Genomic DNA, 121,896 nt, shown 5'->3' on the forward strand with positions numbered 1-121,896 from the left:
GTACTTTGGAGGCATAAAAATAATGCTGCTGTTAATAGTCTTCAACAACTCCCTTGAGACCTAAAACACGGAACATCCAACATGACTCAGGGACATTCTAAGGAATAGCTAATAAGACTCCCAAAGCCCCTTTTTCCTGCTCAGCCTACTTAAGGGTACCAATTGGCTGCAGTGCTCTGAGTAGTCAGATCAGGAGAAGAAGACGCACCCCCAAAGAAAGGAACTCAGAGAAAGAATTCATAGATGGGGTTGTCATGTCACACCCTCCATTCCAATATGGACTTTGTGGACAAGAGCATCATGAGCAATTACTGATGTCTGTCATGCTGATCTTGGGATGGAGGCTAAAGATCACTTAGGTGTGACTTGCCTTGTTGAAAGCCATGGATAAAGTTTGTTGTGCTGGCTAAGATCAAGCTTTATACCTTAGAAGGAAACAGTAATTTTTGGCTTTTCTAAAAGAATAAAAAATATGAAAGAAAATGATGGCCACTCGTGACGATAGACTGTTTGAGCTTTTACCAGAAGTGAGGCTGCCCTCCCCTCCCTACTTCACCACACTTCTCTTACTGTTTCTCAGGCCTTTCAGCCCTGCCAGCTTTGGAAGAGGGTTTTCTCAGCATAGGTGTACTTAAGATCACAGGTGATCCTTTAGATTCCCACAGGATTTGAATCCTTCCCAAAATCTGCATGAAGATAAGCCACAGAAAGAACAGGTTATAAAAAAAAAATTCTCCCGAAACTCTTCACCCACCAGCCAGGCCCACAGTCTGTAAAAAACATGAGTTTTTTACAGAATTCTGTAAAATTCTGAGAATTCTCTGAGGACAAACATAATATTTATCCAGGTCCTTGCATTGTTTCATTTCTGAGTCATCTGAAACTTTAAAATTTAGAAATCTTAGAGAATAGGAAAGAAACATCACATAAAAAATGAATAATAAAAAGGTCATATTCAATTACTGTATTGTTTCTTCTTTTCTTTTTTTTTCTTTTCTTTTTTTTTTTTTTGTTTCTCCTTTTCTAATTAAAACTTTCTTCTTCAGTCTTGGGAAAATAATGAGAAAAAAAAAGCTTTAAGAAAATATATGTAATGAAAGCAACCTAAATATAGAATAGGAGGGGCTGGTGGGTCATCAAAAATTTCCTAGCTACAATTTTCATACCCCTCCTCTCTCTCAGCCTCAGCATCTAGGGCATCAAAAGTCCTGTCAACTTACCACCAAAGTGACCGTCAAATGACCCATCTCCATCTCAGCTACCACCACCCTTGTCCAACCTGTCATCACAACCTGCCTCAACTGTTGCCATAATCTCCTAATTCTTATCCCTGCTTAGATTCTTGTTCTTCACCCACGTAGTCCACACCAGAATTCAGAGAGGATTTCTTAGAATGCAAATATGGGGGCACCTGGGTGGCTCAGTGGGTTAAAGCCTCTGCTTTCAGCTCAGGTCATGATCCCAGGGTCCTGGGATCGAGCCCCATATTGGGCTCTCTGCTCAGCAGGGAGCCTGCTTCCCCCTCTCTCTCTGCCTGCCTCTCTGCCTACTTGTGATCTCTCTCTGTCAAATAAATAAATAAAATCTTTAAAAAAAAAAAAAAAGAATGCAAATATGATTGGGTCATGTTCCTGCATGAAAGTCTCCGGTGGCCAATGAACATTTGAAAAGTTGCTCCCCTGTTTACTCATTAGGAAAATGCAAATTAAAAACACGGTGAGATACCACTACAAAACAACCAGAAAAAGGGAGGAAAATACCAAGTATACAGAATATATAGAGAGACCAGAACTGTCATACCTGCTGATGAGAATGGAAAATGATCCCACTACTTTGGAAAACAATTTTGTTGTAGCTGCTAAAACTGAACATATACCCATGCCAGAACCCTGCAATTATACCGTTAAGTATATGTATACAACACAAATATGTATTTATTCATTATATTCGCACAAGTTCTGCACAGCACAAATTGTAGCAGCCAAAAAACTAGAAACTTCCAAAAAGCTCATCATCATTAAGAATAGATTAACCATGGGGCACCTGGGTGGCTCAGTGGGTTAAGCCTCTGCCTGTGGCTCAGGTCATGATCTCAGGATTCTGGGATCAAGCCCCGCATTGGGCTCTCTGCTCAGCAGGGAGCCTGCTTCCTCCTCTCTCTCTCTCTTCCTGCCTCTCTGCCTACTTGTGATCTCTGTCAAGTAAATAAATAAAATCTTAAAAAAAAAAAGAATAGATTAACTATTAATTTAATTGTCATTAAATGACAATGACCAATTTACAACTGCAAAAGTAACAGGTGAATTTCATATATATTATTTTGAGGGAAAGAAGCCAACTACCAGAGAGCATATTATGTAATTCCATTTATATAAAGTACAAAAAACAGGCAAACAAATACAATATATGTTGTTAAAAGTCCAGATAGTGCTTACTCTTGGAAGGAGGAGTGAGGCCTGGAGGCAGGTGCAAGGGAAGTCCCTCTTGGTTTCTGGTAATGTTCTATTTTCTGATCTGGATGCTGATTATATGGATGTTCCATTTGTGAAAAATCCAGCAAGCTGTGTGCTTATGTGCAATTTTCCATATGTGTTTATGGTTAAATAAAAATTATGTAGATTACTCAATCACTTCCCATTAAGAAAAAATTCCAAATCCTCAGCATGGTCTACAAGACCACCAATTATCTAGTACCTACTCCGTATCTTCTCCCTTCTTGTGAACCACTCACCCCTGGCTTACTAACTCCAGTCACATGGACAGGGAATCAGCTCCTTGATTGTACCTCTTTTCTTCCAACCTCAAGGCTTTGTACCCACTCTTCTCTCGGCCTAGAATAGTGGTTGGCTTACTGTGGCAGACCCACAGGCTAATTCTGCCTGCTACTTGTTTTTGCTAAATAAAGTTTTATTGGAAAGCAGCTAACCATGCCCATTCGTTCACATATTGTCTATAGTTGCTTGGTAGTGCAACAGCAACAGAGATGATATGACCCACAAAGTTGAAAATATTTACTACCTGGTCTTTTATAGAAAAACTTGGCAATCCCTGGCCCCAAACATTCTTATATGCCTGCTCCACCTTCAGCTCTCTAATTCATGACCACCTTTCAGAATTCAACATTCTTTGTTCAAGGAAGCCTATGTCCTTATTTTACATATTCCTGAACATTTTTTTCTATGGCTCTCTCCTGTTTGGGGTCCTCATATGGCTTCTCATGCTCTCAGAGTAAAATGTGAAGTTCCTCACAGCCTATAACCTCACGTGATTTGACCCACATATATCTCTCTGGCCTTTTCCGCTACACTTGCTCATTTTGATCTGATCTGAAAGTTGGTCTCATCCCAAGATTCAGTCAACTTCTTCTATACCTCAGGGTCTTTGCCCTTTCCACACCCTCTACCTCAAATGTTCTTTCCCCTCTTCTCATCTAAACAACATTTGCTCCTTCCTCACGTGTCAGCTTAAATATCAGCCATAAGAGAGGCCACCCCCTTACTGGGTTTAGCAGACCCCAATGCTGGCAGCTCCTCATCCAGTTTGGGATGCTGAGATCCCACCCCTTTCATCTTTGAGCTTCTTCTTGACCTTGCCCACACTCACCCTTGGGCCCTACTTTCACTTTCCCCTCAGCAGAAGCTGCCCATTCCTCAGACACCACAGTTCCTCACACAGAGCCCACCTCTTGGCTCCTCAGAATGGACCTTTCCTGGACACCTCTCCCAGCAGATGACTTTCACAGAAGTAGCTCCCATGATATTTGCCCTCTGTCCTAACCCAGAACAAATTATGCCTTTCACTAGGAAGGCAACCAAGTTCCCTCAAGGAGGGTCTCTGGGTCTTCTTTGTGGTTCAGATGTAGACATGAGCCACCCAGGGCACCCACCAAGAGAGGACATGTTGCCTACATCATCATTTCCTTCAGGATCAGCTGCAGAAAACTGTCTCAGTTGAGGTCATGCCCTTCCTGGGGCAGTCCACATCAGTGACTGAATGAGGTAAGGACTTTAGGGCCCAAGCATTTCAGGACACCTCAAGATACTCACTCCAGGATACCCTGCCAAGATGGCCAAGACCTTGTCGGGCCAGCATTCTCTGTCCGCCCAATCTTTTTTGACCCCCTTCCTTTCCCAGATTTTGATTCCTATAAACATCTTGAACCCCACACTCTGTCTCAGCACCTCCTTTCAGAGAACCCAACCTACTACATATATTTATGTGGCATTATGGAGTGAACACAGAATTTGGATTCAGAGAAACCTAGGCCTGAATCCTACCACTGGTACACACTAACTGGGTAGTCTTGGGAGAGTAATTTAAACTTCCCTCCTCATCAATTGGAGCTGATAATATCTTCATTGCAATTTTGCTTTTAGGATTAAATTGAAATTGTGTTGTGTGACAGAATATAACATAGAGGTTGGGAATGAGATGCCAGGGTTATAAATACCAGATACCAAATTGAATTGAAGGACAGAGCCCCCTGCTTTCAAAGGACTTTCAAAGTACCTTTCCCAAAATGGACTACAGAATGCTTAGAATTCCTCACACGCCAGTTTATAAATATTAAGATTGCAGAATACATCTTAAAAGAGAGTTGTTTTGAGACCCATGCTTCATTACTGGAGGTAAAGGTGAATGGTAGTTTTCAGTTTGCTTTGAGACAGAAAAGAGAGGTTCAGAAAACTGACTGCCCTAAAGTTATGGAGCTTCTGTGGCCCTTACCTGATTCCCATGAGGGACTCAAGAGGGCAAGAACTGGCTGGATGAAGTGGATGGAGGAGGGATTTCACTGTAGTGGAATTATCCTGTACTCCTTAAGCGGGTCTAGGTAGAGAACAGGAGAGTATTTCCCACAGTCTGGATTTGGGGAATGCACAAGAAAAAGCCAGTCTGTGAGTTGCCTTAGGAATTGCCTAGAAGGGCAACCTAGAAAGAAAAATAGAATTCAGCTCTGGAGAGGCTGAGGATACTGCCTGAGGGTCTAACCATGTGACCTGCATTATCTTAGCAGACATTGAGAAACCAAAAGTTAGCAATAAATAATTGGCCTGGGGCTTCTGGATGGCTCAGTCGATTGGGCATCCTATTCTTGATTTCTGCTCAGGTCATGATCTCGGGATCATGGGATCAAGCCCTGCATCTGGCTCCATGCTCAGCGTGGAGTTTGCTTATCCCTCTCCCTCTGCTCCTACCGCTGCCCCCCACTGCTCCCACTCTCTCAGTCTCTCTAAAATAAATAAATAAAATCGTCAAAGAAAAAAGGAAAAAAGAAGAAGATGACAACTTGACCTTGTTAGAACCATGGGTTTGCCCAAGGTTGGGGCTTCACCCAGAAAGCCCTGCCAGAAAAGGAATCAGTGTCTTGTGCCTGCCATGTCCAGAGCTGTAGAGACATCTTATGATAGCCCTAGTTCCTCTCTGTGCATTCTTCCCCTGTTCTACCCTGGAAGGACCAGAAACCAATATTACCAAGCAGGAGAGCAGTAGAAATATGAGCAGAAATGCTCATAAACCTATGAGCATAAATTAAAAACAAAACAAAACAAAAACAATCCTGATAATATCAGTTGCTGGTAAGAATGGGGAACAGCTAGAATTTTCATGCTGTGCTAGTGAGTGCAAAATGACTTGGAAAAGCATTTGACGATTCCTTATAAAGTTCCACATACACATCTTCTATGAGCTGGCCTCCCACCCTTAGGTATTTACCCAAGAGAAATGAAAACTACAAAGACCTGTACTTGAATGTTTACTACACTTTTACTTGTCATCATCCCAACCTGGAAACATGCCACATAAACTACCAACTGTTGGATGGAGAAATTAACTATGTTCCATCCATCTAATGGAATGGTGCCACATGGATGATTCTCACATTTGCTAAATGAAAGAAGTCAGACAACAAAAACTCCAAGTGTATGGTTTCATTTCCATAACATTCTGGAAAAGGCAAAACTGTAGGAACAGAAATAACATAAAGAGGAAATGGAGGACAGAATTGGCTCCAAAAGAGTATGAGAGGACTTTTCAGGATGGTGGAAACATTCCGTGTCTTGACACAGTTAGTGGTGGTGGTGGGTTATACAATTGAAGATATTTGTCAAAATATGTAAAACTGTAAACCTGGAAGGGGGAATTTTAACGTATCTAAATGATAGTTCAATAAACTTTATGATTATGTAACTGGTGACACTGGACTTCAGACTTTCCTTGACCTGTAAAGGACCAACATAGGGAAGAACAAAGCCTGCTGCATAACTTTACATGGCAGTAAAAATGTGAGCTCTGTTGGTTTTGCATACCAGATACACTGGTCATGTGCCTCGTATAGTGCCTCATATTTAGTTGGCATTTAACAAATGCCAGCTCCCCGCCCCCCACCAAAAGCCTCTTTTGTCAACCACCTAGTAAATAGCAGCACTTATGGACATCAGAAAACAAAACAAAAAATTGAAAATGGTAGAGAACCTGAAGGAAATACAACATTTGAGACTGATAAGGCAAAGATATCCCTAGTGTGGTTTGTTTTCTCACACAAATCTGAAGTCTGACTCATTTAGAGATAATTAAGAGACTGGTGGGCAGCTTTAAAAAGTGAGGTAGTTCTTATCCAAATCATATAACAGACACACCAAATAGTATACAAACACAAAAATGTTCTCTGATCTAAAAACTTTTCAGTGAAGGAGAAGATTCTATGCATAAAAATATAACAAAATCAACAATTCCAATAAAAATCAGAGTTCATCATGGTTTTCAGGACAGCTAATACTTAAAAACCATTTATAGGAGAGAAAGAATAGGGAGATATTATTTAATGGGTATAGAGTTTCAGTTTTACAAGATGAAGAGTTCTGGAGATAGAGGGTGGTGATGGTTACAAATATATTTAGTACCACTGGCCTGTATACTTAAAAAGGTTATCGTGGTTGATTTTATGTTATGTGTAATTTTACCACACTTTTTAAAGTTGGGGAAAAAAATCAATAGCAATTCAATCACTTTGGTTGAATATCTACTAAAAATGAACATATGCAAACCCAATGATGTAACACCTCAGCTCCTAGGTGTATACTTTACAGAAATATGTACGTATGTTCACCAAAGGATATGTGCAAAACTGTCTGTAAGCAATGTTATTCACAACAGTTCATGAACTATAAACTATGCAGATGCCCATTAATAACAGACTAGACTAACTAGATGGTGATATATTCATATCCTGAAGTACCCGACAATCAATGAAAGTGTATGATTTACAGCCTCAAGCAGCGATACGTATGAATCTCACAATCACAAAACTGAAGTCAGATGTGCATTGTCTCATTCCATTTATATGAGGCATAAAAACAGGCAAAATTAATATAGGAAGTTAGAAGTCAAGGCAATAATGGTTATAAGAGGGAATTGTGACTCTAAGGAGGCACTGACGGGATTGCTGGTCATGCTCAGATTCTCGATCTGGGTGCCGGTTACATGGACGCTCAGTCGATGAAATCCATGATATATCTTTCTCTGTATGATATATTTACAATAGATAAACCTTACACAAGCAAAACCAATTAGATAATCTTGTAGAAAATAAAATCATATTGAAGGGGATCAGAATATGCTATCCTAAAATATGCCACTTTGGCATAAGGATGATTTTCAGTTGAAAGCATTTGAGAAGGAACAAACACAAAGGAAGTACTCTACCTTCCCCCATCTGCCTAAAGGCAGGGCTTCAATTTTCCTTTGTCAAAATAACATAAATCTCTCTCTGTACAGGTGTCTCCTCCCATACTAGGAAGAGGAGGATAGCCTTAGATTCTTAATCACCAACTCTTACTAATAGAAAAATTGAGGACTTGAATCTGCAAACACATTTTACTAAATAATCCTTATCTTCCATTAGTTTCCTCCATATTTTTACATTTCCACATTTACCATTCCTAAAAGAGCAGAGTTAAAGAAAGAAAAGTAAGAGCAAACGCCACCACCTCACCCCTCCCCAGGGTCAGAGATGGCTCCCACACAGACCCAGACAATTGTTTCCAAATTAAAGCCTAGAAAGTTTACAGAAGAGTATGCCTACAGACTCAGTTCCTCCATCACTTGCATTGTTTTATCACCTGGATCACAAGAGGATTCTTCTCTCTGGGAAGAATTCAATACCGTTCTGTCCAAGAGTCATTCCCTTATGCTGTAGGTGTCTTTGGTGAACTCAGTAGTAAGGGAGTAACAGGCAGATTCAGCCTGACTAGCCAAGGGGCAGAGCAGGCCTGCAAAACAGGTGTCAAGAGATTAATACAGGGCCTGGGGAGTGCACAGGACCAGAGAATGAGGAAATGAGGTTACATCTCTATTATTAAGTGACAGGTAATAACAGTGGGTCAGGAGACTTCAGTCTGTAAAGATGGCTCCTGGAAGAGGTAGAGGTCGAAGCTGACAAAACTGCAAGATTCTTTCTAGGTATCTCTTCCTGACCTGGTTTAATGATTTTATTTCACTCTATTTAACCCTACATATCATATTCCCTGGCCATATTAACTGTCCTCAGCTATGACATACCATAGCATGGGTCCACCTCTCCCTCACTACCTGGGCTTTGCCCAGCACCCCTTGCTCACAAGATGAGTAGGGAGGAATGGAAGAGAGCCCCAACTTAGCTAGGCCAGGTTCTGTCAATGGTTTGGTCTCAGGATCTTTGTCTCTAATTTATCATCATCACTATCACCATCATCATCAACATCACCATCATCACCATCATCACCATCACCATCATTATCACCACCATCACCAGCATCATCATCATCACCACCATTATCAACCACCATCATCACCAGCATCATCACCATCATCACCATCACCACCATCACATTACCTAACCCTTAGTCTGTACCAGGCATTATTCTAAGAACTTTATCTATATTGTAGGGGCCAAGGACAGGCTGTTTCAAGATGAACCACTTTGGCAAAAAGATTATTTTGAGTTAAAAAGCAATCAAGACCCAACAAATTTGGGGAAAGTTCTTTACACCCAGAACTGCCTAGAAGAATTTAGATAGAAGAGTTGCTCCAGGAAGAGAGCTATTGCCTAGATAACTACATTATGATATGAACTAGGTTTGGTAGACAGGAAGGAACCTAGCAAGTCCTGTTTGATCAAAATCTTTCTTTGCCCCACTGTTTCTGAATGGCCCAGCAAATATTTATTTACCAAACATGTACTTTTTTTCATTCTTCTTTCTTTAAAGATCTGGACTTGTACTCCTTTCTCCTTTGTTCAGAATGACATGTATACCTTATTTTGCCTGATGTTCTTTGGAATTTCCACATCTGTGGATTCCCTGTACGTATACTATTAAATTTTATTTTCTCCTCCTGTTAATCTGTTTTATGGCAATTTGATTCTTAATCTAACCAGAAGGACCTTGAAAGGGACAGAAACTCTTGCACCCTCACAATATTAACTCACATAATTCTCACAACAACACAAGGAAATAGGTACTAGTATCATTCTCATTTTATAAATGTGAAACCAGAAACACAGAGAAGCTAAGCAACTTTCCTAAACTCACACAGCTAGTTAATGGTAAAGCCTGAATGGGAACTCATGCAGTCTGACAAGAGTCCATGCTTTTAACAAATAGTTTCAATCATATTTGAAACACTGATTAATGTGTAACTCACTAAAAAGGATTCTGGGGGGAAAAGGGATTCTGAAATGATGTCTGGATTCAAGAGGAAAAGTGCCACAGTTGATTAGCAATGTCTGCAATGATAGTGTCTATACTGTTTTTGCCCTTATGTTAGAGAATGATGAAGACGTTGCCCTTAACCGAACTTTAGTTAGGCTCCTCTGAGCCCTCTTTTCTACTAGGTCTCAACATTGACCTTGATCCCGTCTTTGGCCTACCTATCTTGGTCTTAACAAGAATCCTTTCCAAGTCAATTTAGCAAGTTAGGGTAATATTTCAAAGGCAAGTGATGAAAGACTTATGCCAATGTGGCATACTTTGGGGTGGCTTATTCTGCTTCCCTCTGTGGACACAGTATGATGAGGTCTTAAAATATCTTGATAAGTAAACAGTAGCTTCATAAGTGAGTGTTTGCCCTGATGAACAAGATATGGTCCGGAGAAGGGAGCTCTTTGCAAACTGAACAAATCGGGTCATAGGAATTCCCTGAAGCAAATGAGGAAGCTATTTACTGGTTCAAAGCATTAATTCCCAGACAAGAATTTTCTGGACTAGACAGGTGATCTAATTCTCTGTCCTGATTGTTAAGCTGTATGGATGAAAGTGGTCTCAGTTCTCAAAAGAAAAACACAGTAGGAACTGAGCTTTCAGCCAGGGCAGATGGTGATCCCAGCAACCAAATCTGGGTCTGGAGGATGAGGGAAGACCACATGGGGTCAGGAATTACACTTGAATTGGGAGGTGTTAAGTCTGAAGTGGCAAGAAGTCACCTAGACAGGGAGTCCAGTGGGCATCAGTGTTTGTTGCCGAGAGCTGAGCTGTTGTTTAGAAGGGGTGCTGTGAGGTGTTGATAGTTGTAGACAAGCCATGGGAGCATTTCAGTGAAAAACTGGCAGACGGTGCTTTATCCATAGTCCTCGACAGCTCTTCAGCTGTGGGTCTGGTAGATCCCAGAGGGAGCCATCATTCAGCCTGTTCCATGTAAAGTTCTCTTTAGGAGGGGAATTCTAAAAATTTAATTTAGCCATGTAGATCTAAAGACATCTATGTTCTGGACTTGATCAAAGACAGATCTTCTGTCTTTTGCTACAAGTATGAAAGTCTAGAGGCATCCGGTGACCCCAGAATTATACTTGATCCTAATATGCCAAAACCAAAATGGGTTGGTTAACTGCCACACTCAAAATGATCTCTGCTCAGTAAACTGGCTGTATTAGACCTTTCAGTTCTTTTTTTTTTTTTTTTAAAGATTTTATTTATTTATTTGACAGAGAGAAATCACAAGTAGATGGAGAGGCAGGCAGAGAGAGAGAGAGAGGAAGGCAGGCTCCCTGCCGAGCAGAGAGCCCAACGCGGGACTCGATCCCAGGACCCTGAGATCATGACCTGAGCCGAAGGCAGCGGCTTAACCCACTGAGCCACCCAGGCGCCCCTAGACCTTTCAGTTCTGATTGCTTTCCTACATTTATCCTTTTCTGGCTAAAGGCTTTTGAAATCCATTCTGCTTATCCCCAACTCTCTCAGACCTGGCTTGAAATGTGAGTAGAGCTTACGTGTGTTAGCAAGACACTTCCAAGATGCCATGTCAGGGATGTAGAGTCAATCTAGCTGCAACATCTGTCAACCCATTAATCGCCAAAGTTGATTTGGCTGATCTGGCTGGCTAGGTGAATGTCTCCTTCCTTCCTCACCAGTCCACATGTGTTCCTCCCAAAGATGCACACTGGGTCAAAGAAGACAACCTTCCCCATAGAAAACTATTCTTTGCTCAAGGGTATAAAAGTAGTTGTGCTCCTCTGCTAGACCCTCGAAGATGTTAGGTCAGAATCCTTGCATATGGCCCAAATGGAGTTCCATCTATACCACTTTCTTCAATATGCTGATTCAGAGAGCTTCCAGACTCCTATCAGCAATAATTCAATGAAAACCTAGGTTGGGAAGCAGGAGTCTCTAGTAGAACAGTCAGTCTTTACTAAGATACACTGGGATAACAAACAAAATCCTGGTGGCTTATATCAGTGGTTTATTTATCATGCATCTGACATGTCTTCTGCTGCTTGGCTTTAACTTCTCTTTGTTCTTTTCATAATTGGATCAATGGCTGAAAAGACAAACTTTCTCATGGCCGAGATGAAAACAATGTCAAGACAGAAAAAATGGCTTCCAAAATTTCTATAGCAAGCAACATTCATTTGTTCCATTTATATTTCCTTGGCCAAAGGAAGTCATATTTGGTCAAGACTGTTGTCGTTGGTGCTAGAGAATCTTTTCCTCCTATACAGAGGAGACTGCAAGTCACATGGCAACCATTAAGGAAGGACAACAAATAGTTGGGATCAATAATACATTCTATGGTAGATTTTCTTCTTGGTCACAAATATTCTGTTCCCTGCCTTACACAATCTGAATCCTGTCATCATTCATCCAAAATAAATATGCCATGGTGCCTGGCTGACTCCGTTAGAAAAGCATGTGACTCTTGGTCTCGAGGTTATGAGTTCAGGCCCCATGTTGGGTTTAGAGATTACTTAAATAAAACTTAAATATAAAGCATATGTGTTTATTATTAATATTATTATTATTTATTATTAATATTTTTAATATATATTATCTTAAAGACAAAAACAACAAGCAAAAAAAAGCAAATGTGCCAGAAACCCATTTCAATCACAGCACCAGTCTCTAAGTCCCGGATCTCACTATTGCAGATTGTGAAAACTGCCCCCTCCTTGTATCTTCAGCCCTGCAAATGGATATTTCAGATCCACAGATGTTCCATTGAAGAACAAGTTCACCTCTTCACCCACTGAATCTGGGCTTTGCCATGAGACTTACTTTGGTCAATGGGACATTAGTGAACACACACAGGCAAAGGCTTCAAGAGGACTTGACCACTGGGGCTTGCCCTATTACTGCACTTGGATTAAAGAACCTTGAGACCACCATGTGAATGAGCCTATGCGTGTTTACTAGATGTTGAGAAGTAAATAACCCAGTTATCCCTGCCTTAGCTAGCACCCCGCCAAGCACCAGACATGTGAGTGAAGCTATTTTGACCAATCAGTCCTTAACTAACTCACCAGCTAAATGCAGACACTCAGCTGAGCACAGCCCAAACTGTGGACCCAAACAACCATGACTTAAATGAAGGATTTTGGGGGTGCCTGGGTGGCTCAGTTGATTAAGCAAACAACTCTTGATCGCATCTCAGGTCTGGATCTCAGGGTCATGATTTCAGACCCCACATTGGGCCTTACATTGGGTGTGGAGCCCACAATAAATAAATAAATAAATAAATGGATTGTTGTTTTCAGCCACAAAATTTGGGGGTAGTTTGTTATGCAGCAAAAGCTATTTCGGAATAGTCTCTACATCAGATTCTAGGTGATTCTTCTTAATGGAATCACCCCCTAAATACACATCTCATGTCTGTACCAGTCGACTTAGGTTAACTTATGCTATGGAAAACACTAGCAATTCCCTGAAGATCTCCATAGCCTACAACAGCAAAGCATTATTATTATTTGTTCATATTCCACGTGGACCACATCAGTACAGCCACACATGTCCCCTTCATTCTGGGATCCTGGCTGAAGGAACAGCCCTTCCTTATAGCATGCCGCTTTCATGGCAGAGAAAATGACAATGGTAGAACTCTGATGACTATAAAGCTTATGTTTACACGTGGCAAATAGCACAGTACATTGGCCAAAGCAAGTCAAAATGTCTAAGTCTGATGTCATTGGTGGAAATGTAATCCATTCACATGCAGGAGCACCCACCAGAGAGGGGCACCCAAATGATAAACCTGGTGAGGAACAGGAGCTAACAATCAAGAATGATACAATATACTACAACTGATAACTAGTTTTCTAGCTCTGGCTCAGTTCTTCCTTTTCTGACCTCACATCCTCTGCCATAAAGTGTGTGTGTGTGTGTGTGTGTGTGTGTGTGTGAGGGGAGAGGAAGAGAGGTGGGATGAGTGAGCCTCTAAAGATCTTTTCCAGTTTTGATGCTGATTTTTACAGTCCCACCCCAATTTCTAGATTCCCCTCTTATCGGTCCAACTGGGTTTAGAGCCATAAATTTCTATCCCTCTTAGCCTAGTAAACTGGATTGTTAACATAAACCAATAATTTTCAGTTTTCCCCTGACCCTAAGATTGACAGCTTCCATGCACAACATACCCTGTGACCATTCCCAGTTTTATATAGAGAGGTTATATGAGAGTGGCAGGGCACACTTACCAGTGTCCCTCACCTTTATGAACACAGTCAAGAAATTCTGATTTGCTGTCTCTCACACACAGATGTCTCCCTGCTAACACAACCTGCTCTTGCTTCCATCCACTATTCCTGAGAATTATTGGTGACTCCCCTCGAAATCCTCACAGCTGTATGAGAGTCTGTATGTGGCTGGGGGATGGAGGTGGGGGAGACTTGCTCTTCTGGTCCCACTGATTCCAGAACCCCATGATATAATCAGGGTGAATTCTATCCTTCCACTCCTGGGCCAATCTGAATTGCGATCCCCAGATCAAACCACAGCATCACAACAGACACATACATGTTTCTCTATCAAATGGTTGGGACAATCTTAGAGCAGTGGAAACTTAAACGAGAAACAGAGTAGGGTGTTCAGAAAGGACATGAAAAAGATGTGGCCACCAGTTAATCCATGAGCTTGACCCAGGCACTCAGAGAGATTCCTTACTCCCTCCTCATCCTTGGAATGTGGGTTCCCTTTGCCTTTCCCACTCCCAGAGGCTACTCCAAGGACACAGCCTTGAGATAGTGATGTGGTGTTGAGAACACCTGCACAGTATCTGTGACTGAGCCCAGTTAGGGCCTTTTTATGAACTTCTAAGATTCTGGGCAGCAGGTACAGGGGTACATTTGCCTTGAGCTGCCCAAGACGATCCTTGTATATAAATTTCCTTCCTTATTAAACCTGCCACCTGCCAACCTGGAGTGGCCTGCCTCTTTCTTCTGGCTCTCCCTGCCCTCTGCTGGTTTCAGATTTCACCTGGAAAGTTCCCACAGGGTTGTAAAAGGGTTTTTGGCCTTTTCCAGAGGCATGGTCCCCATGGATGCTTCCTGTTTCTTCACTCATCCTTTTTCCTATTGGACCTCCACTTTTCCATATTGATTATTCTCAACAGGTGTCTCAGTTCAGTGACCCCAACACCACCTTATTTAAGTAACTTAACCCTTCCTACAAAAGAATGGGCTTCCTACAGCCTGCAAATTTCCACCATGCCTCAGACATTTTTAAGGCTGAACTGTGGACATGAGAGGCGAACCAAAAGAGGGTACAAAAGATGCAAAGTCAACCTAAACAAGCAAAGGCCTTCATTGTCACAGGTGGTAAGAACTGTGTAGGGGAAAAACCACATCTCCAGTCTCTGATGGGAGTGTAAGAGGTCTTCACAGACCCGGTAATCCAGGTAAGCACTAATCCAGGCAAGCACTACTAGAATGCAAATTTCCAGGACTAATAATATCACAAAAGTTGATGTGACAAGGGTTCCTTTATGGGCTGAGATCTCTTATGACAAACTTCCCTGAGATCTGGCACACAGAGAGAATGCTGTTTGTAACTGACCATCTCAGAATCCCTGTCTACATGACAGGTCACCAATGCACACCTGTAGGTGTGCCTTCCTAATGGCAGAGGCCACAGAGAATATCCTCATTGGTCACAAAGCTGATCTCTCCAGACATAGAACAAGACAAAAGGAAAAGCCCAATCCAGTTTTTACCTGGGAGACCCACCACAAAGTTTGTCTAAACAAATGTCTTCTGATGAGAACCAAGAACTAGTCTGGTAGACGGGCTTGAACAACAGGCCAATGGGTCCTATACCTGTGTCTTATGCTTTGGGTTTTGTGTTTTTTTTCCCCTTATAACAGATGACACAGCAGACAAAGAAAAGTAACAACCAATTCTGGGAGGAGAACGATCAGTAAAAACCAAGAGTACTCACACCAAATCTTCATCAGAGTCCCTATACCCAAGGATCTAGTTCCACAGATATTTTCTCCTTCTGATCTAAATTTAGAAAAAGAGAAAAATGACTCTTGCACTTTTGGTTCTATCAGACCCTATAAACAGAGATACAGGAGGCTGATGTAGCAAGAATTCTTACCTTCTGCTTGCTTTGTGTCAGAGGACCCAGGATCTCTTTGTCTGTGGCAGTCCTGGAAGTATACAGCATCTGGTCCTGCCACCCGTACCCAAACTGTCAGGGAAGGGAAATTTTCCTATCCTCCTCTGTTCTTTTCTCTGGTCTAGTAATTAAATTTACTGAGACAGATTAATGGGAGGAAAAAAACTAAACACATTCATACAGATGTCTCATATATGTGTGACCCAAAGAAGTGACCAAAGTAGGTAGCCTTTATACTTTTTAGACAATGACACAATAAATTTGTGAAGAATTGATAAGACAAAGAAGTTTGGGCTTGGGGTAGTAAATTAATAAAGAAGTAACTAGCTGTGTTTTATGCCTTCTTGGCCTTAAATTCCCCATTTCTGGCAATAAGGGTGACTCCTTAGCTCCACGTAAAGATTCATCTCCTGCTTTCAGGTAGACAAAATAGCGTCTGAGTGTTCTTGCTGCATCACCTCTTTCTGTTAAGTAACTTTAATTAAAAATAACCAATATTCCTCTTTGACTATTTTAGGGGGGGACTGACCTGGGCCCCATTATAACTTTTCCATAAGTTCAAAATTGCTAAAAAATTTAAAATGTTCTAAATAAAGTCAGAGTGAGGAAGGCTAGGGAAAAAAATCTTAGCATGCTGACTTACAAAAGAGTAAAGGGGGAACCAGATCTGCTCTCATGGTCACCTCTGTGTTCAGTGGTTTGGCCAAAATAGATGTCCACTTAGATTACATTAATTCATTCATACAATAAATATACACTATGTCTCAATATATTCTATGTCAACATTATGCCCTGGGGATACAAGGGAGAGCAAAATAGGCACAGCCCCTCATCTACAGAAGCCAGTGAGCTAGCTGGGGTTACAGATAAGTAAAAAGGCAATAGCAACATACTTTATGGGCATATAAAACAAGTGCTCAAATCCAGACTTTGGAGATGATGCAGTCTTCCCAAAGGGAGTAAGAGCCAAGGAGAGACTAAGCAAAAAGTCAGAAAGGAAGGTGATCCGAAGCATTTGCAAGTATACATTAAAACATGTTTCATATGTTATCTGACCCTAGCGACAGTTAATGCTAAAATCTGAGCCCCTCCTGGAATCAACACTCTGATGTCGCAAGCATTTGAGCAAAGCAACGATGTTCCTTTGGAGATGTCTCTCCAGGTACTGTTCAACTCTCAACAAAAGATTCACTCTTTCCCCCATCGCATGGCTGTGGGCATGGGTGTTAAACTAAAAACCATCTTCCAAAAGTGGCAAAGCAAGGCATTCCTGGAGCTCTGGGGATTTATCTGCAATGCCTTATAATCAGTTGCTATAACAACAGCCAAACAAAGCAGTTACCTAATGTATGCCTCTCAGCTGGCTTTTGTTGACCTGCTTACTTGAGCTCATACTCCCCTAAATGTTGCTTCCATGGAGTCTGTGCTTCAGTGGACATTTAGGGGGTTCTGTGTTGAGATGATGTTACAGAGACTTAGTGTATGGAATGTGAAAAAACTCTAAAACAAATAGCCAGGGCTATTTGGAAAAGAGACAAATAATATAAAGTGAAAAGCTTTTGTATTAAAATAACAAGTTAAATCTTGGTGAATCTGGGGGTTTAGCTGTGCACGAATCTGTATAGACTCAAGATTTGGAGATGTCCTACCTGCTTTTGAAATTGCCATACTCTGTTAGAGCAAACCTAGAGCAACCTTGAAGCCAGGGTACAGGACCTTGGTCTCATTTTGCATGAAGGCACAGAGTCCTGACTCTTGGTTGGCAAAAGAAGATAAGACTGAATCACTTTTTCTACAGCAGCAATGCCATGTGAGTTTTCTTGTTAGGTACAGCATTGGGCTGGACCAACTGGGGTGAGTCTAGAAGCAATTTATACTGGTAGAACTGTATATTGGTGGAACTAGTTAAGCAGGATCTACCCCAAGCCCTCAGAGGACCAGAGCTTATAAAAGAACATTGAACACCTATAAGCTGGAGGAAGGATGTTCCTCCTTTCTCTCCCAAATGTAAGGAATCCTGTGGGCTGCCTGCCTACAAGGCTATCTTGAAGAAGAGCCTTACACACACTTCAAGTGTGATACAGCTACAATGCCAGGTACTGCCTAGATAAGATCATGAGAAATCATGCTAATATGTAGGGTCACACTCAGGTTAGCTGTGATAGACCTACAGCCCTAAATGCCTTTAGACTTGTCTGAAGGGTTCCATTCCAGTGGGCTTGGAAGGTGACCATGCCAATTATAGGCACTAAATTCTCTATGGGAACTTGTTCAGGAAAAATGTAGAGATGTGTGTGTTCTTGGGGTCTGTGCTCAATCTATTCCAATGGAAAGCAACCAGAAGAAGCAGGAGGAGACCAAATATAACTGGGGATTTTAGAAAAGTAAGCTCTCTGAGCAGTTGACACAGAATTATTTACTGTGAATGTCAACTGCCATGATGGTGACCCTTGTGCCTCATGGTCCTCACATCCCACCAATCCAGTTCCCCTGGCTGATCTGGGATGCACTCTTCAGCCCTCCCTCCTCTTCCTCCTCTCTTGTTTTATAGCCTTGACAACCCAGCCTCTCCCCACCCTTGGAAAAGGAGGAAGGGAAGCCTAGACAGGCCCCAGGACCCCACCCTATCTCTGCACCTTCGATCATTCATCCTTTCAAGAAATATGTATTAGGGCCTATGGTGCTGAAGAGATAAAAGTGAATAAAGCAGATAATTCCAACTCTAAAGGAAGATAACAGGATAAATTCTAATTGTGGTAAATTCTACAAGGTTAGTAAAGCAGAAAGCGATGACTGAAGGAAGGTGGGTCTCTCAGTGGCTTCTGGGCTAGTATGTTTGTGGGTGCTGAAAGCTTCAGTCCTCATCCTCCAAGGGAAGAAGAGAAGCACCTTGGGGGAGTGGGGGTGGTGTGGGGGTGGATCCCTCTGTCACTTCAGCAGACTGTTGGCATTTGAGCCCTTGTTGCCAGGCAACCGAGCCATGCCACAGGCAAACTTGGCCATGAGTTTGGAACCCAAGTAAGCAAAGTCAACTTCTGCTAAGCAAGAAAGCTCTCACCCAAAGCATCTTGGCATATGGATGCCCTTGTCCTATGAGTCCTTGAAAGAGAGAGATCAAGAAAAGCAATTATGAGGGGGCAGAATCAGAGGTCCCAACTCTTGGTTCATGGAAGAGTCAAGATTGAAACATCTTTTCAAAAAGAACAATGTCAACAGCAACAATGTGTAGCAGTATACTAAGTAAATATTGGCCAAAAAGATCATCCCCCATCTCTTTTGATTATACCTCTCCTCCTTTGAGCTGATTGACCTTGTGCTGCCCTCCCTGACCCCACCATACATCTGGCAAACTGATACTCAGTAAGAGAGACACCTAGAAGCAGGGGCTGTCCCTGGATGCCCAAATGGCTCTAAGGTGTGGACACCTGTATTGAGCAGGAGGGATGCCTCTTCTGCCCCCATTCTGACATCCCACCAACCATGAGCATTAGGTACATTTCTTTAGCCCCAGTGGAGAATGTGCAAATGTTCTACTGAGAGAATCTCTTCTTACTGAAGATCAATCCACCCTTTGTGATGAGAAATCTACTCTTAAATCTTATTGAGGATCTCATGTTTGTGACCAATTCTCTGTTGCTGTTTTCAAGATTCTTTCATTGGCTTTTGGCTTTTGACAGTTTGAATATGACATTTCTAAGTGTGATTTTTCGTTTTAAGTTGTGCTTTGCAACTCCAAAATTCCTATTCATTTCCTTTTTTAGAAGTTCTGTCTCTTTATCAATGTTCTCTATGTCATGAAACCTTGTTCTCCTGCTTTTCTTTAGATCTTTGTCCATGGTTTCTTTTAGCTCTTTAAGCATATTTAAGACAGGTGGTTTAAATTCTTTGCCTGGTAATTCCAATATCAGAGTTACTTTGGGGATAATTTCTATTAATTTCTCTTTTCCTATGAATAAACCACATTTAAAAGTTTCTTTTCATGTCTTTTAATTTTTATGGAAAACCATACATTTTTAATATTATAACTGGCAACTCTGGAAATCTGATCCTCTCCCCTCCCCCATATTTTTTTGTTACTGCTATTTACTATAGTTGTTCACCTAGTGAACTAATTTTATAGTCTGTAGTATTTGTCATGTGTGGCCTGAATTCTTCATTCCAGTAGTCCATTAGTGGTTACCTAATGAAAAGACAGATTTCCTTAAATTCCCTGAACCACAAAGTCTCTAGTCTTTGTTAAGAAGCTCTATGTATTGAGGTATATGTTTAACACAACCACACACTTTACAACTCTACCTTAACCTTCACTTCCTGCTTCTTCAAAGCCTTGAGGTCAGAAGAAGGTGAATCCTTAGGACCCTCTTGAGTGGTTCCTAATAGCATGTGCACACACCTAAGCATGCATGTGGACTTCCATCCTTCCAGAAATATGTCACAACTTTTCACAGTCCTTATAGATATTTCTTTATTCAGCCTTTCCTCCCAAGATTTTAGGCTAGTCCATTGTTGGCCCCAACTGTTACCTATCACCTCAAGCAGCACCAACTGAGATGTTAGTCTGTTACCTTGTAAAGGTTTTCAACAAATGCCCTTTGGGAAGTAAATTCAGCACTGGGCCAGGTCCAAGTTAGGCAAAACAAAAACAAGCTTTTGAGCCAGTCTTCCAGGAACCCAGCATACAATCAGAACAAATAATGAATTACAATTCTTCGTGAATGAGGCTGATTCTGTTCCCTCTGGTACTGAGAATAGGTACTATTGGAATGAGAAGTAAAGAATGGGACTGAGATAAGTTAAAACACCAAAAAGTTCATTATTCTTACCAAGAATCAGCTTTTTTCCTTGAATAACTGTTCTCTGAGAGGCTATAAGCCTTTGGTTAATTTCCAGTTTCAAAAATGTTGATTCTCACAGATTTTGCCCATTCTGTGTTGCTTTTATAAAAGGATGGAATGTAGAGTTCCTTCCTCTAGTATTTTGCTGACTTCCTTACCACATTTTTGACAAATATTTTTGCAACATGTAGAATTCCATCCTGTTTTTCCCCAGTACATTAGAGATATGTTATCTAGCTTGCATTGTTTCCAACAAGAAATATGTCATAAGTCTTATCTTTGTTCCTTTGTTCTCAACATGCCTTCCCCTCTGCCCCCCGATTATGTTTCAGAGTTTCTCTTTATCACTGATTTTAAGAAATTTCATGATAATGTGCCCTAGTGTAGTTTTCTGTGTGTGTGTGTATTGTTGTTGTTGTTGTTGTTGTTGTTGCTGTAGATGGTTTTTGGTTTGATTTGGTTTGATTTTGGGGTGTGAGAGTATGTATGTGTGCTTACTTGGGTTGCACTGAGCTTTTTGGATTTGTAGACATCATTTTCATCTGCTTGAACAATCTTTCAGGTGTTCTATATAGATAGATAGGTAGATAGATAGATAGAAAGATATGCATTTGACTACTTGAATTTGTGCCACTAGAGGACTCACTGGTGCTCTATTCTTTGTTTTTTGGTATTCTTTTTCCCCTCTATGCATTTTATTTCAGATGGTTTTGATAGTTACACCTTCAGGTTCACTAATCTTTTCTTCTACAGTGTCTAATCTGTTGTTAATCCTATCCAGTGCATTTTTCATCTCACACAATATAGTTTTCATCTCTAGAAGTTCAATTCAGATCTTTTAAAATATATCTTCTGTGTTTCTATTTAATATATTCAATCTTTCCTCTAGATTCCTGTTCATATGGAGAATAGCCAAAACCATCTTTTAACGTCCTCATCAACTACATCTGTCATCTGTATTATTTCTGGGTCAGGAATGATTGATTTTTCTTCCACATGGGCTGAATTTTCCTTCTTCTTTGTCATCTTGATAATTTTTTTATTGAATGCTACATATTATGAATTTATCCTGTTGGATATTTTGCATTCTTACAAATACTCTCAAACACTGTTTTGGGACACAGTTAAGTAACCTAAAAACAGTTTGATTCTTTCATGGTTTGCTTTTAAGCTTTGTTAGGTGGGACTGGATTCATCCAGTCAAGGATTAATTTATCTCACTCCTGAGGCAAGACGTTTCTTAGTACTTTTGGGTTGCCTTATGATTTATGAGGTATTCAAAAACTCCAGTTTTTTGGTTTTTTTTTTTTAACTCCAGTTTTGGGGAACAGGTGTTATTCTAAGCCCTGAGTGAACTTCATGCACCATCCCCTCTAATCCTTTTGAATGGTTCTTTTTCTAGCCCCCAGTAGTCTCCTCACATATAGTACTAGACTGAGTACTTGATTGGCACCCTCTGCAGATCCCCAGAGTTCCCTCTCTGTGCAATTCACTTCTCTCTGGCACTGTGCCCTGAGACTTCTAGCCATTTTGATGTCACCAGACTCCCAGTTTCATCCCAGTTTGGGAAGACTACTTCTCTCTACCTAGCTTCCCTTTTCATGCATCATGACCTAGGAACATCCTCCAGGAAGTAAGCTGTGGCCATCATTGGGATCACTCCATTTGTTTCCCATCTCTCAAGGATCACTTTCTGGATGGCCAGAGTCTTAAGTACCATTGTGTCATTTATTTTTTGACTTTGATTTATTTCATCAGCATTTTATAATTTTCTGCATATTAACCAGGCACATGGTTTATTAAATTCATACCAAGGATTTTTTTCACTTTTGATACTGTAAGATAAACTGTATTATTTTTGTCAAGAAACATTTGTTTTTATCCATTTGTTGTTATTATTGTTAAAACAGAAAGATAAATCCAGCCCCTATTACTTCATCTTTTTTTTAATTGAAATATTGTTGACACACAATGTCATACTAGCTTCAGGTGTACAACATACTGATTTAACAATTGTATACATTACAAAATGCTCTCCACAATGAGTATAGTTACCATAGGTCACCATACAAAACTACTACAGTATGAATAGACACTTCACTGAAAAGTAAACACAAATGGATTTTAGAAGTCTGAAAAAAGTTCTCATAAACTCACTAATAATATGAGGAATGAATATTACTGGATATAACTGGATTACTAGATATAACTATTCCATTGACAAAAGGTCAAAAAGTATAGTAACACATTGGTAAGGTTATAGGAAAGTATATTTCTCAGACATTATAAAATGAAGAATAAATTAACCATTAGCTTATGACAATTTGGCAAAATCTCAAATGCATGCACACTTTAACCCACCAATACCAATAGTTTCTAAGAATCTATCCTAAAGACATGCTCTCATATTGTATGCAGAGATGAATCAACAACTTTATCATTGCTTATCATGATAATAGATCAGAAACAATCTAAACATTAATTAATATGAGACTTGTTAAGTTATATATGTGGTAATTGTTTTAAAAAAAGTTTAAAAAGAGGGCTGCGTGGGTGGCTCAATCAGTTAAACATCTGACCTTTGATCTCAGCCCAGGTATTGATCTCAGGGTTGTGAGTTCGAGCCCACATTAGGCTCCATGCTGGACATAGAGCCTACTTTAAAAAAAAAAAAAAGGAGGGGGGAGAGAGAGACATGTTATTATGTACGAATATATATATAAAGGATGTTATTAAGTGAAAAGAGAAAGGGCACTAGTGTTTGAAAAAAAACTAAAAAGTTAGAAGGAAAGAAGACTTAATATTTATAGTATCAGCTTGTGCGGTTTTAATGTTTTACCTTGTGTGTATAATTGTTATGTTTAGAGGTAAAAACTCAGTCAAAATTAACTAATTTCAAAATATATTATCCAAAATAGCTGTTTTCAGTTTAATGTTAAGTAATAAAAGAGGTTTTTTTTTTTTTTTAAGATTTCATTTATTTATCTGAGAGAGAAACAGTGAGAGAGAGCATGAGCGAGGAGAAGGTCAGACGGAGAAGAAAACTCCCTGTGGAACTGGGAGCCCCAGGTGGAACTTGATTCCGGAACTCCGGGATCATGACCTGAGCTGAAGGCAGTCGTCCAACCAACTGAGCCACCCAGGCGTCCCAGTAATAAAAGAGTTTTATGAGAACCAATCTAACTATCCAGATGTAGCACTATTTAGGGAAAATTGTGGTAGATTTTCATTAATGACCCCAGTTCTTCACTCCTCCTTATATTCATGCCCTTTGCCTTTCTTAGATAATCTGTTCAGGGATCTCTCACTGTAGGCAGGACATAATTTCCCACTCCTGACATCCATGTGACTTGTCTTGGCCAATAAAATGACACTGAAGGAATGGGTGTAAGTTCCGAGCTTAGGCTTTAAGAGATTCTCTGTGTTTCAGTTTGTTCCTTGGGCTTCTGCTGCCTTTGTGAAAAGGACATGCCCAGCCTCACCCACTGGTCCCCGGAGGGGAATGAAAGACAGATGGAACATATCTGTTCCAGCTAAGACTGCCTAAAGTTCAGCATGGAACAGAGCCCCCAGATGACCCACAGACACATAAGCAAGCCTAGCTAAAATCAGCCAAGCTCAGCCTCATGACCTGTGAGCTCTAATAATAAATAATTGTTACTCTAAATGTTCTTTTTTTTTAAGATTTTGTTTATTTATTTGGCAGAGATAGCAAGTAGGCAGAGAGGCAGGCAGGGAGGGGGGGAGCAGACTCCCTGCTGAGCAGAAAGCCCCATGGGGGTCCTGATCCCAGGACCCTGGGATCATGACCTGAGCTGAAGGCAGAGACTTTAACCCACTGAGCCACCCAGGCACCTCTAAATGTCCTAATTATACTAAATTAAGGTGGTTTGTTACACAATGATTTCTAACCAATAGGGCTGGTGTCAAGTATTACCCTGGGTGATATATGGTGACACTAGAAGCAAATTGAGAGAGATACAGTTGAAAGACTTTTACAGTTTTGTTACTCACAATTTCCCTGGGAGAGGACTGCACTTCTCTGAGGGTCACTCAGAGAAGCACAAAAGTTGGTCAGGAGGCAGAAGGAGAAAGGGAAACTATAGGCAAGTGCCTTTGCCGTGGCTTACAGGGAAAGGAATAGGCAAGCGGGATGACCAGGTTTAGGACTGGCCAATTTGAATAATGTCTGGAGTATGGAGGCTGTCCTTGGTTGTTCGGTTCCTGGCCCTGGGTGATCAGGGCAGCTGTGTGGTAGCCCATGTGTGTGGTGATCCAGATGTAAAAACCTGATAGAGTAGGGGTGGACTTAGCTAATCAGGAAGGAAAACTCACCAGTCTCTAGCTAGGACCTCAAAACTGGATCAGGGAAGTATTTTTTAAAACTACAATGCCCATCGTCATAGTCCCTGTGATCTTGAGGACTTTATCATGCAGTATATATGCTATGAAGCAGTCAGAAGCAGCAATCCCAAAAGAAAAAAAATCAGAAAAAGGTTACATCAATTATTGTTAATTATTGGGACTGAAAGCCCATTCATTGGAGGTAGTCCAGTTACCATGGCTACAGAACAGACTACCCCAAAGCATGGTGACTTAAAACAACATTTATTTTGCTTACTGATCTGCAGTTTATGTAGGGTTCAGTGAGATAGCTTATCTACTCCATTAGACATCATGTAGGGCAGCTCAAAGTTTGCGAGCTGGAATCATCAGACATGTCTAGTGACTGGGTGTCTCGTGTCAGCTGAGACCTAAGCCTGGGCTGTTGGTTGGAACACCCACAAATGGCATTTCTGTGTGGCTGCTTAAGCTTCCTTACAGCATGGTGGCTGGACTCTGGGAAAGAGAGCCAGGAGGAAGCCGTATCACTTCTTTTGACTTAGCCTAGGAAGTAACAGGTTCTTTCTATCATATTCTTTTCCTTAAGGTAGTAACAAAGTCCCACCAGTTCAAGGGGACAGGAAATCAACCATCTCTTTTTTTCTAAAGATTTTATCTATTCATTTGAGAGAGAGAGAGCACAAGCAGGAGGAACAGCAGAGGGAGGAGAAGCAGGCTCCCCACTGAGCAGGGAGCTCAACCTGGGACTCCATCCCAGGACTCTGGGATCATGACATGAGCTGAAGGCAGACACTTAACTGACTGAGCCACCTAGGCGCCCCAAAGTGAACCATCTCTTGGTGTGGAATGTCAAACTGCTGGTAGAGCACATGGGTTAGAAATACTTCTGTGCCCGTTTTTGGAAAGCATAATCTGCCATGGGGGTGGGTGGAGAGATAAAAGTCAAAGACAATAGAGGAGTCCAGGAGAGAGAAGGTGGGGGTGTCTCTTAGGTGAGAACTTGAGGAGGGGCATGAGGAAGCTGAGCTGCACGGAGTCCAAAAGAAGAAGCAAGCAGTCAGCTCCCCGACCATGGTGGAAGCAACCGTGGGGGACATGGTAGGGAAGCTAGCAGGTTTCATGACCTGCCTGACACTGTCCTCTTTCTTTAGAGACATCTGAGCTAATGATGCAGTGGGGGCAGGGGCAAGGGGTGGGGGCTGATGTTTTAACAGGAGTTGAGGGATTCAGAGGTACCTGATGCTTGATCGGGTCCTGGATGGGGTGCATGGCTCAGCCTGGCTGGCAAAAGAAGCCAATCTGATTGCTGCCAAGGACCCGGAAGGGACAGCCATAATGTCCTTCATGTTATTTTGCACTAGCAAGGTGTGGAGCCGCACTCAACAAGGGGGTGAGGAAAAAGCACCGGCAGGCAGCCTCCCCTCCTCACACCTGTGTTTCAACCCTGCCTAAATTTCAAGGTCACCAGGAAGACGAAGCCCACTGACAGCCATGAGATCCCTGCCAGTCACAGGTTGCTCTGTGCAGAGACCACAATTGTGCTGTTTGGATCGCTCATAACATTCTTGAGGGTAAATGACTGAAGCAGCAATTCCTTCACCAGGAATAGATTGATTCCCAGGCGTCAGCATGATCTTGTGAGATTAATGCCTGGGTGCACTTAGAGGAAAGGCAACAGAGTTTGATAGAGGAGATGGCCCAGTTTTTGATTTGCACCTGATGGAGCTCAGTACCACCCACTCACAGCAGGACGGCCTGCAGCCTGGGTTTCCCAAAGAAACCAGCTCCCATTGGACTGTAAGGGAAGTGCCTTTGTTTGAAGCTAAGACTGACACACAGCCCCAGATTCAGCCTGGAAGATATCCAGGAGCCTTGTTCTTCCCCCTGGGCTTGGGCCTCCCTGCACTTTCTACTGTCCCAGGCCCCTTCTGAGAGGCTAGGCTCAGGATGTTCTGGCTCTTCTGCAAGCTTGCCTGGCTGGCTGGGCTGTGTAGGACAAGGCAGCACAGTGGGACAGAGAACAAAGGAGGCAGCCCTTGAAAATTCTGACAGTCCCAGACACATACGCTCGAATGCACACTCTTGGCCCTGATTCTGTTTTAAGCTGTGAGCCAAAAATGTGTCTCATCCAGATGGGAAAATGTATCTAGAATAGCAGTTGTCTGCACCCACACACCCATACACACACACACACACACACACACACACACATACACACCATCAGCCCCACCAAATTTGGGGTCTATATATTAGGCAAGTAGCAGGTGCTCAGCTCCCAGGCCTTCACTTCTGTTCTCCCCATCCTTCTGCCCCTTAGGGGCAACTCTCAGTTCACTATGGAAGATGACAAAGCTGGTTCAAGGACACCAAAGACACACTCTCTCTCTCTCTCTCTCTCTCTCTTTTTTTTTTTTTTAAATAGTCTTCTAATTCTTTTACTTCCTCCAAAGCATATGTCCAACTTAATTCAACAAACATTTATGGAGCCCTTACCACAGGCCAGGCACATGTTTACCCCTCGAACAGGCATCTAGATTCTCAGGATCCAGAGTTGCACCATCCAATAGAACATTCTGTGGCAATGGCAATGTTTTAGACCTGTGCTGTCAGCTACAGAACCACCAGCCACATGTGGCTACAGAGCGCTTGAAATGTGGCTACTGTGACTGAGTAACAGAACTTTCAGTCATATTGAACTTGTCCGATTTTAGTTTAAATCACCGTATGTGATCAGTGACCTCTGGTGGACAGTACAGACTAGAAGGAGCCAGGCATGTACACAAAAGCCCTATTGCACCTCTGCTAAAACGCCACAGTGGAAGTGCAGAGATCCCCTGGAAAAATAGGTGATTTTCACATGGGCATTATGGAAGTCTTCCTGGAGGTGGCAGCCGGGGAGAAGAGGATTCAGGGAGGGAAAATAATTTCAACAGGTGAGTCTGGCTGGGAAATGGACTTGCGGGAGAAACCAGCATTAGGCAAAAATGCAGGTGCTGGAAGTGCGGTATACACTCAGAACATTTAGGAAAGACAGAAAGTTCCTTGGGGGCAAAGAAGGCTGGAAAAGCAGGGTGGTGAGAGCCTGATTGACAGGCTAGTGTTTCGGTGCCTCTGAGCAAGAGAACAATGTGGTCATCATGAGCTTTAGGAAGCAGATGGTATGGCTAAGACACAAAGGAGGTGGAAAGATGAGCAGTCCTGGGTGTGTGTGTGGCCGGGGGATGGGGTTCACAAACTCTCTCCAGCACCCGAGGGCAGGCATGGAGAGAGTGAGGAAAGAGATGGGCCACTCCAGATTGGCAGGTGGCAGTTTTCACAAAGAAGGGAACTTACTAAAAAAAATAAAAATAAAAAATAAAAAAAAGAAGGGAACTTACTTACAGGCTTGTCTTAGGCGGCTGCAAGATGAGTTGATGCCACACCTGCCACCAGAATCTTAGAAGCTTATGTAGGGGCCTTAAAAGGGCTCAGTCATGTATAGTGTCCAGAGGATTTCAACCACACATTTCTCCCTCAAGGCTGTGTCCATGAAAACAGCTCCCACCATGGGAAAGGGGGTTGAAACAGACTTTCCAAGAACAGGAGAAGGGTGAAGAGCCTCCAATTCCCCAGGTATGGCTGGCAGATCATCCTCTCTGTGACCTCCTCCAAGAGAGTTCCATGGTCCAAATGAGAGGATACAAAGACCTCAGTCAGGACAGAGGATGCAACTGGGGGCTGGGGAAGTGTGAACTTGTCCTTCAATGACACTCCTAGTGCCTCCTGGTCTGTCCTGCCTCCCTAACACTCATCTACACTTCAGTCCATTAAGTGAACTGTCAAGGGGCACCTGGGTGGCTCAATGGGTCTGCCTTCAGCTCAGGTCATGATCCCAGGGTCCTGGGATCGAACCCCACGTCAGACTCCCTGCTCAGCGGGGAGTTTGCTTCTCCCACTCCCTCTGCCTCTCTGCCCCCACCCCATGTTCTTTCTCACTCACTCTGCTTTCTCTCTAAAATAAATAATTTTTTTTAATGGACTGTCAGAGCACGTAGATGTTTAATAAATGTTTGCAGAAAGATGGATAAGATTGAGCAAACTCTCAGGCTGGGTGATTGATTATAATTTAGTTTTGGGGATAAAGCCGGGTTAGAGATTCATTCCATCAGTCTCCAGATAGTTACTGTGTGCCCACTGATGGCTGCACACAGAGGCACAGGAGGTGCAGTAGTGAAACAGCCCAAGTCCTGCCCACAGGGAGGTCACAGTCAAGTTGAAGGATGCAACCAGCTTCTTCTGAGACTCATGACTAAGGGGGAAGACGGCCCTCAATGGAAATTGAGACATCAGGACAAAAGGTGGCCCAAGCGGGCAGAGAATTTTATTTGGGTCACTGGAGTTTAGTGTACCAGTGAGACATCAGGGTGGAAAAGGTCAACACGTCCTTGGAAGAGGTGTTGGGGCAGGAAGATGTGCAATGAAGCCATGAGCAAGCCAGGGAAACTGAGGCTGCAGGAATGATGGAGATATCCAAGCAGTAGGATCAGAAAAGACCAAAGGGAAATGGAAGACAGCGCTCAAAGGACTGCCTTTAGGCTACCCTTCAGCTGGCCAGTCGTCCACACCTCACTCTCAACATTAAGGTCAACTATCGTTTCTCAGCCTTTTGGCTAAGATCAAAAGTAGTAACATTATGGTCAACCAGATGTCCCCTCTGCTCAGCCCACACTTCCCCATCGTAGGCTCTGCTCTCTGCAGCTGGGCAACCGGGGCTCACGAATCCAACCAGGAGCATTCTGCCTCAGGTGTTGCTCAGAAAAGCTGATGCCTTTACCTGCTGCTACAGGCTGAGTTGTATCCCCTAAAGTTCATAGGTCAAGGTCCTAACTCCCCTTACCCGAGAAGGTAGAGATAGGACCTTTTTAAAACGGGTAATTAAGCTAAATGGGTTTATTAAGGTGGGTCCTCATCTGATATGACCAGTGTTCTTAAGAAAAGAGGAAATTTGGACACAGACTCACAAAGAGGGAAGACTGTATGAAGACACACAGAAAAAACAGCCATTTCTGAGCCACGGAGAGAGTCTTTTGGAATAACCAACCCCCTGGCACCTGGATCTCAGACTTCCAGCCTCCAGATCTGTGAGAAAACACATTCTGTTGTTTTAAGCCCCCTAGTCTCTGGCACTTTGTTATGGCGACCCTGGCCCTAATCTGGTGCGGTGCGGGCTTTTCTCCTCCTGTCAGCTCCCTCCCCTGATGTAGAGCTTTCCCCGCTGCCTCCAGCTCTCCCCGCCCCCACACACCTGCTCCCATCCCTGCAGGATGAGAAAGGAATTCATACGCCCTTCAGACTCAGGCTCCCACTTCATTATTTTAACTGTCTTCTGTGGAAAGGGTAGACAGAGCAGTGTTTTTCCCTTGGCAAAGACTCCTTCTCAGATACATTTGTAGATGGCAGTCCACTTGAACTACACAGCTGGGGCTTAATTGCACCTGGACAACCCACCCCCACTCTGGGCAGCCTGTGCATTTTTTTTTTCTCCTTTAAATTGAATGCAAAGGAACAGATGGGATGAGAAATTCAACCACATGTACCTTCCTCCTTTATGCCCCAGTCCCTCTACACACACACACACACACACACAGGCACTCGCATGCAAGCATGCAGGTAGAGATGCTATTCTTTTCTCCCGGCCAGTGTCCCATCCTCCCAAAAGCTGTGAGCCTGGGGCCCAGGCCACATTCCTGCTCCTCAGCATAGAGAGCCTGACAGCCGAGCATCTCTGGAGTCTACTTGAGTTCTAACTGGATTTCTGCTGCTTTAAAATTTTTACTTGAGGACACAATTGGTTGGAATTTGAGGACGCAGTTGGTTAAGTGACCGCCTTCAGCTCAGGTCATGATCCTTGAGTCCCAGGATCGAGTGCCACATTGGGCTCCCTGCTCAAGGGAAGTCTGCTTCTCCCCCCGACTCCCCCTCCTCTCAGGCTCTCTCTCTCTCTTGCTCATTCTCTCTCTCACAAATAAATAAGTTAAATCTAAATAAATAAATAAATAAAATAACATTTTTATTTGAAAGCCCTTGATAGGAGGAAGATTAGTGTTCTTCGAGGAAAGCACCACAATTACAAACCCAGATCTCCCTGAAAACTCTGAGCCAATTTAGGTTCTTAAGAACTGAGTTTTAATGAGCCACAGGAAGTGACGATGAGGGTCAGCAATCCTGAGGACTCGGGTGTGGCATCAGGCACACAAAATCCAGCACGACCAACTGGATGTCGTGTGGCTCTTTTGAAGTCTCAGAGCCCTACCAAAAGGGCCCAAGTGTTCTTCCCTTCGCTCTGACCCAGAAGCTCTGAAAAAGCTTTTAAAAAGCTGAAAAAGTCTAATCCTTCATCCCCTGTGAAGTCAGGAGCATTCCATGTCAGGGACTCTTCCCCTTCCTTGGATGTGCCAGAGCCCTGTGTTGTCCCAGGGGTCCCACTCCAAGAATGTCAACATGGTGGAAAGAATCCTTGACTTGGGGCTCACCACCTTAACTCTCACCAAAACAATAGACTTTGTGAATGGACACCAAAACCAGGTGCTGCCACCTCCTGATTAAGTTGTCATGAGTGACCTTAAAGGGTCTCTACTATTCACAGCTGGCTGCAGATCCACTCAGCAGAATGGAGATCAGCTAGGATTAGAGGCACAGGACAAAGCCAGACCTCTGTGGAATCTCTAGGGTGTCTAGAAGAGCCTCTTTTCCTAATGGATTGTCATCACCATGGGACATATGACAATATTGCTTTCTAAACACCTGAGAGGGGAAAGCATGTTCATCTCTTTGAGCAACAAACATTTGTCCACTGCACCTCTCCATTTTGATTTCTAAAAATAATCTTACTGTTTTCTGTGACTACAAATATAATCCAAACTAATTTTTTTTTTTTAATCTGGCCCTTACAGAGTACTCAGAGTCACTATCACCACCTCTACCTCCTCCAATTTGGAATTCAATTTTTATTTATTTTTACAAAGGTGGATTGAATAGTAGAGCCTCCTTTTCAGCTTGAGTCTTCAGTGAGCAATTGATTTTTGCTGTATTTCCACGTGAGCCCATTTAGCCCTTTTCAAAAACTGAAATATATCCATGGTATTTAGCCATGTTCCTGCTGAATACTGGCGTTGTCTCCAATTGCACTGTCCCAGATGCTCCTGATGTTAGGAGGAATGCTGGCAATAAACATATAATTGAATACGTTTCAGTCTTAAGAAGGAAGGAAATTCAGACATGTGCTATGACATGGGTGAAGCTTGAGGACTTGATTCAAAGTGAAGTAAGCCTATTGCAAAAAGACAAATATTACAGGAATCCACTTATATGCATCACAGTAGAGACAGGAAGTGGAATGGTGGCTGCCAGAGGCTGAGGAGACGGGATATAGGGAAGTATGGTTCAATGGGTAGAGAGTTTCAGTCAAATTTCTGGAGATTGGTCACACAACAACATGAATATAACTTAATATTACTGAGCTGTACACACAAAGGTTTAAGATTGGAAATTGTATGTTAGGTGTATCTTAACCACAATTAAAATATTAACAATAAATAGTTTCTTAAATCCCCCCACAAAAAATAGGAATGCCAAGTCCAAAGGTGATTCCAGTTGTCATTTTAAATAGATATTAGCAAAGTGCCTCTTGAAGGGCTGTTCTGGTCTTATTTCCACCGCAGCATGGGAGCGACCCATCTCCCACAATCTCTCCGACACAGGCATCGCCAATCTGTTCTCCATCATGATTTGGTAATGGCAGATGGGACAGAAAGAGGGCATACATTCACACTCCCCTTGAAGTGTAACAAAAGAATGTTCTTCTGTTTAGCCCATCTCAACACTTGAGGGGCCACAAAGTGAATTTGGGTTGCAGAGTTCTACAGGGTAGGTGTGGATCTCTTTGGATGCCTCCGGAAACTCCGGAGTTATTCTAGTTCTTCCCCAGCCCATCCCACTCCCTCACCTTAAAATCATGACTCCAAATATCACAGACTGGCCTACATATTTTCCTGAAACAGCTGTCCCACAGAATCACTAAAACTTGGGCTAAAAATAGCCTCAGTCTCTAAAAGAAGTTTGAGTCCCTGGAAACAAAGCCTGCTTAGAAATGTCCCCACCTCCGTAAAAGGCACACAAAAGCTGACCCGCCTGTGTCCCTTGAGCTAGTCTCTACTCGTGACCACCCCTTCCTGCCCTGGACACAAATCCCTGCCTAAAATCTTTTCCCATTCTTGGTACGTCTATGGAAGAAAAACAGGGAACAAGGGAGGATAGTGCAATTATAAACAAGCTACGAGCTCATGTCCTTATTTCCATATTATAAATGCCCAAATGGGCTCAGAGACTTTAAATAACATGTCTGAATTCTCACAACCAGTGTAAGAAGCCAAATTTCAATCTTATGTCTCACTTCGAAGATACTGCAGTAACAATACCCTGTTTCCCCAGTGCAACCAATCCCCCCTGAAAGGTCCTATCAGGTATTCAGGTCCCATCACCACTGAAGAGGATCAGATGATGTGTCCTAGGGAGAAAACAGAGAATTCTCAATAGGGCTAGAATTCTGTAGCACCAGGAGACGTTTCTAGACAACAACCCACCTAAAGAACGCCCGGTACCTTGTTGATGGCTTCTCCCTCCCCCTTAGCAAGTGGGGAGACACATTTTCCTAGGTGGTGAGTGGGAGTGAGGATCAGCTGTCTACTTTTGTTGGCAGACCTGGTTTCTCTGCTGTGGTAAGGACTGGAAGTTTATCAGGTTAAACAGGAAAGCTTCCCATGGGCTCTTAACCTCTGAGATGTTATGGAGGTTGCCAGATGCAGAGATGGCCTCTGGCTGCCCACTTGACCTTGCACTCTACGGTCCCAATCTCCAAAGCATATTTAGAATGACAAGATCAGATAAAGCCAGCCTCAGTTGCTCAGGAAAGATATTTGTGGCAGAAGGAAGAACAGCTACCTGCTGCCTTGGTTTACCCATCCTCTGAATCATAAACTTAAAGATGATCCCCAGGACACAGATGTCTAGCAATTAAATGGTATTGATCCAGGAGGGCTTTCAGGACATCCCAGACCCCAGATCAGCCTGGTGGAGAAGGCCAGGGATAATTCAGTGTGTGTGTGTGTGTGTGTGTGTGTGTGTGCGCGCACATGTGTGTGTGTGTGTGTGTGGGATAGAGAGAGACAGACAGAAATTGAGATGTTAAGCATTAAGATAGTTATTATGGCAGGAGAATCTGTGGATCCTGGATTCCTATCCTGCAAGGACCCTGCAAGGACAGATGCAGGAGGAGAAAAGCAGAGGCTGCCAGATGTCTTAAAGGCCAGACCTAGAGACAATGCCACTTCTGCTGTAATCTATTGGCCAAAGCAAGTCATAAGGGGAAGGGAAACAGACTCCAACTCTTGATGGGCAGAATGACACATGCATGCAAGGACAGGAAGAAATAGGCAATAGCTATCTTTGAAATCTACCTACCATACTCCTCAACTCTTATTAGCAGTGAATTTGTGACTGTTCTTTCCATATATTCCACCCCCTTTTCCAAGGAAGTAGCTAGGACTCCTCAGTTTAGGAGTGACACAGGGGCCAGGGGATGCTTTGACCATTAAGGACCTGTACTCACATTCATCACAATACAGTGGGGAGGTGGGAAAACTTCGGGGATGATGGTTGAGTAGTTCAGCTACAGATCCTGGACCAGATGTCCCAGAGCTCCTACCCTCACCAAGCTCAGCTCAGAGGAAGAAAAGTCACCCATCAACACAGACCCCCTGCCAGCTTGGACAGAGTGTGTCAGTAGTGGCCACTATGAACTGAAGGAGAAAGGGCTCTCATCCTTTCACCCATGCCCTCCCAAGATTTGAGACCTCAAGGAAGCAAAAGTTCCCCCAATAATGACTGGGTTGAATTCCCACCAAAAAGGGCTTGGAGTAGGATTTTAATTACTTTAAATAAAATGTGACGTTTCATGTATAACTGAAATTCATGTGCACTGCATTATTGCTAAATCATGAAATCCCAGGATTACCAAAGCCATACTAAAATCTGTTGGAAACACAGGAGACTCATATTCAATGTCATTTGCATTCAAATATCCAAGTGAAATACCTCTCATATACATATTGGGTAAAACCTGGAAGTTGCTTTGCTAGGATTCTAACATTGAGTATTTGCAGCCTTGGTCATTTTCTTATGCCTGGGAGTGATCTCCCCATCCAAGCCTGGAAAATCCTTTCTAGGAGCTCCAGAGAGAGGGCAGAGTATAAGACTTATCAATCTCTTGGCCTCATCCCTCTCACATCCCCACAAGCCATGTGTCCATCAGGCAAGCACTGGATCAACCCCTTGAGAAAAGCCCAGGAGACCTCAAGTCATGAAATCAGAGAAATGAACAGCTGACACACTCCAGCTAGCAGGAGACCTTAATGACAGCCAGGACCTTAAGCACTACTATGCCTTCCTCCTGTGCTGAGAGTGGGTGTGACATAAGATGTAAATTACATGAGTAATTACATGAGATCCATGAGCAGGTGCTCTTGCTATGATCAGTGCCGGTCAGAATGCTTAGCAAACCTGGAGCTCATTTTGAGCTACAAGTGACCACTCTGGGGAAACTGAGGCAGGCCAGCAAGGGAAAGGTAGACATGATATCTGTAGCCCTTGTTTTGGAGGTAGAGGATGAAATGGGATTCAGTATATGAATTTCAGCACTCAGGGTGAAGGACAGGTATACTCAGAAGAGAGTAAAGCCAGCAGCTTTGGGGGCCTTGCTGAGCTTCGCTACCCTCTGGGAATGACTTAGGGCAGCTGCTCTGTCCTGTTCTTAGGGGTCAGAGGCCAGGCTTCCCTGAGTGGCGGCAGGAGAAGACACATTGGTTTCTTGGCCAGACATTCCACTTTCCTATAGGAAGACCCCAGTGCCAGAAACCAAGTGAGAAGTTGAAGTGGGCGAGCTGTGTCAGTGCCCAGGGGCCAATCAGCACACTCTATGTCCTGATACTGGGCAGGGGTGATGGACTTCAGAAAGAACCACTGATGTTTGCTGTTGATCCCAGTGCCTGAGTCCTCCATGGAGAGATAGCTGGCTGGCCTCCAAAAACCCAGTCCAGGTCTCAGCCCTGCCTCAGACAGGCTCTGTGACCTGGGGTAAGGTACATCACCTGGACCTGTTTCCCCACCAACCATCTGAGGTGTCGGCATAGGGCCGTTGGCTTCCATATGAGGGCCATCCATTCCTTCTTCCAACCATTGGAAGACTGAACCCATGCCCCCAGAGAGAATCTGAGGAGAACAAGGGCTCTCAGCTAAGAAGAGTCAGGCCAAATCTTGTGTGTGTTGGTAGGAGCCACCCAGCCCTTCCCTCAGCAGTCCTCCAGGGTCCTAAATACCATTCTGAATGGCTAATGCTGCCTACAAAGAAGTGGAATTAATGTCTGACATAGATCAGAAAGCAGCTGATCATTCACAATGAGGTTTTGGGAGGTGGAAATTCCCTGAGAATTGACCCTCTTGATGCGGGAGAGAGACACTAGCTACATACATGCTTGTCCAGCAGCCAGGTACCTGGGTGTCGGCGGCGGGGTGGGTGGTAGAGAGGGTGGACCACAAGGCAGGCCGGTGGGGGTGATCATGACAGAGCTCCAGCCTGGGGGAACCCCTTGTGCAGGAGAGAGTTAACACAGCCGGCCTGACTGCTCTCTTATGAAAGGCCTGCTTATGAGGCTGCCCCTTGGCTGGTGTCTGGGAACTTGAATTTCTGGAGGGTTCCTGCCATCTCCAGAAGTAATAACCATGGCTCAAAGTACTCATACCATCTGTACAAACAATGTAGTTTATGCCGAACACCTGCTTTCCTTCTGTGATGCTGTGACTCTGATATATTCTAGGCAGGAGAGGCCTACATGACCAGCCCCCATTAAAAACCTGAGCACTAAGTCTCTAATAATTTTTAATTGGCAACAATTCATGTGCATTGTCACACTCATTGATGGGGGAACTAAGCGTGTCCTGTGTGAGTCCACTGGGAGAGGACCCTCAGATGCCTGTACCTGGTATCTGCCCCCAGACTCGGCCCACATGCCTTTTCCCTTTGTGGATGGTGCTTGGCATGCTTTGGCTATAATAAATCAGAGCCATGAATACAACCCCATACTGAGACCTGTGAGCCTTCCTCGTGAATTACCAAACCTGAAAGTAGTCTTGGGGGTCATACAGCCCCTGTTCTGGATTTCCAGGCAAGGCCAGGACACCAAAGCTCCTGCTACTGGGACGGCTTGCAGATTGAGGTTATTGGTGGGAATTAATGACCCTGTTGCTGAATCCCATTCCTCCCAAACTCCACACCCACATGCTAAGCTGCCCTACGAATTGGGGAGATGGATTCTTAGAAGTGGTTCTCTCCAAGGAGTTCTATCAGACAGTGTTGGAATAGAAGATTGCAGACTTATCTGGCCCAGTTTTGAGCTTCCCGGACCTTGAAGTATAGGATCAGAGGACACTTTGTTTCCTGAGACTTGGCTGTCCTCCTCACCCAATATCAGCAAACCCTGAGATCACAAAACCAAGACCTGAGGGTAAGCAAACCCATGGCAACAACCTACAGAACGACTGGGCTTGGGGCACAAAGGGTTCTTGGGCCATTTGACTCCCCCAAAGGGGAAACTGAGGCCTGTGGGGCTATATAAATGCAGCTGCCACCCCATACAATATGCATTGCTATCACGGCTGCTTTTCCATGTCTCCATCTCCCTCTCACAGCAGACTCTAAGCCCGCATATAGGCACTCAGTGATCTGACCCACCCCAGGTTACACTGTTCAATAAGCATGGGAGAGGATTCAGCTCTGGGCCTCCTGCCTCCCCGGGCTATGTTCGTGTTGGTGGCAGTCCCAAGAGGCAACCCTGAAGAAATTCCTTACAGTCCACACCCCAAATGTTCAGAAGGCACAGGCAAGCCCTCAAGAGACACCGAAACAAGCCATGAGTCCCCGTGGCCAGAGGGGACTGCATTTCAGAAGGCATGGCAAGCTTCCACCGGGGTCGGCATCAACCAGCTGACCAGAGAGAACCAGTGCTGGGGTTTACCCTTCACTCTCTAAGTGGAAATTAGAAATAAGTAAATGGACGGCTCCAGGTAAGAGAAACAATTTAACTTTATAAAAATGTGATAATACAGTAAGAGTTGATTGGGTTTTTTTCCTTTTTTTTCCGGCAAGTGAAGTTTATAAAAAACACCTGGAATAAAAATTAGAAACATAACCTAATAAAAATTAGAAACAAGGAAACAGAGTCATTTAGAAAGACAATAAAGAGAAAACAATAAGCAGCAAAAGCAGCAGCAACATGGGGAGAAGGTTGGCTCCGCTGTGCGGACAGAGCAATGAAGGACCAACAAAACCCAAGCTGTTCCAGCAGGCTGAGCTGGGGGGCAGGGGAGGGGGTGGCAGTAACCAGGAGCGGCATGAAGGCCTCCAGAATGGGACCACACTGACGGCTGCTGGCTCAGTGGGGGCTGGGGCTGAAGCAGTAGCCTCCTTCAGTCAAGAAAAGAGACACATGTAGGGCCACATACAAACACTTTTTGGAATGTCTGCACCATAGCCAAGGCAGAGTTAAGACCACCTTGGAGAGGCAGGCTGGGAACTACCCCCCGCAACACTCCCCAGGCTTGCCTCCTAGGGCAGAAGTCCGAGGCTCCCGCCCACAGGATGCGGGAGGAGCTCTGGACTACATTCTGAGGTAGTCTAACCGTGACTTGCACAGGGAGCTGAAAATGATCACCAAAAAAATGAAGAGAAGGAGGGCAGAAAAGGCGCACAGACACATAACAGAAGGGACCTTGCTCTTGCTACAAGTAGGTTCACAGATGACCAGAGGGTGTGGCGGGGGTCACAAGTGGCCAGCATTGGGCCCCCAGGGACCCTGGGCACACACGGCTCTTAAACTACTTGACGCTGCAGCTGTGTGAAAGGAGATGAGGGAATCCAAGGAGGGATCTCCCAGCTCAGAGCAGTGCCAACTTTGCAGTGAGGGGGTCCCTTGCTGATGACTCACATCACAATGGTGATGCACCAGAGAACCTCTAGCATCCCAAGGTGATTTCCACTATGACTCCTCTCATCTGAACAAATTCTAGGGAGATCACTGCTAGACTTACAGGAGAGAGAGTGATCGGATCAAAGCCACCAGTGAAAGAAATAACGAGAACAAAAAATCAAAAGTGTCGCTAGACTCCCCTACTTTTTAAAACTAATTTACATTCCTTTTCTCATCTGCCCAAGCATTCAGAATTTTAAGTCAAGATGGAATGTTCTGAAGGCTTAAGAGGCAGCAACTGTGCAGACGTTAGTATTTTCTCTGCTTTCCACATTTCCGTGGACGCCTTCGAGGACGGAGCTCACCAAAGTCTTCCACTTCATTTTCATAATCATCTTCCTGAACAATACCTGTTTCAAAAGGAAAAAATATGTGTTGTGATGAGCACTGAGTGTTATACACAACTAATGAATCGTTGAACACTACATCAAAAACTAATGTTGGCTAACTGAACATAAAAAAAAAAAATGGAAACAAAGTACAGAATAGTGATTTCTTTTTTCACTCCACTATTAAATATAACATACTAGGAAACCCTGACATCTCTGTAATCGTTTTAAAATTAAAGTGGGAAAAAAGCCTGATTCAGAGCCCAAGTGAACACCCTTCTCTAGAATTAAGTTCTTACACAGGCTGGTTCCTCTGCCCTCACTTCAGAGACCCTTTAAATGGCAAAGAAATCTAACAAAACCTAAAAACAACCACAAACTTGAGTTGGTATACCAGTTATCTTCTTTATGAAACAATCATAAAGGGCACCTAGGTGGTTCAGTAGGTTAGGCTTCTGCCTTCAGCTCAGGTTCCTGGGATCGAGCCCTGCATTGGGCTCTCTGCTCAGTGGAGAGCCTGCTTCCCCTTCTCCCTCTCTCTATCTCTCTGCCTGTCTCTGCCTACTTGTGATCTCTCTCTCTGTCAAATAAATAAAATCTTTTAAAAAAAAGAAACAATCATAAAAATCATAGTCCCAGTAGGCACTATATTCTAAAGATTTTTACTGCCATAGATATTTATGCCAGGTCCCTTCTAGTTTTTCCCAGCTCTGGGGTCAGGATTTTCCAGTAGTATAACGGATTAGGAGGACCCAGAGAAGAGAATTTTGGGACACATGAAATACACAGAGTAAGAAGAAATAAAACCCGGCCCGGAGCAGGCAACAATTGGGATGGGCAGGAGGTAAGACTTCCTAGTTGATAAAGAATTTGTCAAGGTAATTCTCACTGTCAGGAGAGAAACTTGACTTACTCCATATAAGCCCTTAACCCTCTATGGGAAGATCAATGCAAGTTTCTCTAAAAATTTTGTTTGCTTTGCTCACAAATATGTTTGTTTTATATCCCCAAGTCCCAAACAGTGCTGATACATACTAGATAGTCAATAAATATTCACTGTCCTACGTGAATGGTTGACACAGGCAGGCATATGTACCAAGAGAAGGCTTTTCAATACTCTGTCTATCCTTGGGAGTCACTGTACTGCATGTGAGTAGTGACTGAATGTCATCTATAAGAGCTCCCGAGTGGCAAGACGTTGTCGAAAAAGCAATTAAAGCGAGCCCTCACAGTCAGATGGAGAAACTCAGATTCTATGTTGCTAATAATCTGACTGACTGGGGGCAATGCTCCTGGACAGTGACTGGCCACTACTGACATCTTAGGCAAGCCTACGTCACACTGACCTGGGAGTCCGCAGAATCAAGAATTACAACACCCAGAGCACCATCCTGGCTTAAAGGGCTGCTTACCTTCCTCCTTTAAGCGGAGTTCTGTCTTCATCAGCCACTCCCGTGCATCCCTGACTGAGGGGATCAGAACATTGACCAGCCGAGCCATCACTTCCTCTGCTACAGACACCAAAGAACAAGGGCTCTAAGTGACGGGGCTACAGCAGAGACCAGACTATTCAGTACTAGAGCCAAGGCCCCCACCTCCCAGGAGCCTGTCTCTGTGTTTCCCCAGAGAGGTGCGATGGGGTGAGGACCCACAGCCACCTCCTGCCAGCACAAACATAAACTACAATTAAATGCAGCCTGACACCATCACCTGTGTGTCTATAGAGATTCCCAAGAGGAAACCTCTTAAGGAGGCTTTGTTCAACATGTCACTAAACCTTAAACTGGAGTGTCTGGATTACAGAATAAGTTTTAAACATCTAATTTCACTAATTTTATACATAACATGACTTCCACTCAGTGTTGCTAAGAAATAGCTAATAAGGAAGTTAGAGGAAATCTGATTCAAAGGTCACACAAGAATTCTTATTGTTAAAGATTCATACTGGGTATGGTTTAAGAACCCTCCTAAAAGGAAGACACCAGCTACACACCTCCGGATCTTAGTCAAGGGTTCAGCACAGAGTAGGTGTTCAAGAAACAGTCACTGATGAACAGATTGGAAGCTTACAGAGTTTCCTCAAGACTGAACGTTCTCCCTATAACCTTGCCACAGAACTAGTTAGCCAGCCCTTTTTCTTGTCTGTAGTGCCAAGGAAACCATCCTGGCCCAAGATAATCCCAGTGTTTTAACTGGGGGCCAGGGAGTTCAAAGAATGGGGTTTTGCTGTAATTTGAGAACACATGTTCCTCACTTGTGTCTCTGCCAAGGCTAAGTTCTGTTATCCCCAGGACAGACCTCGCCACCACAAAGGACTTGACTCTGACCTGTGTTCTCAAAGTCTGGGCTCTACCAGCTCCTGGGCCCCCATTTCTAAAGACCCCCTTACCGCCAGCCCAGGCCTTGCGCCTGTAGAGGTCCTCCACTGTATCGGAAACCTTCTTGATGTTCTCTTGGACCTTCCTCTGCAGCATGTGGCTGTGCTCTTTGGAGCCCAAGTGACTGCGGATCCACATGCTCTGCTCAATGTCCTGCACCACCAGCTTGCCTTCAACAATGGCTGGGTCCACCTTCTCCTGGAAAAATTCGGAGTACTTCTGGTAGGCCACCTGCTGCCTCTGATGACCTTCTAGGTGGATGTGCTGCTCGTAAGACTCGCTATTCCTCTCCCGACCCTCCGGGTCTCCTGGCTCAGCCCCGGAAATGGCCACCACCTCTGAAGCCTCTCCCTCAAATGCTTTCCCGGGGCTGAAATAGTTGTCGGGACCTCGGGTGAACTTCACCCCACACAGGTCGCACTGGGTCCTGTCGACGTCAGCCTTCTTGAAGTTCCCGGCCCCGGGCTCCCTGGTTTCCTCCCGGAAGCACTCAGTCTGCGCACTCACCCTTCTCCTCCAGCTGATGCACAGGGACACCACCAGGCAGGCCCTCCTCAGCTTCCGCTGGATGGAAGCCTTCCGCTGCTTCTGGGAAAGGATGGCAGCAAGGAGGCGGTCCCGGTCTTCCAAGGCTAGCTCATCCGTCTCATCCTGACCAAACTCACACTCTGGCTCAGCAAAGTAGTCCACAGAGTCCATGCAGAGCAGGCGGCTCAGTTTCACCTCCTCGTGATAGAGGCCGCGTACCACGGACCCCTTGGTGTGCACACTGTCCCACCGCCAGTGGCAGTCCATGAGGTACTCTTCGTCCCGTTCAGAGAGCAGGTCCTGCAGCGCCTCAGCCACAGACTTCACATTGACCGCCATTAGCACCCGCTTGACCACCTTCAGGAGCCTCTCGGGAACCTGGTCCGGGCGGTCCATGCTCATCAGCTGCAGCCTCGTCTGGATCTCCTGGAAGTGGCGGTACAGAAGAGGTTTGCAGTACGGCTGCAGAAGCTCCTCGGCATTCACCAGCATCACCAGGCACAGCACCAGAGTCCGCTCGGCCTCTCCAGACACTACATAGTCTATCTCACCAAAGGCATCGAGCAAGACATTGAAGTTCACATTCTCATAGCCACAGAGCACCTTGACGAGGTAGGAGAGGTGGAACCGGAAATCCTGAATGGCTCTTGTCACGTCCTTGGGTTTGTATTCCTGAATGATGGAGAACACGTCCCCGAGCTCCCTTTCCTTCTTGCTGAACAGGAACTCCCAGTAGTGCAAGAGCGCAATGTAGCTCTTGGGGAGGCACAGGATGGCATTCTTCCAGAGGCGCGCCAGGACCACCGCACAGTGGACAAACTGGAACTCCAACAGGGCCACCGTATTCCCGATGCTGGGGATGAGCGGTTCTTTGCACCTCTTGACCAGGACATTCATGAAGCGGAAAAAGAGCCTCTTGTAGTCTTCTGGGTTCCGGTATACATAGAACTGATCAATGCAGTTCTCCAGCAGCCGGATGAAGCAAAGGTGGGTCTTCTCAGTACTGTCATCATCCTTGTTGGGTGCCAACATGCCGAATTTTCCTTCTATTCCCTTCATCTTGCTGCCTCTCCCCCTGCCCCTTTCCTCTTTTTCAGCCTCTAGAGCTTTGAGTTCCCTGTTGTAATTGTCCTCCTCCTGGTGGAGAAGCTTTTCAAACTCCTCTGGATAGTTGGAGGAGACAAGGAAAGCCTGCATGGCACTCAGCCACAAGTCTGTGGACTCCCGGCGGCTTCGTGCCCTTTCGTTTTGAAACAGGAAATGGATATACTCTTTCAGAGCAGATCTGCAGGATCGAAAGGATTTGTAATTTGGTTTGAGGATTTCTTTGCATGCCATGGGGTTTTCTGACAACACTCTCTGATGGAAATGCTTAGGGAAGAGGACATTCAGGAAGGATTTACAAAGGCCATACATATCTGTAGGCAAAATATAACTAATTTCTTCAAGTTCTTCTGCTAAGATTTTAGGGAAGACTTTTTTGGCTTCCAAAAACAACCCACTGATGGCCACCAAGTGCATTTTTGACTGAACCAAACACTTGGCCTCACAACGCCGCAGAGGCCTGTGGAAATCTTTACAGTTTTCATCCTCACATTTCAAGCCTACAATAAACCTCATGCAGACCCCTGGGTAGGTCTTCCCGAGCAGGCTCTGTGTGATCTGACACAGCCTGCCCAAAAGGTGTTTATTGAGGGCTAATTTCACTTGGTCAGTCATTATCAAGAAATAGTCTTTAGTTTTCTTTTCCCTCAAGTTCAAATCCAGGTCAAAAATTATTTTTAATATGGGTCCAGGGTCGTTCTGAGCTATCTGGCAATACTTGGCATCCACCTGAGAAATTCCAAAAAACTCAAAGCAAGACTTGACCATCTCCTTCTCGGCATTGTTGGTCACTCTTTTGAGGGCCCTGACAAGATTGAGGAGGACTTCTAGGCCTCCTGGAGCCAGGGCCAGGACCTTCTCAGCTTCAGCCTCACACTGGCTGGCAGCTTCGTAGAGTGCCTCTACCACTCCAGCTGAGTGATTGAGTGTGTCAAACTTGAAGAAGGCATCCTTGAGCTTTTGAAAGTCTCTCAGGATTACACCCTGGAGGAACTGGGCCTCAGCGATGCCAGACAATTGATTGGTTTGATAGCAGAGGTCAAGGGCTTCTCTCAGAATGGCCTTGGTGTGCTCTACATCTGAATCCCTGGCCACATTGAGGCGGGCAGCCCCCAGCAGACAGGAGGCCTGAAAGTCCTTGTCAGCAGTGAGCCTGGCAGCCTCCAACAGGCAGCCATGTTGTTTCATCAGCAAGGCAGCCTCTTCTCTCCGACCCTCCCTGTTCAGCAGGTCTGCAGCTTCTGCCAGCCGTCTGCGAGACTTCAGGAACACCAGCTGGTCTTCTGTGTCTAGCTTCGAGAGGACAGCCATCATCTCCTTGATCTTATTTGCACTCAGGTACTTTGCTGCCGCTTCCAGGTAAAACTGACTGGCAGAATAAGACAGCTTGGATATGGGAAGGGTCTTGGCCCTTAGCATTTCTTCATACCTACAATGACAGACAACACAAATGTCAACTCATTACCACCCAATAGAAAGTATTCTCCAAAATACAGCACAGAGTCAGTTAACTACAATTCCCACATATAGATATAAATTACAAAATAGGACCTAAACCAACCAGCATCTTTACAAAGCTTCATTTCACACAGATAGAATTAATTCTTTATTCTCCAAAGGAACCAAGCGTTAGTATACTTAATTAATGAAACATAATAAAGTTGCAACCTAAGCAAAGGGAAGCTAGGTCTCAAAGTCGATTTGAGGGGCAATAATTATGCATAATCAAAATTATCCCTAAAAAAAAAAAAAAACAACTTAAACATTCATAAAAACATGATAATCATTTTGGGTCTACAAATTCCATTGAGTCCGAGACAGGACTAATGAGAAAGAATGAAGATGGAGACTGCACACATTCCAGCAGGACATTAACCTTCCTCTTATTACCCAAACTGTGATTTTTCTCTTCTATAGGTATGCATGTGGTTGAGTTAGAGTGAGATTAATGAGGCTCTGAATGCTCCCCTTTAGTCTGCTGATCAAAGTCAATATATCCCACTCTGTAGTCCCACAGTTTTCAAGGCACTGGAACAATCCAATAAAACATGCTTGCTTTTGAACTCTCATTGGATAAAATCCATCTCATCACAACCAGGAAAGTGCCCAGGTGCCTTATGATGCCCCAGAGTTATGCTATAAACATCAGGTTTCCTAGTAGAACAGGTTTCCTATGAGGGGTGTAAATAAAGATGAAGAAAGGGAGTATACTTCACATGTGAGCACTGGCTGATGGAGTAAGGAGTAGTTTTAGCAAGTATAAAGAACTACCAAGGTATTTTCTTTTCAAATTTAAAGTGTCCTTAAAGCACTTTGAGTCAGGCCAGGTAGCAGTTGAATTCTACACCTAGTATGCATGGTGTTCAAAAGACACTCAAATAGATCTAGTGTGAGGCTTCAGTTAATACTCAGATTACACTCAGATCTCAACTTAACACATCATTAGAAACTCTCTGTTGTATACCTCAATAAAGCTGAAAAAAATAAAGAAAAAAGATGTTTCTGGGGAAAATCTGTGACTATTTAAGGTTCCTCTGGAAAACTGAGGACAGAAGGTTAAATAACTAATTAAAAGTTTCTTTAAAAAAAAAAAAAAAGCTCTCAGTCGGTTTTGTCATGTCATATGAACTCACAAGGGAATTGGCCTGGTCAATTACTCCCACCACCACTGCAGAGCACCCTGATAACTGGATACCCAATAAATGTCACAGCTGGCATCCTATTATGGACTGATAGTTTGTGTCCCTTAAAATTCATACATTCAGGCCCCAACTCCCAGTGTGGTTGTATTTGGAGTTGGAATCTCTAAGGAAGTAGGTTACAGGGGCGGTGCCCTGATTCAACAGAAGTAGTGTCCTTAGAAGAAGACTCCAGAGAGGGTCACCTGGGTGGCTAAGTTGTTTGGGCATCTGACTCTTGGTTTACTCAGCAGGGGGGCCTGCTTGAGGATTCTCTCTCTCCCTCTGCCCCTCCCCTCAGCCATGCACACAAAAATAAATTAATTTTTTTTAAAAGAAGACGATACCAGAGAGTGAGTTCTCTTGTGTTCTCGTCTCTTCAAGAGCCAAGGAAAGGCTGCATGGGGACACAGGGAGACGTCAGCAATCTGCAAGCCATTGAAAGAGCCCTTAGCAGTAGCCCTGCTGGTCAGAGCCTTGATCTGAGACTTTTAGCTTCCAAAAGTAGGAGAAAATAAATTTCTGTCGTTTAAGCACCCCAATGTATGGCATTTCATTACAGTAGCCTGAGCTGACTAATACACAGCCATTACATATATCCCATATATAACAGTACCACAGACCTGGATAGAAGAATATGCTCATTTACCAGCCATGGCCCTGAATGCCTACTTTCATTTCCAAAAAAAAAAAAAACCTCAAGGTACTGAGTACCTTTATTGAGGTACTGGTTGTGCAAGTATATTAATTTGTGAGAATTATGTGTAGCTTTTTGAATATATATTGTACTTTAATAAATATATATTATATATTATACTTTAATAAAAGCTGACTTAGAAAATAAAAATCTGAAGTTTGAACATCTAGGTCAGATATGTTCATTTTGCCATGTGTATAATTTGGTAGAAAGCCAAAAATAAATAAATAAATAAATAAAGTAGAACCAAACCACACCCTATTTTCCCAGGAGCTAAGAGAGGACTCAAACTCCTGCTCAACAGAAATGCAGGCTAGCAGACTCTGATTCTAGCCGTCCCATACACCAGGAAGACCTCCTAGGGGGCATCAATAGCATGCTATTTCTATATTCCTTGTCAGCCATGAACCCCACCATCTCCACTTCACCTTTGGAATATGAACTGGGCTAAAGGCTCAAGAAGGCCTCCAGTGGGTCAAGTATAAAACTTATGAGGGTATGTGTTCACACATATCATACACATAGGTATGAGTGCATGGCTGAGGATCTGCCAGTAGATTGTAGTAAAGCAAAATCCTGACGGCCCACTAGTGCTCTTACCTTTATCTATCCAGTCAGCAAAATTGTGAACTCAGCAGGTAAAGGTGGAGAGGACAGAACCATCATTAAGCACCATGTGTGTTACGTACACACCTGTAACACACCGTTCACCTTCTTCTACCCCCTCTCCTCATCACACAGTGTCGAAGCTTACGAAAAGAGTAGAGTATAGGAAATATACATATACTGAGACTGCATATACTAAATGCACTGCAATGGCTATCAATGAGGAGAGAACCAGAATGAAGACTGGCCATGAAGAGAAAGAGGATAAACAAACTAAAACCGATGATGGGTTTGCTGTGAAAAGATTATATTCCACTCTTTTTCCTCCCACACTTCCCATTCAACTCCTCGGTTAATCCATTAGGCTTAGCTCTTGCCTTCAAGGAGCTCCGGCTCCGACAGATGCTCTCCAAGGAGCATCCAGTACTGATGCCACCACTCAAGTGGAAGGACGACTTTGGCAAGCCACTTGAGAAGAGCAGGATAACACCATCCAGGGCAGGCCGACCCAGTGGGGCAGTGGGAGGGAGGGAGCAGGATGGAGGAAGGGAGAGAATAAAACTACCTACTTTTCCACTGCGATAGCAGCTTCTTCAAAGAGCTCCTCTTGGCAGTACATTTTAAGTGCTAGATCGAATTCCTGAATCTGCTCAAAGCATCTGAAAGCATCTTTGTAGCACTGGCTTCGCTTATAGAAACAGGCAGCATCTCTTATCTAGGACAGAGTAAAACATACTCTTAGAGTATTCATAGCATAACTTTTTATCTTAAAAATAAGCCAACATCATGAATAATAATGTCTGCTATTTGTTAGGATCCAGCAAAAACACTAAGACATAGATAATATTAGGAAAACAAATCTGATATAGAGAAAAAAACAAAGTTAAATCCAACCTCACACCACACACAAATTTAACCTTCAGATAGGTCAAAGATCTAAATATGAGAGCTATTAGAAGAAAATGTATGAGAATATCTTTGTGACCCTGAGGTAAAGAAAGTCTTCAACAAAACCCAAAACACTCAAACTTCAGGGGAAAAACTGATGGATTTGATTACATCACAACTGTTGAACAAAGGGCATGTGAAATAGAGTTAACAGAGAAAGGGCAAACATCAACACCTAGATCAGCATTGTCAAATAATCTTACCATGAAGATGGAAATGTTCTACATCTATGCTAGCCAATATGGTAGCCACTAGCCACATGTGAATAGTGAGCACATGAAATGTGGATAGCGTAACTGAGGAACCAAATTTTTTATTTTGTTTCATTTTCATCAGTTTTAACCTTATTTTTCACCTCTGGCTAATGGCTACTATATTAGACTGGACAAGTCTAGAACATTAAATGAATTCCTACAACTACAAGAAAAAGACTCCTGGAAACCCAAAAGAAAACTAGGTAAAGGATATAAAGTGGCAGGGGGGAAACTTGAATGACTAACAAATTAATGAGGATGCTCCAACTACACTAATAAAGAAATGCAAATTGAAACCACAGTGAGATACACCCATGAAGTTTGGCAAAATTAGAAAAATCAGAACCCACTGAATGTGGTCAAGAAGGTGGGGCACCTGGAATCCCAATGCACAAACTGGCACAGCTGTTCTAGAAAGAAAAGTGGCTTACACCTTCACATAGTGAAATTAAGTACATACATACTCTAGGGCCAGCAAGGCCCATTCAAGCTGTACCCAGGACCGGAAGGAGGTGCAGTGCTATATGTGGCAGCCAGAAGTTGGTGGCAACTTGGACGTTCACCACTGGGGAAATGTGTAAGTCAAATGCAGGGATGCCCATTGAAGAAAACTCTCAGGGTTCTGGAACCTGATCAGACCTTAACACTAAAGTAGGGCATGAAAAACGTAAAAAACAAAACAAAGAAGAAAAATATGCCATCTAAACAAGCTTAAAATATGTATGTATAGAAAAATTACTATCTGCTCTTCAATTATGCATGCAAATGGGGGTTCCACATTAAATGCACTGGAATGGCTGCCAGTGAGGAGAGAATGGGAACAGACACCAGCCATGAAGAGGAAGAGGATAAACAGAAAAAAACCACCAGTGGGTTTGCTGTGGACACAAAATTATATCCCACTCTTCCTCCCACAATTCCACCAGCCCCTCGGACAATCCTTTATGCTTGGCTCTCCCAACGTTTGTCCAAATTCCCTTCCCATCACCTACACCACCCTCATGGCAATCCAAACCATATCATCCAGCCTCAGCCACTGCCTGTCTGCTTCTACTCTTGCTGCCTACCAACCTCTACCCAGAGCATCCAGACAATGAGCTCCATGTTCTCCAGCAGTCAGAACCTTCCACTGTCTCCTTGTCACATATGAACAAAATCCAGTCCCTACCACGGATGTCGAGGCCCTACCTGATTTGCTCCTGCCACCCTCTCTGGCTCATTTTACCACTTCTACCCACTCACTCTGCTCTAGCCCAACTAGCTGTTCCTTGTTGTTCTTCAAGCTCTCCCACATGCTCCCACCTTGGTGGGCTCTTGCCTGCAAGCATGCTTTGGCCTGCGATGCCCTGAAGCAATTCTCTCAGTCTCTGCTCAAAAGCCAGCTTCCTTAACTACAGAGAACAAACTGAGGATTGCTGGAAGGAGGTGGGTGGGGGATGGGCTTGATGGGAGATGGGTATTAAGGAAGGCACTTGTGATGATGGGCACTGGGTGTTATACGTAAATAGCGAACCAATGAACTCTTCTCCTAAAACCAATATTGAACTGCATGTCAACTAACTAGAATTTAAATTTTAAAAAAAAGAACAAACAAAAAAAGGCAGCTCTCTGCCCTCCCCCTGCCTAAAACAGCAGCACCTGACACCTCTCTCCCCTCACCTAGTTACCTAGCCTCATCAGCCCTGGCGTCTCCTATGCTAGACTGTCAAGTCTGTCATCCCTCTCCCCCACGAGGAAGGAAAGGGAAGCTCTCTCAAGGCAGGGGCCCCTCTGCTGCCAACTGCTGGCCACTGAGCACCCACAGTGCCCGGCACCCAGTAAGGGCCCATCTCTTTGTTGAATATTTCATTTCATAATTCTAACTAGTGGTACCTGACGTCCAAAGAGAAAACAAAATCCAAGTGAAACAAGACAAAACACATACACCAGGCCCTTTAATAAATCTTAGCTGGCTTTTATTTTTCTAGACAATCTACACCAAGTGCCAAAATACAAAGAAGATTCAGGTATGAGGTTCTTTAGTGTCCAGAGACCTAACAGAGCAGGGAGCATCTAGGCCCATCTCAGCCACAAGAATACAATCCCAGAACCAGAGCACCTACCACCCCATCTCTCGTCCACTCCTGACAATGCTGATTACTCAGAAGGAAAACCCCAAGTGGGAATGCACGCCCTTGTAGGTGCCAAGAATGTGCCTAACCAGAGAGAGAGAGCAGCGGGATGGCTAAAGAAATTGCCCTGCTCTACACGCTCTGCTCCCAATGGGAGGAGTCCCCACCTGCCATCCTGAGCAAGGGCCTTAAGAGGTTTCCAGGGAAACCATGTTACTCTCAAGAAAGAGGCAAGAAGCAGGTGATGCAAAGGAATCCCTGGGGGAAAAAAAAAGGCTTGCACCTCCAGGGCCCCATCACAAAACATTTGTTTGTGGGGGTAGCACACATGTGGGAGCTGGGAATACGGAGGAGATTTGGTCTGAGGATGTTGATAAAGGCTCCCACCAAACTGATCAACTTGAACCATGCTGGTTAGTTTGGTGGGAGGACCACATGACACCAGCTCAGGTTGGACCCCCTTCCAGGGAGGAGCCTAGGCAAAGAAAGGAATGAGACCATCCCCGGGGTGGGGCTTGAAGCTGCTAGAACATATGGGGGAGAGGAAAGAGAAGACCTGCCACCAGAGGTTAAGCCCTGGAAGGAGAAGGAAACAAGGAAGGCTGTGTTTCCAGGAGCAGGATGGCCTCCACATTTTGAAGGCACTGAAGTCCCTAGGAAAGGAACATAGGCTGTACTTATGGCCTCTTGGTCCCCATGCCTCCTACTTTCTGAGGAAGAGCTTGCCAGGCTGGGGGAGGCAGGTGGGCAGTGTGAGTAAGGAGAAAATCTCTGACTCAGTCATGGCAGGCGCTGGTGGGTAAAAAGGGGAAGAAAAGGCTTAGGCTGCTTCCCTGTAGCTGTCACCACTTAGGGTCCAGGTGGTGGCACGGGAGACGGAAGGGTTGGCAGCTAGGGAAGGTGGTAAGGTTGAAAGCAACCCTAGTTTCTAGAATCTTAGGACCCAAACTCCCACCCACCCTGAAATCCCTATATCTCATCCCCATCTCCCACAGCCTAACAAGTCACATCTCCTAATAAACATGGGGCAGGGCAGGAAGTACCAGGAGGGCCTTATGGTCTTTAAACAGACTTGGGGCCACACTTCAAAGTCCTCAGCAGGTGACATCCCCACCCCACCCAGTATGCAGGGTGCTCTGAGGATCCAGGAGCTAATACATTTCACAGAGAGATGTGGAAACCTACCCCTTCCTGGAGGGACATAAAGTCCCTATAGCAGTGGGGGTGGGGGGATGCAGTAGCCCCAGCTGGGCTTTCTAGAGCACAGGTTTTCAAGCCACCGAGCTCTACACCTCCAGTCCCTCACAACTGATACACTGGAAATGAATCGTGTGGGGTACAGCATGGTGGCTATAGTTAACACTGTCTTGTCTGTTTGAAAGTTACTAAGAGAATAGATCTTAAAAGATCTCATCACAAGAAAAAAAAAACTTTGTAATTCTGTATAGTGATGGATGTTAAAGAAACTTAGTACAGTGATCATCTCACAAAACATCCATATATCAAATCATTGTGTTGTACCCCTCTCACCGATAGCATTTTACATGCCAATTATAGCTCAACGATAAAAAAGACAAAGGAATCGCTAAAAAAAATCATCACCACTTGCACGTTATGGCAATGCCAAAGTGCTGTAACAGTCTCTCACTGGTTACTTTCATCTTCAGTGTTAATCTCATTGCAGACAAATAAAAATTTGTGGCCCGCCACCAGCCTGCCAGCCATTCCATGAGTAGTTGTTTTAGACTGTGCTTTCTGCAATGATGGAAATATTCTGTAACAATGAGCACTTGAAGCGTGGCTAGTGAGACTGAGGAACTGTATTTGTAATTTTATTACATTTTAATTAACTTAAATTATAAATTAAATAGCGACACGTGGCTAGTGGCTACCAGATTGGTTGGCATAGATCTAGAGCAACTGCTGAGAACACGGAAAAACCGCCATGTCAATGCCAGGCCATTCACGCAGGCAGACTCCAGACCGAACGTGGAGGACAGGAAGGCAGGAATATCCCAAAACCCACCTCCCCTCTGATTGGAAGAGCTGGCCTCCCTGTGATTAATATCAGGTGAAACATCCACACAGGTGTGGACATGCATGCGCACACACATCTTTGGAGCTATGTAAATGCTCCGGCAAGTGGAGAGAGAATGGCTGCCCTACAGTCCTCAGAGCCGACCTTTCTCTCTTGCGAGGCCTGGAGCTCTTCCCTGACACAAGCAGGGGCTGAGGGAGCCCAGTTCTCCCTGCGGCAGCACGGGCTGGGTCCATACCTTCCCCAGCCTCTCACACAGCTGGGCGGACAGCTGGAACTCCTTGGCGTAGCTCAGGCACTTAAGAGACAGCTTTGGCTCCTTGCATTCCAGATAGGTCTTGGCCAGTTCCAAGTACTCCACCTGCTTCTCCCTGAAGAAGGGAGAGAAAATAGAGTACCCACCGAATGGTGACCTAGCCCCAACAGATCCCACCACCTGATCTCACCAGAGCAGCCCTGAGATGACCCCCGGGGAGTCTTACTTGGGGCTGACTTTCTTGGATTTCATGTTCAGGGCGGTGTTGTGGGCCAGCGCCAGCTTCTCTTTCTCAAATGCACCTCCTTTTTGGTAACACTTGGCTGCGACCTAAAATGGGCAAAAAGTCTTGATTCCCAGCAAGGGAATGGACGTGACATACAGAACAAGGGTTAAAGCACATGTGCCATGTTTGCGCTGACAAGGGAATGATTCTCACTCCAGCCACGCCTGAGGCCGAGGAGCAGGAATGTGCTGATGAGCTTAAAAAAAAAAAAAAAAAAAAGGCCCCACAGGCTAAAACCCAGTAATGTTACCAGCAAATACTTTTCCACTCAAAGGTTCCTTTTGAACACGCCCAGAGAGGTGCCTGGGTGGCTCAGTTGGTTAAGCATCTGCCTTTGCCTCAGGTCCTAATCTCAGGGTCCTGGGATGGAGTCCGGCATTGGGCTCCCTATTCAGCAGGAATCCTGCTTCTCTTCCTCCCTCTGTCCCTCCATCCCCACTCATGTGCACATGCGTGTACTCTCTCTCTCAGATAAATAAAATCTTGAAAGTGCCCAGAATCCATGGAAAAGCAATACGGGATATATTTTTATAAGCTGCCATAATTAACACCCTCACTTAATCTTCCAGTAGCCATGTGTGAGAAGTTTCATCCTTCTCATTGTATACATGGAGCCATGGGCCTAAAGTCACCCAGTGGCTCTTCTGGGTCCCACACAGGTTTTCTCTAGTCAGTAACTACAATGGCTAAACAACTGTGTTGGTAGAACAGCCGCAGCACAGAAATGGGGGTAGAGATGGGGATGGAGATGAAGTCACCACACATTCCAGAAGATAACTGGTTAGATCCCTGGCTCATGCAGGTCTATGTTGAGCAAGTAGAAGGTGGGCAGACGGGCATCACAGGAATGTTGACTGGACCCCCATTCCTGCCAGCAGAAAGTTGCTCTTCTAAAGCAGGAATGCTGAGACCATGTCTCAAAGCACAGGCTGGAGGACAGAAAGTCACACTTGGTCCAGCATGTAAAGAGTAGGTCTCAGTGTGGGCAGGGGAAAGATTAAGTAGAGAATATGACATCTTGTTCCCTTGGGCTCTTTGCTTCAGCTTCCCCAGCCTCATGCACCTCCTTACATTCCCAAGATCTGTGCCACACTCTTTCCCACCACAGGACCTTAGCACATGCTAGTCCTTCTGATTGAAATGCTCTTCCACCCCTTCTCTGCCCAGTTAACTTCATTCATCCTATAGGCCTCAGTTCTCGGCTCCTACTTAGAGCAGCCTTCCCTGGCCTCCCTGTCCAGAACAGGTGGTTCTAGAGGCAGCTAGTGTCTCCCATGTGATACCTACAACAACTAGAGCTGGACACCCTTCTGAGTGTCTGTCCGGCTCACCATCACACCCCTGTAACCCAAACATGATGTTTGGCCCACAGTTCAACAGTAATTTATTGAATGAATCTCAAGTGATTGCCATTTTTATGGTGGTTTTGGAATGTTCACTGACAGGCAGCCAAAAACTCAATAAATCCCCTGAGTCCTGAAATCCTTTACTGGAGTCAAAATAAAATCAGGTGAAGAGAAGGCTTTTTATTACATTCTCATCTGTGCCAACTCCCATAGAAAGATTTTGGACTCAAACCTTCAAAAGGCTTTTTTAAAGAATTGGACAGCCATGGGCAACATGTCTGGGTTAAGACCAACAGTGTTCTGAAGGGAATAAAGGGAAAGGCTATCTAGTTTTCCAATTTCATATCCGTACCTGCTACTATACTATCCCTCCCTTCCCTCCCCGAAAAAGATCTTGGTTTTATAACAGCAGCCAACTTATAACAAGGATGGGCAGTGAATAAAGTTTCAGAGCTCTGTCAGCCTCCAGCAGGTAAATACTACGGACTTACGGAAACAATTTGCCGACACACCCAAACACACAACAATGTGCATTCTGTTTTCTCACCCCGTGGGACTGGTTGCAAGGTGGCGACAGTCCTTCTGTCCTCCCTGTATCCACCCACGCCCCTTTACTGTGTAATTCTGCAGCTTCTCCCAACAAGACTGCTGCCTATGTCCCCTCCCTTCAGATCTGGGCTGTGACCTGCTCTGGCCAACAGAACGTAGCAGAGGCGACACAGGGCCAGCTCCAAGGCCAGGTGTCAGAGGGCCCCCTGTGCTCCTCTGCCTTTGAACGCTGCTGGGGCATCAGCTGAACAAGCCCAGGCTTGCCACTGGAGGATGAATCACGTGAATCAGGAGCCCCATTCACCCCCATCATCCGAGCCAAGAGCTCACCATGCCCCGAAAGTAGACCGGCTTGCTGGCTGGTTACAGAGTTCCGACATGGCTCCCCCAGCTGAGACTACAAAAGCCATTCCGCTAAACTCAGCTGTTGGCTAACCACCTGCAGCACTCCCCTCTCCCTCCCTTGCGTGATGGCAGGACCTCCCTCCCATGAAGGGCTAAACCTGCAGGATGGGACTGCTCTCCCAGACTGCCTCGAAACAGGCATGGCACATGACCTAGCACCAAGCAGTGAGATGTAAAGAGAAGTCCACAGCGGACTTCACGATCAAGAAAAGAGACCTACGAGAAGAAAAGCCCTGCCTGGGATGCTGCCCAGGGGAACGGCCAGCTTGGCACTGCGTCAGTCATTAGGTTATCAGACGAGCCTCACGTGACACAAGGAAGAACTGGAAGGAGACAGGGCCCATGATGAGTTTGTTGAGCTGGAAGTGTCTGCGCCTGGCAGGTGGAGACTTCGTCACCACCGTGTCCTGGGAAACACACATGCCATGGAACTGTGGGATGTGCAGGGATGCACATGGTTGGGAGAGGGTTGCACATGAGACAGGGCTCGTCGTGCTGGTTTCACTATTTCCAGAGCACCGGCAGAGGGAACGCTGGCCGGAAGAAGGCTGTGCAAGCTCACTAGGGTGGCCTGTGGCTGAGACTGGTCAACTCAGTCTAGATTTAAGGCTTCATCCCTGCTCACCAGACTCAGCTTGGGAGTCAAGTCCATGTCGGATCAATTTGAAAAACAAATGACCAATCTGTGACTATTTTTAAAATGCAGTAGGATGGCAGCAAAAATGTTTAAACACAGAGCACAGGAGGGAGAGAAAATAAGCAGAAGGCTCTGTCGGTGGGCCAGAGGTCTTGACCCTTCATTTTTGTGGCAGTCCAGCTGACGCTCCGCCACAGTGAAGGGTTGTCATGCCTGCCCTGCAGAAGGAGCTGGGCAGGGAGCTCTCCTCATCGCAGGGTGGCCTGATGTTTCTGAAGAAGCAGCACAAGCACCACAGCCTTCACCCTTTCATGGTGACAAGCATAATGGTGGAAAATCAGCCTGTGAGGCCAGATGAGGTCACCAGTCACAAAGACCTCCCCCTCCCCTTACCTTCCAGCACTGGTGCTTAGCGTAATAGTCTCCTTGCGCGATCCACTCCTCAGGTGTGGAGGTCTTAACAAACATGCTGTCATCCAAGTCTAAAATGAAAAAAGAAGAGTGGGCTTGCTTCTCTGGGTGTTTATTCCCTTAAACTTGTTGTTATGGGCTGAAGTTTGCCCCCTTCCCCCACCAAAAAAATGCGTACATTGAAGCCCTAAACCTCAATGCCTCAGAATGTTCGGAGACAGGGGCTTTAAAATTGTGATGAAGTTATAACAAAGCCATTCAAGTGAATCCTAGTCCAATCTATGTCCTCACGAGATGAGGAGATTAACGCACTCAGAAAGGGACACCAGGGGCTCACACGGAAGAAACGCCATCTACAAGCCAAGGAGAGGGGCCTCAGAAGAAACCAAATCTGCTGACACCTTGATCGTGGCCGTCTTGCCTCCAGTACTGTAAGACAATACGCTTTATTCCAGCAGCCCAGGCAAACAGATACCTGTGTTTTCTTTCCAGGATTCATTTTAAGATGGATTTTAGCTTGCCAAGCCAGGTCGCTGTGGGCTTTGGAAGGAGGAGTCAGGGATAAGAAAGGGCATTGCTCAGTTTTCAACTTCTGTCTACCTTCCTCTCCTATGGTGACACATTCGAAGACAGAATATTCTAGTTCTTCCTAGAAAATCCAAAGCCATGTGGTTCTTAGCAAACTCCCACACAGGGGTTTTAGCAAGGAACAAGGTGACAGGGTTCTACAGTAGTTTCAAACGTGCAGACTTTGCCCTTAGAGTAAGCAATGTGACATGTCCCCATTGGTGGACACAGACTGTCACAACCACCAGCTGTCAGGCCCTTCTGCTGTCCCACTAGCCTGCTGGCGACTCCATCAGTCACCCCTCCTGCAGCTCCCCTGAGCATCAACAGCCGTGGTCAGCCCTCGCTGCAGTTTCTCAGCCTCGGCTGCAAGAAGGAGGTGGAAATCTGACTACCAGCATAAAACTCAGTCAAATCTGGGCTGAAGGGGTCCAGGATACCCTGGCCCATGGATATCAAGGTAGGCACCCAGGCAGACACGCCGGCCTCCTTTGGAGGGCGCAAAACCCTCCTTGCTGGCCCTCTGCCGTGCCCTGCAGCACTGTGTGCAAAGACGGCTTGGCAGCGTCTTGTCCTAACTCTGTGCGCGCTATTTGTGCTCTGGTGACATTCTGTCCTCACAGGGAGCTCCCCAGTATCTCCGCATAGGGCGGGTGAATGCTACCAGCACAATGATAAAGATACCCAAGTTACACAGATGCAATGCTCATCCCCAGCTTCCCCTGCACAGCGGTAACAGATTTCCTCACAGACTTTATCATGTGCAACTTATAACCCAATTAAGAATGTCCTTTTTCTGGTGTTCTTAACACTACCAAGACAGAAAATAAATTGTGGCCTTGTTTCATTCGGAATCTTTAAATGCAAGAAAATGGTCTACTTTGATGATCTCTTATAACAGGTGCCAGAATCTACTTCAGGGATGAAAGGAGTAGGCACCACAGGGAAGATTAAGAATGACCACAGCAAACCAGCACCACACCCCCACCCTTCACTTTTTGTCGAAGAAGTGAAGGCCCAGGGTGAGGAAGTAGGCCTGGACAAGGTCACATGGCTACATAGGTGGAAACTTCTAATGAGAAGCTAGGGTTTCTTCACTCCAAGACTTCAAATTTCCCCATTACACCTAACAGCCAGGGCCGAGGAAGAGAACAGCTAACCCTGGACCCAGGCTGAGCCATTGGCTGCAACCAGAAATAGTCTCCAAAAACTGGCCAGAAAATGCTCAGGAAAACAGCAGACCTCTGCACAGTGGCTGAGCCCTGCACTTTTCCCCATCCACAGAGAAATTAAGTGCGGCCTGGAGCAGCCAACTTAACAGCCAAGTCACAAAGACAACAATTTTCTCCTTTATGAAGGGCTGATGACTTCTCTGCGAGTTATCCTATCAGGAGATCTTTACTCCATTTTTTATTTAGCCAGTCTCTGGAAGTGATCAACACAACACACAATACTGGTTTGGCTTTTTAAACATTGCAAACAGCACAGAAGGGCAAAAGGGGAAAAGTAAAGGTGTCCCCATATCCTCAACAACCCGCACTCACCTGTCCTAGGAGCAGAGCAGCCACCGTGAACAGTTCCTCACTAATGGGCACTTAGGTCGTTTTAATTGCTTATAATTACAAGTAGGGCTGTGAGGAACACTCAATGTGCATGTATCTTTGAGATTTTACACAAAAACATCTCTAGGATAGGTTCCTGGAAACAGGAGTTGCTGGGTCACTTTTAACCCAGCACAATTTTCTTTGATAGATATTGCCAGTCAACTGTCCAAAGACTGTAGCAATTTGTGTTCCCCCAACAAAGCCTATTTTCTCTCAACCTCACCCAGGACCCTCACTTTTATTTTTTTTTTTAAGGAGGCTCCACACACAACATGGGGCTTGAACTTATGACCCTAAGATCAAGAGTCAAGACACACTACTGACTAAGCCACCCAGGCCCCTACCATGACCCTCATTTTTAAAAGGCCAATAAAAGATCTTCCCTGAAGGAGTTAACCTCCCCCAGTCCCATTACAGCCACACTTTCCCACACACCTTAGCAGTAAATACAAACTTTCATATCTCCAAAGAATGTGGGAAGGAAAAAAAGCACTTTCCAAAACCTATATCCTTTATACCTCACCATAAGAAGTGGAGAGTAACATGTCTTGTTTTATTTTGTTTTGTTTTGTTTTGTCTGGGGGGGGTGGTTATTATTTAAATGAGAGTAACATGCTTTGTATCCAAAATCCAGAATAGCTTAATGAAATCTTACCTTTATTTTCATCTGTCTTTACAACTTGGACAAAATTTCTTCCCATGAAATATTTGAAAGCGGGAGCCCGCTTCTCTGGGTTTTCATCAAAGATCCAGAGGTTAACCCGGGCCCGTGTAATAGCAGTGTACAGCTGCTTCAGCTCTCCATTGAGGAGCTAAATTGAGGACAAAGACGGAGAGCATTTGTCTACAGCTTCAATGTGATACACTTCAATGGGCTTACTCATTTTGGTGAAATACAGAAACCAAATTTAAGTATAGCAGAAGCATGAGCAGGACAGGAGGCTCACTGTGGCCACAGCAAAGATAAGTGAAGCTCCAGCAAGGGAGTACAACATTAGCACAGGACTGCCCTTATCTGCTGTAATTTTATATTTTGAAATAATCATAGGTTCATGGGAAGGTAATATAGAATGGTCCCATGTGCATTTTACTCAATTTATCCCAATGGCTACATCTTACACAATTTCTGTAACTTATTTTTACAAATTAAGCCAGTCATATACTTCTATGATCACTATCATTAGTACAAAATTACTCATGACCTATGCCATGATTGAGGGCTACAGATATCAGGGGGTTATGACTTGAACGTGGGGAGGCCCTACTTGATTAAATAATGCACATTTCAAAACAACAGTGGATTTGTGGCTACCTAGAGGTTTGCATAGCTAGGCAGTGATTTAACTTTTATTTCTGTAGAGCCTTCTAGGCATTTACTGAAATAACCTGATAACTGCTATTCTGTTTGTTTTTGCACTTTGTAAAAGACATAAAACCAGGGCAGTTGTTTCTCCCCAAAGCTTTTCATTTTACTCGTTCGGTTTTCACTCTCTCAAGGTTCCATCAAGCTCCATCAGTCAAGAACTCTAAAGAACTGTTCAGCTTTGGCCTTCTTCTCAGTGAGGCAGCTGCGATGTGAAGGGAAAGGAAGCTGGGTCCCTTCACAGCGTAGTAGAGAAAAATCTGTCACCCCAAAATGTGGACTGCCATCTCTTTGGCATGTAGATTATCTTAGGCTGATTATTTTTAAGAAACAAAAGGTTCACAAAGAACCTCTGACCTTCCCCTTGACTGCCTAAGAGAATTTAGACAGAGAACCTGCTCCAGAAAGGGAGCAATCACCCTAGATAACTGTAGTATGCATGAACTAATGGTGCTAAACAGGAAGCACCAAAGCAAAATCTGTTTGTGTGAATTCCTCTCTGGGTCCCATTGTTTCTGGATGGCCCAGCAAACATTTGCTTACCAAACATTCATCTTTTTCATATTCTTGTGAATTGCTTTCTTTCCCTTTGAAGCCCTAGATCCCTGGCCCCTTCTCCTTGGGTCAGGATGGCATAAATACCTCATTTTGTCTGTTTTTGGAATCTCATATTTATGTTGATTCCCTGTACATACATAATTAAACTTTATTTTCCTTTTTTAACTTTTTAAAAATATTTTATGTATTTATTTGAGAGACACACACCATAAGTGAGAGAGCAGAAGCAGTGGGTACAGCAGAGGGAGAGAGAAGCAGACTCCCTGCTGAGCAGGGAACCGGATGCAGGGCTCGATCCCAAGACATGACCTGAACCAAAGGCAGATGTTTCACCAAATGAGCCATCCAGGTGCCCCTAAATTCTATTTCCTTCTGTGAATCTGTTTCATATCAATTTAATTTTCAGACCAGCTAAAGGAATCTTAAAAGATAGAGAAAAATTTTTTCCTCCCCAACAACAGTCAAGCCTGGTATACAAGTCTCCATGAACTACTATCCTGGACTTCACAGCTGAGTTCCCTGTCAGCAACTTCAAAATTTCTGAAGAGAGTTGAGTTCCAGAGGTCAAAAGTAGGTACAACCCGTCCTCTTTCACTTTCAGACAGTGCCCCACCCATCAAGCCCCACTCTCTGCTGAGAAAACAGAGACTGAGATCCCTGCCATGCCTACTACCATCCTCCACTCCCTGGTGCTGATGCACAAGAAAGCCAGGCAAGTACCGGGCTCTATTTTTAACCTCATTTTCTCATCCAAACCTTGTTTTCGGACCACCCTCCCACCCCAACAACCCTGTCAAATAAGCGCATGGACAAATGGCAGAAAATCACCTTGTACATTTCTGGATTCACCATGAGAGACCGACCCTGGGAGGAGCAGGGTTTCTCCAAGGGCACTTCAATCAGTGGTCGGTTTTCCTGTCTGGAGTCAGATGATGAAGGCGTAAATGAAGAAATGATCTTCCACTCCTTGTAAGCCTGAACAACAATGACAAATTAAAAACCAATAGAATATGCCCTTCAGCTGTACATACATCCTCATGGTGAATTAAGCCCCTTTTCCTGGCTTAGGGGTCCCCAGCCCAGCTGTAAGAAGGTGGCCATCCTATAGCCTCTGAGGGGACCTCAGGTGGCACAGGGAGGGAAAGGGGAAGCTACCACGGAAACTCTCCCAGACATTTGGCCAAGATGGCTGAGAAGCCAGGCACACGCACCAGCTTCCAAGAGGAATGCTATAACACCCAGAAAGTTTCTTGCTTAAAGAATTTCAGCAAGCAGTATGGAGGGAGGAACCCAGTGTCATTCACCCCTTTTCACAATGTGTGAGAGATGCCACTTAGTGTCAGCTATTAAGACATATATGACAAAATTTTCTAACTAAATTATTTACTCAAGGATGGAACAAAATTCAGGAGCTGAATTACTCCTATGCACACTGTACTTCAGGAGCTGAAGTACAGTGTGCATAGGAGACTGAGAACAGACAGGACACATTTTTATCTCTGTTCTTTCACTCCTTAGCTATGTGAACCCAAACAAATTGTTTATTTATTTCCTCCACATCTCCTTTTCTTGCTCTCTAAAATGGGGATGACAGAACTATCCAAGTTTGTTTGGAAATAAAAGGAGATAATCAATGTCAAGTGTCTAATATAAACCTTGACAAATAGTTGGTATTTTAGCCATGTGTCCCTTTATCTAAACTCAACCACAAAACTACAATAACTATGTAGACCAGAAGTTGGCAAGTTTTTTTTCCAAAAACATCAGAGGATAAAAATTTCAGGTTTTGTGGGCCATGTGGTCTCTCTCACAACTACTCAACTCTGTTATTATCATGCAAAAGAAGCCATTGTCAATTATGTAGATGAATGGGCATGTGTGTTCCAGTAAAATGTTATTTTTCAACACCAAAACTGAATTTAATGTAATTTCCGTGTGTCATGTAACATTATTTTCCCTCAATTTTTTTAACCATTTAAAAATGTAAAAACCACTGTTAGCCCACGGGCCATACAAAAGTAGGCAGAGGGCTAGATTTGGCTCTTGACCATGGTTGGCAGACCCTGGGAAAGCTAAAATGCTCAGAAAACATGCAGTGTTTAGAAGGCAGAATTCCTATGAAATTTCAGATTTCATACTTAACTGTATCCTGTGAGAGTAGCTAGTTAACCCCCCTCAGCCTTTACTTTTCCATGTATAAAATGGTGCTCCTTGCCACCCATGTATCTTCTCAAGAATAATGAAAACATGGAGTGAATACAGTTCATGACCTCCTTTAAGTCACCCCATAACTTAAACTAATAAGTATCAGGTTAAATGCTTTAAGCACTAATTTATTTAATATTAATGAAATTATTATTACATTAAAATTATTTTGATATTAAAAATATAAACACTGTCTATTAAATAAGGATGGTTATGCTACTAACCAATTATGGAATTAATCACCATATTCTGAAAAGAGATGTGAATCATGTAATCATTGAAGTAGTTGGGAGTTTAAAAAAAAAAAAGCTTTCAGGACACATTTATGACTGCCCTCTTTGTAAAGCCGTTCACACCCTGAATTTCTGGCCAAGGAAGGCAGGCAAAAGACACAAGCATTTTGACATTTGCAAGGCTCTCCTGGCAGACAGCATGAGGCACAGACCAATCAACCTTGGGAGGGCTAGTAAAACACACACAATGTATTTTAAAACTGCTGAATCAGAAGGAAAAACCACTCGTACGGCCCAGGACTAACCTGTTTCCAGAAATAAAACACACTGTACTTTGAAGACAGAGCCTCTGAGGAGTAAGTTTGTGTATTTGTAGCAAGAATACAGGCCTATGGCACCTGACAATGAACACATGTAAGTCTTCCAGCTTCTTCTATTGGGACTGATCATTGTGAATTTCACCTTGGGGGTGGGGGGCTGTTCTCTAAGTGATTAACCCATAAAAGCTGTGGTTTTCCAAGTCCCTCCTATCCATTTCACACAGGAGTATGAAGGAAAGGACTCCCCTGGGAGTCCTTACACTGGGGCTGAGTATAAATGGCAAGCACCCTTCTAAGTCCCCACAGGTGTGTTTGGGGGTGACTGGAAGAAAGACTGCTGCTCCCCCAAATGAAGCCAAATCCTAGAAGAGAAGGATCTGGTGTAACCATTCCTTGGTCCCTTCCCCATCTCAGAAGATGGCCCTGGCAACTACGTAGTTGAACAGGGAGCAACAAATCCTCTAAAGAGAAGAATCACACACCAAGGCAACAAGAACACTCCCACACGCATGTGCAGAGAGTGTCTGCCAGAAACACAAACCGAGGGTGGAAGAAGAGGCCAGGGGTGGGGAGAAGAGATCTCCACTGTCCCCCGTGTCAAATACAATTATTATGCAGCAGCCTACAGCCAGTCACCCCAAAGGAAACCCAACATGAGGAGCTAGACCTCAGGTGATTGAAGACTTAGGTGATCCTGTCTTTCCTCTGCTTTGATTAAAGCACTTCCTCTCATTTAGAAATGAGATGTTTTTTGGTCTTGACTCTGTTGATGATAAATGCAGGGTGTACTCTGTGTCGGGGGCAATGCATAATGACATTCCTCAGGAATCGAGAAGCACCACACAAGGAGTCTTTTTGGAAGTCTTATTGTGCACATGGGATGACGTGGATGTTACTGAAAGATTCCACTTGTGATTATTTTATGCTTATGCAACAAACTGAGCCATTGGTTGGGAGCACAGGGTCAAGATATCTGGGTCTTTGCTATTTCCATCATCAGGGTGAGACAAATAACTGGATTTTTCTTTCACAAACAGAATTGACCACAAGTTACAGATCCGTAAGTCCAGAGTTCCTTGGGCTTCTTACTGGCACAAGCATACAACTGGCAGTTAATAAAGGACAGGAACAACAAAGTCTTACCCCTTCCTCTTTCAGCACAGCCTCGGTCCAACCATGACCAATGGATGTATTATGAGAAAAAAGAGTTAGTTCTCAGAGAATAAAAATGGTTCCAGGATTAATGAAAGTGCATCTGATTTCATTAGCAAAGTCAATAGGAAAGGAATGCACTTAAGGTATGGCAATGATATACTCATCGTGGAAGGTTCTGGAAGCCAATTTGCATGCGGGGCTTTAAAAGGAAATGAGTACAGAAGGAAGATCGCGAAACTGAGAAATCAGAGCATCTAAGTTGGTCTCCAGGCTCTGGCACCTACACTATTACTATGTGCAAATTACTTAATTTCCATAACCCTCAGCTTTATCTGTAGAATGAGGGTAATGGAAAAACGTACAACTTCAGAGGGTTAGTAGAGGATGAAAGGAAACAAAGCATTGGAAGAGGACTTTATAAACCATGAAGTACCCATGAAGTACCCATAGGAATATTAGTTAGAGGTATCATCAGGGCAATTCTATTTTTTAAAAGACCAGGAAAAAAAAAATCAGGACTCCATTTAAAATAGTCAGTTCTGGGCAGGTCTTAAGGGGTCAAAGCTAACGGTGCTTCTCACCTAAGTATGAACCACAGCCCCTTCAAGCATGCACCATGTGCAATGGGAAGTCTGCAACAGGAACCAGGACACAGTCAGCTAAGTGCCCAGAGGAGACCCCCCAGCACAGTCAGCAGCCAGCCTGAGCCCCCACCAAAAGACAGTGGTGAAAAAGAAACCAGTGGCTCGAGTTGGTGACTCTATCCATAACTACTGAGCTCAGGAAGAAAGACCATCCCAAGGACTCAGGAGCCATGTCAAAGCAGTGGGCTGGCACGGAGGTCCTGGGGGTCGATCCAGGGATGCTTTCACTGCCATGGTCAGCATGGGCCGCAAGCAGTGGTGAAGCCATGCCAGAAGGGAGCTCCGGAGGGGCAGCTGTCCTCATCCCCCACATTACCTGATCCAGTGGCCAGGAACCAAGCCTCATTTGTCTTCCCGGAGTTTTCTCTTTCTATGAACTGAACTTGCCCAGTTCTGTCCTCATAGGGTGGACACTGCTAACCTTGCCTTCATTTGCAAAGCTCTCCTTAGAGCTCACTCCAACTGGAGCATCCTTGGGAGTCAAGGATAACAGAGCTAGTGAACACTGGCAGCTGGCACTCGGGTACCAGGCATTCAGAAGAAAGAGAGAGCAGGGCAGGGCACGGGAGAACCAGCACCATGACACACTGGGAAACCACCCACCGCCACTGACAAAACCCATATCCAAGCACACAAAGCCCCCGCCGAATGGGTGATGCTCCAGAACGGAAACAGGTACCTGTGACAAACTCACTTCTACTCAGCTCCACGTTCTCCTTCCCAGAGCGGAAGTGTAGCTCATACATATATGCATGCACAGCGTGGAAAGGAATTCAGCATAACATACCTCAGAGTCAGTGAAAAAGTTGTAAAGGAGGACATCGTCAAATTCTAAACCTTTTGCTTCATACACGGTTAGCACAAGGGCTAACCCCAGCTCTTCTGGAATTTTCTCTTTTGCCATTTCATTAGCTACAAGGATTACCTGGGGGGAAAGAAAGAAGAAGAAAGTAGGAAAGAGAAAACATCATGTTGTACAACAAGGGATCTGGAAAAGCTCAGCCAACTTCTGTGGGAGGCAAGTAACATCTTTTTTTTTTTTTTTTTAAGATGTTATTTATTTATTTGACAGACAGAGATCACAAGTAGGCAGAGGGCAGGCAGAGAGCCTTGGGAGGCTCCCCACCAAGCAGAGGGTCCTACACGGGGCTGGATCCAGGACGCTGGGATCATGACCTGAGCCGAAGGCTGAGGCTTTAACCCACTGAGCCACCCAGGGGCCCCAGGTAACAGCTTTAAAAAGAAGTGGCTGGCCTGGATTTGGTCCACCAGCTGAAATATTAAAAATTGCTCCTTTACCTGGAGCTGAAATTTACCCATTCTGGCAGAGGACCTACTGAACTCTACACTGCAGAATAATACAGCCTCCCAACCCTTTTGTCAACCACAAACTGCCTTTTATTTCACAACACACAATCCCAAGAAGCTCACCTGGTGGGCTCCGAATTCAATAGGCTGCGTTTTCCTTTTGTTCCCTCGTAGCAAAATTGCCAAGTCGCTCACACTGCAAGACTCCAGGACTGTTGGTTTGGGACCATCAAAAAGGCCAGAATCCCTGGGGAGGCGATCAAAAGATTCCGGGAAATAGAACTGAAGTAAATCCACCACCCCAGATGCCAGATTGAGGATTCCTGAGATAAAACAGAAAATACACGTCAGATATGGAGCAACACGATGACCACATGGCTGGGGGGGTTTCTGGGTGCTTTTGTGCTTTTTTTGTGGGTTTTTTTTTTTTTAATTGGGGCTTTTTTTTTTTTTTCTTGAGAAACAATATTGGTCCTGATAGTATGGATAATTGCAAGTCAGTTTCTAGTTCCCATTAGATTATCACTTTGGCTCTGGTACAGGGCATGAAGGCAGAGATATGTTGCTAAGGTTTTGTTGGATCTCGTTCCCGACCTACACTCATTTTAGTATATGTGCTGCCGAAGCGAGCACCCGACCTACACTCATTTTAAAAAAAAATTACTTCATAAAGAAAAATCAAGGCAGAAATATAATTTAAATAATTAGAGCTGTTAAAATGCTAATACAAGGGGCTGGCATAGATGGTAAGAAAACAAAAATTATTAGGATCCTCTCGTTGGAGCTTGGAGCCAGAGAGACATTGCCATGGTAACAGCAGTGCTGAATGTTAGGCAGGGGCCGAAGGCAAGGCCTCCATCACCCTCCCACTGGGTTTATACCCAGCTAAGAGGTCTAGCCTAAGAAAAATGGTGGAGCTGGAGAAAGGATTTTGTGAAGAATTTTCTCCCTGGGTCCTGTTGCTTATCTAAGCTCTGAGTAACGTGGCCAGTCACACAGACTGAACACTACCACCTTGAGAGAAGCACCTTCATAAAAATATCCCATTTAATCATCAGGACTGCTCAGCAATATAGATCAGACAATCCCCACCTTTACAAGCAGACACTCCAACATCTAAAAAGTTAGTAAAAACCTCCAAGTGATAGGATTTGAAGTTGAACTGAGCACAGAGCATCCTGGGTCTCTCTCCATGGTTCACTCTGTGCCGTGTGCCCTTTGCCTGATGGCAGGTAGAACACCATGTTCTTGGTAGAACCCCATAAGATGGGCCTATGTGTCCCCACTGCTATAACCAAACAATAAGGAGAAATTTTACTTCTCGGTAGTAGTATTATTAGATGTATACAGTTGGGAGCACAAATGGAAATTGCTTAACTGAAGCAAATCAGCTGCTACTGAGGTTCCCTCCTCTTTTAGCAAAGGCCAGAGGTATACATTAGTGGGAAAATCAGAAAAGGACACAGAAGTATTGCCTACAGTGATGAATGGGAATCCACAGAAATGCCCTTCCAGAGAAACTAGATGAATAATTTTTAAATGAGCCTACCCAAAGAATAAAAGATGGTTCCACCATAAAAAGGATTAAAACTCTGATGCCTCCTACAACATGGAGGAGCCCTAAAAATATTATGTTAATCACTTAGCCAGACACAAAAGGCCACATATTATATGATTCCTATTACATGAAATGTCCAGAATAGGCACATCCACAGAGACAGAAAGTAGGGGGTGAGTAGGAATGAGGAGTGACTGCTAATGGTATAGGGTTTCTTTTTGGAGTGATGAAAATTCTGGAATTGGGTAATGGTAACGGTTGCACAGCCTTGTGAACATATTAAAACCATTAAACTGCATATTTTAAGCGGGTAGTTGTTATGTATGTGAATCTTAATTTTTAAAAAAGAGAAAAAAGGGGAAATATTCCCTAAACATAGTACATATTCACTACATAATCAATAAATACATGTGTGTGATAAATGCATTTAATGTATATAAAGAAAAAAGATCAAAAGGAAATGAAAAAAAAAAATGTTAGCCACAAATGGCCTTACATGTAGCTTGTACATTGTTATTAACACTTTAGGTGTTTTAAGAAATCTCTAAAATCTAGTACATATGATTTGGGCTTTTTCTGGTTCCATACACAGAAGTATATATGCATAGTCTTCCCTCCATTAAAAGATGGGGTTTATGTAGTCATTGTCCTAATGGGTTACTTAGCAAAAACATCAAAAATCCCTAAATCCCAGGAACATCTCTTATTTCTGCCATGCTCTTTCTTGCCAATCAGAAAGGCCGCTGGCCCCAGACCAGTGGCACTGAACCAAGGGGTCAGTCGGAATGAGGGGCTCATTCAACTCCTCATGCCAAATCCTTCTACTAGATCCAACAACAGAAAAGGGGGTGCCACTGGAGCCACGTCCTGAGGACAGAAAGAGTGAGCTATGTGCCTCAGTTACCCGGCCCACACACAGTGCCAGGCAGGGGAGCTCAATAAATGTCTTAACAGATGAGCGAGGGCCAGGGCTCTATTTCCTATTAAGAGAATCATTACTTTGTGCCAACTCTTGATACACAATCCAAGTCCCATGTATAAGACCACAGAAGAAGAACAAGTTGAACTGTTCAGATGCACCAAGATCCTGTGATTTTTTTTTTTTTTTCCAAATGCATCATTGGTGAGGAATTCCAGAGACCTGGAAAGCTGGGCTGAGTTGTATGAAACAGCTACACTCTGGGGGGCCACCTGCCTTCTAATCATTTTCTGACTCCTGAGATAAACAAATCAGAGTTTTAATCTCATTTTACAATGTGTGTGGGGAGAGGGTGATATGCATGTGTTTTCTCTTTCCACCAAACCAAAGCCTACCTGAGCCGTATCTAGAAAAAGAGCACCTATCAAAAACCTACAATAAACATCAGACTTAAATGGCGAAATGGTAAATATATTCCCATTAACTGCAAAAATAACACACAGATGCCTGTTAAAGCTTGTGCTTAAGGTCCCGGCAAATTAAATAGAACAGGTAACAATGAAAGATAAATATAGAAAAGAAGATAAAGACTGACCCTATCTGCAGAAAAATGCCATAACCCAAAAGTTAGAATGTTCAATATGATTGTTAGATTGACCAGATCAACATATAAAACCCAACATATAAAACCCAAAACTGGTATAGAGCATTCCTCTATACCAGTAATAACTGATAAAAAATGTAAAAAAAAAAAAAGAAAGAAAGAAATAAAGGGGGGCAGCCATGATAGTTACAGAAAGTATAAGATCCCCAGTACAAATATAACAGCTGTGTAAAATGTCTGGGGAAAATTACAAAATAGTACTGAAAGCAACTAAAAGAAGACCTGAATAGGGAAATACACTAATGTCATGGTTCAGAAATCCCAAAGGTGTGAAGATGTGAATTCTTCCCAAAGAGCAATAAATTCAATGAAATTCCAATCAAAATTACAAAGAGTCAGAGAATCTGATAACTATGGCAAGTGTGACATCATGCTAACAGTGCAAGAAGAGACAAATGAGACAAATCAAAGTAAAAAGTAAGCCCACAAACAGAGTCCAAGATAATGTTAGAAAAGCCACCTTACAGATCAGATGCACCAAGGATGCACCAAGGATGCACCAAGGATGCACCAAGCAGTGAATGGCATCAGCACAACTGATTCTCCATATGGAAAAAAGTAAAATTAGATCAGAGAAGGGTTAGTTCAATAAAGACAATGTCACACCACACATACACTTTAAATAGATTAGTTACTTAAATTTACCCAAATTTAAATATCTGCCTATATATAAAAAGCAAAAGTGAAAACCATTAGAAAATTATTAAGGAGACTTTCTTAATAACTCTAGATCAGAAAAATTTCTTAAGACACCAGAGGAAATCGTAAAAGTAAACATTCGTAAGTTAAAATTTAAAGTATCTTCCTACTAAAGAACACCATTATTTATATGCCATTTTACTGTAACAAAGAAAAACAAGCCCTGCAATTTTTATAATGAACAAAGGATTAGAAGGCAAAAATTCATAGGGAATTCTTAAAAAATCAGTAAGAAAAACAACTCATTAAAAAGGTAAGCAAAGGAGAACAGGTGATTCACGGAATACAGAATCGCCAGTAAACACATGAAAAGACGCCACACCTCAAGAAAATGGAAATTCAAACTATACCAGATGTCATTTCACACCCATCCCAAGAGCAAAATAAGAGGATATAACATAGATCCAAAGAAATTTGCTCAGGAAGGTTCGCTCCAGCATTATATGTCACAGTGAAAAACTGCCAGGAGCCTACCATTTATTACTGGAAAATAACAAACTGGTACAGCCATAAAATGGAATGCTAACGCTAGTTAGAAATGCAGGGTCTCGAGTACCAAATCATAATGTGCAGAAATCCCAACATGTAACATGAAGCAAAAATACAAAGTGGCAGAAAGATATGTCTGGCATGATCCCACTAAATAAAGTTTCTAAGCATGTAAAATGGTACTCGGTATTGTTCATGGACATATACAGGACACAGGAGGTGAATGGGTGAGCATTATAAACCTAAAGGAAGAATTCTGGCATGGATGTTGTGTTTTCCAAACACTGCATACCTCGGCGTCCTCTGTAAAATGGGAAGGCTGCCTACCTGGCAGGGTCACTGTGAAGATGAAGTAGGGGTGGTCTACATGGGCTGCCTGGCATCACGCCTGGCACAGAGAAGGGGCACAACTGAGGTTCATGTTAAAAGCCTCTTCATATGTGCCGCCATGCCCTAGCCCTTTTTTTTGGCTTCTCCTTGGGAGAAAAGCTGCTTTGGGAATTAATCTAATCAACATGTCGCTTTATGTGCCACAAGACCGTGCTTCCAAAGTGCTTTACCAAAAGTTCCCAAGCAGTTTAAATGTTCCCCTGTAATGGTTTCATGTCATGGCAAGCTCTCTAAGATGTAATTTCCACTCAACCACAGCTTGAATTATCAACCTCTGAATGAGGAACAGCAGAAACCATAAGACTTCTTGTTCATGGGTGCATTTCCCACAAACTCCAAGATACTCTCCTTACTTCAGCTACAAAATCCTAACAAAAAAGTGCTAGATGGTGCCCAAGCACCTTTCTTGCAGAGAAGCACAAAGCCCGAACATACCCGAATGGGACCTGTAATTCTGGTACAGCTGGTGGATCTTCTTGGGCTTCCGGACGGCACACTGCTTGTCCACAGTGTTTCGGCTGGCGTAGTGGAACAGAGAGCGCAGGTCGCTAAAGCGGAAGGCCACACCCTTCATGATGCTCTGGGCTGTGTCTCCCGTGAGGAACATGGCATTGGGGTCATTGATACATTTCATTAGCAGTGTCAGCTCGGCTTGGGTGAAGTCCTGAATCTCATCACCGTAGAGTTCATGGATGGACCACGGGAGCACCTTGAGCTTCGAAAGCCTCCGGGACAGGTTATACAGAACATCTTCTTCATCGAAATAACCTTTCTGAGACCTGATCTGCTGGTACAGACAGAAGAGACTGTAGATCTCGCTCCGGTCTTCCTTGAAATTGGGGGACCGCTTCCTCCCTAATTTCTTATACGCTTCTTCTGTGAGCCACCCCTGGGGGCAGCTGAGGGCCTCAAAAGACCCCTTCAGAAAAGATTTTATTTCTTTCCAAATCAGCGCGGGGTTGTAGGAGGTTTTCCCTTTGATCATTTTCGGCCATATTTCATTGGCAAATACCTCAAATGTCACATAGACCCGGGGGTCACTCTCACACATACGTGTTTCTGGAGCTTTATCCTCCTCGCCATTGTCCCCGTCAGCCTCGGTTTCCTCCTCATCTTCCTGCCAGTTGGGGATGGTCAACTCTTCCTGTGTGGACCACCCCACGATGGCTCTTTTCAAGCTGCCATCTTCATTTCTCAGAAAAAATGGTTTGGGCAGAGAAGCGTCAAGCAGGAGAAGCAGCTGCTTGGAAGTGACAAAAAGAGGAAAGTTCTCGTCCCTTAAGTCCTGAAGCTTGTGGACATTGGGTTCCAGTGGTTTGTAATGACTGGTGGCCTTGGTAGACTTGGAAAGCTCGATGAAATTCCTCTGCACCTCCTGACACAGGACATGGTTCTTGGTCACGAAGATCTGATGTAAATGCTCCAGCTGGTGGGGTTGCTCCGCAGCACACACTTCAGCTGCCTGCCCAGGCTCCCCTGGCTCTCCACTGGGTCCCCCTGCACAGGCTTCACTATCCTGATCCTCATCTATGCTGTCCACTGTTTCCACTTCCATGGAACCTTCCTCTTCCTCCTCCTCCACTTCCTCCTCCTTGTCCACTTCTTCCGTACGGGGACCTTCCTTTCCGGATTCCACTTCCAGCCTTCTCTTCAGCCATATCTGCTTGGCCAGCAGCGGGCTTCCTGCCTGCTCGGCCTTCTCCCAGTAACTGTGGAATTTCTTCCACAGCCTGTACAAGCAGCAAGTGGTCTTCCCAGTGCCACTCCGCCCAATGAGGATGATGGGCTCCAGCGGCCTGGGGTTGAGGTCGATCACAGCATACTCCAGCTCACCCACCCTGAAGGGGTACTCCACCGTCGCTGTCGTGTCGTTGAGGATGTTGGAGGCCATGCTATTACTAAAGCTGTGGAACTTCATGATGTTGTACTCCGTCTCCACGGCGCTGGCCGGAGGGAAATACTCTGGGTTCACATGCTCCAGGTTCTTCTCGGCCTCCGTGTCCTCCACGTAGAAGCGAGGTATGCGCTTTTGGATCTTCACATTGGCTGACAGCTGGCCTTGGTGGATGCCCTTCAGCTTCTTCCGCAGGACACAGGAAAGGCCCCGGTTGTAGGCACTACAGATGGCCCTGATGGAGTCCGACAGCTTGCAGTGGTCCAAGACAATGTCCCAGATCCGGATAATTTCTGTGTAGACCCGACCCGACTTCTCCGGGCTGTGCAGGTTCCGCTCTGCGGCAGCGATGATCTTTTCCGGGTTCTCACTGCACCGAGGGGAGAAGTCAATGGCCAGCTCCCACAGCATTCGGGCCCCCTTGTCCAGCTTGGCCTCAAAGAGCTGGATGCTTCCCTTCAGGTGCTTCAGCCGCTTCTGCAGCCCCTGTGTCCACTCACCATTCCCCAGCTGCTGGATAGCTAGGATGATTTTTTTCTTCATGACCTTTGTCATGACCTTACTAGACAGCTTTTTCAGCATTTCTGAGGTGCACTCAATCTCCCACGTCATGTTCTCAAAGTCCTGGAGGCAGGCCTCGATATCCTGCGTGTTCCAGCTGTCCGGATCATCTCTGCCCTCACTCCCTCTGTGGCCAGCAGAAACGAGCTGTGAGGCCCCGAGGCCTGCCTGTGCATGTGCCCCCCCTGCCTCAAGGACACTGTGCTGGTTCCCACTTGAGTCAGAGCCTTGAGCCCCCAGGGCTCGCTGGAGCTCATCTTTCTTTACTTCCGTTCCAACACCTGTCTGAAGAGGCTCAGAGTCCTGAGGACAGTCCTCGGGGAGGGATGTATCCAATTCAACCTGCTGAATTAAATCCGTGATGTCCTGTACCAGGCGGTCTCTCAGAGAGCAGGGCCTGACAGCTTCAGGCTCCTCCCGCATCACCTGCACATCCGGGAGAGCCTCCCAGCTGTCGGGGACCATGGCTCCTTCAGGTAGGGCCCTGGCAGGGATGCTGCACGGCAGTGACTTGGATGAACCCTGTGACTTGAGCTGAGACGTATGGCCAGGGGCAGTGGGCCTTGGGAGCTTCCCTGGGTGGGCAGCAGGGTCCTGCCGGTTCCTCCGTTTGTTCTCCATCAGAGCTTTGTTCCAGGCCAAGAGCAGAGCGTCGTTCTTCTTGATCCGGTGCCTTGCGTCTTTGCCTTCTTTGTTTTTCAAGTTGAAGTTGATGTCGAACTTCACCAGCAGGTCTATCAGCTTCTTCATGCGCTTCAGCATGCCCTTCTGGAAGATGATGTGCATCAGCGTGTTCCCATTGCTGTCCTGGCTGTTGGGGTTGAGGTAGCAAAATTCAGTGGGGTTGGACCAGAAGAGATCCAACAGGTGGCTGAGGAAATTAAAACCGATGTCAGCTGGAAGACACAAACAAAACGCTGTGAGTCCTAAGCTACTCTTTCCAGGGAACAGAGACCTCTGGGTTTGGAGAGATGCCAGCCAGGGGCATCTCAGAACACCACACCTCCCCAAGTACTCGATAACCCTGTGGTTGAAAATCAGGGACAATTTGCTCCCAAGGGGTATGTGGCCACATCTGGGGGACAGCCAACTTCGAAAATTAAGACTCCTCCTCAGTCAACCCACCCTGACCATTCACCGTGATGGCTGCTCCTTCTCACCCAGCTACTGGTTGGAGGCCAGGGGATAATGGGTGGGCCTGACCAAGAAACACCACTTTTTCAGATCGTTGGTTTTCCCAATAAGAAAGATGAAAAAGCGTAGCATTGGTTCTACTATCCAGCTCCCTCTTCAAGGAACAGACTGCTTAAAAAATAAAGGCTTACCTTTAATGTCCAAAAAGATGTGGAGTGCTGCATGCAAAGGAGTATCACCTTCTGTGAGGGAGATTCTGCGGGGGTCTGCACCCTTGGTCAAGAGAAGAAACGCCAGCTCGAAGTCTTCATGTTTCAGACACGTGACAAGTGGCCTCTCCTGACTGTCGTGGAGACCCTCGGGCAAGGCTGAGAAGACAGAGGAAAAGGGCACAACCCCGTGAGGGATGTACCCTGTGACAACGGATTGCCTGGCTCACCTGAGGAGGAGAGGATGGCTTCTGCCATGTGCTCTGAGAGAAGAGCTGATGCTGACCCGACTTCTGAGGTGAAGGCTTCCTAGGGCCCTCAGAGTGAAAGCCCAACTGCTTCTGGTGTCCCGTTCATGGGCCGGGCCTCTCCACTCTCCTGCTCCCCTCTGTGTCCCCAGGTCCCATATTCAGCACTGCCCGGGAGTGGGGACAAGGCCCGGGAACAATAGAAACCCCAGTGCCTGGCCAACACCCTACTAGACACATAGTCGGTGATCAGGATATAAACATGGCTTCCTATACCCTTTGCTCTAAATGCTTCTTCCTGAGGATGCCCACCTACCCTCAAATGGCATCTTCCCTGACACCTCTCCACCCCCAACATCAGCTTCCCTTTAGCTCAGTCCATGCCTCCCCTCTATGCTGCAGTCTCCCAGACCTGCACCCCTGCAATCCACACACCCTGCACAGCAGCCACACATTCACTCTGTCCCTGGTCCCTGGCACCCGACTGTAGGCAGGCACTTCTTAAGTGCCGGCTGACTCAGCAATAAAACAGGAAGACCATGATAGCCACAGTTTCCAGCCAAAGGTAGTAACATTTCCCTCGAGGAATGGTTTGAAGAAATATACTACAGGAGGCATTCCATCTACCTCTTGGAACCTGTGGGAACAGTCAATACCCAAAGGCTTTGTATGGCCCTTTGAGAGCTAAGGACCAAGAAAGGACATTCCCTCTTAAACAGCCGAGCAAGCAGAAAACCACACAGTCACAGTGCTCTTCCAAGAACCTGCATGCGTGAGCTCATTTAACATTCAAAACAGCCCTGAGAGAGACGGACTGTTATTCCCATTTCATAAACAAGGAGATGCCTGAGACCACACAACTAGTAGCAGCATGAGTAGGGGGGTGGGAAATGGGGGCAGGAGGTAGTTGGGGTTTCCAAATCAGTTATAAAATAAAACCCAGTCCAGGGCACCTGGGTGGCTCAGTCGGTTAAGCATCTGCCTTCAGCTCAGGTCATGATCTTGCGATCCTGGGATGGAGTCCCGCATGGGGCTCTCCCACCGGAGTATGCTTCTCCCTCTCCCTCTGTCCTTCCCTCCCCTCATGATCTCTCTCTGTCTCTCTCAAACAAGTAAATAAAATCTTTACAAACTAAATTTTTAAAAAAATAAATAAATAGTACCCAATCGGGCAAGGCGCTGGCTCTTTCCAGACATACCTCCAGCCAAGTGTGATTGCGCTGATCTCAGCGGCAAATGTTTCCGCCCACCAATTATTTAGCTGTTTCTTTACAAAGAAGCAGCTGAAATCCTAATCCGCTGATTAGAAGACAATGCTGGAGAGTTAATAGGGACATGGGAAGCATACTGAGTGCAGGGAAAAGTCTAGCCTGCAGTCGCAGTTGGGAGGAAAGGACCCCGTGTGCCGCACCCAGGGCCAAAGGCCACTCCCCCACACACACCTGAGGTTTCTCACACACGGCAGAAGAAAAGACAACAACGGTGACTAGAGTTCCCAAGAACGCAGAACTACAAGGCCAGCACCCACTGACAGGGCACTAACCTGGTCGCTATGCAAAATGAGAAGCTATGGAAGAAGACAATGGGCCAGAATTTAAAGCAGTCTCCAAAGTCTAGTGAAAGACCCAGGACCAGTGGCACTCAAGGGACAAGTCTTCAGAGCTCACTGCATTCTCACCTCCACTGTCAATGAGGCAGCCCAGGAGCTGCATCCTCCGAGGGTCCCAGGTGCTGAGGCGGGGGATGACAGTGCAGAGGTCAAGGTCCGAGAAGTTGCAGCCTTTGATGAGGCAGTCTCCCAGCGGTGGCTCCCCACTTACTTTGCGGGTCAGTAACAGAAGCACTTCTGGCCATTTCTGTTTCTCCAGTAAAAACTTGATGAAGGTGTTGGCGCAATCACGGTTAATGTCACAGACCAGGTCAGGAGGAATTTCTTTCAAAAATAAGAATACAACACACCCCCAAAAAGGTTCATATAATTCCTGTCCCCAGATACCACCCAACACCTTTAGGCATAATTAACAAGAATTGTCGGTCAGTATGTTAAACCTCTGGGGAAAATACAAGCAAGTAATTACTTTGGACAGCTACTCAACCACTCGTAAATGTCAGATAAGCTCTGGCCATGTGACCTTCTGGGAAGGTCAGAAACACTTTAAGGAGAGTAGAGATTGGCCTGGGAAAAGAGCAGAATTGACTGTGTCTTGGAAGAATATGTGAGTTAGAGCATTCTACTTAGATCAGAAGGACAAGAACCTGGCTTTAGTTTTGCGTAATACTAATGGAGAGTGTGCACTGAAATACAGGGAGACACTATAGAATAATTAAAAAGTTGAGAGTCATCAGGTAGTGGTGAGAGGATGGTCTAATCCTAATTCTTAAGTTCATATCAATAATATGCTAAGTCTTTCCATCTGATATCTAATGTATACAGACAGGATCATCGTTATACCAGTTCATGATGCTGGTATATCCTATAGATGAAAAACTTCTAAAAGAGGTCCTCAGTAAGTAAATTGCCAGATTTGGCAACCAAAAATAGATGTCAGGTAAATTTGAATTTCACATAAACAACAAATAAAATTTTAGTATAGCTCATGCAATATTTGGGACATACTTAAACTATATTCACTGTTTATTCGAAGTTATAACGCAACCAGCATTCTATAATTTGTCTGGCAACCCTACCAGTAAGAAAGTGGGAAGGAAGAGAAGGGAAGAAATCAAGAGTTAACCTACCTAAGAGCAATTTTATTTGCATTTGCTGGTTTTTGCTTTCCGCCATGTTCTAGGATTTCTAACAGGAATATTCATTTTGATGTTTAATATTTAATGTGAAAACCAGAAAAACAATTTTGTGTGAGGGGCCCTGGATTAAGTGCTCCACACCCAACATCTCAGCAGATAAGTACCCTATCTAATGTAAGAGTGAAGGAACTAAAGCTTAAGAAGTTAAATAACTGGCCCACAGTCCCAGATCTGCTAAGTGGCAGAATTAAAATAAAAATATAAAACTCCAAGCCTTAAACACTAAGATCTGCTGCATCCCCTGAAGAGCATTTTTGTTCCGCTGGCCACTCCTTCCAGCACTCTCTGGAAAATCAAGAAATCTCAGCTCTTTGGATGGTCCCAGTGAGTACATTACAGCCCATACTAATGGCCAATTTAAAAATACCAAAATACCAGGACACCTTGGTGGCTCAGTTGGTTAAGCAGCTGCCTTCAGCTCAGGTCATAATCCCAGCATCCTGGGATCGAGTCCCACATCGGGCTCCTTGCTCGGCAGGGAGCCTGCTTCTCTCTCTGCCTCTGCCTGCCATTCTGTCTGCCTGTGCTCGCTTGCTCTCTCTCTCTCTGACAAATAAATAAATAAAATCTTTTTAAAAAAATACCAAAATTTACCAGATTTCACCTACTTAGGGTTTCTAGAATCTTCCCTAAGTATTATCTAAAATGTGTCATCTTAAGTTCTTTTCCAGAACTTTCCTCATTTCCCCATAGTGGAAAAAAAAATTAACATCCAGTTCCACAAGAACTTCATATACCAACATTAGCCAAGATCTGTGGAAGAGAGAACTATCCAGGGTATTTAAAAAAGGACTGTATGTGCAAAAGTAATTCTAGCAGAATACGTGAAAAACCAGAAAAACAGAGACAGACACTAGGAGTGGGATTTAGGTATTCCCGTTCAGGGTGGATGATCCAGACTTCTGAATAACGTTTGGTGCTGTTGAATGTTTTACACATAGCTCATCACTTTTACTTGTTTAATTAACTGTTTTTTTTTTCAAGATATTAGCAAAGGGTTCTAATGGGCATAAATCATCTTCGGCACACCTGAATGTTGGGAGGGAAGTTACCTTGCAGAGAAGAAAGAAGGCGCAAGAACCTCTGAACTACTTCTTGCTTCAGAAAGTTTTTATGCAGTAGCCGGTTTCCTGAGTTCATGTACTTCACCAGCTGCTCAGAGGCCTTCCGGAAAATGTCGGTCTCACTAACAGGTCCGTCACCATTGTTCAGTCCTGCAAAGCAAGCAGGTGATGCTTCTGAAGACAAAGACCACAGCTGTGGGAGATTGCAAAAATCACCTCGGTTCTCCAGCCTCTCTGTGGATACCCTTGCTTTGCCTGGTGACTTTGGGTCTCCTTCCATCGAGAAGTGGGACCTATTTTCTTCCTCCCCCTGGCCCGGCCTCCAGACTTGGTATGACGGATAGAAGAGAGTCATGAGATTTCTGTCCTTGTTCTGAGGTAGAACCTCAAGAGGCCTGGCTTAGTTCTACTCACTCTCTTGAGACCTTGGCCTATGCCATGTGCACTGGTCCAGTCTCAACTTCAGGGGGACAAGAAACAGCATAGAACAAACAGGAATCGGTCTGCTTGTCCAAACTGAGGGTGCATAGATGTGAAAGAGCGTGGCCAAGATCAGCAAGACCACAGCCGCTGGGAGGAATTCAGTTAAAGCTATGAAAACAGCCCAGCCTAAATAGCTGGCCTTCAAATAGGGAGCAAAAGAAATGCTTGTTGTTTAAAGTGACTAAATTTTGGGAGCAGTCTGTCATACAGCAATAGATAACTGACAGAAGCATTGAAGGAAGTGACAGCAAGAGGAGAGCTTAGCACCACAGTGACATCCAACCACATGTCAGCCACCTATATGTCCCAGGGGCTAGCAGGAAAACCCAAGAGGAAAGAGCCACCTCTCTGGCTGTAGAAGACAGTATCCCCTTGGTTCAGTTAATTTGAGAAAGTAGTTATGATTAGGAGGAAAAAAAAAAAAACCCCTGAGAGAATGTTGAAATGGGCAGATATTTTCTTTGGTATCAGGTGATGCACTCAAAAAGCACTGTTGCTCAAAACAAAATCTTACTGAGCACAATAGGGGAGCAAAAATTTAAAAATAGATAAATAAATAAAATAAAAGAGATGGACTACTTGAAAATGAGGAAAAAATGAAAAGCATCCTGTCTTCATCAGGGTTTCCAGCAGTGATTGTGTGGAAGTGGTTCCCGGAGGAGGTGACAGGTAGGAAGCAGACTGGGGGGGAAGGGAGGAAGCCAGGTGGCCTCGCCTGATCCCACAGGGGACCTCTGGAGAGAGTGCCCTCCCAGTTGTCCCCACCCAAGGACTTTCAAACCCTCAATCTATCACTGGCTACAGCCTACCCTCGGAGGATGTGAGTTCTCAGGCGCTTCTAGCTTAGAAGATCCCCAACAAAACTAGCCCTATATGCTGTTCCCTGTGACAGGAAGCCTTAGGTGCTGGCTTCCCAAAGTGAAGGCACCCCCATGTTGGGCACACACAACAATGGTGAAAGGGATCTAGGGGATTTAAGCAGAGCTCCAACATCATCTGGTGTGCCTTCTCATACACACCTGCCTCACCTTTCAACAATTCAAGTCAGAACACCAGACATACACACACACACACACTGACGTCAGGGACAAATGCCCATTGCCCTCTACTCAAGAGACCTTGAGGTATCAGAGAGAAGCAAGACCCACTTGAGCACCATCCTCCAGAGAAAAAGAAAGGGAAACCACTTAGCAAAAGAAGACCTACGTCACCTCAGCTAGAAGCCCAGAAAATGTCTATGCCCTCTGACTCGGCCCTTCCACCTTCTCCCTAAAATACCTACGAACACACAGAAATGGTGAAAACTCATAGTACAGAGAAATACGACCCTTGGAAAAGGAGCAACTTCCTTCACTAGCATGTGTTACTTGTCCCTCACCCTCATGCCATTAAAATCTTTTCTAGAACATCATTCTTCAACTAGGAAAATTATAAGTCACTTGACACTGAACAGAAACAGACTAAGCTGACCAATGCAGATCATTATATGCAGTTGTATAATAAACGCATGGTTGTGTGGTTCAGAATAGTTAAGCAATGGGTCAGAGAAAGTTCCACATGTCAAGAAAGAAACCAGAGAGTGATAAAACAATGTAAAGACATATAAAAGGAAAGGTGCTGGCGATGGTACCCCTCGGTAGACGTGGGCGACTTATTTATTACTCTGAGTTTGTCTGGTTTTCTTCTAAGTTTCCTATAAACTTAGTAAGAGACAAAAAAAAAAAAAAAATGCAGAGGGGCACCTGCATGGCTCAGTTGGTTAGGCGGCTGCCTTCAGCTCAGGTCATGATCCCAGGGTCCTGGGATCAAGCCCTGCATCGAGTTCTTTGCACAGTGAGGGGCCTGCTTCTCCCCTGCCTCCCATTCCCCCTGCTGTGCTTGCACGCTCTCTCTCTCTCTCTCTCTGTCAAATAAATAAATAAATAAAAGAAACATCAGAACATAAAGTCGCTTATGTATTATAATCACAGATTGCTTTTTAAAAGATGATTATGTAAGTGCTAAACACCACCGACAAAAAAGACTACATAAAATATGCCAAAGTATAATTACAATAAATTTTTGTTTTTACATAAAACTAAGCTTTTACAAATTTTCTACAATGATATTCCTTTCCTATATTTTGTAATTTTTTTAAAAGAAAACGTTGCTTTTATAATAAGGAAAAAGTATCATGAGTGTCCTTTAGGTGGATTCTGGACGCCTGTATTTGCTGGAAACAAGGCACTGTTTTGGTGCTGAGGGACAGTAAAATGACAAATCAGGGCCTCTGAGTCCCAGGCTCTGTGGGGAAAATCGACACAGCAGAAGGTTCCAGTGTCCTCCAAGTACTGTGTCTGAGGTGCCTGCATGAGTACAAAGCAGAAAGCAGCCAGGTCCCACTGGAGCTTGAGAGACAAGGCCTCAGAGGCCTGGAATGGTCCTCACTCTGAGTGAGCACAGATTACAAACCCTGAGAAGGAAGGCTCCAATCCAGTTCTTGAGCCTGAAAAGAGAGAACAGCAGCCAGAGAGGGGGTCATGCTGCCACCTAGTGGTGGCCATGAGAAGCAGGTAAAAGCAGCTAAGAGTTTTCACTTTCCACCCAACTGCAGTCCAGAAGCAGATGATCCTCCTTATGACAAATCCTCAGAAGGTCAGTAGTAGGGACACCTCGAGTGGCTCAGCCGGTTAAGCATCCAACTCTTGGTTTCAGCTCAGGTCATGATATCAGGGTTGGGGGATCAAGCTCTGCACCGGGCTCTGCACTCAGCACGGAATCTGCTTGAGAATCTCTCTCCCTCTCTCTCCACCCCTCCCCCCATGCGCTCTCTGAAATAATAAATAAATAAATCTTTGGGGAAAAAAAATGGTCAGTAGTAGCCTAATGCTCTATCACAGATCTTATGTCATTCTCATTTCACCTTATCAGGGAGGCATGTTCTCATCCCATAACATCACAAGAAGGGTGAGTACAGTACAATCAAGTGTTTTGAGAACGAGAGATGATATTCACGTAACTTTTATTACTGTAGATTGTTATACTTGTTCTATTTTATTCTATTATTTATACTGTTGTTAATCTCCCACTGGGCATAATTTATAAATCAAACCTTATGGGATGTATGCATAAGAAAAAACAGTACATACAGGGTTTGGTACCATCTGCAGTATCAAACATCCATAAGGAGGCTTGGAAGTATCCCCCGCAGATAAGGGGGGACTGCTGTATATAGTCCTGGCTGCTTAGGGGTAAAGCCTTGCTCCTTCAAGTGGGCTCGGCCTTCCCCAGGTACTCTGCAAGAGCTGCAGAATCTCAGATCTTGCCCTAAACTTGCTAACTCAAAACCTCCATTTTAACAGGCTCCCAAACGGTTCCTGTTAACAATGGGAAGCTCTGGTTTAGAGAACAGCGGAAATCTTCAGCAAGACCCTTCATTTCTCACCTCGGTGCAAAAGCCACCTTCTCCAAAGTCATCGCCACCATAATCATCAAAATGTTGCACGGCAACACTCAGGATGAGCCAGGGGTGAGAGCATCCTTTATCCTAGTCTTTAAGTTAGAATGCTATTTGTCTGGGTACAAAAAGCTAACAGCCTTATTTTTATGGTGCTTTACCTGGGGCCACAGATGTAAAAAACAAAATCATTCAGTCCGTGGACTCAGGTCAGGAACAAGGGTACCCAACTCCCCAGTAGTAACTCTTCCCAAAGACAGTGTGCTTCCATCAAGCCCATTAATGCATGAGGATGGGGAGGGATTAAAGTTCGTAAAATCTTTATTTTTATGACTGGAGATCTATCTTTATGCCCATGACTCCTGGTCCTCCCTTTGCCTGTCTTCTCAATTGCTACACTGGTTAAAAAGACCATGCTAGGGGCTCCTGGGTGGCTCAGTCAGTTAAGTGTGTGCCTTCAGCTCAGGTCATGATCCCAGGGTCCTGGGATCGAGCCCCCCATCGAGCTCCCTGCTCAGCAGGAAACCTGCTTCTTCCTCTCCCACCCCCCCCACCTGCTTGTGTTCCCTCTCTTGCTGTCTCTTTCTCTGTCAAATAAATAAAATCTTTAAAAAAGAAAGAAAGAAAGAAAGAAAGAAAGAAAGAAAGAAAGAAAGAAAGAAAGAAAGAAAGAAAAAGGGACCACGCTAGGGCTAAAGTCTAAAACTACGCTATCCGGGGTGCCTGGGTGGCTCAGTGGGTTAAGCCTCTGCCTGCGGCTCAGGTCATGATCCCAGGTGGGATCGAGCCCCAAATCGGGCTCTCTGCTCAGAGAGGAGCCTGCTTCCTCCTCTCTCTCTCTCTCTGCCTGCCTCTCTGCCTACTGTGATCTCTCTCTATCTGTAAAATAAATAAAAATCTTAAAAAAAAAATACGCTATCCATTACAGTGGCCACTAACTTAATTATGTAAAATTAAAATGAATTAAATTAGAATTTCAATTCTTCTGTTGCATGAGTCCTACCCTTTTCAAGTGCTCAAAAATAGGTGACCAGAGGCTATCCTATGAGACAGAGTAGTTATAGAATATTTACATCAGTACCGAAAATTATATTGCATGGTCCTCATTTACAAAGATTCCCCAGCTCATCTCACGTTTTAAAGTTTGTACCACTGGCAAAAATCTTAGAAACAAAATGTACATATACAACTCTATGTCCGTATGGATACACAAAGTAACCATGATATTAAGCATAGATGTCATATTCCAATACTGAGGTCTACAAGGGTTCCATGACTAGGAGTCTTTGGAAGTGCACCAGAAGATGCCAACTCACTAGCCCTGCCTGATAACTGGTTGTCCTCCACTTGTCCAATTTTTGTCAGTTTCTTTTGCTTTTTTTGACTCCGTGTTTCCCTACAGTCTTTCGATATTCTTCTAGCATGGCAAGGAAAAATTCACGGTCGATGGTCCAGAAAACTTTAAAGTGATCAAATTTCCAATAAGCTTACCAATGAGTATCAGGGGCTATGGGTTTCACTGCATCCACTACCATCACAAACTACCCAGTGAGCCAAAAGACAGGCTTGGAACGAGGCACATTCCTCTGAATGTGCCTTCTTCCCAAGCGAGCATAACTGAATTCTAGTAAGGAGAAAGGGAACCAGATACTTTTCTACTGAGTCTCTTCTGGTTTCACCACAAAGATAGCTAGTGAAGGTAGAGAGAGAGGAAAGGAGAGTGGGACCCTGTCTCAGAAACCGAGCTGTTTTTAGGATTAGCAGATATCCAAAGACTCTATTATGCTCCCCCCCAAAAAATAAAAATAAGATAAGGAAAAACTTTAAAAACTAAACAGAAATGCATGACTTATGTTAAAGTCTATTAACATTAGATACAGCATACACAAAACACATATATAGTATTCTAAGAATTAAGGTTAGAACTAATTGCAACAAAAAAATTAAATGTAAGAGAAAAACCTGCAAACAAGTCAGCCATTTCCCACCATTAACTGGTGGTCCTTTTTTGTTGTTACACTAAAACCTGGAAATTCACTGGCAGAGAAATCTGTTCAGTTAGTTTCAATTTCTCAAACAGTAGAACCCAATGTGAAGCTGAGATTACAGGCATAAACTCTCAGAAAGCATTTCACAGTGATTTATTAATTATACTACCTCACAGAAGAAATCACAAGCCTTTGACACAGCGGTCTTTTAAAAACTAAATATGATATGTCACGGCTTTTTTTTTTTTAAAAATCCATGAAAAACAGAGGACTCTACAAATATACTTTGTTCCCCTCATTTCAGTGATCTCATGGAAACAACAGACGATACTTTAAATAAGTAAATGAAAATGAACACATAGATGGGGCAATGAGGGGGTCAGGGACGCTAAATAAAAAGCAGCGTCTCCCCCATAATAAAACTTTCCTGAGCATGGCAACTGCGATGATCCCCACCTGTCCAACTGCCTCCCATTCCAACACACACACCCAATGGGCTGCCTTCACCTTGCCACCAATTTACCCACTTCAGGGGCAGGGGAGTGTTTCTGGGGAAATGCATCCACGTAACTTCAATAAACACACTAACCGTCTATTAAGTATTAATCAGTCCAGTCCTTCATACAAGCACATAAACCACCCGAAGATCAGAAAATAATTAAAGAAAAGCAATAGTACAAAAGAGAAACAAGAAGATGAAACTACTCACCCCCAAAGAAAAAAATAATTCAGGGAAGAGAGGAGAACATTCTTTAAGGAAAAAAGAAATACTCAATATTCTTAAATGTCATTCAAGAAGAGGTGGCAAATATAAAACAAGCAAAAGCTGCCATAGATTAAGAAAAAAATCAGAAAACAAAAGATCTTAGAAATTAAAACTGAGTTTCCAAATTTAAAAATGCAATGGGCAAGCTGAGTTGTAAAAGGAAAAGCTGTGGACCAATTAAAGATCTGAAAAGAAAAAGAACCTAGAAAACAGTAGGGAAAAGTAGAGAGACGTTATAAATTCAGGAAGGTCACCCATTTAACACTTGCAGCGGAAGAGAACAAAATGATAGGAGATAAATTTCCCTGAGCTAAGAAAGTTAGATTGAGAGGGGCCAAGAAGAGCCAAGCGATAAGAATGTGTAAGGATCCACACCGAGAAACTTCCCAGGGACATTGCAAAACTCGAAGGACAGAGAAAACCTTAGAAGGGAAAATAAATGAGACTGACATCAGACTTCTAACCAGTAGCAAATGGAGGTTAGAATACAAAGACACAGTGCCCTCATGGTTGTGAGGAACGAGGTTTTACAGCATATTTCATAAGTCTAAGATCCCGTGCATTGTCTGACACATCAGGAACAGCTGCACCAAAGTAACCCATCACCAATGGTGAAACACATTCCAGTTTTAAACATGTGAAAATATGGGGAGGGACTGCAATTTAAAATCAGTGAAATACAATGCCTAAATTCAAAAATATAATGCCTCTATTCAAGGACAATGTAAAGAAAACTCCGTAAGTCCATGCTTCTTCCAGTAAAAACTTTCTTGAGTAGGTATGCTAACAGATCAAGAGAGAAGTCTGAACAGACAACACCAGCTGCACAGTCCCACATGAGTGCAAGAACGAAAGGAAGCATTTACACACACACACACACACACACACACACTGGGGCTGAAGTCTAAATAAAACATCTAAATAAGGTCCAAACAGTATATATGCGTACACACGGTCCGTTAAACTGGAATGCTTAAATGGTATCACATTGAAATAGCAAAGTTATCGGGACGTCTGCTGGTTCTTTCCTATGGGTTCTGCTATGCTACCAGTTGTAGAACACAATTTACATAATCATTTACATAATCATACTACCACCACGTAAATACCATTTACTGGTTTTTCCTTTCTACAATTCATCTATGGATGAGGCCCAGAAAACTTAGAGCTAAGAAACAGAATGTAAATCACACAAATGACATTACTGGGCACAATCCAACAATTGGCGTGAACTTGTTGCATTTCACCCTATACAGCAGCCAGTCAACAGATGCCGTCCCAAACTGATAAACCATATCTATTCCAGACATATGAATGTATTTTAAATTATTGGTTGTAATTGCTTCTTGAGGAGTAAGCTCAATTTTTGTTGAGCCCCTCTTCCATATGATTTTTTTCCTTTTTTCACCAACCACGTGCATGCATGGAAAAAAAATCACCGAAACTGCCCAAAGGCAGACCTAGCTAATTCATCAGGATGTCATAGACACTCTCTAAATAAGAGTTTTCTTTGTATTTCAAAAAAAAAAAAAGAAAACAAGTTTTCCAAAGACTGGGGATTTCACTTCCATCCTCATAGACTAAGAAAGTATAAACTGATTTGTATCTAATGCCACAGGACCATTTTACCACCCACCCCCACAAAAAAGTTGTTTCACTAGAAACTGTACCTGATAGGTCCTTAGAACATGCGGTCAGCTTTGCCAAGTGACTGTTGATTTTCTCAATGGCCTTGAAGTTCTTATTCCTCTTGAGGACATCCATGGCAGAGCGGGACTGTCTATCCAGCAGGGTAGGGTCTGCCCCAAAGCGCAAGAGCATCTGCACATCCTCTGTTTGTCCTAGAGTGGGCCAGATGGAGAAAAGGGGGCTGTCATGGTTCCTTCCATAAGGAGACGTCCCCATGAGTGCTCTTCCTCCCAGTTCCCTGCCCAAGCAGCCTGGGGCAAGGGAATCAGTGTCCCACTGCTTGTAGAATCTAAACTGCTGGCTTTAGGCAACCCACCCAACTCCCGGAAGCAAGGAGTCCTGTGTGGAGTGGGTAGGACAATAGCTTTGAAGAGGTTCAGAAGTGCGCTCCTCTCTACCTTTCTCCCCTCTCCCTGGCAACAAGCAAGGAGAGGGGGAATCTGGTTACTAGGCAACAGTTACAGCTGTAAGGATAACAGCAAGCTGTGACTTCAGATTTCTTTATTCCCTAGAGAGGAAACAGAATATTCTTCCAGAAGGAAAAAAAAAAAAAAAAGCCTGTCTGGGGCTCGGAGAAGAAAGTGGCAATTGCTTTCGCATCAGGGTCTTTTTGTTGTCACTGTTTGTACCCTCCCAGGCCCAACCCTCTGGCTGCCAGCTCCATTTGCTGCTTTGATGGATCTATTTGCCAAGCATCAAGGTGCCTCCATGATCACAGATGCAATAGCCTTTCAAATGGAACAGGTGTATTCCTGGGGGTAGAAAGATTGATGTGGGCACAGAGAGTTCAACAAATCAATGCCTGATCCCCAACTTCCTACCCATGCTTTCCTAAAATCCACCACCCAGACGGGGCATCTCTACTCCAGGTATCATTCTGTTCATGATGCTCTCCTTTCCTGTCTCCCTAGTCACAAGTTCCCTTCTCCCCTTTTAAAAAAATGAAACAAAATCAGAAAGCCAAAGTTTTTACCCACAGAGTATCTGACTAAGGCAGGCAGAATTCTAAGGCAATCCCCAAGATTCCCAACCTCTGGTGCACACACACCTTCTCCCCAGTTACTCAATCAAATATGAATCTAAATGTGATGAGACTTGGCAAATGTAATCAAGGTCCCTAAGCAGTTGACCTTAGGATAGGGAGAGTCCTCTGACCTTATCACATGAACCATAAAGGTCAGAGGTCTAGAGGTCAGGAAGAGGGCAAAGATTTAAAATATGAGAGGGAATTGATGACTAAGAAATTCTCCCCTGCTGGCTTTGAAGAGAGAGGGAGCCACATGACAAGGAATGTGTGTGGCCTGGAGAAGCCGAGAGCAGTCTCCCGCTGACAGCCAGCAAGGAAACCAGGGCCTCATTCCTACAACAGGAAGGAACGAGATACTGCCACGACCATGTGAGCTTGAAAAAAGGTCCACCACTCCATATGAGAACATAGCCTCTGTCAGGACCTTTGATTTCAGCCACAGAAGACACTGAGCACAAAACTCTGTCACATCATTTCAGACTACTGACCTAGAGAACTGTGACCTGGTAAATGGGTGTGGTTTTGAGCCACTAATTTTATAGTGATTTGCTAAGGATCACAGAGAACAAATTACTAATTAATGTATTGCCCTAAAAAGGTGGTGGAAATTCCTGACTTCCAGAGTATCCACTGAAGGGAAAATGAGGTGCCTGCCAAGCCCCCCCCCCTTTTTTTAAAGATCACAAGTAGGCAAAGAGGCAGGCAGAGAGAGAGAGAGAGAGAGAGGAGGAGGAGGCAGGCTCCCCGCTGAGCAGAGAACCCGATGTGAGGCTCGATCCCAGGACCCTGGGATCATTACCTGAGCAGAAGGCAGAGGCTTTGACCACTGAGCCACCCAGGCGTGCCAAGCCCCTTTTAAAAGGCACTACAGGGGCACCTGGGTGACTCTGTCAGTTAAGCATCCAACTCTTGATTTCCAGCTCTGGTCATGATCTCAGGGTCCTGCGATCAAGGCTCCCTGCTCAGTAAGGAGTCTGCTTCTCCCTCTCCTTCTGCCCCTCCCCTTGCTCTAGTGCTCTTCTCTCTCTCTCTCTCTCTCTCTCTCAAATAGACATGAACAGACACTTCTCCAATGAAGACATACAAATGGCTATCAGACACATGAAAAAATGTTCATCATCACTAGCTATCAGGGAGATTCTAATTAAAACCACATTGAGATACCACCTTAGACCAGTTAGAATGGCCAAAATTAGCAAGACAGGAAACAACATGTGTTGGAGAGGATGTGGAGAAAGGGGAACCCTCTTCCACTGTTGGTGGGAATGCAAATCGGTGCAGCCACTTTGGAAAAAAATAAATAAAACTCTAAAAAATAGAACAACAAAATAAAAGGTACTACAATCTACCCTCCTTTCACTGCCCTCCAAAATTATTATTTTCATCTTTAATAATTAATTACAGAAGATTTTAATATATTTCTGTTGCTTTGATATCTGTAGTAATAATTTTTTTAAGATTTTATTTATTTATTTGACAGACAGAGATCACAAGTAGGCAGAGAGGCAGGCAGAGAGAGAGAGGAGAAGCAGGCTCCCTGCAGACCAGAGAGCCCAATGAGGGACTCGATCCCAGGACCCTGAGATCACGACCCAAGCCGAAGACAGAGGCTCAACCCACTGAGCCACCCAGGCGCCCCTGTAGTAATAATTTTGTAATAATTAAATCTAGAAAAGTTTAAACCCTAAAGTCCTAAATCACAGAATTTTTTTATTTAAAGCTATACAAACACTTCTGTTCCAGAAGAAGTTTACTAGATGACTAATAAGACTTTCAAGCATAAACTGTATGAGAGTAAACTTCTTTCTGAGAAGTAAACTAGAAATAGGATCCCCAAAACAGCAAGGTACAATTTTATATTTTTGACTATTAAAGAGCTCGTCATAGTTTTTTAAATAGACGTTAGAGATTATCAAGTTGCTGTAGTATGTTCTATTATATTCCACTAAAGGATATAATAGTTTTATTTTAAAATATCTGTGTACACAATTCTGAAAATTACTTTTTCTTACATATTTTTGACTCATAGATAAAAAGAAATTCTACATGTCAGTGTTAAAACATGTAAAGAGGTAGACAGGTTTTCAAAATTCTTGAAGATAAGGAAGCAACATTGAAAAACATACTAGACTTTTTTTTTTAATTTACTAGCATCCATTATGCCTTTTCCTGATAACAACACCTCAGTATTCCTTTAAGAAAGCGTCTTTCCCCCACTTGCCAGCATACCTGATTTGATGGGCAGAAACAGATTCAGTCACCATGACATCCTCCACCACTGCCCCAGCCAGAGCTTGGGGGAAGCGGGAAGGAATAAACAGCTGACCAGAACCTGACCAATCAGATCATTCCATTCTCTCGCTCTGCCTCAACCCCAAATCCAGGGGTGAGCATCTGATCAGGATCTAGCCAATTAGATCATTCCATCCTTCTGGCGTTAGTGATTGGTTCACGGAGGGCATGTGACCAAAATCAAGTCACAGAGACTCATTCGTAGGACTTTAACTGAAATACTGAGTAGAGATATTCTCTTTGGCCGTGACCTGACAAACAGGCATATAAGATAAACCTAATATCAGATGGCTTCCACTGCAAAAGAGCCTGCCTAAGAATGAACCTAATGCAGAAGAAAGCAGAGCTGGAAGACGGCAGATTCTTGAAGACGCCACGAGAGCACCTGGAGCAAACTCTGGACCATTGAGTCACATGAGCCAATAAATGCCCTATCTTGCTTAAACCAGTTTGAGTGTCTGTCGCTTGTACCAAGTTAGATGCAACCACCGACCTGGCCTCACATTGGTTACAGAAAGTGATCATTTCTAGGCTTTGGGTCTTGTTGCTGGGCTCTGGTAATTCCCTAAGACTGAACCCCCGGGCCTCCCAAACCACACAGATCCGGAAGCAGGAAGACCATCGTAACAACCTCCGCCCACCACCAAAACTCCGACAGAATGGATGATTTCAGAGGCTCTATGATGCTGCAATTATTTTAAATGATGGATTTGGAATTCAGGCCACATTAAAGTATCTGGAGAGTTCCTGACTCTCTATATATCAGAAAAGTATTCAAGATGGAGATAATCTCATACACTGTTGGGGCAACCTTTATGGGGTTCAAGTTAACAATAGTTCCAAAAGTCAAATACGTCCCGATATGCTAACAACATCCTAAAACTGTACATAAATTTTTACTTATACATTATAGAATATTTGTGGGGGGGGAAATCATAAGATACGGGTAATATTGGTTTCTCAGGTTAAAGGACAGAGACTCTCAATGTATAGTTTTTGTGTGTGTGAATTTGTGATTTGTGATTTTGTGAATGTAATCTGTTTAAATTTTAAATAAAATGAGATTATCCAAACAAATAAAATGTGTAATTTTTTGAACAAGCAATCTCTCAACTAGGAAATAATCCTATAGATACATTCCCATCAGTTCACAAAGATGTATATAGGAAAATATTCTCTGAGCATTGTTTTTGGTAGCAAAATAACTGAAACCATTTAATCATCCATCAGTGCAGTATAGTCAAGTCAGAGAATACTGTGAGCTGTTTAAAAAAATGAAATAGTTATGCAGGTAGTATTAGGGAAAGATGGCCAAGATTATCACTCAAGGGAAAAGCAAGTTGCTGAATAGAATGTAGAGTATGTGCACATTCATATTTAAAAGAGGAATAGTAAAATTGGCAAGACTCACCAAAAAATGCTTGGTAGATATCACATATCTAGATATGTGATAAAAGATATCACATATCTTTTTAAAGTGTTTGAATGCTTTCTTTTTTTTACTAAGATCATGGCTTTCAAATTCTTTTTTTTTTTTGCCTTTAAACTTTTTTTGGTAGAATAAATTCATAAATGCATAAAATCCATTCTTTTAAAGTGTACAATTTAGTGGGTTTCAGTATATTTATGAAGTTGTGTAATCATCACCACTATCCAATTCCAGAACATTTTATCACTCCCTAAAGAAACCTTATATGCACTGGCAGTCACTCCACATTTCCTCCTGCCCCACCTCCAGGGCAACCAGTGATCTGATTTTCTAAATGAGATCATGCAATATGTGACCTTTGTGACCAGTTTCTTTCCCTCAGCCTAACACTTCAAGGTGCATCCATGTTGTAGCGTGTGTCAGTATTTTGTTCTTTTTTATGGCTGAATGATATTGTATTATCTGGATGACCCGTGCTTTGTCTGTCCATTCAGCAGCTGGAGATTTGGGTTGTCTGCACGGTTTTAGTTGTTATGAGTAATACTGCTATGAGCACTCGTGTACAAGTTTTTGACTGAGTATGTTTTCATTTCTGTGAGGCAGGTACCTAGGAATAACATTGCTGAATCGTATGGTAACTATTTGAATTCCTGCCAGACTTTTTTCCAAAACAGATGCACCATTATTTCACTCCCACCAGCAATGGGTCCCAAATTTTCCACATCCTTGTCAATACTTGCTGCTGTCCATTTTTTTTTTTTATTTCAGCCATTTTGGTGTGGAGTGTATTTCTGATTTTTAAACTAGTTTTTGAAAAGTGATTTAAAAGAAGTTTATACGAAGGGGCACCTGAGTGGCTCAGTCAGTTAAGGATCTGCCTTAGGCTCAGGTCATGATCCTAGGATCCTTGGATCTAACCCTGCAGCAGGGAGCCTGCTTCTCTCTCTCCCACTCTCCCTGCTTATGCTCCCTCCCTCTCTCTCAAATGAATAAATAAAATCTTAAAAAAAAAAAAAAAAAAGCCTATACAAACAATGAGGCCAGTAGAATAGAACAGAAAATGCCTATATAGGCACCAGGAAAAAAAAAAATACAACTCTTTAATTTGGATGTTCGGAAGGTTTTTTTAAACTCTGACTCCAAATACAGGAGCAATAAATCAATAGATTGACAAATTTGACTACGTAAAAAGAAAATATTTGCATGACAAAAAAACCCAACGTCAGAAGACAAGTGAATAAACGGGGGTGGGGGAGAGATTCATGACTTATACCACAGACAAAGAGCTAATGAACAAAGAATTCTTAAAAATTGAAGACAAAGGATCAAAAACTCTATAGAAAAATGAGGAACAGACATGAACAAATAACTTGGCAAAAATAGATATGAAAATGGTTCTCAAATATATTTTTAAAAGGCCAAACTCACACATAAAGTAATTAGAGAAATGCAATTAAAACAACCTTGAGATACCAATTCACATCTCTCAGACCAGAAGAAACTTGGAAATATAACAAAATTCTGTTGGTGAGACTGTGGGCAAAGAGGCACTCTTCTATATTACAGGTGGTTGTACAAATTGGTACCATCCTTCTGGATGAAGATTTGACAACATCTAACAGAACTACATATTCATGCATATGAACTAATATCGAGTAATTTCCAAAGGATACTGTTAATGAAAAAGATTCTGTGTCAAGCAGAATCTATAGAATGGGACCCTCCACCTTAAAAAGGAGGTGTAAGAAAACACACATGTGTCTGCTCATTACTACAAAAGGAATCCAGGAAGAAAAGCCTAAAAAAAAAGAAAAGGGGCGCCTGGCTGGTTCAGTGGGTTAAAGCCTTTGCCTTCGGCTCAGGTCATGATCTCAGGGTCCCGGGATTGAGCCCCTCATTGGGCTCTCTGCTCAGCAGGGAGCCTGCTTCTCTTCCTCTCTCTCTGCCTGCCTCTCTGCCTACTTGTGATCTCTGTCAAATAAATAAATAAAATCTTTAAAAAAAAAAAAAAGGAAAAGAAAAGAAAGAAGGAAACTGATCACCTACAGAGGATTAATGAGAAAGGGGCAGAAAAAAGGGGGAAATGGGAACTCAGGGGTCAAGGAGGAGGAAGAAGTGACACTTCTCTGAGTATATCTTTCTGCAAAGTTCAGAACCCTAGAACCATAGTAATGTTTCACATATGTGCCTTTCACATACCAAAATACAAACAAAACCAAACAGGATGTGAGGAGAATTCTAAAATGGAATGCAAAGCCTGAAAAAAATATACCTGAGTGTACTACAAATGAGCAAAATAATCATATTCAATAGGGTGGGGAGGAAAAGAACTTAGTGTCTTAAACTCAAACTGATGGGCCATCTACAAAAAAACTGACTGATACTCTTCAAAAGGGTCAAAGGTATGGAAAACTGAGGAAGTGTCAAAGACTGGAGCAGACTTGGGAGCTCTGACAAGTAAATGCTGTGTGGATCTCCTAACTGACAAAGAACATTAGTAAAAACAAGGGCGAAATTCACAAGATGTCTGTGTGTTCGTTGGTAGCATTTTGTCAATGTTAATTTCTGGATTTTTTAAGGGGAGTTGGGTGAGGATTTACAGAAACTCTTTGAACTATTTTTGCATCTTTTCTGTATGTCTAAAATTAGTTCAAATCAAATATTTAAAAACAAAACAAAACAAAAAAAAAGGTGAGCTTCCCTGATGAAAGAGAAGCAGAGGACGTGGGTAGTGAGAGAGGTGGAATTCAAAGGAGGGGAATCAGCCTATAAGGGTCTATAAGAAGGCTCGTTTGGCAGCAGCTGGAGTGGAGGAGAGCAGCCCATGTTACACCTGCACGAAGAAAGGGCTGTCTCTTGACTTCTGAGGTTCATGCTCTCATGTTTCAGAAAGTCGGGAAGGTTTCCGCATTTGTAAGAAACACTATTAAGGTGTGTTGTCCAGTATGGCAGCCACGAGGCACAGAGGTGCTACTGAGCACTTGAGATGTGGCTTGTCCACATGGAGATATGCTAGCAGAGTATAACATATGCTGGATTTCAAAGACATAGCATAAAACCAAAACACAGAATGTAAAATGTCTCTGCACTTTTTATGTTAATTACACAGGGCAATGATAATATATGGGCTAGATGGGTTAAATAAAATATACTGCTAAAATTAATTTCACCTATTTTGCTTTACTTTTTCATAGGACTACCAGAAAATTTTAAATGTTGTATGTTGCTCTCATGATGCTTGTACTGGAAAGCTCTCGTTTAAGTCCCAGGAAATGGATGCTTGCCAAGTTATTGATGCATAGGTTTAGAATCCAAGGCTTTGCATGCATCTACTATACACAAATACTGCTCAGACCACCTGAATTTCAGGAGAATTGAAATTGTGTTTCTTTGAAGAGTTTTATCTGGAAATTGTTTTCTTGGACATTTTTGGGCTGGGGATGTGTAAGGAGAGCACAGTGATTGGAGGCACAGATTTTAACCATAAATTACCAGGCCAATGACAGCTTTATCAATAGCTAAATGATAGCTACTATCATTTAGTACTGAGGTGTGCTGGAACCGGCTCACACCAGTCGATGAGAACCAACTGTTAAATATCCAGAAATATTACAAGATGGTTGGTAAACACTGCCATTATTAACAACTAACTTACTCAAACTTACAAGAAACAAATCACGTTAAAAACAAAACTCATTATTTCTTAATTATTTTACTATGCTTTGCTATTGTCTATGATGAAGTTTCTATACATCTACTTTAACATGGATCTGTGTGGTAAAAATACAATATAATGCTATTCTACTGCACCTGTCCCAGCCCCATGTTCAATGACATCACATTAGTAGCTTGAAATCAACCATGGTGGGAGTATTTACACCAAGGAAACTGGGAAACCTCACACTTTGGGGCTTTTTGAAGACCCAGTTGTCAAACATTTGCCAGGATACCACAGTCTCTCAGAGGGTACTAAAATTCAAGGGATATCAGAAAGACAGACAGTAACAAGTGTTGACAAGGATTTAGGAAAATTAGAACTTTGTGCTTTGCCAGTGGGAGTATAAAATGGTGCAACCACTTTGGAAAACAGTCTGGCTGTTCCTCAAGAGTTTAAATATTAAATTACCATGAGATCCAGCAATACCTAAGTATCTACCTGAGAAAAATGAAAATATATTCATATATGCAAAAGTTCACAGCAGTGTTATTCTTAGTAGCTGAACACAAGTCCACCCACTGATGAATGGATAAATCAAATGTGGTTTATCTCTACACTGGGATATTATTTGGTAGTAATAAGGAAGGAAATACTGACACACGGTACAACGAGTTTGAAACTTGAAAGCATGCTCAGTGAAAGAAGCTAGTCACAAGACTGTATGATTCCATTTATATGCAATGTCCAGAAAAGGCAAGTCCATGGACACGGAAGACAGATTAGTGGTTGCTTGGGGCTGGGGGCCAGGGGGCGGGAATGGGGAGTGACTGCTAGTGGAGACGAGGTTTCTTTTGAAGATGATGAAAATGTTTTAAAAATTCATTGTGGTTGCATAACTCTACAAATGTACTAAAAACATCCAATTGGATGCTTTAAACAGTTGAATTATATGGCAGAGAGACACTCTTTATTATACTCATTATGAAATATAATGAATTATATTTCAATAAAGCTCAAAACAGTATCTGTAGCTCACCCTTTCTCTGTTCGCCCAAATGTGGGTTCTGGGACCCAGTCCAGTGGGGAATGACATTAGAGAAACACACCTCACTGCACTCCTCTGGGACATGCTGAGGACATAAAACTCTAAGTTCCCAGGACCAGCAGGCCAGGGGTCCCCAACCAGACGCCTCTGGGCTCTGTCTAGTCCACAAGTGTGTTTAATTTTGGCAGATATTTTATAATCATGAGTTGTCTTATTTTTTTAAAAATCCATCTTTCCAACGTCTTCTGCCATCAGAAGATGGTGGCCAGGCCTAGTTCCCATGATGGGCAGGAGGCTGTGGCCATACTGAGCCAAATTCCCCAGCCCTCCTTTTTATCTCCCTTCCCCCGGGGCTGGGAGTCCGCTACAATTCATCATCACCACAGCTACCCTAACATTTTTATAGAACAAAACGTGCCATCTCCACGGGTTTCCAGAAAGGCAAGAAGCATCAGAGAGCCCGGTGGGTGGGAGGACCCGCAGCCTTCCTGTTTCATAGGCTAGCAAGGTATGTCTGCGTCAGAAGAACCAGCTTGTCCTTGTGGCCTCCCTGGCCCCGATAAGTACGCAAGATGAAATCCTTGCGTTAGATTCTACCATGGCCAAGAAACAGGTCTCCGTCTGTGGTCATTTTCAGTGTCTCTCTGGTAACCAGCACAGATCTGGCCTAAACTAAAGCACTTAGTAGCTGCACAATGAGGAAGGGAACAAGTGCAGCCAGAAGCCCCTGTCCTTGAGACATCCAATCCCATGGAAGTCACTGAAGCGGAAAGAGCATGTGGAACCCCGCCATCCTTCCTTCTCTTGTCCCCCATCCTTCCTGCAAACAGCCTGCCCTCCCTGTGATGCTTCGTTCAAGGTAAGGTTTAGCCGTGAGCCTGTCCCAGGATGGATGGGTAATACGTGTGCTCGATTGCGTGGGCTCTCTAATGCCTGAGGTCATCCAGCCCACAGCGCACCCTCCAGCCTGGGGCTGCTCCTTACGTTTGATGAGGTATCCAGGGTAGGGGGCTGCGGCGACGACGTGGAGGACTGTGCAGCCATCCTCGTCCTTCTGGTTGATGCGGCCTTTCCACTCAGGCTTGTGGTCCATTAGCCACCTGAAAAGATGGTTTTCCTCTGCACGGAATTAAAATCAGTGATTGATGTTATTTTCTACAGACAGAAAATCAGTAAAGCACATTGATGTGTAGTACCCTGAGGGAACAAAACGGGGAATCCCACACACATTTGGCACCACAAATAGGTTCTGGAGACACATAGTTTGTAAATTAAAAGGATGAGTTATAGAAAGTTATTAATAATAAACTTCAGTCAGGTTCCCTAGGAGCAGAGCCAGAGGCAGATATTCTTGTACATGTGAGTTGTTGACAGGGAGCTCAGGAAAAAGACAGTAAGGGAAGCAGGACAGGGCAGAGGAAGGAGGCAAGCAGAGATGTGGTCTCAGCTGAGTCAGCCTCAGCCTGATCCCACAGGGAGCTCTGGAGTATGAATGACCCACAGTGTTGACCCACCACCAGGCAGGGCCTTTTGTACTGCATGGTAGTCAGTCAAGAGCTACAAACACCTCTAGGGAAGGGGGTGAGGTTGAGGGAGAACCTCTGTAGGAAGTGGTTCTTACTAGCAAAAAGCAGTGCTCTGGGGAAGGAGGTAGCTATGAAGCAGCAGGTGGGGAGGGGTTACTGGTGGTAAAGAGGCTCCAGGCCAGGCACCAACGGCACCCATGTCAGGAATCAGGTCAATCTCTGAAAAGATTACCCTGCTCATTACTCTTGATAGGACATATATTTAAAAACTATTTTCCCAGGCTCCTTCCTTGTAGGTCCTGGGCTCAAGGAAAGCGTCACGCTTCTGCCAACTCTGTGGATGCCATTTGTCACTATGTCAGAGTTTTCCTCTGAGAAAAAAGTCACGGATAAAGTTAAACACCTGATCCCACTGATTGCTGCCTGTACCCCCGGAGCTAAGGTAAAGAGCAGACACAGTAGGGAATCATGACTTTCACAACGAGAGACACACTGCTCTGGGTTCGTGATTCCTACTTGAAAACTGGGAGCATTGGCTCAGATTCCTTTTAATCAGACTTTAGTTTTAAATCTTTGATCCACCAATCCCTGTGTGAGAATAAAATGTCTTATTGACTCCCCAGTAGGAAATGGATAACAGCAGGATAAATGTGGTTAAAGCGACGCCTCGGCCCAGGGCTTGAAGCCCCTGGCCACGCCCCTCACTCCTTCATTACTGAGAAGGCAATTAGCCCAATGGTTAAGAGGAAGACAGTCTAGGGGCGCCTAGGTGGCTCAGTGGGTTAAGCCTCTGCCTTCAACTCAGGCCATGATCTCAGGGTTCCAGGATTGAGCCCTGCATTAGGGTGTCTGCTCAGCAGGGAGCCTGTTTCCCCCTTCTCTCTCTGCCTGCCTCTCTGCCTACTTGGGATCTCTCTCTGTCAAATAAATAAATAAAATCTTTAAAAAAAAGAGGAAGACTGTCTAGAAAATTCTCCTGGCCCCTTCTGGCTCTAAAACAGTATGGGTACATGTCCAACACTTGTGCCATACATGCTTGGAAAAGAAAAACAAGCTTTTTTACCTAACATGCATATGTGTTAATGAAAAAATTTTAATATTTTAAAATTTAAATCTTATTGCCAGTTGGTGAACCTTTAAAAAAGAAAAAAGAATTTTATGAACATCAGTGTCCTTTAGAAGAACCACAAGCAGTATGTCTTGGCAAGAACCAGGGGTTCCCTTGGTATCAGCACCCAGCACCAGCACCAGCACCATGCCAGTTAGCCTTCTGGTTAGAGAGAAAATGAACTTGAACAAGCGCCTGTGCCTTCATTAGCAGGAAGAAACTCCACAGCCTCAGGGAGCTCTCCCAGCCAAAGCTGTCTGTCCCAAGTCCCCTGCTTGGGTCTCAGGGCTTGTCTGCTGCCAGCATCTGTCTAGGAACACAGAATCCTTTTAACTTGGGCCCTGTAGCTTACCAGGTCCCAGAAAAAATAAAAACAATGCTGTTGAAGGACATCTTGGCTCTTTCCACAGTTTGGTTATTGTGGCCATTGATGCTATGAACATTGGGGTACATATGGCCTTCTTTTCACCACATCTGTATCTCTGGGGTAAATACCCAATAGTGCAATAAACCCTTCAACGAATGAAGGGATAAAGAAGATGTAGTCCATATATACAATGGAATCTTATGCCTCCATCAGGAAGGATGAATACCCAACTTTTGTATCAACATGGATGGGACTGAAAGAAATTATGCTGAGTGAAATAAGTCAACCAGAGAAAGTCAATAATCATACGGTTTCACTTACTTGTGGAGTATAAGGAATTAACAAGGAATAACTTGTGGAGTATAAGGAAGGGAGATGGAGAGAAGAAGGGAGTTGGGGGAAATCGGAGGGGGAGACGAACCATTAGAGACTATGGACTCTGAGAAACAAACTGAGAATTTCAGAGCAGAGGGGGCCAAGGGGATGGGTGAGCCTGGTGGTGGGTATTATGGAGGGCACAGATTGTATGGAGCACTGGGTGTGGTGCATAAACAATGAATCTTGGAACACTGCATCAAAAACTAATGGTGCATTTTATGGTGACTAACATAACTACAATAAAAATTTTAAAAACATAATGCTGTTTCCCTGCTGTCTTCATGCATTTGAATAATCAGACTATTTGCGTATTCAAATCAAATGACTATTCCACCTTCCGGTGGCTGAATTCTGGTGTCTCATGAGCTCAGCAGAGCACAGGAGCTCAGGGCTGTGAGGGCGGCATGGGCAGTGCATTACTGGGAGAATACTCACTTGCTTGGATACAGAGTCTCATGAGGGCATGAAGAGGGTACGGTCCTATCGTCTCAATACTTGCACCAATGCAGATAAGCCACTGTACTAACTTGGGCACCTGTTCCATCTTCTCATAAAGTCCCATGAAGACATATTTCTAGAGGAGAAAAACACACAGGAAGAATCCTGGAAGTCACTCTGTCAATACGAGACGTCAAACTTCTGCATTCATAAAGTTCAGGGTCAGTAAAACCTGGGTTGTTGAGACCCAAGCCTGAGATGATTATAAATAATAAATTTGCGGTGAGACAGCTGAGGTCCCCTTAGACAGGGTGAGGTCCCAAATACAAGCCTGGGTGGCCGGACTTGAAGCCATACAATTTAAGAAGCCACCTTACCTCAAAGAGACTCTTCAGTGATAACTCTGGGACCTGGATATTTCTTGGTAGCCGGTCTTTTCTTGCTGACAAAAGTAGGAATGACTGATGAGAAGGGAGAAAAAAGAAAAAGCTGGAATAATCATGTTCTCCACATAGGTTATTAAAGCAGAAGTTATCTTTGGGGTTAAAATAAACAATCCAAAAAAACAAAACAAAATCCCCTCCAGCCCCACCTCTCTTTTTAAGCTGTCTACCAAGCTTTATAGCCTGATCTATACTCGAAGTCCCTCTGCCCAGCCAATGCCCTGTTCCCACTGAGAACTCAGCTCTCTCCACATTTCCTCACAGCCTGCTGAGGATGGCACGTTGTGCAGCATTGCTCAGAGTACAGTGGGTTTAAAAAAAAAAAAAAGATGACTCCCTGCAAAGTTCTTAAAGCTTACTTAGCAAGCAGAAGAATCCAATCCTTTACACGTAGCTCATTCCAGCTGATTCTTCAGCACTTTGGTGTCTCATAAGCACCAAGGGTTTGGGGTCCGTTAGACTCTTTTTTAAATTTTTTTATTTTTTATAAACATGTATTTTTATCCCCAGGGGTACAGGTCTGTGAATCAGCACTCACCAAAGCACATACCCTCCCCAATGTCCATGAGACATTGCTCATGAGAGCCAACTGCAATTCAAAATTCCCAATGCTATGACCTATAGCTCTATTAGTGACTTTATTATTTTTTTTAAATAGACTCTTTTCTTTTTAAGATTTTATTTATTTATTCGACAGAGAGAAATCACAAGCAGATGGAGAGGCAGGCAGAGAGAGAGAGAGATAGAGGGAAGCAGGCTCCCCGCTGAGCAGAGAGCCTGATGCAGGACTCGATCCCAGGACCCTGAGATCATGACCTGGCCGAAGGCAGTGGCTTAACCCACAGAGCCACCCAGGCGCCCTATTAGTGACTTTAAATTGGTCATGGAGGGTGCCTGGGTGGCTCAGTGGGTTAAGCCACTGCCTTCGGCTCAGGTCATGATCTCGGGGTCCTGGGATGGAGTCCTGCATCAGGCTCTCTGCTCAGCAGGGGGCCTGCTTCCCTTCCTCTCTCTCTGCCTGCCTCTCTGCCTACTTGTGATCTCTCTGTCAAATAAATAAATAAATTCTTTAAAAAAAAAATTGGTCAGTATTGACACTACAGAAATTGACAAACTTTTTTTTTTTTCCCTCAGAAAGCCAGTTGTTAAACCACAGATGCTATCTAGCATCACTGAAGAAACTGACTCCCACAAAGGCTAAGTGATTTTTCCAAGTCACACAGAGAGCCTGTCCTACTGAGATCATCCAGGTGTGCCAACAGGTCTCAGGGCTCCAGACTCTGGTAGGGCCACAATGGGAGACCCAGGCTCAACCTCAGCCTCTGCCATGTATGCTCCTGCTAGTAGACGTGGGACTACAAGAACTGAGCCTTTGGCCACATCTGGATTCCAGGTTTTCAGCCTGATGATCACTCTTTACTGCTCACCCTGAGTAGACCGCAGTATCAAAAGGACGTGCTCTAGGGGCTCCTGGGTGCCTCAGTCATTAAGAGTCTGCCTTCGGCTCGGGTCGTGATCCCAGGGTCTTGGGTTCAAGGGCCCCATCAGGCTCCCTGCTCAGCGGAAAGCCTGCTTCTCCCTCTCCCGCTCCCCCTGCTTGTGTTCCCTCTCTCTCTCTCTCTCTGTCAAATAAATAAATAAAATGTTTTTAAAAAAATTACATGCTCAGGGTTCTGACAATCCTGATTGCTGACCTGTTTTGTTGTTGTTGTTGTTGTGTTGCTGTTGTTGTTGTTGTTATAAGATGTCTCTATTTCCAGTATGTAAAAAAATGATCGGGGCCCCACAGCTGGAATACTGGGCCAAGTGGACCTGCCACTGGGCTGTATTCTTGGGTCTCTCCTTGCCTGCCTGCTTTCTCTAGACCTTTTAATATAGGAGTGAGCTTCAGGGAACTCATTTTTGGACTTTAGGGGATTTCCCATGAACCTCCTGAAACTCTACCCATAACTGTGTGCACATGCTAAGAGAACCCCATGATTTCATTAGATTTGCAATGGAATCCATGAGCTTTTTAAAAGTTGAAGACTTCTATATTCTAAAGTCCTTTGCCCTGTCTGGCTCTAGAGGCCTTTTGGGTTGCTCTTGCTTTTGGTGACTTTTCAGGACTGCCCAGCTTCAGAAAGCGCAGCAGGCCTTTCCTGACTGAACTGCCTCGCTTGGCCAGCCCTTTCCATGTGCACTGAGAGCCCAGCATCACGACAACTACTATTCAGTGGGCATGGAGCACACACCAGCTATTGTAACGCTCTGTTAGCTCAGTGCCTGGCTCATGGTAAGCCCTTGATAAACATTAGCTAATATTATTATTAGGTGTTCTTGGTCCATTAGTTCTCATCCTCACCAAAACCCTGTGGGAGTAAGTTTATATCTTGCAAGTTACAGATGAGGAAATGAGGCTCAGAAGGGAAGTAATTAGTCCAAAATAGAAAGTGGAAGATTATGATTTGAGGAGGCATCTGTGTGATACTGAAGCCCAGGCTTTCAGTCTACTCTGCTCCTCCACTCCCTGGATTCCCAGCCCTGGTTTGGTTCCTGTGGCCTCACTGTTATCTGTGGGCAGCAGTCCCTTAAAGGTACACAGAAGCAAGGCACCTGAGTGGTTCAGTGGGTTAAGCGCCTCTCTTCGACTCAGGTCATGATCCCAGGGTCCTGGGACTGAACCCCACATGGGGCTCTCCGCTCAGCCGGGAGCTTGCTTCTCCCTCTCCTTCTGCTCCTCCTCACCCCCACCCCACCCCACCCCCTACTCAGACACGCTCCTGCGCGCTCGCTCGCTCTCTCTCTCTCGTGCTCTCATGCATGAACATGCTTTCTCTCAAATAAATAAATAAAATCTTTAAAAAAAAATTTTTTTAATTGAAAAAAAAAAGCCACACAGAAGTGCTCAGAGCAACACAGGCAGGTCTTCTGGGCCAACACTAGCAAATGCGGTATAAAAAGATGATGCAGGGGCGCCTGGGTGGCTCAGTGGGTTAAGCCACTGCCTTCGGCTCAGGTCATGATCTCGGGTCCTGGGATCGAGTCCCGCATCGGGCTCTCTGCTCAGCAGAGAGCCTGCTTCCTCCTCTCTCTCTCTCTGCCTGCCTCTCTGCCTACTTGTGATTTCTCTCTGTCAAATAAATAAATAAAATCTTTAAAAAAAAAAAAAAACAGAAACTGGCTAATTAATATCCCTCAGTGACTTTCCATCTTTAACAATGGTGCAGTTAAAAGTTATTTTGGCATCAAAATAAATGGATAATAAATTACAATCCCCTCCCCAATGCAGGCAGAAAGAATCCATTTAACTAAGAATATACTTTTCCCACAAGAGAGCCCTCTTCTTTTACTTACATGCCATAATCCTTTCTTTGCCAACTTTTCTATTACAGATTGCCACACTTGTGTTGAGAATCCAGTAGTAAAAATATGATCAAAACAGGGCAAGAAACTTTGCAAAACAATGGGATCACCTGAAAGAAAATTCCATAGTTTAGGAATTTTAACCCTGGCAGAGTCTAGAACATTTGGGAAAAGGTCCTCCAATTAAGACCACAGAGAGACAAACAGAAAATTAAAAATATCAGAAAGAGAGGCATTTCCAAAGTTAAAGTCCTCTATAATGGAACAAAGTGGCAATCTCTTTAGGTTCATCTATAAACTCAATGCCCCAAGAGTCAGGCGATGTGATGTGAGCTAACTAACAGTCACTTAGCTCTTCCATCTACCAAGCCCAGTGATATATGTTAATATTTAATCCCTCAAACAACCAACAAGGCATTGGCCTATGATCTCTGATTGTAGAGGAGGAAATAGAAACTCCAAAGAAGTTAAAAAAATTTAAAAATAAAACACCTCATGTCCTTTAAGAAAGATGTGATGAATATTATTTTCACCCAACTGATGAGAAATGATGACAAATAAGGTCAGGCTTCATGGCATATCACGCAGCTAGTTAGTGACAAAAACAAAGACAGGGACTCAGATCTATCAACTCTCTTAGTCAATACACATTCTTCTAACCTAGTGGCCCATTGCATCTCATGATCCCCCAAACCACTTCTCTCAAACTCATGAATGAGATCATCCAAGGAGCAAGGGCAGGTGCCAGAAAAACAGCACCTCCTCTAGGATCATCATCAAAAATAAGTAAATATCAAAATAAATAGATATTGCACAAAAGGATACAGAATTTCCATAAATATATTTTTCAAACTTTAGAAATTGGGCATACATTTACTTTCCAAATAGTAATACTTTGGTATAAAAGTATGGAATGCATTACCCTTAGAAGTCCTATGAAGTACCCCCTCTCAAGATGGCGGCAAAGCGGAAACTATCCAGATTTCTTAGGGGAGCAGTCACCCAGAAATAAGCAGTGACTTTACGAAGATGCAGAGAAAACATGAGGGATGGTAGGGAACAGGCCTATCCATCACACTCAGAGGAAAGGGAAGCAGGCTTGGTCACTGCCAGCAAAAGGCTGACTGGAAAGCTGGGATCCATCAGCATTTGTCTGGGGATCTTCTACTTCTCTGACCAAGGGACTCAGCTGTGCCCCCTTCTAACCCCTTCCCACTGCCTGCCTGATATGGCTCTCACCGCTCCCCACCCCATCTCCCAAATTTGCCCAAATTTGTAGAATGCTGGCCACAGACCACAATAGCTGCTTTCCCACAATCACAGTGGGAACAGTTGAATCTGTAACAGCTGAATCAATTTCCCCACCTCTGAAAGCCGAGGCCATTTTTCCCACAATTCTAACATGTGCTGTTTTTCACATTCTAACATCTCTAGAATCGGGACATGTGTGACAATTGATTTTGTCACTCAGTGGGCATTGGTACAATTTTAAACACAATCGAACACCATATTTGAAAACAATGGCCTATATTGGCAGGACTTTAGACCATGAAAGATAAGCAGGAGAGAGCTCCTTTGTCACTGGCAAGGAGTATATTACACGGTGTTCTATGGTTTTCTGTTTTTGCCTAACCCAACCCGCTGACAAAGCCAGCTCACCCACCAGGTCATTAGAGTAATAACTCAAGGCAGCAGCGTGAAAGGCCCCCATGCAGCTCTCCTACACTGAGTGCCCAGGTCCTCCATGGCCGTGAGCATGGCAGGTGAGACCCTGAGCACCACATCCACTTCCACATGACCCTCTGTTAGCAGTTGGTTGGACAGTGAGGTATTCCAGGCCAGCGTCCCTAACAAGACAACACGAAGTCAGGACAGCACTGACATCCTGTTCGGCAGCTTAGACAGGACACAGTGACATTCTGCTTTGCAGCCTTTGCAGAAATGACTTCTGCAAAACGTTCTAAAAGAAGACAATTATGCGCAATGCACTTGTCACTATCATGGGTAAGGAGCAGTTAAAACGTAAGCCCCTAGATGTCAGCAAAAAAAATGACCATCTGTGCTTGATATTAACTTAATAGGTAGATACATGACCAAAGTCCTGATTGGCACAACTCAGCACACTCTGATTGTTTAAGATTTGTGGGACTATCTTTTTGTGGGGAAAAAAAAAGAGCTCATAAAAACTCCTAAACTTAGAAACTCCAGAGGCAACCCATCGGGCCCCTCCCCCCAAGGAGCTCTGTACAATCGCTCAGTGAACTCTGCTCTGCTGCCCGCCACTCTCCCTCTTCATTCTTCCAAGCGTTGTGACCAAGAACCGCAGCACTAAAGGCAGAGAATTCCTGAAAATAACTCCATCAGCTCTTCCACAGTATTTTTATAGCGAAGAGGAATATTTCTTGGTGTATTGGAGAAACACATGCAAATATCACAGAAAAGAGCACAAATCACATGAAATCAGTAGCGTAGAGAGGGAAAGATCTGTAAGTAGCAATATGGAAAACTGAGGTCTGAGCAGCAGCGCTTTAAGTGGTTTCTGCAAAAGGATTTTATTGCTTTTACAAGGACATGAGCCACCAAAGCTTCCAAAATGCTTTCTAATGTGAAAATCAGTTCCATTCAAATGACATAAATCAGCTACAAAGAAACACCCTAGAATGATCTCCCCAGGAACCATTGGAATAAAATAACAAAGACTTTAAAAAAAAAAAAAAAAGGAAAGAAAGAACAAAGTCTCCCCCCAGTTCCAACTTACTGCCCATGGTGGTGAAGACTCCGACAAGGAAGTCAGCGACCTGAATCTGGTCCGGAGCGCCTTGCAGAAGTCGCAGACCCTCGAAAAACATGCGAGCTGCTTCGTAAGGCTGGAGCAGACGCAGCAAGGCGTAACCAGCTCGGTAGTATCCCTGGGACAGAAGAAAAGTAAAATCATAACTTGCCCATCTCTTCCAACTAGCTGCTAAACGGAAAGGCAAGACTGATGACCTGGGGAAAGGAACTGTAGAGGTTTCACTTCTATGTAAACACAGATTTCTAACAAGCACTAGACACAGCATTCCCACCTTCTGTTGCGTGCCACATTTTTCCTGTCATTTTTTAACCGCCGAGAAAATAATGACTTTCAAATCCATGACTTATACAGCATTGAATACATGACACGGAGCGAAGGAAGCAGGCCTGGTTCCAATTACATGTGTGGCTTATTTATTCATGCCTCAAATCGCGGCCCGGGCAAGAAGAGAATGAAAAAAATCCTATGATGGCAGTGTTCCAGAAAAGAAATGAGATGGTCATGTAAACACAGAAGTTGTTCCCTGCTCCTTTCAATCAAAGTAAACACAATTTCCACTGGGTATGTAGCCCAGGGGGGGAAAAAAAAAAAAAAAACAAGGAAAATGCTAATGACAAGCATTGAGATGTGTTGAGCTCCACATTGTAGGCAATGTACACACCAAAGGCAAACATTTTTTTCTTTCTGGAGAGGAAAATTACAATGAGTAACAGAGGAAAATGGTTTAGTTTTGCCTCATACAACTGAGTACCTCGAGTAGGAACAAAGTGATACTGCCTTTCCCCTCTTAGATTCTCTAAAGGAATCCACACCAGGACCTACCAAGACCAATTCTAAGATAATGAAAGGTGTTCACCAACCGGCTTCATAAAAAAAAAGCAAACACTTAAAAACCTCACGTGACACCAAATCTCTGATTATTTATCGATTTGCTTTCGCCTTTATTTGGAAGTCTAATACTTAAGATAACAACCAGAGAAAAGAGGTGGGAGTAGGTGGGGCTTTTTTCCCCCAACTGGTAAGCTGGATACAGAATTCCCCACTTCCTTTCCCTCCTCAGATTTAAGTTTCTTTCATCTTTTATTTTGGTGGGGGGATGAAGGGGATCAGAATATGCCATCCCAAAATATGACCCTTCGGCATAAGGGTTATCTTGAGCCCAGGGCATTTGAGATTCAACAGATGTAGAAAGAAGCCTTCCTGGAGCTTCCCTTATCTGACTAAAAGCGGAAGGTCTGAGAAACAAGGATTGCCATAAATCCCCTCTCCCAGGGAATTTTTATGGCTATGAAGAAGATGGAAATTGGCACTGAGAGGGACCAGCACAGCTAAGTGCTGCTAAAATAGCCCTGATCTCCCTCCCATCAGGTTCTCCCATGTATTGTGTTCCCACAGTCCACAGCCCCAGAAGTCTAAGCCCCTTTCCTTTGTCCGACCCAACTCCACAATTTTTTTTTCTCTTTAGTAAAAGAGCTCTAGGAGCACAGCTCTGTCAGTTTTAAGCCCCGACTCTTGATTTCGGCTCAGCTCATTAACTCAGGGTCATGGGATCGAGCCTCTAGTAGGGCTCCGCGGTCAGTGCCAAGTCTGCTTGTCCCTCTCTCTCTGCTCCTCCCCTCCCCCCATCCCTCTCTGTCTCTCTTTACCCCTAAAATAAATAAATAAAATCTTTTTTTTAAATGCATATAAGCTCTCAGGCCTACCTGCTTCTTTTGGGGTCTTTCTAAGACCCCTGTGTCATGTAAAAATTAACAGGAAATAAAATTTTTATGTTTTTCTCTTGTTAATTTTTCTTTTGTCAGTCATATTTGCAGGGTCCCAGCCACCGAACCAAAAGAAGATAGACAGAAAGCACTCTTCCTCCCCTACAGAGGACATCTTGGGGAAGACAGGAGGCAGGAAAGAATGGGAAAAGAAGGAGACACCCAGGAGTAAGAATGGGGGGTGTGTCCTGGTCACTGTGCTGCTGGGGACTGCTGCAGGTCTGGCCCCTCAAGGAAGTCTGTCCACCGCTTGAGGGTATGTGCCCATGCCCCAAATCTTCTCCCCAACCAGTTGGGGGATAGGGAAAATCCTAAAACGCCTCTGGGGAGATTTCCTCAGGAATGCTTTCCCATTTTCAAAGTTACTCAATAATTCCTAAAGTATCCACTCTCCAATAGAAGACACTTAAGGTAAAATAGACAAATCCCTCCCTAGAGGATGTAGAATCCAGAATCTGTAGGTCAAAGCCCCTCACCACTTCCCACTGTTCTGCTTCTAGCAACCACACACAAAATGCAGACCCCTGAGAAAATAATGCAAACTCCTATTTACCGAGTGCCAACAACTTGAACCAAGGTCTCCTAATCCTTGAAGCAACTCTAGGATTCAGGTAGCATCTCCCTCAACAGTTGGGAAAAGGAAGCCTTAAAGAGGGAAAAGGAGCTCCTCCCAGCTGCAGAAACCAGTCCCCAGCAGAGCGCTAGGGAGAAAGGGCTGTGCTCTTCCCACCTTGGGGCCTCACTATAATGGTCTGTATCACTAATGTGATATTTAGTTGTATGGGCCTCCAGCAGCTTCTGAATGACAACTCTTTTATGGTCTCTAATTCTGCTTTCCGTCCTCTCCCCAAATGGAAAGTGAGTTACTCAAGAACTATGATGGTGTCATCCTGTCCTTTTGTTTGCCTCAAGGTGCGAAGAATGTGGAAGTGCCTTGCAGAGTGGGCAGGGACAGCATTCCTGCCAAACCTCCTAGGTCCCTCCAACGGGACTGATTTCCACGTAAGAAGTTCTTCCTGAAGAATCCAGAAAGCTGTGTCCCCCCAGCAACAAAGCATTGCTAAAGCGAAACTTGCAAACATCGAAGACCACTTCAGCCTCCCAGCCATGATGTAACTACATCAGAACACCACAAGCTCCCTTGACAAGGGCATTTCCACATGTGGCCACCAGCATTGCTAGTCTTCTCCAGATGGGCTTCCCATGCCCTATGGGCATCTGTCTACAGTGCAAAGAGTTGAATGCAAAGCTCTTCTCACGTTTCCATTTTATTATTTTATTGTTTTTTAAAGATCTTTTTTATTTGTTTGACAGAGACACAGCAAGAGAGGGAACACAGGCAGGAGGGGTGGGAAAGGGAGAAGCAGGCTTCCTGCTGAGCAGGGACCCTGACGCAGGGCTCCATCCAAGGACCTTGAGACCAGAACCTGAGCCAAAGGCAGACACTTAACAACAGAGCCACCCAGGTGCCCCTCACGTTCACATTTGAAAAAGAAGGGAGGAGAGAAGATGGGTGAGAGGAAGATAGGCAGGGCTCCTAGCTGTCACCATACCTTCACGTAGGTTGGATCCCACTGGAGACATTCCTTGGCTGCCACAAAGGCCTCATTCCATTTCCCAAGGCTATAAAATGCATTGGATTTGTTGCAAAGCAGCACAGCAAGCTCCCTGGGGGGAACCCTGTCAGAAAGAACAGACCAGTGGTCAGTAAAGCTACCTTTCCGCAAAGACAGAAAATCACCCTTGAAGGCCACAATGCTGGGCCTGGCTGCCACCATCACCAGTTAATGTCCCAATTTGCACTTATTATGCCTGCTCCCCCAACCCCCTCGAAATCCCAGGGCACTTGCAAAGTGTAAGTCTATCCTTCCTCCCTCCCACATGCTCTGCTCCTTTTCAGGACAAAGGTTCTCTCAGCACCTCGGTTCTACCTCTGCCTGATCTCCACAGATTTTTTTCATTGTTTTAGAGAGTGCTTTGGTGAAGATACCGTGAAAATAGGGACCATCGTAAGGATGGAGAGGATGGGAGTTCCCACAGAGCCTCAGCAGAGTCCGGACATTGACTGGGGCAGTGTGGGGTGAGCTCCTCCACATGCATGTCCACGCTGGATGGATGCAGAGCTTCTCACGGGAAAGGCCTTTCAGAACATGTGACTGCACCGTTCCGCATGGACCTACCATGACAGGTGCAGGATGATCACCATTGTAGTGAAGGGCCAGAGTGCAAAAGGGGATCTTACACCCTGGGGCTAATCTGCACTGTCCAATATGGTAGCCACTGACCATGTGAAGCTATTCATGTTTAATTTAATTTAATTTAATTTAAATGAAATTTAGAATTCAGTCCTTTAGTTGTATTAGCCACATTCCAAGTACTTGATAGTCACATTCTATATTACAGAACATCTTCATCATCAGGGAAGGTCCTATCGGATGGGGCTAGCCCAAGTATTTGAAGGTCATAAACCAAGTTCCCAAAGTGTTCCATAAAATATGTTTTATCTTCCTACTCTACAATAACTGGTTCAAATTTAGAACTGTAGGAAGTGTGTCAGGGCAGAGTGAGCCAGGACCCCTGCCCATTCCTTCTACCTCAGCATTCATCCCGTGCCACAGGAGGCATGATTCCAAGTCATGTCTGCACCCCTGAACTTGGCACCCCTGCCCACTCCTTCTACCTCAGCATTCATCCCGTGCCACAGGAAGCATGATTCCAAATCGTGTCTGCACCCCTGAACTTGGGTCAGCCCTCAGAAGAATGGGCTGCGGGTAGGAGGTCTGTGAAGACCCTGGGAGTAGAGTCCATGGGCAGGAACTCCAGGGTCCTGGTACACATGGAGTGGACCAAAGGGGAGGAAAAGACTCTGGGTGGGTAAAGCCTGTGGTCCCACAGACTCCTGCCTGGGTGGTGGGCGCAGATGGAGGGGATCCACAGGAAAGCCCTCTAAAGCATGTCATGGCAGGTCCCTCTTGCCTGGGTCTAGGCATAATATGATCACGTTGGTGCCAAACCACATCAAAATTTGAAGACAAATGCAAAGTGTACCATGCTGTGTTAAAGCCCAAGTGTCACTGAATTCAAGCCACGTATGTGGAAAAAAAAAAAAACTAGGCTTATACTTCTTTTTTATTGACTATTTTAATTGCAAAAGCACTACAAATCACTACAGAAAAGTTAGGTGATGCGGATAAGCATAAATAAAAAGCAAACTAAAAATCAGCTCTACCACTGCCTCATCTTCAGTGTTTTGCATTTTCCGCTTCTGTCAATAGCCATCTTTCCCTCTAGGTGAAGGAACGAGGGCCCATAAACACAAAAAGGAGCAGTGGGGCAGCCAGGGGTGACTGGCAAGGAAACTATCCCTGCAGGTGTCCAGCCCAGAGACCCTGAGGCCCGGACTGCTGTCCCCAGCTGCAGTGAGCACCATCTGCCACTAGGGACTCCCAGTGCCCTGTTCTCCAGATTTGCCCTCAGCTTAATGGGAGCTGCCCTCTCCCCAGGAAGTTATGCCCCTGCTGTGGACTCAATTGTGCCCCTCCATCCATATGTTGAATCCCTGCCCGCCAGTGTGATGGTATTTAGAAATGGGGCCTTTGGGGAGGTAATTAGGTTTAGCTGAGGTCATGAAGGTCATGAAGAGGGGCCCTTGTAATAATATTAGTCCCTTATATGAAGAGACCCCAGAGAACCTCCTCTCTCCCTCTTTCTCTCTCTCTCTCTCTCCACCCTGTGAGGACACAGTGAGAAGGTAGCCATCTGCAAGCCAGGTAGAGAGCTCTCACCAGACACTCAATTGGCCAGCATCTTGATTTCAGACTTACCAGCCTCCAGAACTTCAAGAAATAACTTCCTGTTGTTGACTCTGCCCAGTCAATGGCATTTTGTTATGGCAGCCTAAGATGACTAATACAACTCCACTCCTTAGGACAACTCCTAAGGGCCAGAGAGCCTACAACAGATGGCGGACTTACATGAGAATCAAAAGGTCAGCTCCCTTGCCCCCAAAGTGGGACCAGCTGTTTAGCACAGTTCATGCTCCAGAATGCTGCAGGGCATCAGGCTGAAGCTGCCCCCAGGTGACACACCATCCCTACCTGGAGCCTTCCCCTGCACCATCCTGCTTCCCTCAGTCCCCTCCTCCTGAGAGCACTTGCACCTAATTCCCTATGTCATCTGTCAGGTGCAGAAAGGCAGACAGCAGCTGTGTCAGGAAGGTCATGAAAGACAATATACAAGGGTCCAGACAGAAGTCCCATTAGTGGCCCCACAGTGTGGGGTCAGTCCACAGCCATAACCACTGCGCAGCATATCCTCTTTAAGAAAGGCAGATGCTATTGGCGCCTGGGTGGCTCAATCGGTTAAGCATCTGCCTTTGGCTCAGGTCATGATCCTGGGGTCCCAGAATCGAGCCCCATGTGGGGTTCTCTGCTCAGACAGGAATCTGTTTCTCCCTCCACCCCTCCCCACTTGTGCTCTTTTGCTCACTCTCTCAAATAAATAAATTCTTTAAAAAAAAAAAAAGAAAGAAAGAAAGTCAGATGCCTTGCACTCTAGGCCCAGCCTTGACACAGTTCTGATCTGAGCCAGGAGAGGCAGAATTACAGGCCCAAACCAATGACACTCAACTCACATCAGTTAGAGTGTAGACATCAAGGTGATAGAAGGTAAGAAGTAGAAGGAGTGATTCCATGATTTCATTCAGTGGCATTTCCTAGCACAAGTTCAGGCTGCATGCCCCCCCCACAAATGACAACCTCTATTGCAGCTGTTCCCAAAGCATGGTGTGGGAACCTCTGGGGTTTCCTAAGACCATTTCAGGTGGTCCACAGGGTCAAACAAAGACTTTCACCATAGTACAGGCTGAATCATGGTTCCTAAATATTATTATCTTTTATTGGCAAAAACAAAAACAAAAACCCTTTGCAGATGTGATCAATTTCTAGATCTTGGGGGGGACTATCCTGGGTTAGGATTCAATCACAAGGGTCCCTGTAGGAGCGAGACAGGGGGAGACATGATACAGAACAGACGACCATGATACAACACAAAAGCCCACTGGAAGGATGCACTTTGAACATGAAGGAAGGTGCCACAAGCCAAGGCGTCCGGACAGCCACCAAAGCAGAAAGAGGCAAGGACATGGATTTTCCTCTGCACAAGACAAGCCCCGCCAACACCTCACTTTCAGCTTTGCGAGACTCATTTCAGATTTTCAACCTCCAAAACTGTAAGATAATAGATATATACTATGTTAAGCCACTACATTGTAGTAATTGGGTACAGTGGTAACAATGAACAAGGACATTATGTGCCTTTTTCACACATTCTCTCACATGTATTCCAGGAATCTTCCAGGGGCTACACCATGTGTGATAACCCAAAGAACTGAACGTGAAGCAGATAGGAGACGTCAGATGTCTTCTATTGAGAAAGAGTTCAGCAAAAAGGAAAAATGCACCACTCTTCTCACGAAGCTTCTGGTTTTGGAAAATCTACTTATTTTTCATCAAAATACGTGACTGAGTTTGACATCAAATGAGTTTCTTACTGAAATTTTAAGTAGGTGATTGAATAAATATTTTAAACTTATCTCAGTTTTAAGTTCAAATCCAGGCTACACGGATAGCTTCAGCTTACATAAATAAAAGTTCTTAGGGGTCCTTCATAATTGTTAAGCATGTCATGGTACTAAAATGTTTGGGTACAGGTCGACTTGAAGCTGAAGGGCAGGGGAAGAGATGAGCCTGAGCTCCCTGGAGGTATGCAAGGGGGTTGGGGGGCAGAGAACCAGGAAAACAAAATAAATGACAGAAGGGGAGGTTGGGACCTTGAATCATCCCAGGAACGCTGATTCCCATCACCAGACAAAAGGCGAAGTTGTGCAACTGCCCCCTGTGTTTCACTTTCTATTTCCCCATTACTTAGTATTCTCCGTGCAGTTTCTGAGCTCCCAGTACGGAGCAGATACATAGGAAGTGGGAGGGGGGAGGGGGGAGAAGAAAACAGAAACTAGGCGGTGTGATAAGAAACGGGAAGAAAACCTAAGTGACAGAGGGAGTTTCCATTTACTGAAAAAACACAAACAAAACCCAGAACCAAAGGTGGGGGTGAATCGCAGCACTTACCCCCACTGGTATAACTGTAGGAGGATCTGGATGGCTTCATCGTACTTTCTGATGGCCAGGGAGAAGTTCCCGTTCTTCAGGACCTGGTTGCCAGACTCTTTCAGCAACTGGGCATAAGTTGTTGGGTCCATCCTGCGAGGAGACGGAGGTAAGGCGCGTTGCCTGGCCCGGTGGGGCCGTCTCCCTTCACATCTGCATTGCTCTGAGTCGGCAGAGGCCGTCCTTGTGCTCTGGCCCCACCCACCTGCCGGGAGCACATCCTGACAACGCCCCTCACCACCAGGGGACCAGACAGGGCTTCTGATGAGACCATTTCTTCCTCAGTTCTTTTCTGACCTGGGAGGCAGCGGCCAGAGCCGTCCTGTGGACTCTGTGTTAATGATCAGCCAGGCCCTGGGGGAGAGGAGGCTGCCAAGCACCAGACAAGTCACGCCTGGCCAGCAGCGTGCTCCCCAGAAGTGGCAGCTATCCCCCAAGCGGGCACTATTGCTCCTTTCTCATTTACCCATACAGCCAGGAGGAGACTTCGTCCCCGTGGTTCAGATGAGGAAACTGAGGCTCGCGGAGGGTCAGTCACTCTGCCCAAGCATCTATCTGCTAATGGCATTCCCCGGTTCTGACCTCACGTCCAAGTGACACCTGCACCACATCACCCACCAGTACCATAACTTAGTGGGTGGTCCTTCCATTCTCTTGGGAAGGGAGAAAGAGAGGGGAAGGACAGTTCTAAAGACCTCCATATACGAGGGGCTAGGACACAAGGCTAGGACACAATCGCTGTCTCTCCTGTTCTTCCTTCCTAAAACACTATAAAATAAGCCTCAGAGTATTTGTCCCTCAGATTGCTTCTTGCAGGTCATGACTTTTTGTCTTACTCTTTCTGTAGCCCCACAGACTAGCATATAACAGGCATTTAAATATTTGTGGCGTAACAGGGGGGCCTGGGTGGCTCAGTGGATTAAGCCTCTGCCATTGGCTCAGGTCCATGGTCCTGGGATCAAGCCCCACATCAGGCTCTCTGCTCAGCAGGGAGCCTGCTTCTCCCTCTCTATCTGCCTGTCTCTCTGCCTACTTCTGCCTACTTGTGATTTCTCTCTGTGTCAAATAAATAAATAAATAAATAAAATCTTAAAAAAAAAAATTTGTGGCGGTAACAGATGTGAAGGCAGGACCCAGAAGGTTGCCTGTTCCTGATTCTCTCTGGGATGGCCTGGGGAGTTGGAGACAAGTGCCCAGGGCCCTACCTGCCCCTGGAGCCCAGGAGTGTTTGCTGGACAAAGGTAGTAGAAAGGAGGGTATCTAGGGAAGCCTTGAGAAGCAGCGCCAAGCAGAGAAAATCTGGGACTCAGAAGAGATGCCCGTTGGGATCTCCTCCTCCCAGGGTAGGCAGTGGGGAAGGGGAGTCTGAAATATGAATGAGGACAATTCAGGGATTTGCATAGGCCATATACCTGGGAGTGAGGGATCAAACAATCTATAGGGAGGGTATTATTGACTTTAGGTAATGACTCTTTTTATTTTTATCACTTTAAATCTCGGTGAGGGGTTTTGGGACAGGGAAAGCAGATCCAACCTGATGTAAGAGGTGGCCTATTTTAAACCCGTACGAGCTTATCAAGGATGGGGTTTTGGAACGGCATTGCATCCCTCAGCCAGAACTGAATCTGAATGAGGCTCATGGTTCCTAAACAAGTCAGAGTACAAAATTCCACCTATACCTGCCATTAAATAATCTCTCAATTGCATGACTCAAATTTACACAAGATGACTAAGTGTTCAAGAGTTAAAAATATGTTTCTCTTCTGAGTGTTGTCAGCTGTCTGTCCAGTTTTTTACACTGGCCATGACCAAACAACTAGGAAAAAGAAATCACCAGTAAGAACTAACAAAGATTAGTATGCCTCTTTGGGGCTCCCTGCTCAGCGGGGAGCCTGCTTCTCCCTCTCCCTCTTCCACTCCCCCTTCTTGTGCTCTCTTACTCTTTCCCTCCCTCTCTCTCTCAAATAAATTTATAAATAAAATCTTTTAAAAAAATAATATGCCTCGGGGCGCCCGGGTGGCTCAGTTGGTTAAGCGGCTGCATTCGGCTCGGGTCATGATTCCAGGGTCCTGGAATCGAGCCCCACATTGGGCTCCCTGCTCAGCGGAGAGCCTGCTTCTCTCTCTCTCCCTCTCTCCCCCTCTCCCTTCCGCTCTGCTTACTTGTGCTCTCTCTCTAGCTCTCTGTCAAATAAACAAATAAAATATTAAAATAATAATAATAATAATAATAATATGCCTCTTTTAATTTTTTTATGATGTAAGCTCTATGCTCAAGGTAGAGCTGAAACTCATGAGCCCAAGGTCAAGATTCGCATACTCTACCATCTGAAGCAGCCTAACACCCCAATATGCCTCTTTTAGAAATACCTTTCCACTGCAAGAAAAGGCTGAATTTGTCCTAAATGTGTAAGGCCCTAAACACAAAATCCACACAGAAATACAAGTAATTTCTAAGTATGTGGAGAGTGGATAAGCAGGGTCTGCCTCGCTGGTGAGCCAAGAAATGAAGAATTACAACAGCAACATATCACTGGAAAATACTTCCAAAAACGACCCCTAATTTGGGGGTCTGTTATATGCTGCTTACAGGGGAAATATACCACACTGTGGATAGACTTAGACTCCTGGATGTTTGCCACAGTGAAAAAGTGGAAATAACCCTAAATATCCTATAACTCATAATGGATTTGAATCAGTTATAGAACAGCCATATGGTAGAACACCACAGAGCTATTTCAAAAATCATGTTGTAAAAGAATATTTAATGATTGTCTAAGTTAGTAAATGAAAAGTACATAATTAGGTGTATAATCCCAAATTGAAATTTTTTAAGGATTTTATTTATTTAGTTGAGAGAGCGTGAGAGAGAGAGAGCCCTAGCAGGGGCAGAGGGAGAAGGAAAAGCAGATTCCGCACTGAGCAGGGAGCCCGATGCAGGGCTTGATCCCAGGACCCCCAGATCATGACCTGAGCCAAAGGCAGACACTTAACCAACTGAACCACCCAAGCACCCCCCCAAATTGAATTTTAAACACATATAATATATTGAAAATATGCCAAAATGTTAACTAACAGCCACACCATTGGGATTAGGCAGGTTTTTAATTTTCTTTCTTATGCTTTTCTGAATTTTCAGCTGCTCGACAATGGACAACATTAATAATCAGAACATAAATGTTATTAAAGTGAGGGCTTAATTGAAGATCTCAGTTGAAGAACTCAAATGAAGAACTCTTTAAGGGCTTAATTGAAGAACTCAAACCCAAAACATTTCTACTGTATTTACAAATACAATAAAAACTATCCAAGTCAGAATTTGGGGCTTTTTCATACTCCTCTAGACACCAAGAGTGAGTTCTTAATGTTAGGTGAGCAGACATCAAAGGCATTCCTTCACTTGTTTCTGCTTTTTCTTGGTAAAATCACGTCACAGGAAATAGGGGGATTGCCAACCACCCAGAAGGCTTTTTGTTTCTTAATAGGAATTATTGGCAGTCACATTCTCATTATAGGGAAGAATGCTTTACATCTCTTCCTTAGAACACAGAGGACTCAGTTGTCGAAACTTTTCTTTCTTTAATAACTGGTCCGTCTATTTATAAGATGAAATTGTTGAATACAAGTGGTAATGACAATGTGCTTGACAGCCAATAGGTACTGAGCGCCTACTATGCACTTTATGTCAATCATCCCACTCTATCCTTACAAGAAAGCCCATGAAGTAGTCATGATTGTCCCCTCTTAACATATAGTAAAACTGGGGCTACTTGCCACAGTAACCTAGAAGGCGGTGGAGCTAAAATTCAAACCCAGGTGGTGTGACTTTAAACTATACCCTGGGAGCACTTGGGTGGCTCCCTCTGTTATGCCTCTGCCTTCGGCTCAGGTCATGATCCCAGGGTCCTGGGATGGAGCCCCGTATTTGGCTCTCTGGCTCCCTGCTCAGTGGGAAGCCTGCTTCTCCCTCTCCCAATTCCCCCTGCTTGTGTTGCCTCTCTAGCATTCTCTGTCAAATAAATAAAATCTTTTAAAAAAACAAACAAACAAACTATACTCTGAAAGGCCAAGACAGAGGCTCACAGTTCAGCACCCAGTCAGTCCCCAAGGCACGTGATGATTTGGCTGGTACCCAGCACTCACTTCCAGTTTTGTTGGCGGTATGAAAACTAAGAGTAGACATGGTTTCACAACTGTATTGCTGGCTTTCAGTCACTTTTGCTGTGTCCCTATCAGAATTCGGTGTCTTGTTGGGGGGAGGCCTCATGCCCAAGGAAGTCAGAAACAAGAAAAACACAAATGTACTCATTAGATTTCGAAACAAGAGACACAAACTGAGCAGACTCAGATTGTTCAGTTTCAGATTGTTGTAGTTTTTATTGCTTGTGTATAAACACATGAAATTCTGTAACCGACTTACAGGAAAAGAGCGAAACCTGCAAACAGGGATGGGGTTGAGGCCACTAAAATGGACAAGGGTGGCTTCACCTTCATACATGATCTGAATGGTACTCGAAATCTTCATAGAAAATTCACTTTCCTTGTTTTGAGGGGTTTTTTCTCCTTTTTTATTAAAATCCTTTCAAAAGACCCCAAAAGCTGTCAATGATCTAAGATGAACTCCGGAATCCTGAGGATAGAGATAGTTCCAAACTGAGACCAGGGAGAACAGTTCTGAGAACTGACTCCTTCTTACTCCCCACAGGGGAGAAGGCAGCCACAGATAGTATGGGATAAAAATCCAAAGTCAGGAGGCACCTGGTGGCTCAATTAAGCACCTGACTCTTGGTTTCAGCTCAGGTCTTGATCTCAGGGTTGTGAGTTCAAGCCCCATGTCAGGTTCTGTGCTGAGCTGAGAGCCTACTTAAAGAAAAAAGAAAAGAAGAGAAGAGAAAAGAAAAGGAAGGAGAACTCCAAAGTCAGAACTCATTCTGGGGACTCCAAATTGTTTTCTTTCCCTTTCTTTCTTTTTTCCTGAGGGAATGGGTGTAAACGTGTTAGACGCTCAGAGGTTTTCTTAAGAAACTCACATTTTTTCAAAAGACCTGTGGAAAAGTATGAAGTGTTGGGCCCAAGCTTTTCCTACCTGGGTGTTTTAAATAGAACAAGAAAGATCAGACCATTGTGTTGTCTCCCCTCCCCCAATCTCAGCTGTCTCACCAGCCTGCCCTAACCCACCAAAGCCCAGCTCAGTGACCTGCCATAAACCCTGGGTTGTCCCAAACTAGCCAGTCCCCTTAATCCACCAACTTTAATTATTCCACCTCAATTTATAGCCTCATTTACCCCCAACTACATGTACACCAAAGTCAAGATGGTGATTTGAAAACCAGTTGACTAGTCCAGCTCCAAACTGCCCTTGTAAAATTTATATCCTAAAAGCCATATTCGCAACAAAAAAACTAAACACCATAAGTAACTATCTTCCTAATATGTAGGGTCTCTTGATTGCTTTTAAATCTATGCCCCTTTTGATGAAATTTTCACTTACTCACCCAACATATTTCTGCCTCTCAAGAGGATCTAGAACTTTCAAAATACTCCAACTTTAATAGTGACAGAGAATTTACCCCGTGCTAGGCACTGTCCTGGGCATCGGGGGTTTAATGGTGAAAGGACCACCACTATCCCACCCTCAAGAAGTGTATTGTCTGTGAGGGAGATGGACATTAAATAAATAGCACAAATATTATAGCTGATGGAATTTTCCTCTGGAGCAGAAAAAGTAGAGGGTATAAGAAAGCACATAAAAGGAGCAAATAACTTTAGAACATGGGGGCAAACAGGTCTCTCTTGAAAGTGACATTTAAGCCAGGATCCAAAAAATGAGTAGTTGGCATGGTGAAGAGTAGGGCAAGGGGAACGGTATATGCAAAGTCCCTGAGCTTCACAGTTCAAGAAGTGCCACGGGGTAGGGGACAGAAGTAAGGCTCGGGAGGCGGCAATGGCTGCCAAGAGATGGACAACCTGGGACCATGAAGGCCATCCGAGGGCTCTAGAATTCATCTTAAATGCAACTGAGAAAGCGGCACTGTCCATTACAACTTTCTATGATGATGGGAATCTTCTTCTCTGTATTATCCAATACAGTAGCCATTAGCCACATGCGGCTATTACACCTTTGAAATGTGGCTGGTCCAACTGAAGAACTGAATTGTTTATTTAATTTTCACCAACTTTAATGAATACAGCCACAGGTGACCCATGGCTGCCATGCTGCACAGTATAGAGGTAGAGGGTTGTGAGCGGGGGATTAATAAAAACTGCCTTATGCTGGCTGCAGGCAAGATGGAGAGAAACGGGCCACTGTAAGACACAGTCAGGAGGCAGACACACTCCACGGGAGGAAATCACTGGGAACATCAACACCAAAGTTTTAGTCAAACCTGACCTTGCATTACAGAAATAGAAGCTCCAGTTTCAAACATAAATACATGTAATGTTGAATT

General features: G+C 44.3%; 1 protein-coding gene across 4 annotated transcripts; it reads right to left on the reverse strand.

Annotated features, from left to right (window-relative positions):
* Positions 1-38,189: 38,189 nt before the first annotated feature.
* Positions 38,190-115,545, reverse strand: TRANK1 (tetratricopeptide repeat and ankyrin repeat containing 1). Of its 4 annotated transcripts, XM_004759395.3 has the most exons (24): positions 115,409-115,540; positions 110,834-110,960; positions 107,482-107,632; positions 104,715-104,833; positions 101,313-101,396; positions 100,933-101,071; positions 98,103-98,237; positions 87,649-87,819; positions 79,294-79,455; positions 77,112-77,366; positions 75,168-75,344; positions 71,823-74,738; positions 66,792-66,991; positions 66,148-66,285; positions 61,632-61,778; positions 59,538-59,694; positions 56,694-56,782; positions 53,304-53,407; positions 53,060-53,192; positions 48,040-48,185; positions 42,365-44,918; positions 41,869-42,055; positions 40,892-40,990; positions 38,190-39,500 (listed from the first exon to the last, which is right to left on the reverse strand). In XM_004759395.3, the coding sequence occupies exons 1-24, from the start codon at positions 115,537-115,539 to the stop codon at positions 39,400-39,402; spliced, it is 8,622 nt and encodes a 2,873-aa protein (XP_004759452.1). In that variant the 5' UTR covers position 115,540; the 3' UTR covers positions 38,190-39,399. The 4 variants fall into 4 exon arrangements, with proteins under 4 accessions (XP_004759452.1, XP_004759451.1, XP_044945027.1 ...); XM_004759394.3 differs by having other exon boundaries at positions 41,869-44,918; XM_045089092.1 differs by lacking the exon at positions 110,834-110,960 and having other exon boundaries at positions 41,869-44,918; positions 115,409-115,545.
* Between the last annotated feature and the right edge of the window lie 6,351 nt (positions 115,546-121,896).

This window comes from Mustela putorius, unplaced genomic scaffold (assembly GCF_011764305.1).
Source record: "Mustela putorius furo isolate JIRA1106 unplaced genomic scaffold, ASM1176430v1.1 tig00003834_pilon_pilon_pilon, whole genome shotgun sequence".
Classification (NCBI taxonomy): Eukaryota; Metazoa; Chordata; class Mammalia; order Carnivora; family Mustelidae; genus Mustela; species Mustela putorius.

Excerpts from the sequence above, each read along its gene's own strand:
- TRANK1 (XM_004759394.3), bottom strand. The coding sequence starts at position 115,539 with ATGGACCCAACAACTTATGCCCAGTTGCTGAAAGAGTCTGGCAACCAG. Across the intron at positions 101,397-104,714 it reads CAAAGAAAGGATTATGGCAT|TCATTCCTACTTTTGTCAGC; the intron begins GTAAGTAAAAGA and ends CCTTCTCATCAG. Across the intron at positions 53,408-56,693 it reads CTAAGCACCAGTGCTGGAAG|GTCGCAGCCAAGTGTTACCA; the intron begins GTAAGGGGAGGG and ends TGCCCATTTTAG.